Source organism: Ruditapes philippinarum, unplaced genomic scaffold, assembly GCF_026571515.1.
Source record: "Ruditapes philippinarum isolate M1 unplaced genomic scaffold, ASM2657151v2 ctg264_1_1_1_1, whole genome shotgun sequence".
Lineage (NCBI taxonomy): Eukaryota > Metazoa > Mollusca > Bivalvia > Venerida > Veneridae > Ruditapes > Ruditapes philippinarum.
The window spans coordinates 200,346-344,524 of record NW_026860475.1 but is presented as its reverse complement, the minus strand read 5'-3'; the positions used below and the strand labels follow the sequence as shown (position 1 = coordinate 344,524).

Below are 144,179 nucleotides of genomic sequence, written 5' to 3'. Positions count from 1 at the left end.
GGGATAATGATTAAGTGCAACATCCCTCACTCCCCCTAGCACCAGCTTGAGCAGTACTCAATTCTCAACAGTTGAACACTTAATACTTAATAGTGCTGGCATCAATGATCCCTAAGGACCAGAAAAATATAACAATACTGAAGTGAAGTACAAATCAACTTTTTACGGCTGCCACACGGCACTTGACACCTGCTGTTGTGAAGCATAAAAATCTGGAAACAAAGTGATCCCTCAGAAACATCTACATTGTACCTTTATTCAATAACATTCATTTAATCTACTATTAGAAATCTAATTTATCTAACTTGAATGAACCAGCTAGTTCAAAATGAACACTTTATAATTATTTGGTTTTCCAGATCCTTTTTCAAAGTTATGACTATAACTGTTAACTTAATACATAAATTAACAAAGAAAAATCTGACTTGATTGCTCTTGCTTTCATATCATTATTATGTTTTTCTAAAATTTCAGGCCTCCACATTAGTGGTGCCAAGCAGCTGGTCTGTCAAACCACTGAACATTCTGATTGATGCATGTCTCATCTGGGAGAATTTCGATTTAAGCAACAGACAATTTAAAATGTATTTGTCCATGTAATTGTATATATTCATTCATGATCTCATTGGTGAAATCACAGTTCTTATTAACTAATCCATTTTTACCTTAAGTCTTTGCAAGAATTTACTTGAAAAATTCATTCAAATGGCGGTAGTACTGCATAAAAATCACCATTTTTACTTATGACATTGTATGGGATTTCGGATAAACTTTAATTTCGGATACAAAAGCAGCAAGAAAAAGGAAAAATTATATATCTAGTTAACTTTGGACTATGTATCTTTATTCAACACTCATATATCCATTTTTTCTACAGTTAAAATTACTGTACTCTAAAAAGTAAAAAAAAACTGATGTCAAAAAAATATTAAGAAAAAACAAACAAGCAACTGGGATGTAATGAAATCTGTGTGAAAAATAAGCTCAACTACAAAAAAACTATGCTGTTTACCTTCTACTAGTCCTACCTAATATTTCATATTTTCCAAATACAAAAGTAAGATAATTCATCAGTTTTATTAAAGATGTTTATTTATAAAAATATATATATTTATAACTATACTACTGTATGTAATTAGGGTATTGAGTAAATGCAAAACAAATAATTATAGTCTAAGTATAGAAGTGGACTGAGCTGGCCCGCGCTTAGTTTGTAAAGGGCTGACATTATTTGAGGGACAAGGATAAGTACTTATTCTATATTTCTCATCTTAATATTTCATGTATTACAGTAATCTATATGAACATGCCACACCCATGATATTTTAAAATGACATGCATCTTCAAGATTCATAACAGTATGAAATACTGGGTAATCGTTCTGTCATTCATACATTCCGTTTTATTTTAGAAGGAAAACTCGAAAATGACATTCATCTTCTATTGGTTTTGTTATAAAGACCTGATGGTCTGAAGCCCGAGTGATGGGGTTCAGCTAAAGACAATGCTTTTGGAGTTATAAAGTATCCTTGTCAATTACCCTAAAAACAACACAATAGTTTAATTCTAAAATGTCTGCAACAGTGAACAGAATAATCTGAATGATTAGGGCGTTCAAAAGTTTACAAACATTATGAGTCATGTGACAGTGTAAATGACGTTTCGTGACAGTATCATGCTCACCAAGGTTTTGGTCATTTTCTTCCTCGCAGGTCGATTCCTCCTTAGTTTCATCATTATCCATGTTTATCACAATCAAGGATAAAACTAGATGCAATGATGTGTCAGGAATTTATCATTGATCCTTTTAAATTCCACAAATATTTTTGCATCACATGTTGAGCAATGGAATTCGAGTGTGTTACTCTGACATCGCCATTTTTACTGTCAACGTGACAAGCAAACTGATGCGTCATAGTTTCAGGGGCATACCCTTCTGTCAGTTTTGGAATATGATGCAATATGTCTATAATTCAGCACGTGCTGACTTATATTATTAGAAGTTAAAGTTTGTGCAACTTTGACATCTATTCAATATGATTACGACCTAAAGCACCTGTTAATTACGTGTTCACGCGCCATTGAATTTTGTCACAGACATGACCCAGTTATTCGAAATTACTCCGCTAAAAAGTCTGGGGCGTGAAATAACCATTTAAGTAGAATTAAAAAATTTAAAAACATATGAAAATATTTATTTTATAAATAAATAAAGGTATCTTGACCAAAAATCAGGTTATACGAGATAATGTGTTGCAAAATATTTTGATTGGTTCCTTATAGATATTTGGACTATGTTTTAATTCGCATGGTCATTAATGCAAATTGTTTGAGCGGGAAAGGGTAGAGACGCCATTTTGAAACGAGCGATGTAAACAGTAGGAATTCAAATCATCTTTATTGCCCAAAGATCTTGGTAAATACTCCAAATTGGAATTATAAGAGGAAAGAAAATGTTATATTTGTTTTTGCATCTAGGGTAAATGTGATCTGTAACCATATACTATTTGAATTTGGGAAAATAAATGAGGGACGCCGCTGTTGGCTTCGTGATATTTTTTGTTTCTGCTGAAGACAGAAGTTTGGATTTAGTTGTCGAAATTGAGACGGTATTTTATTAGTAGAGATGTTTTAACAATGTGCTTATATGGCTCTTGAACAATCTGACGTCTTGCATATTATTTTTGATTCTGTTGATACTCGTTTCGTACCAAGTTGTTTCGTAATTTTGAGGACGAAAATCATATCATAGATCAAAAGTCCAAAATGCATATGATATTTTATGACTTTATGCCAGGATTTTAACCAAGAAACAGTAATTGTCTTTGAATGTTTGCCTTTTAAATATTAATCACCATGTTGGCTACTGTACAGAAAAGTACAATAAAACAGTATGCCCATTTCTCATTCATTCGTGCCTTCTCATACATTTCGTGCTTACAGAAAATACGCTCGTGCGCATCGCGTGCGTATCCGATTACTATGCAACTGTTTTGACAACTTGCAGGCTAGCACTCATCAACAGAAAATGAGAAAAAAACAGGTATTAATCCATGAATATATTGCTAAATCGTATCCAAACATTGTTACTTCTGCTATTTAACACAAAAAAAACACTCACTTTTATTCATAATTTGCAAAAAATCCAACTTTTTCGTAAAATTTTCCTGTTTCATATTTGCCGGCGTCCATTTTTTTAATGTCACGTGACGAAATTTCCTTTGCTCCGTGTTAGATTTATCATTATATACTATTCTTAAAAAGTGACACGACAAAAAATAATGACCAATTAACATTCAATTAACATTTGCAATTTGTTTAATTATATCTTTGTGTTGTGCATCCTTTTGTTCTAGGGAGCAAATTAATTTATATCTACACACACAGAAACAAAATAAGCATATAAATTAAGGCTTCTAGAATCAAAATATTTAGGTCAAATGTTACTATATTGCATCTATAGGTCAGATACTCTATTAGGTTTTCCTGCAGTATCATTCCTAATCTGAACATGTTTTAGCATAAAATAATTGTCATAATTCCAGACTTCTCCTAGACATTGGCAGAAGAAATACAGAGCCTATTCAGCAGAATCATTATTAAATGCTTACAAGGCTGTTAAAGATCAAGGTGTAGCTGTTAAGAGAGCAGCTCTACAGTTTGGGATACCAGTACAAACTTTGAGAGACAGAGTTAAAGGTTACATTGACCCTGTTCATTTTAAGAAAACAAAGGAAACTTGTTTTAGAGATGATGAGGAACTGACCCTTGTTGAACATGTTGAGACCATGGCTGAGCTTGGGTATGGATATAGTAATACTCAGCTACAGCATGCTGCTGGTGAATTAGCATTTGACCTGGGGAAAAAGAGTACCAATAAACCACTTAGTAACAATTGGCTATATGGCTTTCTTAAAAGATGGCGTAACAGATTAAGTACATTGAAACCATCAAAACTTGACAGCAACCGTGCAAGGTCCACCACACCTGAATGTGTTAAGAAGTATTATGAAAACCTTGCTGCTATTTTTAATAAATATAACCTACACACAAAGCCACAAAACATTTATAACATTGATGAGACTGGGTTACAACCAGACCATAGACCACCTAATGTAATTGCTCCTACAAATAGTAAACCACAAGCTATAACTTCTCCAAGGTCTACAACTACTACATTGATTGGCTGTGCAAATGCAGCTGGTAATTCTCTGCCACCGTATTTTGTATTTAAAGGAAAAAGATATAACCCTGACTTGATGAAAGGAGCTACAGTAGGCACAGGTTACTCAATGTCAGACAGTGGATGGTCAAATGCTGTCATCTTCAGAACATATCTTGAAGACCATTTCCTTCCACATGTGAGAGGTCAATTAAGTGTTGATAACCCTGTACTAGTTCTGTATGATGGTCATGCCTCTCACATTAATGAACCACTGGTCAAATGGGCAAGAGAACAGAACATCATACTTTTTGTTCTCCCTGCACACACATCACGTATACTGCAGCCTCTAGATGTTGGCATGTTTGGCCCACTGAAATCATTTTATTACACAGAATGTGCAATCTATATGAATAAATACATGGGTAAAACTATCACTCGATATGAAATCTGCCAGCTGGCTTGTAAGGCTTACTTGAAATCCATGACTCCAATCAATATATTGTCAGGTTTCAAGAAAAACTGGAATATTTCCACTTTCTCCAGAAGAAGTACCTATGCAAAAGTTGCTTCCGTGTGAAAGTTTTAGAGAAAATAAGCCACTGCAAAAAGCAAAGGCACTGAAAGAAGGAAAACATGCTGTAGAGGAATTTTTCAAACAAAAGTATGAAAACCAAACAAATAATGATGAAAAAAATGAAAAATGTGAATGCATGAAAAAGGCTATAAAAACAAAACCTAAAGCAGGAGGGCAAGCAATAACAGAAGATGAATATTATAAAGAATTGGTTGAATATGAAAAAACAAAAACTACTAACACTAAAGAAGCAACAACATCAAAACAAAGCAAACAAAATAAATCCAATGATAAGTCCAATTATATGGACATTTCAATAACAATGCACAACCCAGTCCCTTCAACTAGTGGTGTCCGAAACACAAATCATTCTATGAGGCAGGTCCTTTCAGAAGATTCTGAAATTGAATCTGATGTAAACGACGAAGAATTATGTTGTGTTTGTAAAAAGATCTCACCACCAAAGCTAAAAGATTTGCCATTTCTTAAAATAGTTAACTGGGCTCAATGTGATAAATGTGATCACTGGGTGCACCTTGCACTGTGTACAAATGTCCATGTAGTGAGGAGACACAGTACATTCCTGTGTCCACATTGTGAAGCATAGAAAGTCCATAGATAATGAAATAAACTGTTTATGTTCCTTGTTAAAGTTAACATTTTATTAACATAGTTTTCTTACCTTGTTAAATGAAATTTGAAAACATTTTGATTGATAGTTTACTTACCTTGTTAGAAGAAATCAGAAAACAACATTAAAAATGTTCATAAACACTAGTATGGATATGATTTTTAAAAGGCTGTTGTTCTATAGCAAGACACACCACTGACACAAGTTTTATGAATATATGCCAGTAAATGGACACTTTTTTAATTGAACTTAGTATACTGACCTTGGGGTTAAATAATACACCGTAACACGGAGGACCAATCAAAAAGCACGAAATGTATGAGAAAGCGTTTGATAGATTCAGATGGTCAAGGTCGTCATAAAAAGGTAAGATACTAAAAATAGATAATTGTTTTTCATGTTTATTGAATTAAAATAACAAAAATGAGAGTTGAGTATACATGATTGACCAAAAATTACTTTCATGTAATAAACATTTACTGCGCATGCGCTGATTTACCGCTTAAGAGGCACGAATGTATGAGAAAAGGGCATATGCCGTTGACCCGTATTTTCGGGGGTTTAATGTTTTAAATTAAAGCCACCGTTTTTAAATTAATAGTAAATGGAAGACAAAAAACATCAACAGTGAGTAAAAACTATTACAAACAAAAAAGGAACCGTTTAAAATACGAAAATAAACTATTTCAGTAAGAAATACTAATCTTTCTACTTTCACTATCGGTAGTCTGTGTCGCTCGGAAGCTGTCTCATATTTTCGGGGATTTTGATTGGATGGCCTCGTTTCGGTAGTTACGATGCGCGCCCACAAATTCTATACTGCACTCAATATATTTCGGGACATTGGTTTAAGTAAGGTATAAGTTCCGGTGATGAATCTTAAGGCGAAGATACGTTTTTTGTTCTTTTTTGTTGCTGTGTAGTTGAAAATAACGTATAAAAAAGAGAAAAGAAGTAATTATAATTGAAATGGCATTGACAGATTTATATTTATGTGTTTAATATGTTTAGTACGAATTCTTATGGTAGTAATTTATAGAAATAAGTGTCGGCGAAAACTTGATGCTTTTTGGAGAGTCCAATCAATCGCACGAGCTGTCATTCACAACTGGACATAACGCCACGAAAATATGAGAACCCCCGAAAATATGAGAACAAGGCATAAAGAAAGTATGAATCACAGGGGGCCCACACAGTGTTTGGATGGTATATACTGCTTGATAGTGACCTTAAAATGAGATTTTAGTCATAACCTTATAATATGTATATAAATATAGACAAGGGGCATTACTCGGTAAATAGAGAATTTTCGATCACCTTCAAATTCATGCGAGATTTTCCAATAATTAAATAAAAAAAATCCAAAAACTATACTGCGTTGCATAGCTTATATAATCCACAATTGATAAACACTAACTTTATTTTGATTCCCTTAGCCCATTTTAAGAAATTTATTCAAAACCGTTCACTTCTGTCACAAAATTGCTTAGTCGTACGAGATGTCGCAACACCAAATTCCACGGGTAAAATATCAATTTTAAAAGGGTGAGGTACAAATAAACGCATGCAAACAATAACACAACATAGTTTCTATTACCTACCTGCGCAAATAGTCGTGAAGCGCTCTATATTCGTCTGTTTCGAACGAAATCTTCAAATCAGAGCAGAATCTGCTTCGACGTAGACATCTTGGGGAAACCCCGGTCACGTGACCAGCCGGTGTACCGAGACCTTTCATTGGTTCGGTAGGAACTTTGTTTATAACGACAACCAATGAAAGGTTTCCATACACCATGGCCAGAATTTCCAACATGTATTCGCCGAAGCAGATTTCTGCACTGATTTGAAGATTTCGTTCGAAACAGACGAATATAGAGCGCTTCACGACTATTTGCGCAGGTAGGTAATAGAAACTATGTTGTGTTATTGTTTGCATGCGTTTATTTGTACCTCACCCTTTTAAAATTGATATTTTACCCGTGGAATTTGGTGTTGCGACATCTCGTACGACTAAGCAATTTTGTGACAGAAGTGAACGGTTTTGAATAAATTTCTTAAAATGGGCTAAGGGAATCAAAATAAAGTTAGTGTTTATCAATTGTGGATTATATAAGCTATGCAACGCAGTATAGTTTTTGGATTTTTTTTATTTAATTAGTGGAAAATCTCGCATGAATTTGAAGGTGATCGAAAATTCTCTATTTACCGAGTAATGCCCCTTGTCTATATTTATATACATATTATAAGGTTATGACTAAAATCTCATTTTAAGGTCACTATCAAGCAGTATATACCATCCAAACACTGTGTGGGCCCCCTGTGGTATGAATGATATCGATCTTTGTCCTCTCCAGATGGCGAAAAAATAAAAAAGCGTTTTGGTTGCATTTGAATAAATCAATAGGAAAAGTTAGAAAATTGTGATAGTGATCCTTTTTTGTTTCAATAAGTTAAATTTTCAGCACCTTTAAAAATGAAAAAAGCACCGAAAATAATTGTTGTTGGTCTCTGATAATTGCGTCCATTACTGACGGGTTACACGACTTACCGGAATCGGCCGAATTACCGGAATCGACCGGAATCGGCGGTGAATTACCGGAATCGACCTGTAACTTTGTAATAATTAAACTTTTTAAGTTTTTTCTTGCAATTTTATGAAATATAAACAATATCAATGATTTATGAAAAGATTTTTATAAATAAAATCGCTTTTGATTAATTTAACAAGAGATCTAATATCGGCGAGCTACTGCCAAACTGCCCGTGACCGGAATCGGCCTGTTATTTCGTTGTTTATGCAACTTTTAATGTTCCTTTTGCATGTTTTTATAAAACCTAAATATTATCATTAATCTTCCTAGAGATTGTGAAAAAAATCGCTTTTAAATAATAATAATAAACAAATATTTATGATCAGCGAAAACGGGCAAACTGCCGGAATCGGCAAAGGATTACCGAAATCGGCCTGTAATTTGCTTATTTTTTATACTTTTAACAAAATGTTTGCACCCTTGATATTAAATAAACAATAGCAATGATATGTAATCAGATTATTGTCAATAAAATCACTTTTTATTAATTAAACAAGACATTTAATATCGGCGAGTTACTGCCATACTGTCGGAATCGACGAAGGATTACCGGAATCGACGTATAATTTAGTCTATTGTACTTTTTAACGTTTCTGTTGCATTGTTAATATTCGTCTTGTAAAATATAAATATTATGAATGATATTTAAAAGTTTCTTTCATTCTTTTATTTTGTAAATTTCAATTCGCCTTCGGTTAATAAAGCAAGAGATCGAAGATCGGCGAGTTACATATACTGTCATACAGCCGAAATAGCCGAATGATTACCGGAATCGGCCTGTATTATTGTAATTTATGGACTTTGCAAGAAAAAAATGCAAACAATATAATAGATATCTAAAAAGATTTCTGTAAATGAAGAATCCTTATTAAATAATAAACTAGAGATCTAAGGTCGGCGAATTACTGCCATATCGCATAATTATATGCAGTGTCAGGGCTATCGGACAATTACCGGAATCGGTCTGTTTTCCCCCACCAATATTTCAACGTTTAAAAAATAACCTTGACTTATTTTATTAAATACAAACAATTTAAAAGATTTTTAATAATGTTTATTGAAATCGGTATTAAATAAGAGGCAAAAGATTTATGAAAAATTGCTGTTATAAATAATAAAAAGATTAATATTGAAGATCGGCAAAAACGGGAAACCTGTCGGAATAGGCGATAGATTACCGGAATCGACCTGTAATTTGGTTATTTGTGATTTTTTTTAATATTTCTTTTGCATGTTTTTATAAGATATAAACATTTTCAACGATATTCATTTTTGTAAATAAATTCGCTTTTGATTAATAAAACAAGAGACCTAAGATCGGCGAATTACTGTCATACTGCCGATATAGGGGAAGGATGGGCGGGATCAGCCTGTATACTATAGTTATTTTTATGTTATTTTATTAAATGCAAATAATATCATTGATATACGAATATTTTTTTGAGAAATAAAGATCACTTTTTTACTATAAACTAGATGTCTAAGATAGACTAATTACTATCACAGTGCCTGAATTAACAGGTAAATACCGGAATTAGTCTGTTTTTTTTTGTTTTGTTATATTTCAGCGTTTTAAAAATATCTTGCCATACAAACAATTCAAATGATATTTGAAAATATTTATTGCAATTGCTTTTACATAATAAACAAGGTGATCTATGATTTCTTCCATACTACCGAAATCGACGAGCGATTACCGGAATCGGCTTCACTTCGTCTAGGATTACTGGAATCGGTTCTAATTTTGTTATGAATGTGAACTCAATATTATTATTATCATTTATTTTTGCATGTATTTACAAACATTATCATTGATCTTTTTTGGAATAATGCAATATTGTCTTTACATTATATTTTTCAGGACATTGCTAACAGAGGATTGTTTGAATTGACGGATAACAATAGGTCAGTCTTGTCTTTCTTTATGTTTGCAAAACTCAATTCTTGATTTCATAAAGTAGTCGATTTATAATTACATGCAATAATATTCACATGAAATCAATGTTTTACCAGGCAGTTACTTGACAGTTCATGGTCATTCTGGAGTATCAAATCAATTGTCGTCATTTGCGTTATTGGTGCACCATAAAAATATTACAAAGATTGCGAATAAGTCAATCGTTGAAACATAGATTATTTAGTCTTAAATAGTAAACAAATCATCTATACCCGTAAAGTATAAAACAGTGAGATATGGATGTTAACTATATAATCACAGATGATACTGTCACTTTATTGGAAGTAAACGAGCTGTATATTGGGAGCTGTGTATTGGGAAGTGTGATATACTACTAAACAGTGGGGTGCCAATATACGGTATGCTGATATATTTCATAGTGGGAGAGACTATCTGTTAGAGAATGCCTGTTGTTCAGCAAGCTGTAGATGAATTAAGTCATAGGATTTATTGAACTTCATAATTTTTAAAGACTTAAGATTTAGTCAATGTAAAAACAAAACAACAATATAAACACCCTGTATAGATCTAAAGATTCTTTTCAAAGTTTAGCATAATTTCTAACCGTTTGACCCATTTAATTATTAATAAAAAATGGAAGAAGATCCTTTAAGTAAAGGACTATGATATATACATGTAGTTATCTATGTCTCTGGCTTATGACACTGAATTAATAATGACATTTTCCGCGAACATCCCAAATAAACACACAATATTTTTTTAATGTGATGTATATATATTTTTTCATCTTTGATTAAATATAAACAATATCAATGATATGTAATCAGATTTTTGTAAATAAAATCTCATTGATAAATGATTAATTAAACAAGATATTTAATATCGGCGAGTTATTGTCATACTGTCGGAATCGGCGAAGGATTACCGAAATCGGCGTATAATTTGGTTATTAATGAAGATTAAAAAAAAGGGTTCTTGCATCTTTATACAATATCAATGAAATGTAAAAAAATGTAAATAAAATCGCTTTTGATTAATTTAACAAGAGATCTAATATCGGCGAGCTACTGCCAAACTACCCGAATAACAATCCTTCCGACAGTATGACAGTAAGTTCAGTAACTTGCTGATCTAGTTTAATTAATAAAGCGTGATTTTGTTTATAAAAATCTTTGTACATGTCATTCATATTGTTTGTATTTAATAATTCTTAAAAAGTTCATAAGTAAAATTACTGGCCGATTCCGGTAATAATTCCCCGATTCCAGCAGTATGACAGCTGGGACATACGATATATCGTATGTCCCAGATGATAGTAACTTGCTGATCATAATTAAATCTCTTGTTTAATGAATCAAATGTGTTTTTTTATCAAAAATCTTATTACATGTCATTAATTGTCTATATTTTATAAAAGTTTAAAAGTTCACTTTACGGGTATAGATGATTTGTTTACTATTTAAGACTAAATAATCTATGTTTCAACGATTGACTTATTCGCAATCTTTGTAATATTTTTATGGTGCACCAATAACGCAAATGACGACAATTGATTTGATACTCCAGAATGACCATGAACTGTCAAGTAACTGCCTGGTAAAACATTGATTTCATGTGAATATTTTATGAGGTTTGTATTGTTTAAATAAAGATTCAAATAAAAATTATTGCATGTAATTATAAATCGACTACTTTATGAAATCAAGAATTGAGTTTTGCAAACATAAAGAAAGACTAAACTGGCCCATTGTTATCCGTCATTTCAAACAATCCTCTGTTAGCAATGTCCTGAAAAATATAATGTAAAGACGATATTGCATTATTCCATAAAAGATCAATGATAATGTTTGTAAATACATGCAAAAATAAATGATAATAATAATATTGAGTTCACATTCATAACAAAATTAGAACCGATTCCAGTAATCCTAGACGAAGTGAAGCCGATTCCGGTAATCGCTCGTCGATTCGGTAGTATGGAAGAAATCATAGATCACCTTGTTTATTATGTAATAGCGATTACAATAAATATTATTAAATATCATTTGAATTGTTTGTATTTAATAAAATATGGCAAGATATTTTTAAAACGCTGAAATATAACAAAATAACAAGACTAATTCCGGTATTTACCTGTTAATTCAGGCACTGTGATAGTAATTAGTCTATCTTAGACATCTAGTTTATAATAAGAAGTGGCCTTTATTTCATAAAAAATCTTTGTATATCAATGATATTATTTGCATTTAATAAAATAACATAAAAATAACTATAGTATACAGGCTGATCCCGCCCATCCTTCCCCTATATCGGCAGTATGACAGTAATTCGCCGATTTTAGGTCTCTTGTTTTATTAAATAAAAGCGAATTTACTTACAAAAATGAATATCGTTGAAAATGTTTATATCTTATAAAAACATGCAAAAGAAATATTTAAAAAGTTCACAAATAACCAAATTACAGGTCGATTCCGGTAATCCATCGCCTATTCCGACAGGTTTCCCGTTTTTGCCGATCTTCAATATTAATCTTTTCATTATTATATAACAGCGATTTTTCATAAATCTTTTGCCTCTTATTTAATACCGATTTCAATAAACATTATAAAAATCGTTTATATTGTGTTTGTATTTAATAAAATAATTCAAGGTTATTTTTTAAACGTTGAAATATTGGTGGGGAAAAAAACAGACCGATTCCGGTAATTGTCCGATAGCCCTGACACTGCATATATGCGATATGGCAGTAATTCGCCGACCTTAGATCTCTAGTTTATTATTTAATAAGGATTCTTCATTTTCAGAAATCTTTTTAGATATCAATGATATTGTTTTCATTTTTTTCTTGCAAAGTCCATAAATTACAATAATACAGGCCGATTCCGGTAATCATTCGGCTATTTCGGCTGTATGACAGTATATGTAACTCGCCGATCTTCGATCTCTTGCTTTATTAACCAAAGGCGAATTGAAATTTACAAAATAAAAGAATGAAAGAAACTTTTAAATATCATTCATAATATTTATATTTTATAAGACGAATATTAACAATGCAACAGAAACGTTAAAAATGTACAATAGACTAAATTATACGTCGATTCCGGTAATCCTTCGTCGATTCCGACAGTATGGCAGTAACTCGCCGATATTAAATATCTTGTTTAATTAATAAAAAGTGATTTTATTGACAATAATCTGATTACATATCATTGCTATTGTTTATTTATAATCAAGGGTGCAAACATTTTGTTTAAAGTATAAAGATAAGCATATTACAGGCCGATTTCGGTAATCCTTTGCCGATTCCGGCAGATTGCCCGTTTTCGCAGATCATAAATATTTGTTTATTATTATTATTATTTAAAAGCGTTTTTTTTCACAATCTCTAGGAAGATTAATGATAATATTTAGGTTTTATAAAAACATGCAAAAGGAACATTAAAAGTTGCAAAAACAACGAAATAACAGGCCGATTCCGGTCACGGGCAGTTTGGCAGTAGCTCGCCGATATTAGATCTCTTGTTAAATTAATCAAAAGCGATTTTATTTATAAAAATCTTTTCATAAATCATTGATATTGTTTATATTTCATAAAATTGCAAGAAAAAACTTAAAAAGTTTAATTATTACAAAGTTACAGGTCGATTCCGGTAATTCACCGCCGATTCCGGTCGATTCCGGTAATTCGGCCGATTCCGGTAAGTCGTGTAACCGATTACTGACAGTAGATCAAAGTTTGTCCATCATTGAGGAAAGTTTGCGTGTTCTGTGAAATGCATTCTAAAATTCTATTCCCTGGATAGGCTTTAATTAATTGTGCTTTTATGATTTAAAAATGTGTTATACATAATGGGATCATGGTGTTATGCATGCTTGTATTAGACATTAAAAATACTACAAACTAACAGAAAGTTTGTTTTTTCTGTACAGGCCTGTACTACTAGCCAAAAATTCAAGCTGTATGTGTCATGTATGGCTAGCCAGGGCACACTGTATTGTCTAACCAAAAACAACATTTTTAAAAATTATATGAAAGTCGAAAATGCATGTGAAAACGAGGATTTTAACCAAGAAACAGCAATTGTCTGTATGTTTACTTTCTAAAGTGAATAATCGCCATATTGGCTACAGTTAAGAAAGTACAAATATCAATCTTTTTCATATTCAGATGGCGAGAATAAAAAGCTTTAAATTGCAGTTGAAGACCATGAACATTTTTTGTTTCAATTTATAAGTTTAATTTTAAACACCTTTAAAAATGTCAATTTATAAGTTTAATTTTAAACACCTTTAAAAATGAAAAAAGCATAGGGAAAAAATTATAAAGAAAAATGGTTGTATAATCCAAGTTCGTATGATATAAAATTAGTAATAGTAATTAGGTCCAGTCCTGAAAATGTGAAAACTGATAAAATAGTTCATTTTATAATACTTGTAATCATATACCCTTACCTTTTTAAACTACAATTCCTCTCTGTGTCCTACTCATGAAGAGATGAATTTTCAAAAAGAGTGACTTTTTTATACTTTTGGAGGGGATTCTTTGAGAAATAGAGGAAAATATTTATTTTTTGATATATTTTTTGGAGAGGGGAATGTTGGTTCTAAAAAGGCACTGGAATCAGCACTTTAGCTCCAAAAACATATGTTCTCTGTAGGGCTGTTTTACATGTCAACATTTATGCCTCCACTTCAAAGAAGAGGGGTATATTGCTAAAAATGCATTTGTCTGTCTGTTGGCCGGTTGGTACACCAAATGGTTTCAGAGTGATAACTAAAGAACGCTTTGACCTAGGAACTTCAAACTTGGTATGATGATTTGTCATGACCAGAAGATGACCCCTATTGATTTTGGGGTCAAAAGTCAAGGTCACATTGACCTTGTAAGTAAAAACGGTTTCCCATGGCATCAATAACTAAAGAACGCTTAGACTAGGAACTTCAAACTTGGTATGATGATATTGGTCATGACCAGTTGATGACCCCTATTGGTTTTTGGGTCAAGGAGTCAAAGGTCAAGGTCACATTGACCTTGTAAGTAAAAACGGTTTCCGATCATTAACAAAAGAACGCTTAGGCCTAGGAACTTCAAATTTGGTATGATGATTGGTTATGACAAACTTTGTCATAAAAGTGCTGCTCTCAACCTATGCGGTCCCTAGTGACTAGTTATGACTAGTAGATAACCCTTATTGATTTTTTGTTCACTAGGCTAAGTCAGTCATAATTACTTGATCACATAACTAATTGGCTGACGATAGGGGGCATACATGTTTTACAAACATATCTTGTTAAATTAAAATGTGACAAGAGCAGATAATTTGTTTTTTTTTTTTTTTCACATACCAATAAACATAAAAAAGTTTTAAAATTGCTATTTAAATTTTAATAATACTACAGTAAAGTTTTATTGTATCTTAAAACGGTAATATTTCCTATGATAAAGTTAAAATTAAGTAAAAGTGGCACTAATGATTTGAAGTGACGTGTAGAATAAAAAATATATCATGAATAATTATTTTATCTACAGCGATTTTTTCCCCTATATAAGTGGTACCGAATAACGGACCCATTCACAATCACAAACGGACCTTCACAATTTTCAGAATGGGTCTGACGGAGCCGTTCACAATTCTGATGAAATTTCACAATTCTGATTAATTAAGCCTTTAATAACATATTATTTCCTCTCTTCTCATAATGATGCTAAAATTTTGCCTGTTATGCTTTGTTTATCTTAAAATGCGTTTAGCCAACCATGATTTCCGGTGCATTCGCCTTTTAAATTTTCGTACTGTTTAAATACGAAACTTCTAGGGACGAATCAATACTAATACAAGCGTCTGGTAATTTCTGTAAACATCATTCAAAATGTCTCGTAACAGTAAATATTACGTTAAAAAAATTTTATGTTCTTACTGCTTAATAAGATATTAACAATCTTAATTAAAAAATTCACAATTTGTTAAGAAACAACGCTTTTTTCACAATTTTTATGGTACCGGACCCATTCACAACTCGGGGGGAAAAAATCGCTGTATCTAATGGTAAATAAAATACTCATTCACAATATTAATTTCCATTTTGCATCAAGTTTATGTTTTACACTTTCATTACAGTTTAGTTGTGAACCTAGTAACTGAAGATCCACCATGTTTTATGCACATTTTGTCTTGACAAAGAAAGGGCCACTTGCTAGAATCTGGCTTGCAGCTCACTGGGACAAAAAGCTGACCAAGGCTCATGTGTTTGAAACCAATATAGACAGCAGTGTTGAAGCAATTATGAAGCCAAAGGTAAAGAATCAGCTTTAAAGAAAATTTCTGTCAACACAGTAATTCCATGTAAACTTGTTGAGGGGAGGGGAACTCAACCTTGTTATATATGTTATATTGATGAAAATATAAGTTAGTAGTTTAGTATTGCTGCTTGAATATTAACTGAAACCACAAGGTTTTGAGATTGCTAAAAATGCCTGTCTTTTCATACAAATATGATCAACAAGAAATAATGAAATATGTGCTTGAATTCTAAATATGAATTTCCTATAATGTTTTATTTTGATATATGACTGTATAACAACTTCCTTATATTGTTTTCAATAGTTTTTCTTACCACCATTGTGGATCTAAAATACCAATTTATTATTAAGTGTCATTTATGTAGTTAATTAATGACATTAATGTTGTTAGGAAACCCAGCAAAATTTTGATTGCTTTCTGTACAGTTGATATTGAATCCTAAAATTGAAATTTATAAACTTTAAAAGTAACATATTTTAAATGAAAATAGTCCACCAAATTTGATAATGTACTTGTGATCAGAAAAGGATGTACTTCATTTTGACATCACCCAATTTATAGGGGGTTTTTAACTATTGATTACTATCTTTTTTCAAAGCAGCATTAAGTGAACAAAAGAAGTAAACAACACTTAAAATCCACATAAATTACCAAAAGGAGGAAAATATGCAAAAATAGCCATTGCTGCATTAGAATTCAGATGATAAATACTGTGAAATCAATCATTAAATTGTGCATTACATGTAAATTATTAATTGAATCTTTTTACTTTTCGTACATTTTGTCAAGTTTGATTTTGTTGGATCATTTTGGCTCTGTTGGAGGCATGCAGCTTTAATATTCTAGGGTAGTTCTAAGGAACTTCAATCAGCAGATTTGAGTCATAAGGCATGTCATATATTACATATAATCATATCAGTTCAACAAAATTGCTTGTATTTATTCTGTCTAGGTGAAGCTAGCTTTAAGAACTTCTGGTCATCTTTTACTTGGTGTAGTAAGAATTTACTCTCGTAAAGCTAAGTACCTGTTGGCTGATTGCAATGAAGCATTTGTGAAGATCAAGATGGCTTTTAGACCTGGTGTTGTTGACTTGCCAGAGGATAATAGAGAAGCAAATGTAGCTGCAATCACATTACAAGAAAACTTTCATGATTTTGATGCTCTTGAGGATTTGCAGTGAGTTTTTTCCTTATTAGCTTACAGTGTAGTTGACCATGTTTTTGTAAAATTTTCATTGTTAATTATTGTTATGCAAACTGTTGATATATATTTTTTAATAAAATTTCATTGAAACTTGAAAATTTGATTTGAAGCATTTGTATCAAAATGGTCAAAAAGCATAACACTTATATTAATTCCTTTCCATGATGGAGTTTCGTCTTTATTATTTCACTTTATATGATCAGTGCATGTTTTTAAGTTCATAATTGATCTAAATTAATAATTTTTCAAAAGGTTTTACTTGGTTTTTGTGTCGCCTCTACGGAGTAGTGGCGACATATAGGGATCACTTCTCCGTCGTCTGTCTGTCTGTCCGTCCGTCCGTCACAAAACTTGTCCGGACTACTCCTCTTAAACTACTGGTGCGATTTCATCCAAACTTTACAGGAATGATCAGTACCAAGTCTAGTTGTGCATATTGTCAGCATTTTCCGGTTCAATGATTTTTGTCAGAGTTATGGCCCTTTAATAATTTTTAATTTTAAAGTTTGTCCGGACTACTTCTCTTATACCACTAATGCAATTTCAATGAAACTTTACAGGATTGATCTGTAGCTCAAGTCCTTGTGCATATTGCACGGGTTTTCCGGTTGAATGATTTTTGGCCGAGTTATGGCCCTTTGATAAAAAGGTGTTTTTTTCTGTGTGTTGCCAGATACACAAAAGCTTGTCCGGACTACTCATAAACTACTGGTTCAATTTCATCCAAACTTTACAGGAATGATCGGTACCAAGTCTAGTTGTGCATATTGTCAGCATTTTCCGGTTCAGTGATTTTTGTCAGAGTTATGGCCCTTTAATAATTTTTATTTTTAAAGTTTGTCCGGACTACTTCTCTTATACCACTAATGCAATTTCAATGAAACTTTACAGGATTGATCTGTAGCTCAAGTCCTTGCGCATATTGCACGGGTTTTCTGGTTGAATGATTTTTGGCCGAGTTGTGGCCCTTTGATAAAAAGGTGTTTTTTTTCTGTGTGTTGCCAGATACGCAAAAGCTTGTCCGGACTACTCCTCATAAACTACTGGTGCAATTTTATCCAAACTTTACAGGAATGATCAGAACCCAGTCTAGTTGTGCACTGTCCGTCTGTCTGTCACAAAATTTGTCCCAACATGAAATTGGCCATCATGAGGCGACACATGTGATTACTGATCGCTCTTGTTTGTTTATTCATTTTCCCTTTTAATAAAAAAAAAGAGAAGAAAATAAAAATAATTATAACAATAAAAAAAAAGTTGTGTCACACAGTTTGTCATGGAATACGATGTTTAAAACACTGAGTCGGGAATTATGAATCGAAACGCTTTGATGCTTCAATGAAGCTCTGGACAAGTGTGAACAGATTCTGATTTATGTCCATACTTAGGCGATCATTGCCGAAAAGAAGATTATTAGGGGTTGATGCACAGGTTAAAATGGTTAATTTATAAGCTGTTGGTATCAGGGATAACAAGAATAAAGCAACTTTCACAACAGAAGCTATGATTCCAATAGAATTGATATCTGTAAGAATGAACTCATTTGACATATGAATTTTTTCTTTACAGTGATATTGACATGAGTGCCCAGTTTTCTACTGTCAACCAGAGTCGCCCTGAAGAGATTACAATGAAAGAAGATTTAACCACTATATCTTTCGTTGGTGATGACAGTTTTGGTATGTTTTCTGCAAGAATGCAGATGAAAGTTGTTTCTTTTGATGGCATTGGATTTATGTTAGTTTTTTTTTTCATTACCTTTTTTATTTTGAGACAGTTGTTAGTAAAATCTATACATTTCTTTGTGTACTGCACAGTACTGGTAGTAGGAAAATGAAATTTCCCCCTAAATTCATAGCACCCCTTCCGCTATCTGTGAAAACAAGCCCTGTCAAGTATAAAAAAAGTTTCAGATCTCATGTTTGTAGCATTATTTATAAAATCATGTTGTATATTTAACTTCATGCTGACTTTGCTTAGTATATGCTCTAAATCATAATAGGATTCCCAAAGTCTATGGTATACTAATTGTTATTATATAGGTGGACCATTTATGGATTTAAATGAATGCCATTTCTCTGGTATAAATGCTTTTAGCTTCAAAGGAGGTGAGAAATGTTAAATGCCACCCCAAATATGCTGTTACTTTTTATGCCACATTTTAAGCTTGACTATTTGAAGAATAGGGAAAGTTGCAGTTTTGCCCATGTGTGGGCTTCACTTCAAATTAAGTTTTTGTATGCAAATTGGCATCTGGAAAGCTACTGAAGAGAATTGTTTACTTCATACACTTATATGAGAGCATTATAAGAGGTTACTTTCCAAGGCCTTTAATTCTAACATGGATTTTGACAATAATGGCCCTTTTTGAACGTAGAAAATTTTACATGTCCATACTTTTTGTTTTGATATCAAGCAGTGAGAATAGTCAAGCTCTTGTTTTTTCTTGTGCTTTATTTGATGTTTAAAACCCAGTTTTGTTAGTTGATGACCTGCTGTTTAGAGGTGCACAGTTATTTCCTAAGGCATATAGTAATTGATTCCTTTGTCAATCCATCTTTACTACAGTCGAGACTGCCTTAGCGACCCCCTGGTTTCAACGACTCCCTGTCTTATCCGACCTTGTTTCAGTCCTCCCAACGTATTTTCCTATATAAATGGTCTGAATTAAACGACTCCCTGTCATATGTGACAAGCAACCCTAATTATCTGGTCCCAATGCATTGCTTTGTCTGATTTAAACGACTTTCACACCTTTTAATTGTCCGTTAATCGGATAAATAATACCTGTTTTAACACCCAGAGAGACAAAATAATTAAGTCCAATTATAATCCAGTAGTCAGTACTCTTCAAACAAACTCTACACACCTCTGATTACATGTATATATGCAGGTGTCAAGTGACGTAGCGTCTGGAGTGTCCGTAGCGTCTGATGCAATCGATGTGTGTTAACAAATTGAGGTCACAGGTGTAATGAACATAATGAACTGAGTAAACTGGATTAAGACTTGTGTTTAAAAAAATTATGGAGTGAAGATTTTTTAGGCAGAATTTTTTTTTTATTTTACCTTTCTATTGCTGCATGGATAATACGGAAAAATGTTGATACCAGACTAATATGGATATGTTTTTAAAAGTATGATATTTATTTTAAGGATTTGAATGCATCAAATTCAAGTTTATTTTGTACCATAATGATTCAATATTAAACTAATACAAAAAATAAAATTAAATTTTATATGATATACATACTATTATATTTGCTTTACAGGGATTCTTATTTTATTTACATCAAATATTTAAAGTACCTATGTGTATTTGCAATTGGTTAGATATTATTCCTTCACACAGTTATACAGTATATATGTTAAGTCACAATGATATATAGACAGATAGATGGTATTTAAATTTTAATTTTCTATGAGACTGTATTAAGAGACTCCCTGTCATATGTGACCTTTTTCTCAAGATCCCTTGGAAAGTCACATATGACAGTCTCAAATGTAGTTTAATCTAAACTGGTGAGTTGAATATATCTAAAGTCAAGGCTCTCGTTAGCATTTTGAGGCTGGATTTCGCATGGTTTTTAAAAAAATTTCATTCAAGGGGAATTTTAATAGAAGAAAATTAATTCATTAAAAACAAGTGAAAACAAGATTCAGTTAACAAAATTATCAACAATAAGCTGCTATCATGAAATATTTTGGTTATTTCCAATCAAATTGAATACATCTTTGATATTTTGTATAAAAATTCAACTTAAAAACGTGATCCTGATCTATGGCCGTTAATTATTACTTTTCGAGGAGGATTTTTTTTGGGTTTTAGGGGGAAGAAACACACTATTTTAATGGCGGAATGGAGCCGATATTCCGCCCAAAATTTTACCAACCAAGAGCCCTGAAAGTTGAAGTACAATACCATTGGCAATAAAGTTACACTGTATCCATAAGGTTCATGATCTTGGCAAGGCTTCCTTTTTTTTTTTCAAGTTATATTCCTTTGTAACAATGAAAGTTGGTATGGTTAAGCTCTTTGGCAAGTTCTATCTGTAACAGTGACTTTATGCTACAAAAAAATACATGACTCACAATAATTATTAGTGATGGAGAATCGGACCAAAACCATAATCGATAATCGAATTGAATCAAACTTAATTAATCAATTAAAATCGGTAAATATTCGAAAACTATTTGTAAATATGCTGGTTCATCTACCAGTTGGCTATAATTAGAAATACTACTCTAGTACACATCTTTTCAAATATCTATTCTTTTATTTAAGAAATAATATATCCCAAACTGTGATTTTATCGCTCAATAACATCACTGTTTGGAGTTCGGATGCGAGGAATTATATCACGAGGGGGTAGCCCAAGTGATATAATGATGCGCATCCAACGACAAACAGTGATGTTATCCAGCGATAAAATCACCAAATTGGATATATAATTTCGATTCTAACACGACATCAACAAATAAATGCTGCCGTATTTGATATTAAGCAAAATTGAGCCTGATTTGTTTCCGTACTAATTGTCAGCGCGTCGCATTTTATAGTGGTTACGTCACATGTATAATGATAACGTATACAGGGCTCATCCGGAAGGGCGATTCAGGCGATAACTTCGCCGTGTATATTCCAATTTCGCTCTCCCGATTGATCAAAGAGAAGTCAACATCGCCGATAAAATCTTAATTCCCAAATAGTAATTACTTAGCGATGTAAAGAGCAGAGATTGTATCCGCCCATATGACGACCGCTAATTATCATTATCCAATCAGAGCGTCGCTTTATACTACCCTTCTACCTGTAAGCAAAGCGATAGACCGCCTACTCTAAACAGTAAATAATGAGAGCATCGGCCCGAAACGGTATAATTGTGTGATAGTTTTGTGAGTTTAATACGGGAGTTGGCGATAATTATAGATTGTTTTTTCCCGATTATCTAAACACGTGCAATCTTCCCTAATTGATATACACGATGCACTTCGATGGTGGGTTTTTAACCTGAGTACAGGGCGATGTGCAATGGATTTTTCACGGCTATCACAAAACTGTTAGTCAATTAAAAATAATCAATTTCATTAATGATCAGCGACAGGATTAAAAACTTAATCATAGTTTTGAATGATTTCAGTCTGTTAACATCAATTTTTACTGTAAAATTGTTATGTCGCTCACGTCATGGCTACAAGGCGAAATGCCGTTCTTGAAACCGAGCAACTTGAGAAAGTTATGATTACTGATTCTGAATGATAGTTACACCTACGCGAAAATTTAAGAAAGCCAATTCGCAAAAATCTTGCGATTGGTATGTTGTAGACAGTGGGGGTGTTTGGCATTGTTTTCTTTGTAGAAATGCCAAATTTGACGGGGGCACGACATCATGGCTAAACTACATATCGGTCGTATATCATGTAACGTATATAACAACAAAATTTGTCAGGAAAGAAATGTTCTTTTTGTTTCAATATATATATTTGTTTTAATGTCGTAAATATGACGCTCAGATTAAGATTTATCAATATTGTAAATTTTAAAAAGCATTATTTATAAAGATATTACCGAATTTAACATTTCATGAAAATAAAGGGAGGTAATTAGAAATTAATTTTCTACAATTTCTCAGTCAAAGTTTTCAATAAGAAATGAATGTATGTAATTTTAGTGATCAAATATAATGTGCACAAATGTTTGCAGTACATATTTTACATATTATTTGATGTTTGACAATTGTTTTATAAGCATAATTATATGCATATAAATGTGACATTACAACATTTAGGAATTTGAAAGAAATTTCTGTCACCAGAACAGAATAGAACAGATATTATTAATCAATATCCAATGTGACCTCATCTTCTGTTAAAGAGTGAGGAAAGTAAAGAATATAAAATTGATTTTATCATCATATCTGTTCCTTACACATTATTATCAACATATCTACATCAACTACTACATGAAAATATATAAACACATATTTAGAGAAAGCTTATAAATAGCTGATCAATAGATATCAAAAATAATTTTTTTATTCATATTTGCAGCTCAAAAACATTTAGATGCCATTGCCAGATCTACTATTAATTAATCTACTATTAAATAATATATCTACTACTATTAATTAATCTACTATAACTATTAATTAATAAACTGGAGAAATATTATATGTGATGTTAATTGTGTTTATATCATAATTAAAGGATGTATAGCCATGCATGTTAATGCATACACATTGGGTTGTTTCCATTCTCCCTAATTTTCGCGAGGAAGTCACTTCTCCCTAAAATTTCCCCCCAGGATGAGCCCTGGTATATAGCATAATAACACACACTTTCGGGTCTTCTATGTTCAATAGGGAAAAATGCGGGTCTATTAGAATTGCTTATAATATATGATCAAAATTATATTACAAACCACAGACTAGATTAACATATCAATTGTTTGTAAAACCTTAAAAAAACAAGTGAGACAAAGCATAAACTCCTTAACAATAGCAATTTAACTCTTTTTTAAATTCACAATGAACTTTAACTAGCACTAAGTTTGAAGAAGCACAAGTTTACCAGTATTAAAGAATCCATGTTCATTTTAAGAAAAATTATTGAATTCACTTAAATTCACTGTTCATACTTTCCATTTGAAAACCACTACTTAATTTTTAGCTCGACTTTTCTATGAAAAGGGGAGCTATCCTACTCGCCCCGGCGTCGGCGTCGGCGTTGGCGTCACACCTTGGTTAAGTTTTTCGTACCACCCCACTTTATTTCAGAAGTATTACAAGTATGGCTTTGAAACTTACCATACTTGTTCACCATCATAACCTCCATCTACAGACAAGAGTACATAACTCTGTCAAGGTTTTTGACAGAATTATGGCCCTTTTTTGACTTAGAAAGTGTATTGAGCTTGGTTAAGTTTTTTGTACCACCTCACTTTATTTCAAAACCATTGGAGGTATTGCTTTGAAACTGACCATACTTGTTTACCATCACGACCTTCATCAACAGACAAGAGGACATAACTCTGTCAAGGTTTTTGACAGAATTATGCCCCTTTTTGACTTAGAAAATACATTTACCAAGGTGTTCTGAGTGACGTAAAAATACCTTATTCTCTCAAAGTGGGTTTAATACTATTAAATTTATTTAAGGCTCAACTCAGTTTTTTTTTCTTTCTTACCAGCCCTCTTTTGACTTAAACATTTCAAACTTTGCTGCAGTGTTCAAGGGTATCACACAATTCAGTAAAATAATTCTTCACTAAATATCTTAATGCTCATGGCCATTGTTCACTTTAAAAATACAGAGATTCTTGTATTGCCTTTTACTGCAAAAACTTTTTTTATTGGCAAGCAATAAAAAAGTCGAGCGCGCTGTCTTACGGACAGCTCTTGTTTTATCATATTTTGGACTGTGGATTAGTTTTCAAAAATATTCATTTTCAATTAACCTTACAGGGATACATTAAAAGTTAAACATTATCATTTATAAAGCATTTTATCATGTTGACAATTGCCTACGATAAAAACTGGTACAAGAACTACATCAGTACATGTCCGGTAACAGGTTATATCCGAAAAAATGGAAGAAATAAATCAACTTTGTTTGCATAAGACTTCATGCATAATCGGCAAATGACTGTCGTCATGTCAACGTTATGCTTGACTGGCGGGCCGTCATGGTGTTTTTTTTTAACCAAAAAAAACCACCAAACTGACAAACGTGTTTTCCCTGGGAAGTTGAAAATTTTCTCAACCGACATTACGATGAGAGTAACATCCCTTTGTGATTTTGTATTTAAAACCCAAAGAAATTTAAGAAGCAACATCGATTTTACAGTAAAGAAGTTGATTGTCGCTAACATTAGCGGCCAGCGACGATTATTCGATTCTACTCGATCATCGTGACATCACTACTCACAATAAATACTACATCTGTATCTTTAATAATTTATATATTTAAATTTTAAAAAAAGATATGATTATATTAATAGCATCACAAATCTTCCAGGCTGGGTGTGTGGAAATCTTATGCCAGGCTACCTAACTCGGGACTTTATGCCTGTGAACAATTAGATTTTTTCATTAGAACTTGTTGGTGGACAAGTGAAATTCTGAGCCTGTAAAAAATACTGTTTTTCTATCCTGTTGCAATGTGAGACATTTATTTTAGTGGGTTATGTTATGAAATCTTAGTTAACTATGAGTAAATACACTTTTGTATCAATAATTTCACGCAGTGTGACTTTTGTAGGAAGGCCATCTGAAAGCAAGCTTCTTGATACATATAGGTCATATGGAGGCAACTGCTTGTTAAAGTAAACTTTAAATTTTTACAATTGCACATATTGGATTGCACATTTGTTATTAGATTTGGCTTTTCTTAGCAATGTGATAACCAAAAGAATCAGTAAGTGTCCCAGCAGAAAAACATTCACCTTAATCCATCGGGGGGAAAAAAGAATGATCATAAGCTTAAATCTATGTTCAGATTTAATAAGCACCAAAATTATGATAGTTCCAACATGATTCATTGCCATATAAAATTTGCAGAATGTTCCTAAAACTTAAGAAATGATGTCTTGTCTTTATGTAGGGAAATCAGTCCACACCTCACAGTGATGGGACACTGTAACTCATATTAACTTGTTAAAACATATGGCCAATGGTTTGTATTTTTATATTGGCTTGTGAAGTTAAACTGCAGATAAGTACAAGTAAAAATTTCTGCCCAGGTTGTCTGTAGGCAATTTTTTTTATTGCCACACCCATCTTCCCTCAGGAGTGAATTTAAATTTTATTAAAATAGACAGAACACTCTTGTAGGACAATAATCAGGTATAAATTCAAATTTGCTTTCAATGATATTTTCCCAATCTTCATGTGGATAAACTAATCTTGTTAACTAATTCTTGTTTTGATAACTTCTGTTTTATCCAAATGTTGAAAAAAAGCTTGAGCTTCTCTATTTTATTTTTATTAGTAGGTGGTTGTTGTGTAAAAATGTTAATGCTGACCAAATTGAAATTTTTTTAAGGTGATGTTGGTTTTGACGAAAGGGAGCTTCTCAGGGATGCCCATTTTGATGAGTCATACTTGAAGAGTCCAAGACAAGATATCAGTATGCAGCCTATTGAGAAATCCCATTCAATGATTGCAGAAACCTCAACTGCCCCAGCCATGGATGTAGATTTACCACCATTGGATGATGGTTTTGGGGGTGGTGGATTTATGGGTAAGTTTTGACATGTTTCATTGAAAGAGACTTGAATTGCATTGTATTGTATTAAAGTTTTTTATGAGTTCAGTTCAACTTTTGCATGAATTGGTTTCATATTCTGTATTATTTTAGATATATTAAAATATGTTAGTATGTTTTAATGCTATTTTTTGTCAGGGTTGGAAAGATTTTTTTTTTGTAAATTGATGATCACTTGATATCTGAATTTTTATTTCTGTTCTTCGAATTAAGAAATAGCAGCTTATTTGTAGTGTGTGCAAAAATCTGTAGGATACCATACATTTCTTTAATTATTTTAAAATTATTTCAACATATGATTTACAAATTATGCCAAGAATAAGTTGGTATAGGATACTTTTTGAACATTGACTGTTTAAATGCACCAAAGTATTGCCTAACCTGTGCCAAATGTGACCATATACATGTATCATTTCTGAGGATGGTGTTGCACTTCTGTCAGTTTTAAAGTAAAGACGATAATTTGAAATAGATATGTAGAAGTTAAGTCCGTAGAAATGATGTTTTTAATGCATAACTGTAAGAAGTATTCATAGCTGCATTAAATAGAGAAGTGACATATTAAAGTATCCATAGCTGCATTGAATAGAGAAGTGACATATTTGTTAAGGAATATTTTGCTGATCTTCTTTCAAGTTCTTACTGTTAAGATCACTTAATTTATTTCATGCAGTTAGTTTTGTTTGGAAAGTTTTGAAATGTTTTTTTGCTTGTTTTCATCATATGAAAAAAAGAACAAAACATGTTTTGGTAATAAACATGTTCCAGCGTATAGGAAGCATTTTCTCTGCAGAAATGTAAGAAATTGGTCTCTTTTACAGGCTGATTTAACTTTTATGTTGATGAAGACATGCATTTAGTTTCCATTCTGTTGACTGTTTAATAATTTATTGTTACTTGTTCAGATATAGGAAATGATGATGATGACGACGACAATGATGCTGACAGTTTTGGAGGTGGTGTTGATCAGGAATTCTTAGGTAGAAACAAGCTCAATACAAACTGTAAAAGAAATGATGTAGCACTGTATTGAAACTGAAAACTTTATCTTGTGATAGCTAGGCTGGCAAAATCTGATTTTGACTCACTTTTCTGTTTTATGCATTATTTTACTTGACCATGGATATGGTATTTATAAAGAAAATTCTGGAAAAAAACTCAGCTGTAATTACAGGCTTTAAGACAACTAGATCATTACAGACCATTGATTTTGCCGCCCACTGTATGGAATATATCCAACTATTAAACATGTTATTAGATTGAATTTGATTTTAAGTTAAAGTTTGATTATTGATCTTTCTGTTGGTTGTTCTACAGTTAGTGTGTTCATATTTGTGTTTTAATTTTAGCTCACCTGTCACAAAGTGACAGCTTGAGCTTTTGTGATCGCTTTTCGTCCAGCGTCCGGCCGTCCGTAAACTTTTACTTTAAATGACATCTCCTCATAAACCACTAAGCCAATTTCATCCAAACTTCACAGGAATGTTCCTTTGGTGTGTCACCTTTAAAAATTGTTCAAAGAATTTAATTCCATGCAGAACTCTGGTTGCCATGGCAACCGAAAGAAAAAACTTAAAAAATCTTCTTTTAAAAAACCCTAAGAGCTAGAGCTTAGATATTTGGCATGAAACATCTTCTAATAAGTGTCTACCAAGTTTGTTCAAATAAAAGCCCTGGGGTCAAAATTGGCCCGGCCCCAGGGGGTCTTTGATTTTCCCTATATGCATATAGTATAAACTTAAAACATCTTCTTTTAAAGAACCCAAAGAGCTAGAGCTAAGATATTTAGCATGAAACATCTTCTAATGAGTGTCTACCAAGTTTGTTCAAATAAAAGCCCTGGGGTCAAAATTGGCCTCGCCCCAGGGGGTCATTGATTTTCCCTATATGCATAAAGTAAAAACTTAAAAAATCTTCTTTTAAAGAACCCAAAGAGCTAGAGCTAAGATATTTAGCATGAAACATCTTCTAATGAGTGTCTACCAAGTTTGTTCAAATAAAGCCCAAGGGTCAAAATTGGCCCGCCCCAGGGGGTCATCAGGGTTCTTGGGGACGCTTATTTCGGCGTCCCGGTACGCATGTTTATTACAGCTGGACGCAAATATTTCAGAGCAAAGATTCCTCGTACGCTTAATTTTGCCTCGGGACGCATAAACTTTACCGATTGTTTACAGTTACAAATACACAAATGCGTCAGCGCGTGTCAGTCTATAGGTAGGCGGTCCTATGCACATCGACCCGTGAAGCGATTAGCCAATCAGCGATAACGCTTCCGATCATTATCACGCAATAGTGATACACGCGCTGTACAGTACATGCAATTACCAGATATAACACGTGAGGTGATAATTTTATATCTTTGATCAACAGTTGATTGGAAATTAGCAAATTTTACCGACAAAAGGATAAAATTATCGACCATTTACGCCGCAAATTTAAAGACTGTTTTCTCAAATTACAAATGAGTGTAATTTTGAATGATTGTCGAATATTTTCGGCATTTTCTACTGTAAGCACAATTTTGCTTTAGTTTCATTCTTGCAAAAACTTTCTATAAGAGTATTAAGAATTTAAGATATTGTGCCGAAATGCCAGGACAACAAACCAAAATACACATACGCTTTTCTTTGACCGAAAATTGATCCGGAACATCGGCGATTTCACGTTCGCCAGAAACCCCCTAAAATTTCGCAAAAATTCCTGGTTTCCAAGCCAAACATGCGAATGAATTGTTCCTTTATTATTTAATCAACATTAAATCTTTAAATATCGATCTTCAATTTGCCCCCTTTTGAAGATTTTTGCTAAAATAATTGTCCATCGGATGAATCTCTTACACACTGTGTGAAGCTGTACACGATTTTCCTATTCATTCCGCTAAACGCTGCCTATATACATTTACGTTTTTTTTTACAAATATAAACTTGTTGTCTTTAGAGTGGACTTATTTAACCAGAATAAAATTTGATTTGGTACAAAATTGAAAAAAACAAAACGATTTCCATGTGTTGATGCATTATAATGAAATAATTTCATAATAAATACTAACAACAAAACAATAATTATACTATGTAGTTCAGAGTTTCTTTTGAATAACTATAATGAAGATTCAAAATATCAGCAATGCTATTGTGAGCATTGAATGACTAATCTGTAAACATATTAATTGCGACACGCTTTTGGACTCCAACTTTTTCAGGGTTGGGAGTCCATGGACTCCATGTTTTAAAGTCCTAGTGAGAACCCTGGTCATTGATTTTCCCTATAGGCATATAGTAAAAACTTAAAAAATCTACTTTTAAAGAACTGAAAGAGCTAGAGCTAAGATATTTAGCATGAAACATGTTCTAATGGGTGTCTACCAAGTTTGTTCAAATAAAAGCCCTTGGGTCAAAATTGGCCCCGCCCCGGGGGTCATTGATTTTCCTTATATGTGTATAGCAAAAACTTAAAAATCTTCTTTGAAAAAACCCAAATAGCTAGAGTTTAGATATTAAGCATGAAACATCTTCTAGTAAGTGTCTACAAAGTTTGTTAAAATAAAAGCCCTGGGGTCAAAACTGGCCCGCCTAGGGGTGTCATTGATTTTAACTATAAGTGTATAGTAAAAACTTAAAAAATCTTCTTTTAAAAAACCCAATGAGCTAGAGCTTAGATGTTTAGCATGAAACATCCTCTTATTGGTGTCTACCAAGTTTGTTCAAATAAAAGCCCTTGGATTAAAATTGGCCCTGCCGGGGGGGGGGGGGGGGGGAGTGTAGATCGTTGTTTTTCATTCTATGTGTGTAGTAAAACTTAACATCGTGAAACATCTTCTAATGGGTGTCTTCCAAGTTTGTTGAAATAAAAGTCCTGGGGTTTAAACTGGCCCGCTCCGGGGGCCTATATACAGGTGAGCGACCTCAGGGCCATCATGGCCCAGGGCCATCATGGCCCTCTTGTTAATGTTTCTTAGAAACCATTCTACAGTTAGTGTTTTCATAATGGTGTTGTAGAAAAACGTTCTGAAACAAGTTTAATCTAAGTTACTTACTATTTGTTTTGTAGGTGAAGATTTGATAGCAGGAGGGAATCTGTTTGAAGACACACCAGCAGTCCCAGAGCTTCCAGTGACTACCCCATTACCACAGCAAAAAGATTTACCTGGTAAATAAACCTTTCTATAGTTTCTGTAACATTTATATAGTTACTTTTCATATCCCTGCAAAAGTTTGAAAGGAGCATACTGGATTACTGGACTAAAACATGTCTTTTGTTGGGTATTGTAGGCTGTTTCTTCTTCATTTTACTGCTTATTGCGCTCAGAACAACTTGTGCATTTTCCTTGTACAAAAATGAAAAAAAAAATGACTCAAAATTATATCATGATGTATCTTTGACATGTATTATGGGTTAAACTAAAATGTAAATAAACTATGTCTAAATTAAAACATTACTGACAAAATGGTGTGAGAGGGTATCCTTGTGTTACGTGTGGCAGTCATAGTTTACAGAATTTTTACAGGGTTGAATTACTTAATATTTTTTGTTCACATAACTAATATTCATTGGAATTCTTTTTATCAAATATAAGACACAAAAGCAATGATTAAATGTATTATATATGTTTTTACAGAACAATGTTTAGATATACATATTATATTTTTTATAGAGCAACAACAACCAGTTGCTCCACTAGATTCTATGATGACAGCCACACCAGTTCCTGGCACATCAGGCGAACAAACTACGCTTATTACTAACGAGAATGAAGCCTTTGCTTTAGAACCACTAGACACTACCCATATGCCAGGTAAGAAAGATACTTCTAAGTTTACAGTGCCAACTGTGTAACAGTTTTATTACTGTACTTCCATAAAGTTCCAAATTTGGAAAGCAGACTGCAAAATCTTAGATATAGCTTTAGAATGATAAAAGAATTCTAAGGTCAGGAGTTTGAATTTTCAGTCAGATTGCATGTCTTCTTGCCCTGTGATATTTGACGCACTACATGGGGACATGATGGCATGTAGTGTGGGGATTATTTTACATTGCCCTCATTACACTTCAGGAATTCTTAGGAATTCTAGAATGATTTTCATAGAAGTGGAGTGGTATGTTACGGTTTAGAGGTGTTCTCTTATTGAATAGGAAATAAGTAGGAGAGTCTTGAGACTGTTAGTTTAGCAAGTAAAGTGGCAGAATGGCATTCTAATTGTCCAGTCCGGGTATTAAAAAGATAAAGACCACTTGTTTGATAACCATTCAATGGTCGTTCTTTGCAGCAGACAACCTTTATTGACATATATAGTGTCACATAAATGTAATATAATTCTGAAAATAGGTTAAAGGTTCTGTATACAGAACAATCTTGACTTGCACCTAAACTGCAAGTCATTATTTGCTTAGACTGCTGAAACATACACTATAAATAATTGGTATATTGCGTGTATATATAACAGGTGTTGAAAGGAAAAAGAGGAAACGTAAGCTGATTGTTGATGAACAACAGGGTATCCCAAGTGAGACCATGAAGATGCAGCTCTCCGATACATCTGATATTGTAACCACCTTGGATCTTGCACCACCAACAAAAAAACTTATGCAATGGAAGGAGACAGGTGGATTCGAGAAATTATTTGCTCTTCCTGGATGTGCAATTAGGTCAAGAAATATCCTCAAGGTTTGTGAAAGATGGCTGCTTATGTGTTGTAAAATGTGCTGGTTTTATTTTTGGTCATGTCGTCCATGTTTGAACACTGAGTGATGGATCTTGTTATTGTGATTTCAAAATGTATTGAGTGTTTGAATTCAGGAATGCAGATCTATAAAAAGGTTCAAGATACTTCACAATGTTGCCAACAAAAGATTGTTTTGTAATTTTTAAAAGGTTTCAGAATTGACATTAATTCATTAATAGATGCATGTTTTTTTATATTGATAGTTTTAAATATAAAATGTTTTTCTTGAAAACTACACAATATTTTTTTTTGTCAAAGAATTATGCTATGTGATAGCTACGGAAAATGTTCTCCTAACATTAAATTAGCTATCGAAAAAGTAAACTGAAATTAAAGATAATTTTAGTTATAAAAACCTTAAAGAAGACATAAACTGGGAGTCATAGTATTATGGTTAAGTACACTTTTAGAGGCAAAGTATTAAAAGAAAACGGGTAAGATACTTAAGGAGGGGGGTCAAGCGTACAGGGTTAAGTTTTAATATACAGTGATGTTTTTGCATGGCCATGGTATAACTAAAGTGAAGGTTGTGAATATTTTCAGACTGAGGTGGCGGTAATGTTATTACTGTAGTGATCGTGTTGATGTTGTTGTGATTTTTGAATGATCTTTTATTTTACAAAGTAAAGACTCATTCAGTTTGAATGGCTACATTAGTGCTTATTTTTGTTAAAAGAAGAAAAAAATGTGGAATGACAAAAATGTTTTCCCCCACCTCTATTTGAAATATTTGAACAAACCGCTGGAGTATGTTTTTGTCTCTATCTCGCAATTTTTCTTTTATGGTTAAAAGTGGAGTAATCATGTTAAAGTCTTGAGTAGTTTTGTGAAATGCTGATAAATTCAGACCTGGAATAAAAGATAGAGTTGTTTAAGGGTTTATCTTTAGTTACTTACAGGCCTTTTATACACATTTTCGGAATGCCAAAAAACCCTTAGAATTTAGAAAAGATTTTATAAGAAGTCAAAATTGGGAATTTTAAGAGTATCAGATAAAAAAAAAGTTAGTTTCCATATTTTTCGTCATATTTGTAAAATAAGTGTTTACCTTTATTTGCTGTTATAATACTGTGTCTGCTTAAACAAAAGGCTCGATATAATAGTGAGAAAATGTAGTATTTAGATTTTTCAAATTGCTCACTCCTTGTGTTTTTGTTCCTGATTTTGCTTCAGGCATGGTATTGTTAAAGCACATAGCTTCCTTACAATTTTTTTCTGAAGTATTATTTTTATTTTCGGCTGCCATTTGTTGTTGTATACTTTTACACTTTTGATTTGAAGTCCAAATCTTAATTGGTTTCAAAGGGAAGAGTATTTATCCAAAAATTTCACATGATTGAAGTTCATTTTCATTTCATGATTACAACATTAGCAGTTTTTAACTATGGCTCTAATATTAACATTTTTTTTTTAGACAATTCACAATAAAGTGTTATGTGTGTGTATGGACATGAATGAATGAGATAAAACATTGTTCAAAGCATTTCTAGTAATTTTTAGACTGTTAAAACAAACTGTAATGATTTTATACATCTTTTCTCTGCAGATGTTTAAACGAAACATGAAGACACGGCCAAGCGAAGATTTCGACGAGAATGAGGAAAGATTGGACTTAGAAGCCCCAGAAATATCTCGCGAAGAAGATAGATCTCTTGCAGGTATGAAAAACCAAAATACACAAGTTACCAGTTTTAGGCCATTTATTAGTGTAAAAAGCTATAAATCATGAAATATTTCATAAAAGTTAAAAAAAAAGTAAAATGATGTTGTTTTCATTACCTTATGGTCATTTCTTGAAAGCTTTGTTACATAGGAATTTCTGTGTTATTTAATATACATGAGTATTTTTAAGTAAACAATAAAATGTTAAATTTAAGTAGGTTTGGCAATGATTTCATTTGTACCCTACTCAGTGTGAGTGTAAGAAAATAGACAAGTGTCTTTTATTCCTTGTATTATGTGGTCATTTTAATCACAATATTAAAGTGACACTATGCTCATATTTTCATAGTCAAGTTGGGCTGAATTGACTTTTTATTTCATAAGATGGTGTTTGACAAAAAGTTTATTTTGGAAAATGTTTAGGATAAAATTTAAAATCTGCCTAAAATATAAAAAGACTGCCCCACTCTTTTTATAAAATAAACATTTCAGGTAATTTCTGATTGATATTTACAGAAATTACGTTTTGATCTTGGGGTTATTTATTGTTCATATGAAGTAAATTATTAAATTAAAAGGAATTATGGCAATATAAAAACTTATTTTGACTTTGACCTGTTCACTTACTGTATACACTTGAATGGGCATAATGTCACTTTAACAATAATTTTACAATTCACAGACACCAAATATATAGATTTATACACTTTAAACAAAGCTCTCCTTTCAAGTAAATTCTTTTTGTAAAGTTTGAAGTTGTCTTTTAAGATTTTTAATTAGCCAGAGATGAAATTAAAGCGTCTGATATTTTGGCACATAAAGTCGACACATGAAATACTACAAGCAATTGCAGGCTCAGGCTAACAAAAGCACTAGATGAATTAAAAAATAAAACAGTAGTTAATCTTTTTTATGAGTATGTCAAAAAGAGATCCAGAAAGAGTTCACATTGTGTTACTTCACAAATAAAAATTTTCTCATGCAATTAATAATTTGATTTTTTCAATTTTCAGAAAAATCTAAAATTGGTATGTCAACAATACGGCCAGAAATTAGCACCATCATGGAAGAATCCTCAATTCTTGAAACATCTAAACGGTCGCGTCGCAGTGATGATCCTATTCCAGAAGCCCCCACACCAAAAACTCCTCGTCACAGCTCTTCAGCTCATGAGCAGCATCCAAATGTATCAGACATATTTGGACAGTCAGTCCTCGAACCACACATTGATTTACCAGAGGTCCCAAGTTTGATTCATCCACATTATGAGGATGATGGTCCACCATCTATAGCGCCGTTCTCTGTGGGGCCAGCCTCAGTTGGACCTCCTTCAGTTGGGCCTATTGTAAGTTGTTTTCTCTCATATATAATGATTTTATTTATTTTATAATTTCCCCATGGATATTAACTAATGAAAATATTTCATACATTAATAAAAACTGTTCCTGATGAAGGTCTAAGTAGACGGAAACTGTTAGGTACTTTAGTAATTTAGTTTACAAACCAACTGCATGTTTGATATGTGTTCTCTGCTGTATTACTAAGTGAATAGTTATTGTAATATTATGTCATAATTCAAAATTTATCAGTTCTTGGGGTTTGAATATTTTATGGATGTTAAGTTATTGTAAAAAGAGGCTATTCAGCTAGTCTATTAAATATCAGTACTGTTAAGGGACACCTGATGTCAAAAAGTTTGCCAAATCTCAGGTTTAAGCAGGTACTGTAGTCAAAGCTCGAAACATTGAATCAATCTTTTATGTATTGAGCAGTTTTATTGGTGACTAAAATGCCCTTGTATCAAAGTTTTAAGCTAAATATTGATGGGGAAAAAATGAATATACAATTCAGTAATTGTTACTAGTGATATTAATTTTTCCTGTATTTTTCCAGTCATTTGGTGGGGATATTGAAGGTGGTGATCAAATGCCCGAGGATGAAGAGCAGGAAGAGCAGAGATGGACAAAACGTACTGAACAGATGCAGCACACATTAGATCAGGGATTCAGATATACTGATGAACTTAGTTTTAAAGACATGGCACGTAAATTAAACCGTAAACAAGTTACCTCTAAGTTCTACACGCTCTTAGTGTTGAAAAAGCATAAAGTGGTAGAAGTTAGTCAAACGGAACCTTTTGGGGATATTTTAATTGGGAAAGGACCAAAGTTCGGAATAGCTTGTTGAGAATGAGGATTCATAGATAAACCATGTGTTTGTGTTTGTTGGTTTTAAAACTGAGGTTTGAAGGAGTAAAAGTAAACTGTTCAATTAGCCTGGAACAAATCTAAAGTATAAAAGAGAGGCAGACTCAAAAGACTTGTTCAGTGCATTACTTTTACAAAATTAAACGTTCACAACATTATTTAGAGATAAAAGAAAAATATAAGGATACAAAACTTTTCATTGATAGTAATCCAAATGTGACCATAAAATGACATTTGACAGTTCTTGTTCAATATTTGAATTGGTGAGAGCATTTTTGTATGTATAAATTCTAGAATTTCATTGTGTGTAGAAAGTTGGACAATTCCAGTACAAATGGTTAAGAGTTTAATGAAATAAGATTTTACTTGTTCTGCACCTTCGAGATCTCTTAAAAAACCTGAAAAAGGCAGCAGCAGTGTGTGTATATGTGTATGTTTTACTTTCTATATATTTATGCAGATGTAGTGAAACCATTTTTGTTGTAATTAAATGTCTAAGTAATGAAAAAATATGATTTATTGAGTGAAGAATAATTTACATAAAACTTTATTAGATTTTGTTGTCAAATTCTCTACAGTTTTCTATTCACATATTGATTAGTTTGTAACAGAAGTATTTTTCCATAGTCTACAGTCAAATAGATACTGGGAATATAATTGAGAAACTGAAATAAGGTTGATTGTTGGAGTTTCATACTTTTTATGTACATTTATTTGAGACTCTGTGATAGACATTTGATATATAAATATTGATTTTGTTGTCTTCGTACAAGAAAACTTGTCACCTTAGTGCAGTAACGGGTTAACTCCTATGAATTTTTATTAGGGGTTAACCCATTACTGCACTAAGGTGAACAAAGGTGACAAACTGTCAGTGTTGAAATGATATAATTCAGTTACTTTCACAAATAGCAGTATATACAAAAAATGTTTTTTTTTATCAGAATTTTGCCTTTTATACCAAGATTTTAATAGTTATTTTTCTTTTAGAGAACACCTTGATGTGACTGTGATTATTTTTTTTTGTATAATAAAATACGTGTATAAGAAAGGAATTTTAAATGTAAATATTTCACATTTTATTTTAAGACATGTGGATAAGAAATGAATGTACATGTAGGTCTTAAATTACACGACTTTTAAACAAAACAACCTTGACCTGTACAAATGTATATGTTTTGACACCAAATGCTTGTGATTTAGCATTTTGTCCCCCAAAATATAAACATTTTTGAATCAAGAAATCAGGCGATATTTATGTATATTTTTACAGTAAAAGCTGAAATTGTATAGGAAGCATTTGTGGTATGCTAATGGTCATCTGATGTTTGATTCTTGTTTTCAACTTGGACTTTTCTTAAGCTTCATTTGTACAAACATTTGAGTAAATACATTTGAGTAAATTAAGTGTTACTTTTTGATAATTGTATGTTCAAATTAGTTTCAGTATTTAACAATATATTATTTATGAATTTGAAACATAAAACAGAATTTGACTAATTTCTCCTTCCACTGTCTACTGCACTCTGGGAAAGTTAAGAGAAGTTTCATATTCAGAGATTGACACAATGTTGTTAAATTCAACCTCTAAATAATGCTTTACTCAATTTTATGCTTAAGAAATTACTTCTTTTACACTGATCTACTATACAATTAATATGTTTTGTCATTGTATTATACTAGAATTGTTGTGAAAATGTACAACAAACTGAACCTGATCCATATAATTGCGGGAAAATTGCGGGATAAACATGTTTTTATTCTGAGAGAATTTTACCCATTTTAAGTTGTATAAATGTCGGTCAATCAGAGCTTTATGTCTGAAATAAGAGTGTACAAGCCAACCAATTTGTATTAACAAAATATTGTTGTTCATGTTATTTAATATTTGTCTGGATTTTTTTTGTCTCTCCTGAATACATGTGTTGACAAATATGAATTTACATTATTGATAATTACCATCAGATAGTCAGATGAACTAGAAACTATTATTCTAGTATTTGAACAATTAAATCTATTAATGTAATGAAGTACACAATACATGTATATGTACAATATTGAATTAACAAGATTTTATTTATTTCTGTTTTAATATATGCTTATTTATATTAAAATAGAAATTTAAATGTTAATGAAAATATTTGTATTAGTATTCAACATTAAAGTGATTTGGCAGCATGTTCCTGAATACAGTAAAATTGGTCTCTATGCAAGATGAAGCCCTACTTGCAGCATTAGCTAAATAATCAGTTACAAAGGAAATATTGTCTTATTTATACATGTTTTGATGTCTTGATAACATGGGATACAATAATGTTTTGAGATTGTTTGAACTACCTTTCTCAAAAGCTGAATTGGCATGTTGTGTTTTATCAATATTAATTTTCAAGCATAATGTGGCAGATTTTTAAATTTGTTTTTCCTCTTGCAAAATAAACCATGTAGGACCTTGTTCAAATTAAATATACTTTGTTATTTTATTTTTGGATGATTTTTGTGTTGTTTCCTTTTACAGAGTAAAGTGTTACAATACAGATTAGTATTTAAGAAGTTATTATATTAAGTAAGGGCTGAGATGAACATACAGATTATTATCACATAATTTTTGTTTCAAAATCTGAGTGCTACATATGCCTTACTGAACAAAATTGGTTCGTGCCATATAATGTTAACCCCTTCACCAGCTTGGACTGAAAGTGATTAGCCTTTGCCACCAGTAGAGTCAACAAGCTTGCACACCCATTTTACTCTAGTATTTTGTTTTAAGTCTCTTAAAATTCAAATGGTCAATATGTACTGTTCTATATTCAAATTTGGGTCGATTCAGCAATTTAATATAGAATTAATGGTAACCATAGTGTAGAATTGGAATATTTTTTTTCTAAGTTCCTTATATTGGGAGCTTAACCTCTGTGTTCAATTTTTCATCTCTTTTGTCATGTATCATTGTGTATTATAGATCATTTATCATTATTCTATTAAATAAAATCAAGTTTCTTTATGAAAAAATAAATAATAAAGTCATGTAAATTTGTCATCAAGCTTTTGTTGTTTTTTATGCATGATTATACTTTGTACATTTAAAATGAATTAGCTTACCTTAGGAAAATAAGTTTGACTAGATGACTTAAAATGGCATGAAGAGTTTCTGCCATTATTAATTTTGTAGCCAAATAGTTACTGTTTACATTATTCTTTACCATAGTCACAAAAATAATGACTGTAAGACAAATGTACTGCAACAAAATTTTGAACTGTTGGGAACAACAAAGTATTAACTATGGACTGGCAGATTAAAAAAAAGGCAGATGTGTATTTGTACTAACAGGGAAAAGGACTTGCACAAACATTTCAAGTTCTTGTAGACTAGTTTCAAAACTTCATTGTCTTTGACAATTTGATGCTTAGTTTATTCTACTTTTCAAGATCATACTCTGGGTATAGGGGAAGGGGATTACAACTCTGAACTGACTAGATCATACTTCAGCTGGTCCTAGTTTAAAATTGTATTCAAGAAGCTAAATGTTTATAAATTTCCTATATATAGACAAAAAGAAGTTAAAGAATAGACAACTTTAAAATACTTTCGATTTTTCGCATCACAGAGAAATGAAACTTAACTTCACTTTTTATCGGTTGAAGCTGAAAGGACTTGTCTCCTCATGTAATGTAACCTATGTCTTGTTTATCAGACTTACGCTATGATTACTATAGCGTCGGATGCCATAAATTCGACCCTGTCCTAGATATAACACCCTTACTGTGTATGTCAGATGATCTCAACCAAGAAAGAAATTAATCATGGCCACCCACGAAAAGTATTTCTTTGGGTGTAAGAGTACTCTCCTGCGCATCGGTCGAATGTTCCAGTATCGCTCACGTCTGAAGTAACGTGAGTGTATTCAGTGAGCTGCGAAGGGAGCGTAGTGTAAGAGTTGATGCGTGACAACCGGACTTGCAATAACAAGAAATAGCCAGCCATGAATGGGCAACTACAGAAGAAATGCAGAAGAATGGAATAGCATTTCAACTTGTTTTTCAAAGATACTTTTTAGTTGATCTTTTGCAGAAATAACTTCAATTTGGAAACTTCTTCAACATACGGATGTTTAACCCACATATGTACTACTTGAAACCCGTTTATTTGTTGAACTTGATGCGATGAATCCCTCACTTTTTTGGCGCCAAAATAAAACCATCGCACCAGCAGCTTAGAGTTGGCGGGAGGTAAAGCATGTAGCTCTCTCATATTCTGACATGTTCCAAAGGTTGGGTTGTGCGAGGTTACAACTAGCTTAATAACTATGACAGGCGTAGTTACTTAAATCTTGCATTGAAATGAAAATGATTTTAAAGTGAGCATTTTTCTGTCAGTTTTACATTCCTTCATAAAGGAACATAAAGTACACGTTCTTGTTTGGAAAATGTAAACAAGTATTAAAGGTATTATGGTTTTTATACCGTTGAAGGAGTCAATGTTGAATTTGGTATAAGATATATTCATTACTGTACTGACAAGTGTTACGTGAACAGAGCTGTTAGATGTACACTTAATTAAATATTGGACACTTATCAACTGAGCTATATGACGTTTTTCTTAGCATGCAGATACACACTAGACCTGCTCAATATCACGAGAATCCTAATATATGTTTCTATTATGAAAAACACTTATATATCTTCTCTTTTTTAGATGCTGCTAATTTGCTAAATCACAAGGTTTAAGAATTAATTAACATGTACGTCTATTTCAATGCAGAATTTATTTATAGCTTGTGGTACGGGAAAATTTAGATCTATAAAATGTGACATTTTTATTGCGATAGATGTTGACAATTTATTATTCCATTTCAATGCAATATATAGGTTTAAGAAAACTTCGTTCCCATAAACTCTGCCCATTCATACTGTACCAAAGTGGGTGCTTTATTTTACCTAGTCAAAGGTTGTGGTGAAAAAATAATTTGCATAATTATATTATGGCTATCTCCTGTGGAACAAACTACACTCTTCAATCAAAAATATTTTAAACTGCCTGCAAAAAAGTCTGACACTATTGAAGAATCTCTTTGATGCTCAAAGCGAAATATGTTATATGTACAATATACATTACTGTTGCATTTAGAAAGTCTCCTGTATCTATATATGTTTTACCGTGTTATTGCAAATTAAAAGCTTCATCTATAGATAATCAAAGATTTATTATTTAAGTTTCTCACGTTTTCTATTTTGTCAGCACTAATCGATCATGACATATCCCTATGTAATGTACATCAAAGTACCAATGCAATTATAATTTAAGGCCCTATATAAAAATTTCGTGTTATCGTTAATGGGATTGATATGATGTTCCTAGACTAAATTTCTGTGTAGGCTTTGTAACGGCTCTACAGAAAAATGTTTTAATAATTAATTATTTTGACAGACCCAATGATGTTAAGTTGCATCATCAGGTGCATGCCATGTTAGCATGATACAAATGGGCGGTGACGTCTCTGTAGGTTACAGCCCACTATCCATACTGGTTTCCCGCTTATTGTACACACACACTGGCATAATTACTTTGGAAACGGGGACCATTTTAAAAAGCGGAAATTCACCGGCTAAAATCTGACTCGCGAACAAGAAATCTAAATATCCAACGATAAAAAAATTCTCATGGCTTCCTCACAAAGATCCCGAGTGCCACCAGATATGGCCGTTGGATTTATAGGTGCTGGCCGCATGGCACAAGCCATGGCGCGAGGATTTATAACTTCAGGTGAGTTGAAATGTATTGTCTTTAATCAAGGGAGGTAACTTGATCAGTAATTGATTTGTTTATAAATATATTGCACGTGAATAACAACTTTTATCAGCTGCAATAGATTCTAATTACTAATTTATTTATTCAGAAATTTGATAAAATTTGTTTCTTTGCCAATGTTTTTCTCTCCATCAATTACAAAGTAGCTTAATAATTTACAGAACGAAATTTAAACAAGTAATTAATGTTATCAATTTAATTAACTATTTATTAATTGTCAATTATAAATTGATAACAGGCGTAGAATCTACAAAATATTTCTGTCTCATCATTCTTTTTCTTATTCATGCAAACGTATAAGCAGAACATAGTTTATTGGATTTTAGATTTAAACATAGTTTATCATCTGTACTGTACATGCATTAAATTAATAGATAATTAAAGATCATGTCAGAGAAATAATAGAACTAATATGAATATATAAATTAACTCTGTACATTTCCATGATAAGCAGGACTGCAAATACTACAGATTTTCTTGACAGTATTATCCAGTGTTATCTGTTTTTGTTTCTGTTGTCAGAATATAATTATAATGCTGAAAATTTTCCATTCAAAGGTATTAAATGGAAACTTTGGAAAAACTTTCAGGCTATTGATGATTAAAACTTCTTATTGCAAAATCTTCCAATTATGGTTGTTACTTTAATTTCTCCAATCAAAACAGTTAAATCTAATAATTAAAACAAGACAGTGGTTTAATCTATTACTAATCATAACACATTAATTAAAGCACCATTTTCAACATTTGATTTCTTTTGGAAGAAAAATACTTATGTGCATGCTTTATGCCTGTATAATTAATATGTTATTCAATATTTTATCATTAATCAAGGCACATTCCAACACATGATTTAAAATTTCCCTTTTTTCAGTAGTGATAATATTGGTCTATATTCACATAGATTGGCATTATGGTGCTAATTTTCACAATTTAAATGACCCACTCACAAAACACTGGAAAAAAAACAGCTGAACAATAAATCTGCAGATTCCAGTTAAAAACATTCTTGTGAATAATTTCAATAAAGGCCCTTGAAAAAATAATTAAGCAGTATGTGTTCTGCAGTTAAAACTAAAAATGGCTTTAAAGCCACCCTGTTATCAGGTAACATATTTGTGACGTTACATAACATACATATTATCTTATCAATATTGGTTACTTTACAGTAGGTGGCAAGTGCAATGTTGGTGTAATCTTGTTTTTTACAAACATATAGCAAGGTATTAATTACATATCTCGGCAAAACAAAATTGCTTGTGATAGTGATACTATGTTTTATTTAATCATTTAAAGCCTCCTGAATTCCTTATATGGACTTGTCCAGCTTCCATTTTTTTGAACTATCATTATAAATTTTGGGGATATTAAGAAGGGTAGAAGAAAACTGTTTTTTACTAACTGTAGAATAATTTCCTACTTGTATACTTATATGAGCTGTAAAACCATCAGACATTAATATATTTTCTGAGGATGGCTTAAATGTCTGATTAACCTGAAATATTAATGCCCTGAATATTTGGTCAAAAATGCTTTACGTGGGTGACTTTAATATCTTGTCAATGGTCATTAACTATGATTTTAATGGTGTAAAAGAGATTGGTCCAATTATTTTTTTTTACCTTGACTATTTGAAGAATAGTGAGAGATATTGTACTGAAATCTGTCTCACACTGGTTAATTTTTGCATGCTATTTCAGGTATCTCTAATTTTGCTGAAGGGAATGGGTTGAAACTTCATAACTTTCCAAGGTCCATAATTATAACACAGATTTTGACAGAATTATGGCTCTTTTTAACTTAGAAAATTCTACATTGTTCAGGCTCTTGTTTTACTATCAAGCACTGAGAATAGTCAAGCACACTGTCCTACTGACAGCTCTTGTTTATGTAATACAGTAAAGATAAAATCATAAAAATCAGGTCATTGACTTTTATGTTACACAGTATAAAAGGTCAATTGTTACCTAAGATTTGATGTTTTTAATGAACAAACTTCTTATCAGTTGTTTAGGTATAAATCTGCTGACTAAGACTTAAATGACTTGTCAAATTTCCATCTATGGAAGTGTTCATTATCAATTTTGGGAATATTAAAGTGGATTGGTCTGCAATGGACACATTTTTTCAAAAACAACAGAAATGCATCATTTGGGCATTCTTATAAAATATATTGCTTGGAAAATATGCTGGTAAAATTCAAAGTGATTTAGTATGAACATTAATATGGTGAAAAATAATATTTTGTTCTGGAACATTTTATTATCTGTTATATTAGTATATGATGTAATATCTGATCATGTATCTCACACTTGCCAACAACATCCATACATATGTGATTCTCATGTGGTTTATTTAATACTAAATACTTTAAACTATTATTTCTTATTAACAATTATTTATTGTATGAAAATTTAAACTTGGCTTAATACTTATTATACTGAGCCTGGTCCGAGACAGATAACCAATGTTGCAGGCTGGCATGCCTCTGCTCTATATAAGTGGTGATGGCTAATCACTTTAGCTTCCAGCAAAAGTGATTCACCTTTGCCTATAAATTGCTACCAATATAGAGCAAGGTCAGACTCCACACTGAGCTCTATATTGTTGGTAGCTATGAAAAAAAATATCTTAAAACTGAATGAACAGTTACATATTCAAAGCAGGACATATATATATAATATAAATTCAGCAAAATAAGGGTTAGAATTTGCCATAGAAAAAAATGAATAAAAACAAAGAAAAAAGAAGAAAGGAAAAAACAAGAAAGGTGATTTTACAGTATTCTTTTTGTAGAAACAAAAAAAGGAATTGGCATTAGCTTTTGGGAGAGTTTTAATAGAGAAATACAATACATTACTTTCATGAAGTGAATCCTGTTGGTTATTCAATGCTTTCTATTTTAAACCTATTTTAACCCATTGCTTCATGAGCATTTTGTGAAAAATGGCTGTTTTCATTGAAAAGTCTCCCGTTACAAGTTCAAATTGCTATAATACTATAAAAACTGGTTCAACACTAATCAAACTTGGCACAAATGTTGACTGGACCATTGCCCTTGCAACAACATGCTCAGGCTTAAATTTTCTGTTACCATGGCAACGAGGGGACATCTCAAAATTGCCAAAAATCACTATTTTGCGTTGATTTTTTCCATCAAAATTGATTTCAAAGTGCTGCAACTTCTCAATGGATTGAGATAGAGTCAAATGCTTTTCAGCGTTGCTTACACGTTACCTTATGATCAATCTGGGGTCATTTACAGCCTCTCACAAGCCCAAAATTTTCTTGGCGATGAGGGGGACTCCGCCCCCCTTCAAACCCCCCAAACAGAAGGGGGCACATCCCCCTTCTGGCAACCCCCTGATGTATCTTTTGGTTGGGGGCCGCGCCGAAAAAGAGGTCACTTTTTTTAACAACATTTCTCAAACAAAAACAAGTGTTTGGGGCCTAAATAAGGCATTTTTTCATCATTTGAGACAACAAAAAGGGGGGGGGGGTGAAAAAGGCCGTTAAAAGGCGTGTATATGAAGTAATGGGTTAACAGAAAATGATGAAAATACTTGAAATTACCCTAAATCGCGTTTTTTCATGTTTAAACATGGCCTGTCATATAAATTTGATGAAAAATTGTTGTTTTGTAGATTTTTTTATTTTTTTCATTAACCCATTGCTTCATGAGCATTTTGTGAAAAATGGCTGTTTTCATTGAAAAGTCTCCCGTTACAAGTTCAAATTGCTATAATACTATAAAAACTGCTTCAACACTAATCAAACTTGGCACAAATGTTGACTGGACCATTGCCCTTGCAACAACATGCTCAGGCTTAAATTTTCTGTTACCATGGCAACGAGGGGACATCTCAAAATTGCCAAAAATCACTATTTTGCGTTGATTTTTTCCATCAAAATTGATTTCAAAGTGCTGCAACTTCTCAATGGATTGAGATAGAGTCAAATGCTTTTCAGCGTTGCTTACACGTTACCTTATGATCAATCTGGGGTCATTTACAGCCTCTCACAAGCCCAAAATTTTCTTGGCGATGAGGGGGACTCCGCCCCCCTCAAACCCCCCAAACAGAAGGGGGCACATCCCCCTTCTGGCAACCCCCTGATGTATCTTTTGGTTGGGGGGCCGCGCCGAAAAAGAGGTCACTTTTTTTAAACAACATTTCTCAAACAAAACCAAGTGTTTGGGGCCTAAATAAGGCATTTTTTCATCATTTGAGACAACAAAAAGGGGGGGGGGTGAAAAAGGCGTTAAAATGCGTGTATATGAAGTAATGGGTTAACAGAAAATGATGAAAATACTTGAAATTACCCTAAATCGCGTTTTTTCATGTTTAAACATGGCCTGTCATATAAATTTGATGAAAAATTGTTGTTTTGTAGATTTTTTTATTTTTTTCATTAACCCATTGCTTCATGAGCATTTTGTGAAAAATGGCTGTTTTCATTGAAAAGTCTCCCGTTACAAGTTCAAATTGCTATAATACTATAAAAACTGGTTCAACACTAATCAAACTTGGCACAAATGTTGACTGGACCATTGCCCTTGCAACAACATGCTCAGGCTTAAATTTTCTGTTACCATGGCAACGAGGGGACATCTCAAAATTGCCAAAAATCACTATTTTGCGTTGATTTTTTCCATCAAAATTGATTTCAAAGTGCTGCAACTTCTCAATGGATTGAGATAGAGTCAAATGCTTTTCAGCGTTGCTTACACGTTACCTTATGATCAATCTGGGGTCATTTACAGCCTCTCACAAGTCCAAAATTTTCTTGGCGATGAGGGGGACTCCGCCCCCCTTCAAACCCCCCAAACAGAAGGGGGCACATCCCCCTTCTGGCAACCCCCTGATGTATCTTTTGGTTGGGGGGCCGCGCCGAAAAAGAGGTCACTTTTTTTAACAACATTTCTCAAACAAAAACCAAGTGTTTGGGGCCTAAATAAGGCATTTTTTCATCATTTGAGACAACAAAAAGGGGGGGGGGGGTGAAAAAGGCGTTAAAAGGCGTGTATATGAAGTAATGGGTTAACAGAAAATGATGAAAATACTTGAAATTACCCTAAATCGCGTTTTTTCATGTTTAAACATGGCCTGTCATATAAATTTGATGAAAAATTGTTGTTTTGTAGATTTTTTTATTTTTTTCATTAACCCATTGCTTCATGAGCATTTTGTGAAAAATGGCTGTTTTCATTGAAAAGTCTCCCGTTACAAGTTCAAATTGCTATAATACTATAAAAACTGCTTCAACACTAATCAAACTTGGCACAAATGTTGACTGGACCATTGCCCTTGCAACAACATGCTCAGGCTTAAATTTTCTGTTACCATGGCAACGAGGGGACATCTCAAAATTGCCAAAAATCACTATTTTGCGTTGATTTTTTCCATCAAAATTGATTTCAAAGTGCTGCAACTTCTCAATGGATTGAGATAGAGTCAAATGCTTTTCAGCGTTGCTTACACGTTACCTTATGATCAATCTGGGGTCATTTACAGCCTCTCACAAGCCCAAAATTTTCTTGGCGATGAGGGGGACTCCGCCCCCCTTCAAACCCCCCAAACAGAAGGGGGCACATCCCCCTTCTGGCAACCCCCTGATGTATCTTTTGGTTGGGGGGCCGCGCCGAAAAAGAGGTCACTTTTTTTAACAACATTTCTCAAACAAAACCAAGTGTTTGGGGCCTAAATAAGGCATTTTTTCATCATTTGAGACAACAAAAAGGGGGGGGGGGGGGTGAAAAAGGCGTTAAAATGCGTGTATATGAAGTAATGGGTTAAAGACTCGGTTGATACCTTAAGTGAATTTCAAATTTCTATTTATTCCTGACTCACCATTCTCTTGGGTTTGATGATGTAAAATTGCATCATATATGTTTACAAGTGTTGTTCTCTTACAAAACCACTAATTTGTCTTAATTGTTTTACACTAAGGGTTTTCTTTGATATTCCCACCAAAAGACATATAATATTTATGATGTTAATTATTTTATTTTGTTTTTAATATGTAATAAATGCAAAATATAAAATGCGAATTGCTAGTTGAAAGGAAAGAATTTTTTTACTTATTTTTTGTCAGAAAAAAGAAATTTCTTACATGTACTTTCAGTAGGAGCTGGTATTAACTTATAACAAACAAAAAATTTTGTTATTTTATTCTATTGCAGGTATAATAAAAGCAGGGAATATTACTGCCAGTGACCCTGACCCTAGGATGCTAAATTATGTACAAAAGGTAAATTAATGTTAAAATTAATAAAACCATACTTAAAAACAGTCTGGAAGAATTTTAAGCGGAGATACTATTCATAGTGAAATTTTTTTAAAAGTTGCATCATACTGAAATCTGTGTAAATAAATCAAGATAATTGTGCGAAACTGTTGTAACTCCTTGTTTATGTCATATGAGTTAGAACCATTTCGTATGAACTTATAAATAAAAAAAAGGTATGTTCTGTTTTTTCATGATATGTGTCTAGCACTTGATTCAAAATAAAATTTATGTAAGCTTTATACAAAGTTTTGATATTGAAATTCGTAAACATAACATTTTCAGAATTTCACATAGAGCTATTTAGACAAGGTGAAGAGAAATATTGCTGTTTGAATTCACCATTCTGTTGTGACTGAAGTTCTGCAGTTCTTCCAGCCACAGGAAGTAGTTGAAACATTGATATTTGGATTCTTGCTAACTTCCCTTGGCAATATAGTAAAATCCTTGCTAACTTCCCCTGGCTATATAGTAAAAATCCTTGCTAACTCCCCCTGGCTATATAGTAAAATCCTTGCTAACTTCCCCTGGCTATATAGTAAACTCCATGCTAACTTTCCCTGGCAATATAGTAAAATCCTTGCTAACTTCCCCTGGCTATATAGTAAAATCCTTGCTAACTTCCCCTGGCTATATAGTAAAATCCTTGCTAACTTCCCCTGGCTATATAGTAAACTCCTTGCTAACTTTCCCTGGCAATATAGTAAAATCCTTGCTAACTTCCCCTGGCAATATAGTAAAATCCTTGCGAACTTCCCCTGGCAATATAGTAAAATCCTTGCTAACTTCCCCTGGCAATATAGTAAAATCCTTGCTAACTTCCCCTGGCTATATAGTAAAATCCTTGCTAACTTCCCCTGGCAATATAGTAAAATCCTTGCTAACTTCCCCTGGCAATATAGTAAACTCCATGCTAACTTCCCAGGGCTTTTTTTCCTTCTATAGCAGGGGCCCTTATAGGGCTGCTTCCCCAAAGAAAAATTCTTTAAAATCATGCAGTTTTCCCCAAAAATTGAATTAACATCAAGTTTTTTCTTCCCCTTTTCCAAATACTAGTATCCTTACTAATCCTTGCTTACTTCCCCTGGCAATTTAGTAAATTCCTTGCTAACTTCCTCCGGCAATATAGTAAAATCCTTCTTAACTTCCTGGCACTGCAAATTGTAAAATATTTTGGGCTATGTTGGTATCATTGATCTGGCAGCATTGCCCTGGAGGCTGTGACCAAGGTTTCAATAGACTTTCTCTGGAATTGAGAATATTTGGGGTTTCCCAGCTAACCTGGGGGTACAAAACAAACTGTTAAGTTACAATTCTGAACCTAAGCATCAGGTTGACTGATCGATTGTGAATGGTAGTGCAACTGCATTATAAAGCTATATCGGTAAAGCTATAATGGTAAAAAATTGTTTGTAGCGGGGATTTAGCTTGGGAAACACACATTTGCTGAGTTCTGGGTAACAAGTTTTGACTGGTTTTAATATTGTTGGAAAAGGACACAAAGAATACATACTTATTTTTTATGTTTACAGAATTTAGGTATCAATGTGACAAATTCAAACAGAGAAGTTGTAGAGAAAAGTCAGATGATTGTGTTAGCTGTAAAACCGAATGTTGTAAGTCCGGTACTGCAGGAAGTGTCACAGACGGTATCAAAGGAGAAACTGGTGGTCTCAATAGCCGGTGGTATAACTATCTCATTTATTGAACAGGTATATCTTTATATAATTATAATATACATGTTTTAATTGTCAATTAATAATCATCCTATGTTAGTTAAATTTGAAGGGGGATATTAAAGTGGCATTGCCTATCTGACTCTGTCCAAAAGTAAATAGGGGGCTTTCTAACTGTAACACAGACAAAATGAAACAATAGAGATCTTTCCATAACAGAAGAATAAGGGGACAATGACCCACTATTAAACAAAAGAAAATAACAAAATTATTTTTTATACAGATTTGTCATAAAAAAAAATGATTGAGCAATTTTTGGCAGAGTTATGTCCCTTAGACTAAGAAAAATTCCAATTATTTGCATTCTCCATTCATCACCGTAGGGAACGTGTTACAGTATCGCGGTTTTCGGTTACAGTATAGAATTTTCAAGATGGAGGATTATTTATGAGAAGAGAGGTAGGTGATTTTTATTCAGGTCCATACTATACTAGTAGTTTAGTTTCTAAAAGATGTTTTTGTGCTTTGCTTGTAAGGAACAGAATCCGGTATCTAGTCATATATTTCTTCAGACCCTGCACCGCAGATTTATCTCTATATTATCTCATAAATGTGCAGATTTGACAGTTTAAAAATTTGAATCGAGAGACCAACGCATTTTTCTCCCATTCCGACATTATTTAAGCATGCCTAGATAAAGTAAATCTACAAAACGTTAGTCCTTTATGTTTAGAAACGTTTATAAAAGTAAATGACCAGTTGAACCTATTTTCCTGTTGGTAAAATGCGTTTGAAAAAATAAACAATGTTACAGTATAGAGCGAGGTTAATTTTGAAGTGTTACAGCATAGACCTAGTGACTTTCATCCAATTTTGTTACAGTTTATACCCAGATTTTTGTTACAGTTTAGATACTTGCCAAATTTCAAACAAAGTTCGTGTATCCATTATTTTTATGAAATAACTCATACCTTTCTATTTAATACATTCTTGAAAAGCTGTATTACTTTTTTTCTTCAGCAGAAAAGTTATAGTTTGCTATTTATCTTACTTTAAGTTTCAGATTGAGACTTTTTGCAGAAAAAGTAATGTCCTAAGTAAGGACTGTTTTCACGACAACAACAGTAACTTTTATCGAATTGTATTGAGAGAAGAAAGATTATTGCTTGATATCATTACACATTATTATAATGCCCATTAGTAATAAAATAGAGAAAACATAATCCTTAACAGAAGTCCAACACGGAAAACATGAAAATGTTGCAGGCTCAGTTTGATTAAACCTGTTCATGGACGGTAGTGGTAACTGCAAGCTACCGTCCACGCCTCCTAGCACCGGCTTCAGCAGAATTCACATTAAAAATGAACTGGTGCACTTCAGATTTTTTAACATCTGTGGATGTGTTCATATGGCGGTTATCATCGAACCTTTAATGTCACACGTTATTGCCATTCTGTGAAAAGCGGCATATTACCCCCAGGTTAAAACTTGCGTGTGCCCTAAACGAGAATACAATGAGTGAAACTAAACAAAATGAAATTTTGAGAGGGGATCGGAGGTCATGAAGCCTGCATACCATAGATAAGCTGTCAAAAGACACAATTAACAGGCAGGCAATACCCTAAGAATGATTAAACAGTATTTAAGAGAGCAATACTACAACCTTTAATTATGCCCCCATTTCGAAGAAAAGGGGGTATATTGCTTTGCACTTGTCGGTCCGTCGGTCCGTCGGTCCGTCGGTCCGTCGGTCCGTAGACCAAATGGTTTCCGAGTGATAACTAAAGAACCCTTAGGCCTAGGAACTTCAAACTTGGTATGGTGATTGGTCATGACCAGTAGATGACCCCTATTGATTTTGGGGTCAAGGGGTCAAAGGTCAAGGTCACATTGACCTTGTAAGCAAAAACGGTTTCCGATCAATAACTAAAGAACCTTAAGGCCTAGGAACTTCAAACTTGGTATGGTGATTGGTCATGATCAGTAGATGACCCCTATTGATTTTGGGGTCAAGGGGTCAAAGGTCAAGGTCACATTGACCTTGTAAGCAAAAACGGTTTCCGATCAATAACTAAAGAACCTCAAGGCCTAGGAACTTCAAACTTGGTATGGTGATTGGTCATGATCAGTAGATGACCCCTATTGATTTTGGGGTCAAGGGGTCAAAGGTCAAGGTCACATTGACCTTGTAAGCAAAAACGGTTTCCGATCAATAACTAAAGAACCTCAAGGCCTAGGAACATCAAACTTGGTATGGTGATTGGTCATGATCAGTAGATGACCCCTTTTGATTTTGGGGTCAAGGGGTCAAAGGTCACAGTCACATTGACCTTGTAAGCAAAAACGGTTTCCGATCAATAACTAAAGAACCTTAAGGCCTAGGAACTTCAAACTTGGTATGGTGATTGGTCATGATCAGTAGATGACCCCTATTGATTTTGGGGTCAAGGGGTCAAAGGTCAAGGTCACATTGACCTTGTAAGCAAAAACGGTTTCCGATCAATAACTAAAGAACCTTAAGGCCTAGGAACTTCAAACTTGGTATGGTGATTGGTCATGATCAGTAGATGACCCCTATTGATTTTGGGGTCAAGGGGTCAAAGGTCAAGGTCACATTGACCTTGTAAGCAAAAACGGTTTCCGATCAATAACTAAAGAACCTTAAGGCCTAGGAACTTCAAACTTGGTATGGTGATTGGTCATGATCAGTAGATTACCCCTATTGATTTTGGGGTCAAGGGGTCAAAGGTCAAGGTCACATTGACCTTGTAAGCAAAAACGGTTTCCGATCAATAACTAAAGAACCTTAAGGCCTAGGAACTTCAAACTTGGTATGGTGATTGGTCATGATCAGTAGATGACCCCTATTGATTTTGGGGTCAAGGGGTCAAAGGTCAAGGTCACATTGACCTTGTAAGCAAAAAACGGTTTCCGATCAATAACTAAAGAACCTTAAGGCCTAGGAACTTCAAACTTGGTATGGTGATTGGTCATGATCAGTAGATGACCCCTATTGATTTTGGGGTCAAGGGGTCAAAGGTCAAGGTCACATTGACCTTGTAAGCAAAAACGGTTTCCGATCAATAACTAAAGAACCTTAAGGCCTAGGAACTTCAAACTTGGTATGGTGATTGGTCATGATCAGTAGATGACCCCTATTGATTTTGGGGTCAAGGGGTCAAAGGTCAAGGTCACATTGACCTTGTAAGCAAAAACGGTTTCCGATCAATAACTAAAGAACCTTAAGGCCTAGGAACTTCAAACTTGGTATGGTGATTGGTCATGATCAGTAGATGACCCCTATTGATTTTGGGGTCAAGGGGTCAAAGGTCAAGGTCACATTGACCTTGTAAGCAAAAACGGTTTCCGATCAATAACTAAAGAACCTTAAGGCCTAGGAACTTCAAACTTGGTATGGTGATTGGTCATGATCAGTAGATGACCCCTATTGATTTTGGGGTCAAGGGGTCAAAGGTCAAGGTCACATTGACCTTGTAAGCAAAAACGGTTTCCGATCAATAACTATAGAACCTTAAGGCCTAGGAACTTCAAACTTGGTATGGTGATTGGTCCTGATCAGTAGATGACCCCTATTGATTTTGGGGTCAAGGGGTCAAAGGTCAAGGTCACATTGACCTTGTGAGCAAAAACGGTTTCCGATCAATAACTAAAGAACCTTAAGGCCTAGGAACTTCAAACTTGGTATGGTGATTGGTTGTGATCAGTAGATGACCCCTATTGATTTTGGGGTCAAGGGGTCAAAGGTCAAGGTCACATTGACCTTGTGAGCAAAAACGGTTTCCGATCAATAACTAAAGAACCTTAAGGCCTAGGAACTTCAAACTTGGTATGGTGATTGGTCGTGATCAGTAGATGACCCCTATTGATTTTTGGGGTCAAGGGGTCAAAGGTCAAGGTCACATTGACCTTGTGAGCAAAAACGGTTTCCGATCAATAACTAAAGAACCTTAAGGCCTAGGAACTTCAAACTTGGTATGGTGATTGGTCGTGATCAGTAGATGACCCCTATTGATTTTGGGGTCAAGGGGTCAAAGGTCAAGGTCACATTGACCTTGTGAGCAAAAACGGATTCCGATCAATAACTTAAGAACCTTAAGGCCTAGGAACTTCAAACTTGGTATGGTGATTGGTCGTGATCAGTAGATGACCCCTATTGATTTTGGGGTCAAGGGGTCAAAGGTCAAGGTCACATTGACCTTGTAAGCAAAAAACGGTTTCCGATCAATAACTTAAGAACTTTTAGGCCTAGGAACTTCAAACTTGGTATGGTGATTGGTCATGACCAGCAGATGACCCCTAATGATTTTGGGTTCAAGGGGTCAAAGGTCAAGGTCACATTGACTTCTAAGGTAAAAACGGTTTCCGATCAATAACTAAAGAACCCTTAGGCCTAGGAACTTCAAACTTGGTATGGTGATTGGTCATGACCAGCAGATGACCTTTTGATTTTGGGGTCAAGGGGTCAAAGGTCAAGGTCACATTGACCTTGTAGGTAAAAACGGTTTCCAATCAATTAACTAAAAACGCTTAGGCCTAGGAACTTCAAACTTTGTATGATGATTGGTTGTGACATGCAGATGACCCCTATTGAGTTTTGGGTCAAGGGGTCAAAGGTCAACGTCACATTGACCTTGTAAGTAAAAACGGTTTCTGATCAATAACTTAAGAACACTTAGGCCTAGGAACTTCAAACTTGGCATGGTGATTTGTCATGACCAGCAGATTACCCCTATTGATTTTGGGGTCAAAGGTCAAGGTCACATTGACCTTGTATGTTAAAACGGTTTCCAATCAATAACTAAAGAACCCTTAGGCCTAGGAACTTCAAACTTGGTATGGTGATTGGTCATGACCAGCAGCTGACCTATTGATTTTGGGGTCAAGTGGTCAAAGATCAAGGTCACATTGACCTTGTAGGTAAAAACGGTTTTCTGATCAATTAACTAAAAACGCTTAGGCCTAGGAACTTCAAACTTTGTATGATGATTGGTCGTGACCAGCAGATGACCCCTATTGAGTTTTGGGTCAAGGGGTCAAAGGTTAAGGTCATGACCAGTAGATACTTGATAACCCTTATTAATTGTTTGATCATTGGGTCAGAAGTCATGCATAATAACTTTATCACATGACTAATTGGCTGCTGATAGGGGGCATACATGTTTTACAAACATATCTTGTTTTATTTTAAGTTGGAATTTCCATCTACCATAATGTATTTTGTAAGTACTTAAAAGGGTTTATGAATATTTTCAATTTTGTTCTGTTGGAATTTCTTTAGGGATTCTGTTTAACTCTATTTTGTTAAGTTTGGCTTTCTTGGATTTTAAGTTTCAACGACACTGAAGTCATGTGAAAACATTTCTGCTTTAGTGTAAAGAAAGACCCCAGATACCCTTTGTGAAACATTAAAGACACGAGCGGGCACCTGACTAGAACCACCGACCTTCAGTAAATTAGCTTGATAGATTCCTCACATACAAAGAATCGAAAGTCATGATTGGATTTCAACTACAGCAGTAAATGAAAGATGATTTGAAGTCGACGGCCGACTCTGCCACTATTATGTACCTCCATCAGGCTCACTAGAGAAAATATTGTAATTGTCTGACCTTGATTTATACTCTTTAATTTTCTTTTTCAGAAAATTGAAAACTGCTATACAGGATGTCTGAAATAAAGAAAACGACTTTTAATTTAATAATGACAAAATAATCGTAACTTCAACAAAGAAGCATTCGAAATGACGCCGTGATCATGATTTGATTTGAATGCTTTTGGTTCGAGATGAGAAGGGTCTTTAAACATTGCCTTTTTTCAAAATCTATGTTTTGGGTTTTCGTATCCCCGATTGCAACCGAAACCATTTGAACATCTTAATTGGTAGAAAGTTATGTAAATTTCATCACATTTAGTCAAGTAGTTACTGAGCGGATTAGATTGCACACACATAATTATGTACGACAGACGGACGAATAGCCATCGGACCAATAAGCTCACAGAGATTTAAAAGTCTATGTAACATTCATACAAGTATATATAGAAAATATCGAAGTCTAAACTGTAACCGAAATCTGGGTATAAACTGTAACAAAATCGGATACAAATCGCTAGGTCTATGCTGTAACCCGGCACAAATTACCTCGCTCTATACTGTAACATTGTTTATTTTTTCAAACGCATTTAACGAACAGGAAAATAGGTTCAACTGGTCATTTACTTTTATAAACGTTTCCTAACATAAAGGACTAACGTTTTGCAGATTACTTTTTCTAGGCATGCATAAATAATGTCGAAATTGCAGAAAAATGTGTTGGTCTCTCGATTCAAATTTTCAAACTGTCAAATCTGCATATTTATGAGACAATATAGCGATAAATCTGCGGTGCAGGGTCTAAAGAAATATATGACCAGATACCGGATTCTTTTCCTTACAAGCAAAGCACAAAAACATCTTTTAGAAACTAAACTACTTGCAGTATGGACCGGAATACAAATCACCTACCTGTCCTCCCAACAAATAATCCTCCATCTTTAAAATTCTATACTGTAACCGAAAAACGCGATACTGTAACACGTTCCCTACGGTGTTCATTTTCATCACAGAGGTTGCACATCCTGAAATGAAATTTGTTATACAGATTTATCATAAGAATATCCAGGTCAAGTTATGTTTTGGGTACAATTAAGCATTTTTTGACAGAAATGTGAAAAATTCCAATTATTTGCAGTGTCCATTCATTTTCTTTGCTATAATTCTTGGAGATTTTAAAGTGCATGTTATAGGACCTAAAAATGCTTAGCTATCAGAACTTATTAGAAGTTATAATGTTACAAATATAAATTCTGTCAAGAGGCATATCCAGGGCTCATGTTTAGATCTTGTATATCTATCGTTAGACTTGTTAAACATATACCATGCCTGCTGTGCACATCCAACATATTACATGTACTATGTTACTCTGCATTTACAGAAGTCATCTGATTGAATTAAATAAAGAATACCCCCCCCAAAAAAAATCAAGTTGGTTTAATATGGTTATTGATGATAATTTATAATCTAGAAGTACAGTAAAACCTGTCTAATGGTCTATATGTCAAAAATAAGGTTTGCGCTGCCTATAGTTCAAAAATTTTTAAGCTAATACCTGGTGTCCAAAGATTACTGATGTCATCATACTTTTGTGATTCTCATACAGCTGTGATTTCAGAATCTTCCAGTGGGTTCTAAAGTTATACGGGTAATGCCTAACACCCCGGCCCTAGTGCTGGCCGCGGCCTCGGTCCTCTCGCCAGGGAAGGAGGTCGAACCTGAAGACACGGAAATTGTTATGGAGCTATTGCGATGTTTTGGAATTGTTGAACCTGGATCAGAGAAGTTACTAGATGCTGTGACGGGTTTGAGCGGCAGTGGACCTGCTTATGTAATTATGTTACTGTGAACTTATCTAGGAAATGTTATATTTATTCATTTACAAGGAAGATTGTCCTCATGACCTAAAAGTACTTCAGTCAAATTAAAATTGAATTTAGAAAAAATAAATGAATTTTATTTGCTCTCACAAAATTTATTTTCTTCTCTAAGATCTGTAGAACTTGAGATCAACTGGGTGTGGCCTTATCTTCAAAATTGCCTTATAGATTTGGTACTTACCCAGGACATATATGAATGGATCTTAACTTCATTATTAAAAAAACAATTGTTGAAGTTTTTGTAATGAACCATAAGGTGCTAAATAAGAATGTTGAATTGTTGTTGAATTATTTCATGTTCTTTTTAAATCAGCAAACTAGTACATGTATAGTTTAAAATAGAAAATGTTTAAGATTTATTATCTTTACTAATTTGCTTTCTTGGTCGTTAGAAAATACGAATTCTCATATTTGAAACAAAATAATGTTTTAAAATTGACAAAGGTGCATTGTTTATACTTTAGTTTTGATATGGTTACTGAATTTGCTTTGTCACAGAAAACCCAAGAATTATAGATTTTTATAGTACCATATGTGTTCTTATGTATTACAGGCATTCACAGCTATAGAAGCTCTCTCTGATGGAGGAGTGAAAATGGGTCTACCCAGAGATCTCGCAATCAAATTAGCAGCTCAAACATTATTGGTAACTCATAATTATATTGATAAGTTATATAACATTGCACTGTACTATACAGGAACATATTTGGGTAATTACATGGCTGAAAACCGTGGTGGCTTGTCTTGTATGATTTCAATATAGCAGTGTTTGAGTCCAATATAACCTGTATTGTACAGAGCAGTGTTCCATATAAACCTATCTATTCTACATTATACGGAGGAAACACATAATGTGACTAAAAATATATTGTAAACCTTGCAGTATTTTTTCAATGCTCTTTATAGATAATCATTTAATTTTGATTGTAGTTTTACAGTATCAAGTCACTCATAAAATGGACCGTTCCGCGACGGATATTTTTAACCAATGAAAGTGATCCGTTTACTTCAGTGCGGTATTGCTTGTTGCTACCCGCCATCTTGTGCTCACAAGCTTTCACTTGGCAACTGCTACATCAAAAGTAAATACCGCGGTTTTATTCAAAATGGTGCGTAGATGTGCCTGGGGAACATGCAATGCAGATTGCAGGTATCCTGATAAGATGATTGGGGTCAGATTCATAACATTTCCTAACCTAAAACTCAATTTGAGAAGTGTTTACGGTGGATAAAGGCATGCGCCCGACCGCATGAACAGTTAAATGTCAGCAGGATTAACAAAAATAAGGTCGTGTGTTCAACGGTAAGTGAATCTGTAAGAAATGCTGATTTAAACATGAAATGATTTACCAAGCCAGGCTGGCTTTTGATTTGTTTGATGTGTGCCACTTTGTGGATACATGTTGTTGTCAGTTTATTTTGACAGTTCAAAGCAACTTATGAACTAGCCTAATGAACTATACTGTAGTATGTGCCTGAATAATGTTGAGCCTAAAACTGGCCAGCCTTAAAAATAATTATAAACTGCTCCAAACTTTTTTTATATTTTCATAATACATTTTCTCTTTGACTTTTGTCAGAACATTCATTATCAATTCAGTAAAAAAAGCATATGTTGATGCATCATGCATTAAATGGCTAACTTCATGGGTGGTAGGCTATAAGTTACAAAAAAATAGTGACCATGAAAAATAATATAATTTGTTAGAGGACTGATCTTTTAACCAAATAAGTAAAATAATATTTTGTTATTTTGTTAAGCATACAAAAAATACTGAAAAGCCATTTTATAAATTATGACATTATGACCCTTTCAGCTGGATAAATGGTTACTGTATACAGATCTTTTGTTTCATTTATATGTCATATAGAGCTCTACCTCCAGTATTGTTACTTTTATTTATTCTTTTTTAACACAAGTAATCACTTATTCACATAATTACAGCACTTCATGGGAGAAAATGGGCCAACTGATAAATATCCAGATCCCCTGCCAGCTGATGGATCATTGGCATCTCCTACCAGACCACCACCCAAGCGCAGGCGGTTGGACTTGGAAGCACCTATATCATTTGACATTTTGGTTGAACAAGAAAAAAAACAAAGAGTAAGGTTAAAATTTCAAATTTTTGAAGTTTATTCATTAATGATAAGCCTTTGAACAATGGCACTTTTTATTTAAATCATCTGAATTTGTTTACATATCTGTAAAATCAAAAGTGAAATAAAATTCAACAAATTTATTACATCAGTATATTTAATAGATAAATAAAAAACTTGTTAAACTGACTGTACACAACTGTAACTTCAGTAGAATTTTGTCACATTGACATGAAAATTTTGAAAGAGAGTCCATGCATCTTTGTCTTAGCCTACACAGAAGCCTTTTTTACTCAATTGTATGCTAATTAACACAGTACTAAATATTACATGTGTGTTTGTAACAAATAAGGGTATGTTATAATAAACAAATTGATAATTGTTTCTAATAGGAATGAACTTCACTCCATGCTCAAATATAAATTTTGTAAATTATGAAACAGTCATAATTACTGATACTAATGCATCTTCTTTAATTATTTCAGAAATGTACAAACAACTACAGATGATGGAAATCAAAGAAATTATGAACTAAGTGTGGACAATGTGAAGTTGGCTGCCAAACAGACAAAGGTATTGGTCATGACACATTAATCAAATGTCAATATGTAACACATGTATATCATATTTATATGGCCAAGTATAATTTAGTGTAAACTTATATAACCCAAACTTCTATGTAAAGGTTATATTGCAAACAGTTATTTATGCATGGCCATATAAGCTGCAATATGTCATTCACACATTAAATATAGTTTGAAACTATACATTTCCATGACTGCAATGTAAGAAAGGATGAGCATACTGTTCAAAAAAACTGGCTAATACATTTAGCATATTTGTCATAAATTCAACATCTGGTTCAACACGCTGAACAAACAAGTCGGACTCATTTGGACAATATACAATGAAATCACAGAATGAACTACCTGTAATCATGAGCTGCCCTTGAACCTGGGCATAGTATGCATGATTTGATTTCAGTACAACCTGGCCATTCTGATCAGTGTGTAAAAAGAAATTATTTAATTGGCAGCAAGCATCAGCAACAGTCAAGTCTCTGGCACTATAGGGACATTTTATTTCTATAATCCTACTTTTCCATTATCACAGAGTTTTTCCATCTGGGGTTGCACCCAAAAATGGAAACTCATTATTTACAACAAAACCACATTCATGAATGTGTCTTCCAGGAAACTGAGCTAGATATTTAGACTTGGCTTTGCTCTCATTTCTTTTCCCATAAGATATAGATGGGGCCATGAATATCTTTACTGGTAGAAAATAAACGTGACAGTAATTTTTCATTAGGGGGAGATTTCCTTAACATGATATCACCAAAGTTTGATGCTGTTAGCCTATTTTGTCTAGCTTGATGCCATGTTTCAGACATTGCCTGGTTTCTTGTACATTGCTCTAATGTCTGTGGGTCTGTTACTGTATAATGACTTATTAAGTGCTGAAACTTTTCAGGCAGTCTAATTTGTGATGAGTTTGTGACACAGAGGTTACCACAGCCATTTGTTGTTACAGGAATCATTGACTTCAAATTTCTTGTCTGAAATCAAAATGCATATATATTATTTCAGAGAATCAAGATGTTCATCTACATGAGGAAAACTTGCAGCTAAAAATTCAATTATTGGAGAAAGACAAAGAAATTAATAGACTGAAATCAAAATTACAACATCTGGAAAGAGATATGAAAAAGAAACAACCATTTTCTGCAGAAGGAATTAGAAATAGGGAAAAGGATATGAAAACTTGTTTAAATATTACACTGGAATAACTTATGTCAACTTTTTTATTTTTGTTTTCTTTTTTGTTTCCAAATTCACAAGAAACTGTTAAATATGGTAGGACTGACACTAAGCTACTATCAAATGAAGATGCACTTCTTCTTGTACTATGCAGATTAAGGCATGATTTTGGACTGAAAGATTTGGCAATGAGATTTAGTTTATCTTTGCAGTCAACAGGCATTGTATTTAACAAACTCTTAGATATTTTATATTTTAAATTTGGTCAGATTTCACTGTGGCCCCCAAGGGATGATATTATATCTAGAATGCCAGCAGAATTTAGAAAAGATTTTCCTACAACCTTAATTATGATAGATGGAACAGAATTCAAAACTCAAGTACCAAATGCATTAGCTCTTCAAAGTCAAATGTACAGTGATTACAAATCATCTACTACTCTTAAAGCTTTAATTGGGTGTGACCCAAGTGGATCTGTAATTTTTATTTCTGAGCTTTTTACTGGTTCAATATCAGACAAAATGATCTGTGAAGAAAGTGGATTTTATGCCATATTGAAAGATTTGTTAAACCATGGTTACATTAATCCAGGTGATGGTATAAATGGCTGATAAAGGATTTACAATACAAGAGGAACTTAATAAACTTGGCCTTGTGTTAAACATTCCCCCATTTTCTTCTTGTTCATCACAAATGTCTTCATCTGATACTTATTTAACTCAAAAAATTGCCAAACACAGAGTTCATGTTGAAAGAGTAATAGCTTAAAGTGAAGACATATAAATTGTTGTCTCATAAAATTCCTACATCATTATTTAAACAAGCTAATAAGATCTGGTCTGTTTGTGCAATACTTACATTACATCAGAGAATATTTGTAAAAGACAAATGACTGTCTGAGTTGCAATAACTTTGTTTAACAAATGTTAACATACTACTGCCAAATTAGTAGTTATATTATTACTTGATTGATTTTGGCTGAATTTGTATTAAAGATATACTATGCTCAAATTTGATATTAGAAAAATATTGATAATTAGTACACAGTAAATATAAAATAAACATGTATTGACTTCACACAAAATAGATATGTTATGTTTAAAATGCTACATACTATAGGTGGTCACAATATGAATATATATGTATAGTGTCATTACAAAAATCTGGCAGTTTTTTTAAGAAAAGACCAACTTTACTTGACCTGTTAAAGGAATGCAGCTTCCTATACATAGTTTATTTAATATTTTATCCAAATTCAACATATTCAGTAAGAATATCATAGATTTCAATAAATTTCTGTGATTAAAACATTTTACCCAAGAATGAGCATAGAGTATCTTCAATTAAATCTTATCTATATCACATAGATGTTAAAATATTGTATGTAAAAATATATTACCTGATATGACAGAAATGAACCAAGCTGAACTTGACCAAGATCTGTTGTAACTAATGGCCTCTTTGATGAGAGAAGGTATTCAAGAGGTGTGCTTTGGCCCCTTTTAACTGCTCTATATCATTGCTGGTAACCTCTGGAAGCCTGTAAATTTATGTGAAAGATTTCATAAAATTAAAACATTCTTTACAAATTTTATACATGTAAAATGTACAAGTATCTGACATTGTTGTTAAATGTATATAAGTAAAACGCCTATATGGATTTTTGTTATAGTTATATAATATAAATAAAGAATGAAATTTTAAAAACATATGTGTAGTTACTTTTTGTACTTTGTTTAAAATCTTACTTGTACTGAGTGTCAACTTGGCATAAAACTGGTTTTCTCTTCCTCGTCTCACAAGCTTTGGCCACCACAACATGGTTAAGTGGGACAGGCTCAATCTTCTCTCCTCTTGGAACATGCCATTGCTGGGGCACACTTGTACAAACTCAAACTGGTCAGGTACATTACTGATGTTGTGTAGTTTCAGCCCTTGAAGGGTTTTCACTAGACCAATAATGTGGGAACAGTGGCCTGTTAATCTGAAATATACAAGACTGCACATTATTATTGTATCAAACAGTGATTCAACAATGATGGTGATAAATCATGATGATGATGATGATGATGATCATTTTTGTTATCATTAGATCTGTTTTGATTAAGTTGACAGAAAAAATACACCATGACTCTTCTGTCTACGATATCTTTTTTCTTTACTGAGAGAGAATTAATTTTTAAAAAAAATCCGACATAGTTATATAATAAATAGATCTACATAATGGTGTATAGTATATACATTTTTTTTATATTTTTTATTTATTTAATTTATTTTATTATTTTATTTTTTTTGGAAAGTAGGAGGGGTGCAATTCATTTTTTTTTATTCTAAAATAGAGAAATACAGAATCCCCAAAGAAAGCCTACTTAAGTTGTTGACAATTTTACGTACTTGATTACTTACCCAACCTTACAAGAGCAGTACGACTCTGTTATAGTATCTTTAAGAATCTCAATGTGTAGAGTGTGCGGCTTTTCGTTTTTCCTCATTGATCTCCAACACCGAGCAACAACCTTTACCTTGGGTTTATCGTCAATATGAACCTTAATTTGATGGACATAGCCTTGAAGATAGTAATTTAAACCTCTTTTTATAATCCTTTCCATAAGACTTCTGTGATAAGGTAGAAAACTAATAGATATATTATCGGGCACATCTTCTAGCGAGTCGGTTGTTGTTGATACGGCCGCCATTTTGGATGCTGGCTTGTGAGGCATAGCAACAATCACTAGGGATTGCGCAATAGGCGGAAATAATCGGAACGGTCCATGACTCATACAATCTACATGACTGTGCTAACCTTGTTCCTGTGGTTGAAAAAGTACATTTATAAAGCCTTATTATATACAAGTTATAAGTTTTCTGGTGAAATTACTGTCTTTTATGACTGAGGAAATACGAAAATCCATGTATGTATTGAATACACTGTATTCATCTACTAGCCTCAGTTATATGTCAATATAAAGACTGATGACTTGTATATGACTGGAGTATATTGCATTTATACATTTACATGTTTCCGGAACTTGCCGAAGGAAACCACATATACATTTATTTTTAGATCCGTCAGATATGTAACAACATCAATGTAAATGCAGTAAAATTGCATATAAAATGAGACTTACAACAACATGAATATTAATTTATAATTAAATGTAAAATGTTTCAATAGTGTTAGTCTGAATCATAATTGGTAATGCAACCGTTTCAACGGAGGGGTAGATTGCCCCAACAATGATGTTGCATGTATTCAAACATGCGTCATAACAACAAAATCATTCTATTTCCTTCAAATATTTTTTCAAATTTATATTACGTAAATTATAATTATAAGTTTTATATCCTTGAGACGTAGGATTTATCTGAAAACTGATCAAAGGCAAAGTTTATTATCCAGTGAGCAAAGATTTTTGATTTAATATACATGTATATTACAGGGTGCGGCAAAAATGGTGTTAGAAACAGGAAAACATCCAGGCCAGTTGAAAGACGAAGTTTGTTCCCCGGGAGGCACTACTATAGCAGCCATGCATAAACTCGAGCGTGGTGGATTTAGAGCGTCACTTATTGATGCCGTGGAGGCTGCGACACTGAGAGCAAAAGAACTTGGTCAGCAAAAATAATGACATATCCAAATTATGTGGTAACCACTTATAATGACAGGTGAAAGCACATAGAATGATGAAAACAAATATCTTTTGAATTAAACGATGAAAAATTTTAAAATGAGTGGAGAAAGATTTATAAATTGAATTGTGCGTGATATGGAAATAGAAATCAGAATTTGATATTTCAGTTAGAAAGTTAACATTTATTAGTATATTTCTGGATTCTACAGAATTGGTTGTGATATGTTTGATAGAGATGGTAGTAAGTGTGGTGATTAATTCATGGGAGACGTCAGAGTGAAGTAATATATGTCTGTTAGAAATGGGAAGAATTCCAGCTTGTTTACAGGGTATCAAATGAATATTATGATGGTGTATTATCAAGGACATAGAACATACATGTGTTAAAGTCTGTAATGACTTGTAATCTTTGACTTTAAAGTGACATTATGCATATCCAAGTTTTAATGTTTTACGCGTAGTCGAAAAAAACATTGCATTTTGCCATAATTGTTTTAAGTTTTATGATTTATCAACTAGTAGTTAATCACCATCATAAAGTCAATTTTTGTTGCTATTTGTAGCTGACAAAGCTCAAATTGACAGCAATATCACTTTAAATAACCTCTGATCTTGGTCAGAATCTCTTGTAATATAGAAATTTGTTATATGATTGTTAAAATATATTAATATCTTGTATGATAATGTTTTGTTGTTCAGTTTAAGAACCATCCCTGTGGGGCATCCTTTACCAAGTGGTTAAGGTCACTGACTTCAAACCGTTTGCCCCTCACCACTGTGGGTTTGAATCTAGCCAGGGTCATGTGATGAGCCTATCCAGCTAGCTTACAGAACGTCCGTAGTTCTACACAGGTACCTGTTTGTGTCTGAAATTAGGCTAGGAAGGGCACCCGATGTCTTCCTCCATCAGTAAAGCTGGAAAGTCTTCCTCTTCTCTGTTGGTGTGCTGTAAAACCCAACCAAAAATATACATGTATATGCATGTACCATCAAGACTTTTATTATTTCATCAACCAACAACTGACCCCACTTTTATCCTCATGACAACAACAGAATTCTTCTAAAAAGGCCATCATAGAGCAAGTGTTTGCAATTTACACCAACACTTTAAGGGCAGCTTTTTAAGATGTATTGGTGGTGGAAAAAGAGGTGCCCTCTTGATGCATTACTTCAAATACAAGTGTAAATAAAAGATTCCAAAGTCCCTAATACTGGATATGAACCCATAACAAGTAACAGTACATGTGTTCCAATCTAGTGTTCTAGGAACCATGCAGTACTAAGAAATGAGATTCGAGATTCTTGGCCATGCCCCGAAAATGGGATCCTTGAGCAAGAAACTTTACACTCATTGTCCAGTACTGGTCGATTACAGGAACAGATCCAACAGTATGTCTATAAGCTTATAGTTCCTACACAATCAAACTAAAATAAATTCTATATAGAACAATCCATCAATTACTTCTCTGATGCATGAACCACTTAGCTGTGTCACCACTCAAATATATTTTTAATGGTGTACTACCCCCTCCAGCGATAGTGATAAATTCAGTATTTTCAAAATTAACTTTTTGTGCAGTTTGATTCCTTCCTTAGAATTCTTAATTTGTATATCATGAACTGGTGAAAATTTGAAATAAAAGTTATTGATGCTCCAAATGAAGAGATGAATTGTGATAATTGCACTCATGATTAAGTTTTTTGATACAATGTGGAGGTATCAGTGTCTAGCAATACATTGTCTGGTTTTACTGTTTAAACAGTACTGTAGTTTTAGAGACTTGATACTTTACAAAATATATATTTGAAGCCAGTAGAATGAAGTATAAATACTCGTTTTGAGATTTGAAAATTTGTTCTTGTCACTAAGGTGGTATATGTATAACGATATAAACAGGACTATAATGGTATAGTGGATATTAACATAGAAATACGAGAAATACGAGAACCTAACAAGCTGCATTCATTTTGTCTAAATGTAAGTATCCTGATACTGTATTGTGATCATCTAACATATCGTGACAATAGTGTGATACATTTTCAGCAGCAATACCCAACTGATTATAATCGGCCAAATAACACTTCGTATTAGGATCTGACGATCAGCAATAGGTAGTCACCTCCTGATTTTTTGAACAGCCAATCATCCGAGAGCTTTCACATTGGAAAGCAATGCGGTTTTAATTATAACCACTGAAAAACCAATACGGAGTAGGTAATTTTCACGATTTTGAAAACAAACATGACGTTGACCAGCAGGTTAACTGGAAATACAATCTTGCCAATTAAAAACAGAGTCTACTCTTTCCAGTTTGATTGCTTCAAATTACTTCAATTTTTTTTAAACTTCCACGGACAACAAAATTTTGATATTTCATCTAATGCCTATCTGTAAAAACAGGTTTGACTGCGTGGCTAAAAAAAGCTTTTTCGGAAAATCTGAATCATAATGAAGTTGAAACAGATAAAGTGGTTATCAGATCTACATGTAAGAATTAAGTAGATCTGAACTTGTCAGATTGCAGCAATACCCAACTCAAATAAAAAGGACACGGTTATGTATCTAGTAAAATGTCAGGTATATAGACGCAAGAGTGATGATTTAATCCATTTTTTTTATTGAGAATGGTTTATATAAAAATATATTTAATACATATATTACAATTGTCAGAATGTACAAAAAATGACATGAGTAAATTTCCACAGTATAGAACTTTCAAAATTGATACAGATAACATTGCTTGCTGTATTCATAACATTATATGACATTGTATCATAAAAAGGCTGTTGAAAAACGTTTTCATCTTATAGAATTAAATGTGAAAAGCTTTTGTTTGAAAGAAGTAAATGTGAATCCTGTCTGACAAAAGTAAATGTAAAACTCTTGTCTATAATAGAACTTAATGTGAAAACCTTTCATCTTACAGAATGTGCAACCTTTTGTCTGACAGAAGTAAAATTAATGTAAAACGGTAAACCTTATGTCTGATAGAAAGTAAATGTAAAACCTTATGTCTGACAGAAGTAAATGTAAAACCTTATGTCTGACAGAAGTAAATGGAAAACCTTATGTCTGACAGAAGTAAATGGAAAACCTTATGTCTGATAGAAAGTAAATGTAAAACCTTATGTCTGACAGAAGTAAATGGAAAACCTTATGTCTGACAGAAGTAAATGGAAAACCTTATGTCTGACAGAAGTAAATGTAATACATTATGTCTGACAGAAGTAAATGGAAAACCTTATGTCTGACAGAAGTAAATGGAAAACCTTATGTCTGACAGAAGTAAATGTAAAACCTTATGTCTGACAGAAGTAAATGGAAAACCTTATGTCTGATAGAAAGTAAATGTAAAACCTTATGTCTGACAGAAGTAAATGTGAAAACCTTTTTGTGTTACATAAGTAACTGTGAAAACCTTTTGTCTGACAGAAATAATTGGTAAAACTTTATGTCTGACAGAAGTTAATATGAAAACTTTTTGTTTTATGGTAGTAAATATGAAAACCTTTTGTTTTACAGAAGTAAATGTGAAAACCTTTTGTTTTACATAAGTAAATGTGAAAACCTTTAGTCTAACAGACGTAAATATGAAAACCTTTTGTTTTACATAAGTAAATGTAAAAACCTTTAGTCTAACAGACGTAAATATGAAAACCTTTTGTTTTACATAAGTAAATGTAAAAACCTTTAGTCTAACAGACGTAAATATGAAAACCTTTTGTTTTACATAAGTAAATGTAAAAACCTTTAGTCTAACAGACGTAAATATGAAAACCTTTTGTTTTACATAAGTAAATGTAAAAACCTTTAGTCTTACAGATGTAAATATGAAAACCTTTTGTTTTACAAAAGTAAATGTAAAAACCTTATGTCTAATGGCAGTAAATGTGAAAATCTTGTGTCTGATGAAAAGATATTCAAAAGGTTAGTTCAAATATTATGTTTGTATTAGGTATGTTGTTAAAATGAGGTGGAAAATTTTGAAACATTAAAAAAAGAAGTTCAAGCTCAATATTGCAAAAATTCAAGAACTTTAAATGGACTGGATAATTATATACATAAAAAAGTTGGTATAAAAATGATGAAGTATTTTATGACAATATATATACAAATGAATGATGATAAAGAATTGCTTATAGATTTATGAGAAGGAAAATTTGGTGACCAATTTTCATTTTTACATTGAAAATTAAATATTCAGTTGGAAAACTTATGATCATGTTAATATAAATTGTTTAGAAATTGACAAGTACCAGAAAAGTAATTAAAAATGGTGGTTTTAACCCCAGTATTGTGATTAATGATGGCATTATAAAATGACTGTATATACATCTATACATATTCTGGAATGCTAATTTTACAATGGAACATACTAAAATATATACAAAATAGAGTACTGTAACCTGCGTTTATAAAACAAAAACACTTATAATGTCACAATAACATCTTTTTTACGGAATAAAAGAAAATTCTGTTTGTGAAAACATCAGTAGCAAGTTTTAAACATTAAAGCACTTAATAAATGTCAATGCCTGAAAATAATTAGATTTTGAAATTTCCTGTCATTATGTACAATGTGAGATTTTCTATTGAAAATATGAAGAATACATTAGAATTTGCTGGATACAGTTTCAGAAAAGTGTTCACAATTTCACATGGCATATTGAGAGTTTATCTGTACTCTTTCACAATGTCATCGTTTGAAGCTTTGACAAACATGAGCGCTCCAAACAAACTAAACCAGCCAGATATACAACACAAGCCATATGACCAGGATAGGTAGTTCTGGTCCGGCCGCGGCATCCAACCTCTGTCCTCCTTTCTCACGCCAAACACTATCAAAGTGATGAGGATAAGCAGAACTGTAAAATAAGAAAATTTGAAATACCGGTAATTAGCGAAATATTACTTACAATTTATTGTTAATTAGATTTAATTGATCAAATACCTAATCCAAAAGGATGTGAAACTGTATTTCTGCTGCAAAAATAATAATAATTGTTTCAATTTAAAAAGGAATACTTCCAAATGCCACCTGCATGGTAATAGCCAATAGGACATGCACTAAATTATTACTAAACAGTTAAAATCCTATTAAAAATAGCAGTATATTATTTTGTTTTTGAACATTTTATTCTGTTTACATACAATATTAATGTAGACATTTTATGTTACATATGAGATCTTTCGAGAAACTAGCATAAGATGATAGAAACAATATAATTTCATAGTTCCTCAGGTAATAAATTGTACAAATTAAAAGGTATAACTTTATACCCTTTAAAATGGTTCCACAACAGTAATGTTAAACTTCATGTGATTTTTCCAAATATTAAAGGTACAATTTTAATTAGTGCAAAGGAAGAACAAAAATTTCTACAAAATATTCAATACAAGTCTTAATTATCATAACTGTTAGTAACACTAAACAGATGTGCTGGTTCATATGCAAAATATCAAACAAACCATTTCAAAAAATCATTACCATGTATTTTAACAGTCAGTTTTTAGGTTCCTTTGTAAGCATTGCATGTTTTAATCAAATTATAACTAGAAATGTGTCCATAGGACACGGGTGCCCCCACCGCGCCACTGTTCTGTCAATCTTAAGACTCTAGGTCAAATATTTTTTGAAAACTAAAAATCTTTTACTAAGTAAAGGGCAAGAACTTTACAAATACTGAATAAATCCACAAGCAAACCCCAAGGTGCATAAGTACACATGCTGACCAACATTCTTGTAAACTTTGAAGCCTACAATACTTTTTGAGCTATGCATGAACAAATTGAAAATTGCAAATTTATACTATTGTAAGTCAAGGGCAACAACTCTTACAAAACTGAAAAAAATCCACATGCAAAGTCCCAGGTTCATAGCTTAACAGTGATGTGTATCATTATTCCTGTAATTAAGTGATGTTGATTATTATTCCTGTAAAGTTGGTTGATTCTAACTCAAGCACTCAAGGAACAAATAACATATAATGAAACGGTTTTTACTATGTCAAGGGAAATAACTCTACAAATACTGGATAAATCCACAAGGGAAACCCCGGGTGCAAAACTTAATATGCTGAGTAACCTTCCCATAAGGTTTAATGACTCTAGGTCAAATACTTTTTGAGTTACATGCGACACAAGTTGAAAATTGCAAAATTTTACAAAGTCAAGGGAAATAACTCTAAAAATACTAAAATTATCCAGACGAAATACCCAGGTGCACAACTTCACATGCTGATCAACATTTCTGTAAAGTTTCATGACTCTAGGTCAAATTCTTTTTGAGTTACATGCGACACAAGTTGAAAATTGCAAAATTTTACTAAATCAAGGGCAATAACTCTAAAAATACTAAAAATATCCAGACGAAAATACCCAGGTGCACAACTACACATACTGATCAACATTCCTGTAAAGTTCCATGACTCTCGGTCAAATACTTTTGAGTTACATGCGACACAAAAGTGAACGGACGGAAGGACGGACAGACGGACAAGGGTAAATCTAAACGCCTGCCACTAAAGTGGGGGCACAAAAATATACCTCTTAAATGAATTATCAATTTGAATACAGAACACTCAAGTAAGATGTTGCAATAATAGTAGTTAAGTGGTTAAGGTGTCTGCCTCTAAACCCAGGGATCATGGGTTCCAGGCCTACCCGGGTCACAACCATGTTAAATTCTTCATATGACAAAAGTACTCACGGCGGGTTGGTATCAGGAAGCGGAATTGAAATTAATTAATATAATTTGCAAGAACTTGTTTCACAATCAACCTAAATCAATGTACATAAATATGTTTAAACTAGTTTCTCAGTTGAGTGTTGCTAATATGTTATCGAAAACCAGCATTCATAAACAGAATAGCTCTAAACATAACTCATTAGTGACAAATTTTTTTTTTATTATAAGATAACAAATTTTAAAACCATGTTTGTAGCTTACCACATAAGCCTAACACTGCTGCAGTTCCGATGTATATCATTTGTTTAAGGTAGCTTGGTAAACATCTCCAGTATGCTAGTGTTGCTATAAGACATGTGATCACTTGAAACAGCAAGCTGATGCTTACCATTACTTGGCATGAAATGAACCAGGCTAAAAATAGAAACAAAAAAGTAATGAACAAAATGTTTAGCATCACTTATGATATTACATATATTAAGTGTCAGGGGAATATCTTCATGCAGTTTTGAAGATTTATGTTGCAAGTAGCAGTAAAATCGCAACCAAAATTTTTTATTTTCACAAAGGGCCATAATTCAGTCAAAATGCATGTAAAATCTGCCTTGAACAGTGATCTCAATAAAAGTGACAAAGACATATATAAAGTTTAAGTGTATACCTTCAGTAGTTATGAACAATGATGTTACATCATGAATTTTCTTAAGTTTACTAAGGGACACCATACATTCAAAATCCATGTCAGAGTTATGGAACTTGGAAAGTGACATCCAGTTATGGTCTCAAAGGCATGAATAAAGATTAGGTTGAATAACTCGATTTAGAAGATTGATGTTGGGTGCAAATCAATCAAAAAGGGCCATAAATTCCCATAAAAATCTGTCAAAGTCCAAGCTAGAGTTATGTACACATGTATAGGCCTTTGGCTGTGACAACCTTTTATGATTTCTGATAAGACTGTGAAGTTACAAGAAAATAGATATATGATGTTATAACTTATAAGTTGAAAGTAAAACTTGTAAGTCGCACTGCTGACACAAATGCACCAATATATTTCAATAAATAAAAAACAGCAATAATGCGAAAGTGTACATCTCTAAAAAAATATATATTTGTTTCATAAGAAAATAGATATAATTATTTTAAATATCTATAATTACTATATATATCTTTTTAACCCTGAAATGCTTAAGAATAAAGTTAAAGCATTTATAAACTGTATTTAAAATTTATGTTTTTTCCAGCAAATCCAGTCAGTAGTCCAGTATTTCAATCTAGAAAAAAATGCTAGTTCCAAAAAAGGTGAAAACGTTGAATATACTGTAAGTTACTAAATAGATTATAAATATTGGTCGAGCACAGGTACTGTGACTCTAAGTAAATAATACATGTATATCTACATGAGTCAACTTCCGGTATTTGATTTTTCACTTAAAAATTTGAATTATACATTATCATGTATACAGGTACGTACAGGTGAGTTTGTAAAATAACAATTTTCGATACAACTTACGAGGTGAGATCCATTCCCAAAGTGGTCTAGCATCTGTTGAAAATATATACCAACATCCGAGGAACCGCTTCCCGTTATAATCTTTGTAGAATGTATAATCGTTAAAACAAAACTCCCAGAGCCCTAATTTCACAAATTTATTGTCGGCCTTTTCAAAGCTCTCTATCCAGTAAGGACTAGCAAATGCGATCACCATACAGAAGATGGCGAAACACAAACAAAACATAGCAATAGTCCCTTTCTCCATTTTGAAAAATGTCCGTCACACCTGTAATTAGGTCATCATAGGTAAACACATCCTCATTATCTTGGACTATCTAAGAGATTTCTTACGGAAAAGACAAATTACATCCGAATGAAGGAAAATTGTCAACAATTCGGACTAGTCTATTTTATAGAGTAAGGTTTTTCATATAGTTAAATGTCCGGACATGCAAAATATCTAAGGATCGAATACATTTTACATAATATATATTTTCAATCAACGAGATGAAGCGCAAACTAAAAGTGCAAACCAGGGCACCGAAGGTATTGCCCCACTGTACGAAAAGAAAAAAATATAAACTGATCAAAGATAGTACGGGCACGGCAAACGTTTCAAATCGCCACCTTTAAAACTGAGCCAACTTGGTGCAAGCAGAAGTGAATATATATTCTTGGATGCTTAATTATATTGATATATTTTTTATTTAAAGCAAGCTAGACCAAAACTGTTAGCACGGACTTGCACATACTCCATTAATTTTAACAAAAAGGCATTAATAAAATGATTTATAGCTAGTGCTATCTAATACCATGAATTTAACTAATATTAAGCGTCTGACATAAAACTGAATACGAAAATTCGTAAATGTTTCTTATTAACCTTGTTGTGTAATATGATATTAAAATCGAAGGGTAGATAATCAATCCTCTATAAAGCACAAAAACACCATTTGTACGGTTATACACGGTCATTTGTATCCGGAAACTTTTGGATTAATTTAAGGTCCCACGTAGTCTGGTTCCCAGCTTCTATTGTAAACAAATAGACAAAGGGCAGGTAATCCAGACTAGGTCCCACGGTGCAAAGGCAGTCGAATCAAATCCAAACTAAAAGCCCACTCGCATTGCAATTTGAAATTATCCCCGTCTTTTTTGCGTCAAAGCATTAAACTCGGATCATTTCCCACGCTTTTCCTACGCTTTTCCCAGGGATTGACGGGATGGGGTAAGAAATGTGGGAAAAAACATACAGGAGACGTATACTAATATTTGTGTCGCGTGCTTAACCAACTGTTTACAGGTACAACACCCCTTCACTTCAAAATTGGACTCATCCACTTTAATTGACAGGTATTTTATGAAAATACTTGTTATTTTGTATGAATTCAGACATTTAAGTGTATAAAAATGGGAGATTTAATGTGGGCAGGATTAGGGTTTGTACTGTGTATATGTTCTTGCCTTTTGATCGTCATTGCCTTTTCGACCCCGTACTGGATCGTACCTGAGGAAGGGGCTGTTGTTTCAACTCAGTTGGAGAAGCTCGGTTTGTGGGAAATCTGCTTCTCGGGCTACTACGATCATCGGGATAGTTTCGGCCGAACCTACAATGGATGTTGGTGGATATTTGCCAGGGAATACGATGCGATCAGGAAATATCTCATTACAGGTGAGTTGTTGTTTTTACTTTCAAGGGGGACAACCGCGAATATACATGTATCTTAAGTGCAATAAATAATTTATACCCGTCAACAAAAAATGACTCATTGTGACATTTGTCACTGTAAAATTTATTACAATTAATACATTTTTAAACATTGAAGTTTGGCTAGTCGAAATATCAACGCGATCAGAGCTACGCTTTGGGATTTTGACCATGTCAAAAATTATCTAAAAATCCCGTAGGTTAAAATATTTTGACTAAAGTTTGGCATGCTTAAATTTATTGCTTTTACTGTTTTACATGCACCTTTAAAAGATATGAAGATATGAAGATATGACATACAGAAGAAGATAACTACCGTTATGTGCCAATCTTCATCGTTGTTTTGACAATCTTGAATGTTCTTGTTCAACAATCTTGACCGTTCTTATATAACAGCATTCACTGTCTTTATGTATTAACTTTCACTGTTTTTATGTGATAATCTACACCGTTCTTATTCGACAACCTTAGTCTTTCTTATACGTGACAACTTTTACCTTTCTTACTTGACAACTTTTACCTTTCTTACATGACAACTTTCTTACGTGACAACTTTTACCTTTCTTACGTTACAACTTTTACCGTTTTTATGTGACAACTGTTACGTTCTAATGTGACAACCATTCTTTATATGGGATAACTTTAACCGTTCTTTTGTTACAACCTTCGCCATTTTTATGTGACAAATTTTACCGTCCTTATGTGACAACTTTAAACATTCTCATAATTATGACACTTTTTAACATTCTTACGTGGCAACCTAAAATTTCCGTTCTTACGTGGCATCTTTTTCCGTTCTTCTGTGACAACTTTAACCATTCTTATGTGACAACTTTAACCATTCTTATGTGACAACTTTTAACGTTCTAACTTGGCATATTTTACCGTTTTTATCTGACAACATTTATCGTTCTCATATGACAACTTTTACAATTCTTATATGGTTATCTTTTTATGTAAATCTTTTACCGTTCTTGTGGCAACCTTTTCGTTCTTACAAGGCATCTTTTATCGTTCTTATGTGACAGCTTTCGCCGTTTTTGTCTGACAACTTTTACCGTTTTTATTTGACAACATTCACCTTTATTATATGACAATATTCACCGTGCTTATGAGAAAACCTTTCCCTAGAAATCTTATGTGACAAACCATTGCCCTTCTTATTTGATAGCATATACAAAAATTGATTGTTTACGCACGAAGCGTCTATCTCTTGTTTACAAATGATTCACGCTTTTCTCTTGTTTTACAGGTTGGTTCGCAACAACTCAAGCTTTAATGACCGTCAGTATGATCCTTTCTCTTAGTTGTGTACTCTTTGGGTTACTCATGCTCATGAAATGTTTGCCAACAAAGGCTCAGGTCTACTCCGCCATATTTACAACTATAACAAACTATCTTATTTGTAAGTATTCAAAATATTATTATTAAAAATACAAAAACAAACTATAGCCAATATTGCATTCCATTTACTTTTATTTTGTGAAATACATGATGTTTTGTTTGACTGTATATTGGCTTAAGTCACAGTGTATGAATATAGGGTTGTTGGTTCTACTCAGGTGTCTGCTCGTACCTGAACTATTTAACGGATGGGGCATACCAGGCCTTCCTCCATCAGTAAAAGAGCCTACCCGTTCATCAAATAAAACACATGCAATCATAGACATTATACGATTTTTAATGAGGGGTAAATTTTGCCAAGTTTAAATGTGTAATGTTAGAAGTACATTACCATCACCCTGCAATTATAGAAGCCTTTCTCTTACATTAATTTGAACTTAATACTTAACTAAACGAATAAAACTGGTTAACGTTACGACTATATCTGTAAAGAATGAGATTTTATAAATATGTTTTTAAAAAGCGTTTCTTTGAAGGAGCAGCGAAACATTTGAAACATTCCCAACTTTTCGGCTCTTTCCTTCAATCTTCGGATGACAGTGATTACGAATAATCGCCAAGGTGTTCCGGATGCATTTGAATAGAAATTTAGCCTCCTTAACATTTCGTCGGTTTCAAATAAGTCTCTGCTTGAAGTTTGACTGAAATGGCAGGAAATTTAGTTGCATTGTATTAAATGTCGATTGTTGTCTTTTATTTACAGTTATTATGGTAGCAGTAGGACTGATATATTTTGGTACGCACGCGGACACAGACAAGTCGTGGCTTAAGTTTCCAAATCTACGGACTTTATCCTGGTCTTTCTATCTAGCAGCAATAGGGGGTATTTTTGCTTTATTGGCAGCGATGGCGTATACCTTATACTGGATGAAAGTCAGGGTTGCGGGACGGGCTAGCACGGCGTACAGAGCACACGAGCTACGAACGTACAGACAGGACCGTTACTTTAGATGAGGAATTTTATGAAAGATATTGTTGGTTTACAAACTTAAGAACAGACCTCTACTACATTCCTGCAGAGAATGTGTTTTGGCGATCAAAAATGGCATATTACATTCTGTTCACTCGTGCACATACGCACAAAGATCATTGAACACTATACACATACAGTTTAAAGGCCCATTATGTCCACAAAAAGCTTTTATTTTTATTTCTCTAAAGCTTTTTATATTTGGGGTCCTGTTATAATAGAGAAGGGTCTCATGAATCTAACCTTTGAATTCGGGTTATGATTTCTTTCAAAAAGGCCGTTCAATTGTTTTTGTTTTGTTTTGTTTTGTAACCAGTTTGTTTAGATTTAGTTATGGCTTTTCTTTTTCTGAAACGCATAATATATAATATGTGTAAATTATAATAAATTGCTTGGTTTCGTTATTTTGTATTCACTGATAAGTAAACCTCGCAAAAAATACATAAATACAAACGTTGCTGTCAACTCGTTATTTGATATGATCATTCATTCAAAATGGAACCCATGATAATTAAAATTTTGATCCGATCAAATTTTGCATTAATCTCAAAATTTGGATCAATTCTCAGGATATAAGGATGATTTGTAAGATGTGAGTCAAAATCTGGATCTTATAATAAATCAAATATCTGAATATATGTTTATTTTCTAAGAGTTGAATATTTTCCCCCATTATTTATACTCCGTGTTAGGTTTTATAAAGATAACGTATTTTTTCAAACTTGATAATGACACAATTTCAAACATATTTTTACTTACATTTAGTATATATTTTCCATTCTGAGGGGTGGTAGCCTAAAATACAATGTTGTTTTCAACTTTTAAATTAATATGATAACTTTAAATTTCAAATTTTAGATAACGGAATCAGATTCAGATCCAACATTTCATTGACATGAACAAGCAATTTGTAGTTTATATAATATTCTGAAAATCCATGTGTTCATTGTTATACATGTATAACCATTATATATTCTTAAAATTTGATTGCACCTGTAATTTTGCTGTCTGCATAAAGTGAACAGCAGCCGTCTGCGTTTGTCGACTAAATACAAATTTAAAGTTGCATGCCTCCAAATGTTCCAAAATATTGCAACTTTGCAAGAGAATCAAACTTGTGAATAATGTACTAAGATTTTAAAATTCTAAGATTCAAGTTATAATTCACAAGTTATGTACGCTTAATGACTGATTTTGCAGTATTTAATTCTTCTGTGTGACTAAAACAATATATGCTATTTTTGCATATTTTGACCTCTTTTAATTTAATTTTTAATTTATGTGGATTGTAAATGCACTTACTTTTTTAGTTCACGTTACAATATGTGACGTAAATACATTTTTTAAATTTTCATGAAGATTAGCGTGAATATGGAGGCATGCTGCTTTAACGTCAAATTATGATAATCTCTATGTACATGTACATCTATATGTTTAGGACAGAAAAGAAGAAAGAAAGAAGAAAATTGTCATTACTGCGTTGCCATTATCTGTTGATTTTTTTATCTTTAAAATTGATTAAAAGCGTCTCTTAGAAATTGGCTGCTGAATTAAGTGCTACTGGATTCTAACCCTTATTAACGGACAGGACCATGTACTGGATGTTTTTTCCTTTTCCATGTTTAATAGATTTTATTTGTGACCGAAAACGTTTCATACTTTTCTTTTGTTACATATTTGTTAGCCACACTGAAAAATGTTCGATGTTTTGTGCGATATAGTTGTTCGGAATCCATTGTACATGTAGTTAGAAAAATCATTTTAATGAAAATATTGTATATTTATAAAAAAAACAACTGAATATTTATAAAATAAATCGTTGATATATAATTATCAAGACTGAGGAAAAGTAATGTGTATTAAAATTACACGATTTTATCGTTTTAACAAAATAATGAATTACTAACACCCAATATGTTTTTAATGCTCAAGTCCGCCAATCCGTCCGCCTGAGAAACAAGATTGATTAAAAAAATGGAAGATACACTAATGTGAATATGTATTATGAATATAATATTTGTACAGGTATTTACATGTATAGATCATTAATTGCTTGAAAAAATATTAATTGTATGTGTCTTAAGTCAATTGATCAGTGTATATTTTTCCTATCCATAGTTCTTGTTGAAAATTTCTTCTTATTATATTTTCTACAATGTGTTTATCTTTTAGGATATTTAAAGTTAAATATACAAGTAACATATTATATGATTTTTGTGAAAGATTATTTAGAAGTTTGTCCATGAATCAGTCAGTTATGTCAAACCTTTTAGGACCGCGTGTGATTGAAGGCCACTAACAGAAACCTTACAACTTAACATTGCTCTTTTCTATATATTTGTTTTTATCTATATATCTCGCTATGAACTATTTACAGTGCAAATTAACATTACTATGGTGATTTTCAAGTGTCCTAGGGTGATCATATACAGGTTTGATCGTATGCTGTTGTCCAGAGATCTATGCTTTTTTACATGAGTAACCAATAGTTTCTGTTTCAAATAATTTTTAAGACAACAACAGGATGAAGGAAGTCAGCATTTGTTGATACACCATTTTTTTCAAATTATCTATAGAAGTACACTAAATAGCATATACATTTGTTTCTACACTTATTAGCATCTAAATTTATTGATGTTCTAAAAAGTATTTAGAATTGTTTCTACACTTATTACTACTACTTACTATTACTTACTACTACTATATTACATCTGGATTTATTTGTACACTAAACATCATCTCAATTTACTTGTACACTAAATAGCATCTACATTTTATGTAAATACTATCAATTAAATTGTCTATATTTTATATACATGATTTTTAAAAAATTGAATTGTCGCTCAAAGCGATAAATGTATATTTTACAATATTTTTACGATTATCAGTGTCATATCTTGTTGTTTATAATATAATATTTATCATGTTTATATGTCATATACATGTATATTGTTGTTAAATGTTTGTAAAGCTTTCAGTGAATAATTATTATTATTGTTTTGTCACTGATTATTTTTAACTCGGTAAAATACGGTGTTTTTTATAACAAACTTTTTAAAAGAGATAAATGTCTTTTGGTAAATATAAATGTTTGTTTGTTTATTTATGAGACCATTTTAAGTTACACAATCCGTTGAAATTGAGTTCCCCGGTTTGCAATTGAAGAACAATCTTTTTGAAATGACACTAGGAACTTCATTAAGCAATTAAGGGCTGGATATTTTTCTATTTTTTCCCACCATTGGTCTACTGATTAATCAACGGGTGAATATTCTGGGTGAATTATCATATTGTTGTATCAGTTATTATTATAACTGTACATGGTCCAGAGGCTTAAACGCATAGCCCGCATCCTGCAGTCCTTCTGTATGCAAGACCAACACAGGAAATTGAAAGCCAGAAAGGAATCGGCAATCCGGACACCTCGAAACTTTACGTAAAGGGCTGAGAAGATGCCAAATCAGTCAATTGTATAATTTATTGGTTCTGCTGAAAATCAGCCCGCAATGTATCTTGGATCACCAATAATTATTTTTTGCTCAGAATTTGGACAGTTTTATACAAAAAATGCAAAACAAGGGCCTTAATTCATTGTTCCCGGGGTCAAGATAAAGAAGACCTACTTTTCATACAAAATAACTAGAGTAAATTTTTGGGATAAAACTGTTGCAAGATTAATTCAAAACATTCGCTAACCAAATTGGTAGACAATTATTTCATTACCGAATGCAATTTACGTCACTGTTTACATCGGGAAGAAATTTTGAGATTGAAATGCGCATTTATACAAGATTGTGAAACGGTTACGTGTTCGGTCGGGCACTTTGGGTAAGTAGTAAACTTAATGTTCATTTCTGTATATTTTAATCTTGTAAAAACTTTGATCTTTTAAGATTTCAGTGTATAAATAAGATATTTCCGTAAAGAATTCAACGCCAAAAATACATAGATTTAGAAAATGGCGGTACCAATTGTTAGAGACAAAGAATTAGTCTACAAAATAGTTCGCCAAATAAATATTGAACTTAAGATAATTTATAAAATCATTTTATTTTATATCTTATTAGTCGGTTTCTATTTGAGATTGGTCAAGTTTTTTTGAGGAAAAATATGTTTTTCGTGAGTCTTTTAGTGTCTGTGGCGTTTTAAATAACCTTTTAAATGATGAATAAGCTCTTAATATTTATAAAAATATATAATCAAAGTTGTACAGATGGGCTGACTAATAACATCCACTTTATGGTTAACTGGTTACATTACGTACCATTATTGAAATGATAAAAGTGGATCACATTTTCCATTTATTCCAGGTATTTAAATATTGCTAAAAGCAATTGAAATGTATCATTTTCATATTCTAATTAATTATTGTTTAAAAATGTTGATTTAGTATGATCATTTATATGATGATAAATAATATTCTGTTCTAGAGCAATTAATTTTTTGCTACATAAATACATTTAACATTAGATCATGTATCTTATACATGCCAGCAGCATCCATATATAATTATAATTCGTTCAGGGCGTTCTTATGTTATACTATCAACGTATTTTTTTAATGTATTACGGACCTTCTATTATAGATCATTTCACTTATAAAGTTAATAGTCCATAATGCCTTTAAGAAGTAAAGTTAACGTGGAAAAGTATTGAGATGTTGGCACATGCACTGTCATTTAAATGAATAAGTCATAATTTCTTGAAGACTGTTAATACATTATTTTTTAGAAAAGCTCAATTCAGTTTTCAATCTAATGGCACGGTAATGAAAATTGCAGAAAACAGTTATAGCATATGGACAGGCGATCGCCGAAAATTCTATTTTCAAATGCGTAAGCTGACATGGATGATCATAGGTCTATAAAATATTGCTATGGTAACGAAAAACTAAATGGCACAATTTTGAAAAATATAATCCGCCCAAAATGTCTTTCCGGTATACCGACGAGATAAAGGTGGAGGCTATAAGACATCCCTTTCCTGGAGTAAGGCGGAGTTTACTATTATAAGCGTTTTTTTTAGCGCGAATGTTAAAGAGCGTCTGAGTGAACGCTGCTATCTATATAGTGAATGGAAAGGGACGTAAATATGCGAAATGTACTTTTATTTCTCCATCAGTTTTTATTTTAATAAAGAAAACTAATTATATCGCAATATTAGATCTACGTTGAATTGAAGTTATGTTTTCAAAGCAACTTATAGCATCACGAAACAATATGTGCGTGTCTCTATATAATAACGCTAATAATTGTGAAATTGTATACTTTTAGTTGCTTTGTATATTTATTCACTTACAAAACACATTATGATATGACTATTATTAAGTGAATTTACATAAATTGTCGTCATTTGAGGTGAAGGCAAACCAATTTTCTTAAAGGGTTCAATCAATTACACCAATAAATAGTTTGTCTGGGGTAAAATAAAGACGACAACCCGTGTATGGAGGTCACCTGCCACAGTACCTGAATAAAGTGCAATCTAAACTTGTGATGTACATGCTTCCGAACGTATCATCAATAATAAGTAATTGTAGGTAATCAATTACACCCCTAACGCATGTTACCTGTAATTATTAAACATGAAAAACAGTTCGCCCATAATCTGATAGAGTATATATCAATGACGACAACCAATAAATGGAGGTTCACCTTTTTATACCCTTATAAGATCATATATAGTGTATAGCCTACCGGGTTGGACTGTAAAACTGAATGATGTATCCCTAGAAAAGTGCATTGTTAAGGCAATTCTGACAGCCAGTATCTGGATGTAGACAAGTTTAATGTCTGAATGTAAAATCATGTACTTTACTTGTATATTAACTCCATTTATTCTTGTTACGTGTATATAGCCATTATATGAACCTTTTTTTTTTTTTTACAAATAATGCAAGTTTAGGAATAGTGAACTTTTGATTAATAAAAGAGGTTATGAAAATAGTGACTATTATGTTAAACACCAATATACGGATGTAAGGTCTGAGTGTTTATAATTTTAAAATCTACATGTATATACATTTACTTTACAATTTTCTGGTATAATATGTACTTAATAAGCTAAGATTACGTTAAGAACATGTAAATTTTGGTAAAATGTCAACCCGCTTTTGGAGGTCAACTGCTTCGATGCCTGTCTGAAGTGCAATACATAATTTAAGCTACAGTCTCACTTACATCCCGGCAAAGCCCCGGTAGACGTCCAGGTGATCTGGGAACGGCCGGAATACATCCATAACTCTGCCAGCAACGTCCGGGATGATTCTGGAACATCTGGCATTCGACCCCGGAAATAAAAAAAATAACCCGGGGAGTAAAGCTTTGCCGGCTTCATCCTTAGCTCTGCCGGGAATGACCGGGGTTACACCGGGGAAGCACCGTAGCTCTGTCGGCAAAAACCGGGTATGATCCGGGGTATGATATAGCCGGTAGAGCTACGGCAGAGCCCTTGTGAATGCTAGCAGAGCCCCGGAGAATGCCAGTAGAGCCTCGGAGAATGCAGTCAGAGCCATGGAGGATGACGATGAGCTAAGGTTGATCCTGGTAGAGCCCTGATAAAGCCCGGTTCATTCCAAAAGAACCACGACAATTTGCGATGATTGCACTTGTTTGTATACCCTTCCCATTTCATTTCTATCCAGTCTTGCGTAAGGATTTTTCAGAAAATCATCATGCATTACTGTTCTTTATATTAAAATAAAAATTATGTATTGATCAATGTAATCATGTAATCATGTTCGCAGCGTTTTCAATCCACTGGGATTCTACGGGGCTCTGCCTGGATCGTCCTGGGCTCTGCCTGGATCGACCGGTGCTCTGCCTGGGTCAACCTAGGCTCTTCCAGCGTCATCCGGGAGCGACACATTATGATATGACTATCATTAAGTGAATTTACATAAATTGTCGACATTTGAGGAGAAGGCAAACAAATTTTTAAAAGGATTCAACCAATTACACCAATAAAATAGTTTGTCTTGGGTAAAATGAAGACGACAACCCGTGTATGGAGGTCACCTGCCCCAGTACCTGTATAAAGTGCTATCTAAATTTGAGATGTACATGCTTTCGAACGTATCACCAATAATAAGTAATTGTAGGTTATCATTAACACTTCCTTTAAAACGCATGTTACCTGTAAAATATTAAACATGAAAAATAGTTCGCCCAATTTTGATCTGATAGAGTATATATCAATGACGACAACCAATAAATGGAGGTTCATCTCTTTCGGAGTAATTTTCTTTAGAGTATAGGCTACCGGGTTAGACTGTAAACTGATTGATGTATCACTAGAAAAGTGCATTGTTAAATGCAATTCTGACTGCCAGTATCTGGAAATAGAGAAGTCTAAGACTCTTATGATAATGTATATTCACTCCATTTATTCTATTACGTGTTTAGCCATTATATGTAATAATGCAAACAAGGGCAAGTTTATGAATAGCGAACTTTCTTTATAATGAAATAAATATACCGTGCAATATAATGAAATCCGTTTGATAGAAGCAATTATTGGTTTATCCGTAGAAAAAAACTTCAAATAATTGTATTGCCAAAGGCATTGGTGACAAACCGCATCTAGATGTCTGGTTTTCCTATAATGTATACATATGTACGACTTAAAACGGAGGAAGATGAAAACTGGAAAAAAAACGTTTAAAATTAATATCAATGTAACACATGAACTATGTGCATGGGCTTGAAACAGCAATGACGATATGTATAAACATGCAAATTTTCAAATTTCTGATGAATATGGGTCTGAAAAACAATAACGAAAACCGTTATATGTATGCCAGTGTGTGTATATGTATGTTTTTTGTTTTTTTTTTTGTAAAACAAAGACTACAACCATGTTTGGTGGTCAGCTGCTTTAGTGCTTGAATAAAGTGCACTTCACTTTTGTACTGCCTAAATCGGCTTAGGTGGGGGAACCCTCATTGCTATATCGAAATCCATCCTAAGCCAGGAACAACCTGATCTGAAATCAAAATATAATTCAGTTTGGGCCAAAATGTCCCTTAAAGGTTTTTAAAAGGACATCTATATCTCTTCCTTCTATAAACTAACGAGAAGGATGAGATACCCCTCAATGAACTTTGGTCTTCCATAAAAAAGATCCCCCAAAAATGTATTGTCTGGGTGCTTGGGGACTTCAATATGCCAAGCATCGAACTGGTCAACAGAATCCCTGACAGAAGGTTGTAAGTTCCCAAACATATACACTTCTTTCCTTGAAAAATCTCATTAACTTAAACCTGCAGCAAATGGTCAACATCCCTACCAGAGGTAACAACGTCCTTGACCTGTTCCTCACAAACATGCTTCCCACGTACATAGTACAAAAAACCCTACCTCGCCCTAGGCTCCTCAGATCATGACATAGTCTTTCATGAAATCAAAATTAACAGAGGGCGTCCACTTCATCAAAGAGGGAAATCCAATGTTATAATAAGGCAAACTGGAATTGTTTAAAAAAAGACGTAAGTAAATATGCCAAGGTCTACAGTGAAAACACACACACTGATCCCCCAACAAAGCCTGGATTTCCTTTCAAGGACGAACTAAACCACCTTTGTTCTATTCACATACCAACTAAAGTCACTAAAAACACGTCAAGACCTACCATGGTTAAACAAGTCCATTATTCGAAAAATAGGAAACGTGATAGAACTTTTTCAAACATTAAAAGGTCAAAGTCCCCATCAAATTGATTTGGTCAAAAAGCTCAAAGTACTTAAAAGTGAAATCCAAAGAGAAACTAGGAAAGCATACTGGCAATACTAGACTGCTGTCACTTTTTTAGCCAAGACTCCATAAATGTGAAAAATAAAAAATTCTACCAATATGTTAAAGTAACATAACAACTGAAAGCCTGGTGGTGTGGCACCCTCAAATGCAGAAGGTCAAACATTTACTGATCCAGTTCGGCAAAAGCAGATATCCTTAAACTCCCAGTTTGAGTCTGTTTCTCTTCCCTCAGCCCCGCCTTAGCTTATCCCAGGCTTGCAAACAGAAGCTTATTCCAAACTCCACCCATCTATGCCAGAAGTATCTATATCGGAAGATGGTGTGAAGAAACTTTTAAAAGCTAACCCAAATAAAGCTTCTGGTCCTGACCAAAATATCCCCTAGGGTATTAAAAGAGCTCGCAATCAAGAGGTTACTCCCATACTGACCACATCTTCCAGATCTTCACTTAAAACAGGTAATTGTCCCCGAAGACTGGAAGCATGCAATACATTGCCCAGTTTACAAAAAAGGCACGCAAAATGCAAAGCCCAGTAACTTATAGACCAATCTCCTGCACATGCATAGCGTCCAAATTGATGGAGCAGCATCTTAGTGGTCAATATTATGTATTTTTATGATAAACACACATCCTTAGCCCCTATCAAACATGGCTTCATGTTGGGGTCAAAAACGGAAGGTTGTTGACGTCAGCTAGTAAGCTTCTCCCAGAAATTCATGACAATCTTGAAAGTGGCCACAAACTCTGATGTCATAGTCATGGATTTCAGTAAGGCAATTTGATAAGGGTGGACCATGCACAAACTTGTGAGTAAATCTAGAAGATTTGGTAAATATAGTTTATAAGGTTACAATTCGGGTCCATACCTTCGTTAAGTCACGCTCCCAGCTAAGTTTGTAGTTGAAGGTCAAAATAGGAATTCTACGCGTTGCTCTCAGGTGTCCCCCAAGGACTCGGGTATTAGGTCGCGCTGTCTTTTCCTTTCTACATAAATGACTCCAGTATAGCGTCAAAGGTAGGTTAGACTCTTTGCAGATGATACTGTTGGTCTACCGTAAACGCATTCAGATCTAACAGATGCCAAACCGCTGCCAAGATGACGCTCCTGCATTAGAAAATGGGCAAAAAGACTGGGTCATGGAATTCAACCTGACAATTTTGTTGAAGTTCTCAAGGATTAAAAGAAAAGAACCCTGTAATATTTCCTTTTACCCTCCATAAGCATCGCAACTAAACTCAACTCAAGAAGCGAAATACTTAGAGTCACTATTGTCAGAGCGCTTTCATGGACCGCAACATATAACAACATCACATCTAAAGCAAATAACTCCCTCAGATTCATTTAGAAGAATGTTAAAACTCCAAATAAAAAGATAAAAAGAAACTGCATATACGACTATGTTAAGCCTCAGTTGAATATTGCTCGCATAGTCTTGGCAATCCCTTGGCAGAAAATAACTTAATTTATAAGATAGAGCAAGTACAAAGATCGCTGCTAGATCCATTTTTTTATGAATTATGACTATACAAGTAAGTGTCTCAAAAATGATAATGATCTTAATTGGGCAAACCCTTGAAAAGCGTCGAAACATCAGTGCTGTAAGCGCTACTTGTATGAGAAATCAAAACCAATATTGTTTTTTGTTGACCACGCAACACTTTACTTCAAACAAGAAATCTGACTACCTGATACCTACTCGAGGAACAATATCATCAAAATTCTTTCTTTCCTAGTGAGCAATTCGTCTTTGGAAATACGCCTTCCCCTTACTGTTCAGTATAGCCCCAGTTTAAAACATCTTTTTACTGGAGAGGCTTGACCATTTCTATAAATTCTAAAAACTGCACACTATGTTTTATAAAGTAATAGTTCTTGTAGAATTTTATTTCTTTTTAACTTTTTTAATTTGCATATACAACAATTCTTTTATTAACAGTTCCCTGACCAACGCGCCTAGCTAGTCATAATCAGAATTGATTGTTAAGCAGTATGACTGTAGATGTAGATTATGTCTTAAATGCCTCTTTCAGCACCAATACTCAATTAACGAAGAACGTGGCAGAATTCCTTTCAAAAAGATGGTGTCAAAGAACTTCACGACAACGCAACATATGGAAGGCAACAGATTTAGCTCCTGATGGATTTTTTTACCGGCCTGTTCATCTCATATAAAACGGTTTCTTTAAAATCATTTAGTTTCCTCATAAAGCATGCTCGTTGTATGGAAAAAGTTTTAAAACAAACATCACGGTCGCATATCCATATCGGTACCACCTCTTGCGAAATCTGCTCAAACGGTACCCTCTGCTGAACATGCACAGGTCATTCTCTGCTAAAACAAACCAGCGATGGATAACAATCCAGTAAAATTTCATTGTAATAAGGAAAGGAGGTATGACATGTAGAAGAGATGTATACCACCGAACACTAGAATGTTTTATTTATGTGCTGATTTGTCATGTGCCCGATTTTCATATACTACACTTCACATAAGCTACAAGCAAAAATCGAATTTCTTGTCTGCGGTCCATCACCTCGACATATATTGTTCGGACTGAAATGACATGGTGGCTTGATTATATATGCATCATACATATTTATATGTTCATATTCATATCATCGTCGGACAAAATGGCAGTATAATTTGTCAAAAATAAATGAACAAAATCATAAAAACACCCTTTCTTTTCGGTTTTGCAGCGGCTAAAGGCTACCTCTCTTCATTTGAGTTTTTATTAAGCGGTACCCTCTGCATTTTTTAACACATAGGTACGGCTCAAAGCACGACATGGAACAAAAACCAACTTATTTGATGCTTTCCAGTGTTTTTACTTACTATATATATATCAGATGATTATATTCTGATAAACCACTAGTGAAATTTGAAACAAGATGGCAATGATGGCCCTGAAGTCGCTCATAGGTACATAGGTCCCTAGGGCGGTGCCAGTTTAAACCTGCTGGGCTTTTATTTTGAAACAAACTTTTTGGTAGACACTCACTAGAAAGATGTTCATGCCAAATAGTCTAAGCTCTAGCTCTTTGAAATTAAAAAAAAAGATATTTAAAGTTTTTTCTTTCGGTTGTCATGGTTTGCCTTTTCGGTGCCATGGCAACCGAGTACTGTATGGAATTAAATTCCTTTGAAGCAATTTTAAGGTGACGCACCAAGGAACATTCCTGTGAAGTTTGGATGAAATTGGCTCAGTGGTTAATGAGAAGATGTCATTTAAATTAAAAGTTTATGGACGGAAAATGGACGCGATGCACAAAAGCACAGCTAAAAATTATAATTTCACTGATAGCGCGGACTACTTTTCCCTCAATTACAAAGAAACACAGTTATTTCCCAAACAATAGACATGCATGGTGAACACAAGAACAACAAATATAATACATAGAGGGCTATGATGGCCTGAGTCGGCTCACCAGAAACAACTTGCTTTTCAGTGTTGGCATGTCAATATATTCTCATATTTAACTTGAGCATAGAATATGTTTAAACAATAATTTGAAGAAATTCCATGAACCTGGGGCATTTAAGCTTTAGCTTAAACAGGGCTCATCAAATTAATATGAGCAAACTTGATAAAAAGACCTACCTAAAGAATGCTACAAGTTTGGTGATCACTCTATCAGATTATTTCAGTAAGAAATGATGTTTGAAGGTTTTTTCTATTTTTAGCTTTTAATGGCCCTAAAAGGGGCTAATCAAATTAATGTGAGCAAAACTTGATAAAAGACTAACCCAAGAATGATACAGACAAAAGTTTGGTGATCATCCATCGCTTAGTTCTCTAGAAATAGACATTTAAAGGTTTTTCTATTTTTAGCTTTTAGCGGGCCCTAAAAAGGGGTCAATCAAATTCATATGAGCAACTTGAATAACAAGACTACCCAGAATGCTACAAAGTTTGGTGATCATCCATACCATTAGTTCTGTAGAAGAATATGTTTAAAGGTTTTTCTATTTTTTAGCCCTACTGACCCTAAAAGGGGCCAATCAAATTAATATTGAAAAAACTTGAAATAAAAGACTACCGCAAGAATGCTACAGACAAAGTTTGGTGATCATCCAATCAATTAGTTCTGTAGAAGAAGTATGTTTAAGGTTTTTCTTATTTTAAGCTCTGCTGACCCTCTAAAAGGGGCCAGATTGGAATGACATGAGGCAAATTCAAGTGTGATTGTCACAAGGATGCTACAGACCAAATTTGGAAGTAATATCTGCCCAGTAGTTTCTAGAGAAGAAGACGATTGTTTTGACGCATGACGACGGACGCCGGCAGCATCCCCCTTTGATACTAAATAGCTCACCCTGTGCTTCGGCTCTGGGTGAGCTAAAAAGGGTGTCTGCTAACACTTAAACAGAATATTGCACGAAGAATATTATTGTTCAGAGCCTAGTATCTGATGATTTATTTGATTACAGAAAATAATCAAAAAGATCAAAGATGATGATGTTTTTAGACAAAATTCTCTCAAAGCTAGGGCAGTGTTGCCAAAAGCTAAAAATCAAAGCACAGAAGGCGCTGAAATTTGTTTGGTCCCAGAATGTCAGAAAAGGTGAAGGTTGTGAGATTATAAAACTATTTCTTTTTGTATAGTGCCACCAATGCTTTCCAGCGTTTTAAATTGTAGTAGATTGGGGCTATTAGGCTAATTGCACACACTGAATATTCGATCCAATGTTTATTTGACTAAAACAATTTGAAAAAAAAAAATGAGTTGCCCGACATTGGGATTTGAACTCCAGACCTCTCGCTTCCTAAGCAAGAGCCGCATAACCCCTCGGGCCACGGTGAACTTTATTTGTTCATGGCCTGAAGAAAACCATATTATTCTATTTAGGGTTTGTAAACGACGCAATCTGTTGTTTAACACTTGTGTAATAATGCATGGCGCTTACTATAAGCATGTATATTTATAAATGAATAAAACAATACATTATAAAAATCTTTCGACCATTCGGGAATCATTTTGCTTGAAAATAATACCCGCCCTGTCATGTGGACCGCATATTTACGCAGTGATCTCCTAATTTTTCGGCTAAAGTGCTAAATATAGAAGGGACCCAGTAACTGCTTCAAAAAAGCGGACTACTTTCGGCACTTAACAGCATTAGAGTCTGAAATTTCGCTACCATTATTGTTTGGTCTGACGACCCAAACAAATAAAAATTGGTTTGGGGAACAAGCCAAAGGAAGCAGAAATCTTGAATGATTCTACATTAAACAAAATGTATGACTAAGAACCTTAGTATGAGCAACGCAAGAGCCTTAATTTGCACTCATATTTCGGTATGAGGACCAGGAAAGAATGTCGGGATCTTTGCTGGGAAGATGTTCAACTGTGTTTGGATGATGGCCAATGCACAGAGTATATAATCTTTGATAAGAAACGTTACAAACTAAAACAAGGAGCAGGGGCTAAGTTACGCGACTCTAGTTACCTGTACAGATATAAATTATTGTTTCTTCTTTTAAAGTTATCTCATAAATCATTAAGCCAATTACATTGTAATTGTAAAATACTGAAAAAATATTAAAGACATCATCATGTAACACATCACCATTTTGCAACAGCTGCTATTTCTAAATTCTTTAATTGCCTTTAAACTTCTTAAAATTATGGCGGAAAGTTTTGCTATAATTTAATAAAATCTATTATCCTAAAACATTATTAAAATAATCTTTATCTCAGATTTATATTTTATGTTAAATGAAATATCAGAGTTTTAAACAAAACAAAACAGCTATCCAGACTGGGACTTGAACCAGCTCTTCTGCTAAAAGAAACAGATATTCTAATCATGAACTATTGGATGACTAGTTGATGTTTGTGTCTTACACTGTAATATTATAAAGTTTAAAAGAGGATATTTTTTGTCAGTGTTGTGATAGAAAATTTATTTCAACAAGTGATCATCAGATTTTTCAACCATTTTCACAAGTGCTTATTTTTCATTTTTGCATGTAAAGAACGAAATTTCTTACAATTTTTTGCTGATGGAAAGTGAATCATTTTGATAATTTTCAAAGTGAAATTAATAATTGATAATTTTCACTGGTAGGGCCGGACTATATTTTGAATGCGGATAGAAAATACATATTTTCTAACTAAATGGCATTATCACAGGAATAAATTCAGTATAACAGTGAATGTTCTGAATCATCAAAAGAACTCATGACGTTACGGCAGCAAACAAGTAAAGATGACTTAAAATCACTAAAATAAGCATTAATATAGATTAGGAAATTTGTATGTTTTACATGTAAGATTGAAATACCAGTTGCCTTCATCAAAAGTTCTGGAAGACACATAACATTCACTAATTTTTGGGTAATGGGCTTGGGCAAAATCTGTCCAGCATAGATGCAGTTTTATTGTTTGAAATTTTAGTTAATGTTACCTCCATTTATTATCTTTTGGCATATAAAAAATGTTAAGAAAGTCATAAGATTTTCATATTTATATGACAAACTTACAGTTTTACATATTTTTTAGAGAAAACTAAACTTAACTAGTGTTTTCGATCACTTCAAAAACCTTTAATAATCCATAGAAAATTTCTGTCCAAATATTAACATAACTTCCATGGTCAGTCTAGTGAATGTTTCACTACAATACAATGGTTCCATTTGAAGACAGAGTGCGCTGTAAAACCCTGAGAAGTCAAGGAGTGGCTGCTTCAGAAATTGCCAAAATTCTGGGAATAGGAAGGTTGGTTCCTTAAATTTATGATTTTTTTCACTTGCTGAATACTTTAAAATTCTGTTGCAAGAACAATATCAGCTTAGGATGTTTCTTTTGTGGTTAACTTCAATTTCCTTCTTCCAGAACCACTGTTCACAAGATCCTGGATCGATTTGAGGCTACTTTAAGTCACCATGATCGACCTAGATTGGGCCGCCCAAAGGTCTCTACACTAAGAGACGCTCCCCTTGCTTATCAGGCAATCTTTACAAGACAGGAGACCCATTGTTCCATTGCTCAAGAGGTCATGGACATTGACTTAGTTTATGCTTCACATTCCACAGTTTGTCGCAGACTTTAGCAAGTTTGCTTAGAGTGTCATCAAGCCATTAAGAAGCCAGCTGCCACTACTGACCAATGATCATAGACAGAAGCATTTGGCTTTTGCTAGAGCACATTCTGGCTGGGCAAGGGTGGACTGGTCCACTGTTTTGTTCACCGATGAGAGCAAGGTCAACATGTTCCAGACAACGTCCAGGTGAAGCTCTTTTGGACGAATGTGTTGTGTCAACGGTGAAATTTCAAGGTGGTGGAATCATGGTATGGGGTTCCATGAGCTTCCAGGGACCTGGTATTCTGAAGGTCGTGCATGGAAACTTGAATTCCAAAGGTTACATTGACATTTTGAGCAATTGTGCAATACCATCGCCTCATCTGCTAGTGTATGGAGATGAGTGCTAGTACCAAGATGATGGTGATCCGTGCCACCGGGCAAAGGTAGTGAAAGAATGGCACTCCCAGAAGAGCATTAGGTGCTTGGAGAACTGGCCACCACATTCTCCAGACCTCAACCCTATCGAAAACGTGTGGCATGACATCAAAATGAAGTTCGGGAACAAGCATCATGGTAATCTGAGAGAACTGTCAATGATTGTGATTCCTGGTATGAGTTGACAGTTAATAGATGTAGAACATTAGTTAAGAGTATACCTAGAATAATTCAAGCCGTTTTGGCAGCTTGAGGCGGACACACTAAGCACTTACTGTGTGATCTTTTCTGTACTGCTGTTTGTTGGTTTTTGTGCTATTAGGTAAATAAGACAAAATTTGGCATTTTAGACTTTTAAAGTTGTGCATTGTTTTTTGTGTTCATATGTGACATGAATGAATTAATATGTATCATTATACATTCAGAATGAATTAAATTGGGCATTTTGCCAAGAAAACTTGTTTTTATTGACTTGTCTCCAGACTTTTGATGGGCACTGTATATTTCACTCCTGAACACCAGCAGCAATTATATTTATACCAGGGATTTTTTTTCTTCAATTTCCTAAAGGGGGAAATATAGCATGATAAATCACAAAAGGGGAAAATAAAAGTCCAACCACTGAGAATGGAATTGACCCATACATTTTATAAAATTTTCAATTTTAATTCAATTTAACATGCATGGTACTAGCAGAGGCTATCTAAAGGGACAGCTTTCTGTCTTCTAGCTAATATATTATGGGCTAGGGGAAACAGCCTTTATTCCACTGTAAAATACAGGAAATGTCGAACGACACATATGCCCCCCTTCCTAGCCCTTGATAATGAGCTGAAACCATTCTGACATTTAAGGGAACAGTGACATTGACCTTTGACCTAGCAGTGTTTTTTTTCACTTTTGGGGGAAGGGGGTCGGTGCCCATTGGAGGGGGAAAAATGCAATAGGAGGGGGATTTTTATACGGATCTAAAATATTGATGTGTCACATGATTAACTTGTTGGAATACCAGGAGTAGCTCCCCTTACCTATATGAAAAACCTTGCTTAACAGTAAGTCTTACAGGCATAAAATAAAGCATTTTTCGGCAGTTAGATGCAAAAAAATGATATTCATTGCAGGCAAACTTGGGCTGCCATATTATAGGGGGAAATTTCAGCTTTGAGGGGGGGAAAAAACATACTTTTTTGAAGGGGGAATGGGGAGAATTTCGCCGAATATTTTGGTGAAAAAAAAACACTGCCTAGTGACCCCAAAATCAATAGGGGTCATCTATTATATATGACCAATCACTATTTTGTGATGTATAGTTTTCAAAATAATCAGCGGAAACCATTCTGACATTAAGGCCCCTGTGACCTTGACCTTTGACCTAGTGACCCCAAAATCAATAGGGGTCATCTACTAATCATGACTAACCTCCTGTCCATGCCAAATATGAAGACTGTGGGTCAAAGAAATCTTAAGTTTTTGGGCGGACAAGTTTTTTTTAAGTCAAGACCGCTGTGACCTTGACTTTCGACCTGAATAGCTCAAAATCAATAGGGATCATCTACTACTTTAGGTCAAATATTTTTTGGGCTACATGTGCCACAAGTTAAAAATCTTTTACAAAGTCAAGGGAAAGAACTTTACAAATATTGAATAAATAAGTTCACTATATAATCTATATAACACACATACATACAAACACACAGGTGAATCGCTATATGCCACCGCATCGCAGATGCTGTGTTGGCATAAAAATACCAAGGTGCACTACTACACATGCTTATCAACATTTCTGTAAAGTTTCTTGACTCTAGGTCAAATACTTTTTGAACTACATGCGACACAAAATGAGAACGGACGGACGGGCATGGGTAAATCTAAATGCCCTGCCCTAAGGCCACAATAAATCTGACAAAACAAAATAAATACACAAGCAAAACCCCAGATGCATAGCTTCACATGCTGAGCAACATTCCAGTAAAGTTTCATGACACAAGATCGAATGCATTTTGAGTTACGTGCGACACAAGTTGAAAATCGTAAATTTTTACGAAGTCAAGGGCAATGACTCTCAAAATACTAAACATATCCACATGAAAATACCCAGGTGCACAACTACACATGCTGATCAACATTCCTGTAAAGTTTCATGACTCTAGGTCAAATACTTTTTGAGCTACATGTGACACAAATTGAAAATTGCAAATATTTACTAGGGCAAGGGCAATAACTCTTAACAAAACAGACTAAATCCACAAGCAAAACCTTAGGTGCACAACTACACATGCTGAGCAACATTCCTGTAAGGTTTAATGACTCTAGGTCAAATACTTTTTGAGATATGTGCGACACAAGTTGAGAATTGCAAATTTTTACTAAGTCAAGGGCAGTAACTCTAAAAATACTAAATATATCCACACAAAAATACCCAGGTGCACAACTACACATGCTGATCAACATTCCTGTAAAGTTTCATGACTCAAGGTCAAATGCTTTTTGAGTTACGTGCGACACAAGTTGAAAATTATGAATTTTTACTAAGTCAAGGGCAATAACTCTAAAATTACTACCTATATCCATAGGAAAATACCCAGCTGCACAACTACTCATGCTGATCAACATTTCTATAAAGTTTCATGACTCTATGTCAAATACTTTTTGAGCTACATGCACCATCAAAGAGAACGGATGGATGGACAAGGGTAAATATTAATCCCCCCAAAGTGGCGGCACAATTATATAAAACTTGGACCAGGTGGTAAGTTCACAAATGTTTAAAACATTTTATAATATAAGGTTTCATGACTTTTAAAAATTATATTTATTAGATCAAATGATGAATTATGCACAGAATCAAAACAATTTGTCTCAACAAATAAGTTTAAAACTAACAAAGGTTTGCTTAGATAAAATCTACAAAGAAATATGATACCCAGAAATATTAACTAACAACATTAAGACATTATTATGTTCATATAACACATTATTACTTTGAAATTACATTAATTCTATGGGGCCAAATATTTAAGCTCTAGCTCTTTCGGTTTTCTCAAATTCTAATATAGGGGCCTCCATGGCCGAGTGGTTAAGGTTGTTGACTTGAGATCACAGGTCCCTCACCGCTGTAGGTTGGATCCTCACTCGGGTCGAAATCTTTCATGTGAGGAAGCCATCCAGCTGGCTTACGGAAGGTCGGTGGTTCTACCCAGGTGCCCGCTCGTGCCAGAAATAATGCCCGAAGGGGCACCTGGGGTCTTCCTCCACCAATAAAGCTGGAAAAAAAATCTACGAAAAAATCTTGGCGGGACGCTCTTAAGATGGCTCGACTTGAGTGTACTGTCGCTCATATGGGCTTTCCGGCGGCGACCTTAAATAAACATATTAAAAAATAATTAATAATTTTATATATTACCTTGGTAGTAGACATAATCATCCGGCCTTTCTCTCTTCCAGGCATAAACATTCTGTTGTAGATTTTCCTGATCTTCAGTTGAAAACCTGTTTATACATGTTTTAACCCTTAGCTTGCTGGAACCAGGGGTATAGAATCTGACAAGTCTGCATATGTGTGCCGTCTGACCAAGCTATTGGCTGACTTACAAAACATTTTTATCCCAGCATAATTTGGAGCAAGACAAGTCCATTTAAGAAATTTAGCAGATTAAGGGTTAAAGTAAATAAAAGTGCATATCTATCAAGTTTTATGTTCTTTTTATGTACAAGACTCTTTGAATAATATTCTAATAAATGAAACAGTTTTTATATAATATATATATAAAATATTTTTAGTAATGAAATGTGAATATTGTAATACAGTTCAATAAGGTATAGCATTGAAAATTTGAAATACATACTGTGACAGTGTCAAAGCACTATACATATGATTTTGAAGGCATTTCTTGATATTCAAAAAAAAAAGTGGTTACCAAAATCAGGCACACAAGGAAAATGGGCTTTAGAAAAAGACTTTACATGTTGATTCATTTCGCTGGTATCTCTTACGTCATCATCAACAAGACTGAAGAGAATGGGTTTTTTTTATCACTCTTTTATCCACATTATGTGTAATACAATCAATCTGAAAAATAGAGTATGCATAACTTTGACTTTTTGAACAAGAGGGCCATGATGGCCCTGAGGTCGCTCACCTGTATATAGGCCCCTGGAGCGGGGCCAGTTTAAACCCCAGGGCTTTTATTTGAACAAACTTGAAAGACACCCATTAGAAGATGTTTCATGATGTTAAGTTTTTACGTCACACATATAATGAAAAACAATGATCTCCCCCTTGCTTTTCCCCCTCCCGGCAGGGCTAATTTTAACTCAAGGGCTTTTATTTGAACAAACTTGGTAGACACCCATAAGAAGATGTTTCATTCTAAACATCTAAGCTCTAGCTCATTGGGTTTTTTAAAAGAAGATTTTTTAAGTTTTTACTATACACATATAGTTAAAAACAATGACACCCCTGGGGCGGGGCCAATTTTGACCCCAGGGCTTTTATTTGAACAAACTTGGTAGACACTCACTAGAAGATGTTTCATGCTTAATATCTAAACTCCAGCTATTTGGTTTTTTTCAAAGAAGATTTTTTAAGTTTTTGCTATACACATATAAGGAAAATCAATGACCCCCTGGGGCGGGGCCAATTTTGACCCAAGGGCTTTTATTTGAACAAACTTGGTAGACACACATTGGAAGATGTTTCATGCCAAATATCTAAGCTCTATCTCTTTGGGTTCTTTAAAAGATGATTTTTAAAGTTTTTTCTTCGGTTGCCATGGCAACCAGAGTTCTGCATGGAATTAAATTCTTTGAACAATTTTTAAAGGTGACCACCAAAGGAACATTCCTGTGAAGTTTGGATGAAATTTGCTTAGTGGTTTATGAGGAGATGTCATTTAAAGTAAAAGTTTACGGACGGACGGACGGACGGACGACGGACGAAAAGCGATCACAAAAGCTCACCCTGTCACTTTGTGACAGGTGAGCTAAAAATAAGTGGGCTGAAGAAAATTTTCAACTCAACCTATAACTATGGAAAAAATATCAACTAATTATTTAAATTAGTTGCAATCCCAACCAGGATCTTCACTTGCTTTGTATAATAACTCATTCCTAACTAGTTATTGTCCCAAAAACATTTTTCTAATTTAGTAATAGTGACCCTTGACCCCAGGGGGTCCAAATGCAACCCCAACAGAGGATTCCGCATAATGATGCTTAATACTAAGTTTGATTACAGCATCATAGTCTTAACTAATGTTATTGTCCGGAAACCATGAAATGGACCGACAGACAAACCAACACAAAGCTGACTGTAAATGTGGCTTGTTTGGGCCCTAGAGTAGACAGAAGACGTTTGTTCGTTGAGATTTTATTTTGCGTTCAAGATCTCCGACGTCTCCGTCGAACTGCAAATACAAACATTACACACTAGCAAACAACATACATGTAAAAATGGCATACTTATTTAGTTGATTTCAACTCTTAGATAAAATATCCAGATCAGAAAAGATTAACACTTATCGCGAAAACTTATTACATACTACAATTTGACTGTATATTTTCCTACGTATAGTAAATACGAAATAAATGACAACACACATTAAAGTATCAAAGTAAAAACTTGAAGATATGCTAATTAATATACCTCTTTTGGGCTCTATAACGCTCCTATGGATTTTCGAAATATGATGGCAAGAAAACAGTGCCAAAAAACGAAGCACGTTTCCAAAGGGAGGCAACTCACACCAACAACTAATAATATGGAACCATATCGTTGTCATCTAGAAATAATTCGAAAATATCGTTGTCATCACTAGCTACACTAACACTGACCATTTTTCCCTAGAGCTGTCATCGATATCGACAATATTGATGTATCGTTGATATTTTTTTGTCGATCAATAATCGATACACATTTTAAACAAGAGGGCCATGATGGCCCAAAGTCGCTCACCTGTATATAGGCCCCTGGAGCAGGGCCAGTTTTAACCCCAGGGCTTTTATTTGAACAAACTTGGTTGTATATGTATGCATGTATATATATATATATATATATATATATATATATATATATATATATAATGAATATATATATATATATATATATATATATATATATATATATATTTATATATAAATATTAAATATATATGTGTATATATATAATATGTATATATCTAAAAAAAAAAAAGTCAAGCTAATGAATGACCCCCGGGGCGGGGCCAATTTTGACCCCAGGGCTTTTATTTGAACAAACTTGGTAGACACCCATTGAGAACATGTTTCATGCTAAATATCTTAGCTCTAGCTCTTTGAGTTCTTTAAAAGAAGATTTTTTAAGTTTTTACTATATGCACATAGGGAAAATCAATGACCCCCGGGGGCGGGGCCAATTTTGACCCTAGGGCTTTTATTTGAACAAACTTTGTAGACACTCATTAGAAGATGTTTCATGCTAAATATCTTAGCTCTAGCTCTTTGGGTCCTTTAAAAGAAGATTTTTTAAGTTTTAACTATATGCTTATAGGGAAAATCAAAGACACCCTGGGGCGGGGCCAATTTTGACCCTAGGGCTTTTATTTGAACAAACTTGGTAGACACTCACTAGAAGATGTTTCATGCTTTATATCTAAACACTAGCTATCTGGGTTTTTTCAAAGAAGATTTTTAAGTTTTTGCTATACACAGTCATATAAGGAAAATCAATGACCCCCGGGGCGGGGCCAATTTTGACCCCAGGGCTTTGATTTGAACAAACTTTGTAGACACTCACTAGAAGATGTTTCATGCTTAATAGCTAAACTCCAGCTATTTGGGTTTTTTTAAAGAAGATTTTTTTAAGTTTTTGCTATACACATATAAGGAAAATCAATGACCCCCGGGGCGGAGCCAATTTTGACCCCAGGGCTTTTATTTGAACAAACTTGGTAGACACCTATTAGAACATGTTTCATGCTAAATATCTTAGCTCTAGCTCTTTGAGTTCTTTAAAAGAAGATTTTTTAAGTTTTTACTATATGCATATAGGGAAAATCAATGACCCCCTGGGGCGGGGCCAATTTTGACCCTAGGGCTTTGATTTGAACAAACTTGGTAGGCACTCATTAGAAGATGTTTCATGCCAAATATCTAAGCTCTAGCTCTTACGGTTTTTTAGAAGAAGATTTTTTAAGTTTTTCTTATTGGTTGCCATGGCAACCAGTTTTTAATGGAATTTAAATTTTTGAACAACTTTGAAAGGGGTCCACCTAAGGATCATTTCTGTAAAGTTTGGTTGCAATTGGCCATGTAGTTTAGGAGGAGATGTTGTTTGAAAAGTTTGACGCCATTTTTTGAAGGACGCACGACGCACGACGGACGCAGAGTGATGACAAAAGCTCACCTTTGAGCACTTCGTGCTCAGGTGAGCTAAAAATCGATACTTTTGACTTACAAATTAAATGTCTAGAAATTATACAATTCACCCAAAATATATGCAGAAACAATTATTTATATCTAATTTTATGCTTTTGTTATATAGTGGAATTATTTCATAGCAATGGTGACAAAAAATATTGTCTGGAAAAAATCATGCAGTGGACAAGACACTGTACAGAACATGTTTTTGACTGAAATCATTGAAACAGGTATGAAAGTGAATGACAGACAAGTGAGTATAGGATATTATCGATATATCGGTGTATCGTTGATTTTTGTTACTTGATATCGATATATCGTTGATATGCTTTGCACTGAATCAATGACAGCTCTATTTTTCCCTGACCAATAACAGCGTCAAGTTTGCACAATCTTAAAGCATTAAATGTATTCTTTATACATGTATTTCGACCTCCTCCTCCCCAAACAGCCAACCTATATTCTCCAATTCTTTATTTTAAATTATTCAAGATAAAAAAAAATGGAATATTAGTGAGAAATTGTCATAAGCTACTTGTCTTGTTTACTTTCAACAAGTATGAGTACATTTATCCAAAATGTAAAGTATTTGATAATACAAAGATGTTTCATTCTCTTAAACAAGAGGGCCATGATGGCCCTGAGGTCGCTCACCTGTATATAGCCCCCCACCCCCCGGGCCAATTTTTACCCAAGGGCTTTTATTTGTTTATTTGAACAGACTTGGTAGACACCCATAAGAAGATGTTTCATGCTAAACATCTAAGTTCTAGCTCATTGGGTTTTTTAAAAGAAGATTTTTTAAGTTTTTACTATACACATATAGTTAAAAACAATGACACCCCTCAGTGATTTTTTCCCCTGTATTTTACAGCCGAATAAAGGCTGTTTCCCCTAGCTCAAAATAGGTATATTTTCCCCTAAAAAAGCTAATATTTTCCCCTGTAATGCCCTGTGCACTTCTTCACCAGAACCATTACTTAACAGCATCTGACTTATTATATCAGCTAGAAGACAGAAAGCTGTCCCTATAGCCTCTGCTATGTACCATGCATGTTAAATTGAATTGAAATTAAAATTTTTTATAAAATGTGTGGGTAAATTCCATTCTCAGTTGTTGGAATTTGATTTTCCCCTTTTCTGATTTATCGCGCTATATTTTCCCCTTCAGAAAGCCACAGGTTGTTTTGAAAATTGGAAAAAAAATCACTGCCCCTGGGGCAGGGCCAGTTTTGACCCCCGGGCTTTTATTTGAACAAACTTTGTAGATATATACTAAAGGATGTTTCATGCTTAATATCTAAACTCTAGCTATTTGGGTTTTTTCAAAGAAGATATTTAAGTTTTTGCTATACACAATAAAGGAAAATCAATGACCCCCGGGGCAGGGCCAATTTTGACCCTGGGGCTTTTATTTGAACAAACTTTGTAGACACCCATTAGAACATGTTTCATGCTTAATATCTAAACTCTAGCTATATGGGTTTTTTCAAAGAAGATTTTTAAATTTTTGCCATATACACATATAAGGAAAATCAATGACCCCCGGGGCGGGGCCAATTTTGACCCCAGGGCTTTTATTTGAACAAATTTGGTAGACACCCATTAGAACATGTTTCATGCTAAATATCTTAGCTCTAGCCCTTTGGGTTCTTTAAAAGAAGATTTTTTAAGTTTTTTACTATATGCATATAGGGAAAATCAATGACCCCCTGGGGCGGGGCCAATTTTGACCCCAGGGCTTTTATTTGAACAAACTTGGTAGACACTCACTAGAAGATGTTTAATGCCAAATATCTTAGCTCTAGCTCTTTGAGTTCTTTAAAAGAAATTTTTTCAAGTTTTTACTATATGCATATAGGGAAAATCAATGACCCCCTGGGGCGGGGCCAATTTTGACCCCAGGGCTTTTAATTGAACAAACTTGGTAGACACTCACTAGAAGATGTTTCATGCCAAATATCTAAGCTCTAGCTCTTAGGGTTGTTTAAAAGAAGATATTTAAAGATTTTTCTTTGGTTGCCATGGCAACCAGAGTTCTGCATGGAATTAAATTCTTTGAACAATTTTTAAAGGTGACCACCATAGGAACATTCCTGTGAAGTTTGGATGAAATTGGCTCGGTGGTTTATGAGGAGATGTCATTTAAAGCAAAAGTTAACGGACGGACGATGGACGAAAAGCGATCACAAAAGCTCACCCTGTCACTTTGTGACAGGTGAGCTAAAAATACAAAGCAGTGTAATCATTGGAGGATTGACTAAAACAGGCCTACATTTTAATAAAATATATGATAATAATCAATGGAAAACTGGTGTTGGGACAAGAAACAATAAGACAGGTAATGAAGTGGCTACATAAAAAGCAGAATGCAGTAAGAGCTAATAATACTACTAATAAAACTAGCTATGGCAGTTAGTATCTCAAAGTTATGGTTTAATGCATGTGTGCAAAATCACAACATGGCACTTAATCGAAGTCCACAAAGTGTTTCTCAAGTTTCTCAATATCTTAACTGGGTTCTTTTAATACTTTTCTTTCACCTTGACCATGAAGGCATTGCACTTGGCATTTGACTTCAAAAGCAAGTCCATTTTCATCTTTTTTCAGCCTCCTGAGCAGATTATCAGCCTCTTTCACAAGAACAAACCATAAATAGCTCAGGAGGCAATGGATGCTTAAATTCCTTTTAGCTTCTTTCTTAATAAGTTAGTTACTGTTAAAGACAAAAATATCCAAAATCTTCAGGCAGAAGCATAATCATTTTTAGCAGTAAAAGAATATGAAAATAAAACAGAATCTCATAATCAAAAATAACAAAGATACCCAAAATAATGGAAGAAACTGCCTTAGCTTTTACTGATTTTGCTTCTTGCTGTTTGACAAAAAAAAATTTCTACAAAATTCCCTGACTTTTCCCTGACTTTTGCATATTTTTCAAATTTCCCTGACCAATTTCAAAATTCCCTGACTTTTCCCTGACCTTGAAAAAAAAATCATTTTTCCCTGACTTTTCCCTGACCGTGGGAACCCTGAATTAAGAGTGGCATTACATATAAACTGGAAATCAAACTATTGACTTGATAATTATTCTTGCAGGACAATCAAGTTTTTGCTTGTTAGCTCACCTGTCCAGCTGTCTGTCCATAAACTTTTACTTTAAATGACATCTCCTCTTAAACCGCTAAGCCAATTTCATCTAAACTTCATAGGAATGTTCCTTTGGTAGTCAACTTTAAAAATTGTTCAAAGAATTTAATTATAAGCAGAACTCTGGTTGTCATGGCAACAAGGAAACAAGAGCCACCAGCAGGCGGGGGCAACGCTCGACTTTTTACTTTCTCTAAAAGCAAACAAAGAAATGTTTGAACAAAATCTTTAAATATACTAATTTATATATATATATAAACAGAAACACGCAATTCTATAAATAGAAACATGCACATACCTGGTGTTGACACGTGGTTGTGACATGTGGTATCACATGGTGGTGTCACATTGTGTCACGTGGTGGCGACACGTGGTGGTGACGTGAAGTCGATGGTGGCGACACCTGATGTCACATGGTGGTGTCACGTGGTGTGGTCATGTGGTGTCACAATGGTGGTGTCATGTTGTGGTGACATGTGGAGTCACGTGGTGGTGTCATGTTGTGGTGACATGTGGAGTCACGTGGTGGATTCTTGGCTGGAGTCACGTGGTGGAGTCATGTGGTGGTGACATGTGGTGGAGTCATGTGGTGGTGACACGTGGTGAAGTCATGTGCTGGTGGTGTCAAGTGCTGGTTGTGTCACATGGTGGTTACATGTGGTGGTGACAAGGTCTTGTCCTTACTTGTCCTTAAGTATGTTTTGTTATAATATGAAGTTGATCCCTTCAATAATAGCAAATTTACAGCCAGTTACAGCAAAAACAATGAAAAGGTCAAGGTCATTTATGAGTGAAGGTCAAGGTCTGTCAAGTTATTTTTAAGGGATATCCTTGAAGATTATTAAGTTCAAGTTTGAAGACAATCCATTCAAAAATAACAAAGTTACAGTCAATAACAGCATGAACAAGCAAAATTTGGACTTTTAACCTTAAAGGTCAAAGTCATTTATGGATGAAGGTCAAGGTTAGTTTGGTCTACTGAAAGGTCTCGTCCCAAGGGTTGTTGTGGCCAAGTATGAAGACAATACACCAAGAAATAAGACTATAGCAATACCTCTACTTTTTTTTATGTAAAAACTGCTCTTTAAAAATTGAATTTAGATATGTTTTGTTTTTTTTAATTATTTTGCTATGGCAATTAATTCACCATAATTTTTAAGTATTTAAACCTGTTAGTCATGATGATATATTTTCAAATGTAATGGCAATATTTTTACTCCTGATAAGTTTTGTCAATTAAAGTAACTCACCTGTATTACACTTCCTATGTTGTCATCTGTCACAAGCATCACAATTGACTGCCTCCTGCGTTTCCTCACAACACTTCCACAGTCTATACAATTATCAGTCATTTTCAATAACCAACAAATAACTTAAGGGCCGATTTGATACTAGTTTTGGGGCCAATTTGACTAGTTTTGGAGCCGATTTGACTAGTTTTGGGGCTGATTTGACTTTTAAAAAGTGTTGTGTGGCCGATTTGACTAATTTTGAGGCCGATTTGACTGATTTTGAGCCGATTTGACTTGGGCCGATTTAACTAGTTTGCATGAGATAAGATACAATGTAGTATAGTACTCCCCGCGGGTACCGCGTCCTTGCCCATTCCGATGTAATCAGAAAATTTGTTTTTTTTACACATTGAATGCCACCAAATACTGTTTCCACCATTAAAGTGAAAGTGGAAGTGCTGCTTTTTGTGAATTTTTGGATAGAATTTTTTCCATTTCAAATAAATTCTGTCATTGATAGGAAAAAATCCAAAGCTGCCGGTGTGTGTTAAAAATACTTCTTTATTTTACCCCATATTTAAAACAGTTAAACTTATAATTTCATGTTCCGACAAGTGAAGGTTGTCTGCTGAAACTGTAGTGACATCATACTCTGTTACAAAAAATTATACTGAATTAAACAAGAGCGATCAGTAATCATATGTGTCGCCTCATGATGGCCAATTTCATGTTGGGACAAATTTTGTGACAGACGGACAGACAGACGGACAGTGCACAACTAGACTTGGTACTGATCATTCCTGTAAAGTTTGGATAAAATTGCACCAGTAGTTTATGAGGAGTAGTCCGGACAAGCTTTTGTGTATCAGGCAACACACAGAAAAAAAACACCTTTTTATCAAAGGGCCATAACTCGGCCAAAAATCATTCAACCGGAAAACCCGTGCAATATGCGCAAGGACTTGAGCTACAGATCAATCCTGTAAAGTTTCATTGAAATTGCATTAGTGGTATAAGAGAAGTAGTCCGGACAAACTTTAAAAATAAAAATTATTAAAGGGCCATAACTCAAACAAAAATCATTGAACCGGAAAATGCTGACAATATGCACAACAAGACTTGGTACTGATCATTCCTGTAAAGTTTGGATGAAATTGACCAGTAGTTTATGAGGAGTAGTCCGGACAAGCTTTTGTGTATCAGGCAACACACAGAAAAAAAACACCTTTTTATCAAAGGGCCATAACTCGGCCAAAAATCATTCAACCGGAAAACCCGTGCAATATGCGCAAGGACTTGAGCTACAGATCAATCCTGTAAAGTTTCATTGAAATTGCATTAGTGGTATAAGAGAAGTAGTCCGGACAAACTTTAAAATTAAAAATTATTAAAGGGCCATAACTCTGACAAAAATCATTGAACCGGAAAATGCTGACAATGTGCACAACTAGACTTGGTACTGATCATTCCTGTAAAGTTTGGATGAAATTGCACCAGTAGTTTATGAGGAGTAGTCCGGACAAGTTTTGTGACGGACGGACGGACGGACGGACAGACAGACGACGGAGAAGTGATCCCTATATGTCGCCACTACTCCGTAGAGGCGACACAAAAAGGGCCATCAATTAACATACAACAGTACCATAGTGCTCTCCGTTTAAGCTCCCATTCAAAACATGGCTGACTGACCATAGATGTTTCTAATTTAAATTTTGGAGTTATTTCTATCAATGACATGTGTATTTTAATGTCAAGATGCGACAACAAAACACAATTCAATAAAATAGTAAATACAAGTTCTTTTTATTTGCACAATTTGCTGGAAATAATAAGAACAGTGGTACCATAGGGGACCATCCTATGTATAATATAATACAATAATATAATAGTATACCTGATCTGCAGATATCTCTTATTTTTCATTTAAAATACATTAGATCACAGGAACCTGAAATTATGTCCAAAACAAAAAAATAACGATTTAAAAAAAATCCCATACTGGGCAGGAACCAGTTTCCGGACAGAATTCGAGTTTTTTTAATTGTTTATTTTTTAATAATAAACATGCATTTATAAAACTAACATTACCAAAAACCTGAGCTCTAACTACGTCCGATAACACAATTAATACTGCCTGGTGACGTAAGCAATGTACAAACTGAAGGGTTAAATTAGGTCATCAAAAGTGTAAATTGTTCACTCTTGCAGAACCAGTTTCCGGACATATATTAAGCTGCTATTCATATCTGTTTTTAACTGATAATTATTCTAATATAACAAAAAATTTCTTCTCACATATTAGCTTTCTTATATAATTAAGCTGATTTACTGAAAAATGTTTATGATAGGAAAAATAACGATCACGTGATGGGTCTCGGAATGACTGAAAAGTGAAACGGATATTTTTGTGTGTACGGCAGCAACGAAGTGCGAAAGTGGAGTAAACCTAGTTAAACACCGTTTTCCAATACGTTACAGATTTAGTTTTGGGGAATTACAACCAATGAACTTCGAATGAAGTAGATTGTGCATTAATTGCTACCCCAAATTATATCCCGAAATAAACAAAATATTGCGCATGCGCAGAACAAATTACATGCCCCAAAGGGATATAAGGCTGTTTTTAAAACACAGGTAAGATATCCTCACGAAATTTTAATGATGTAATTGTATCAACTTGGAAGGAAATTTATTTTCTCAAACAATCAAACCAAGCATCTTCATGACATATAATACCGATTGTCATCGATAAAGCCAAAATTAAGCCGTTATAATACTTGTCCGGAAACTGGTATTGTCCGGAAACTGGTTCCTGCCCAGTATATATACTATAAAAATTATAGTATATATATGGGATTTTTTTTAAATCGTTATTTTTAGTGTTGTCATGATTGTCTCTGAAAATCGATAACTAATCGGACCACCCCAAAATCGGCAACTATCGATAGTCCTTTTTAAAAATCGATTGTTCTAATGTTCTACCACCGCATGAATTGCTTAGGGCGTAACTTTTTTACACGCGGTCAAATAGAAATTTCCTGACTGAATCTCTTCAATTCCAGACAATCCTAGTCTTTTTGTATTCAAAACCTATTTATCATGGTTAATACTACTTTAGAAAATTATAGTGTGTAATAACATTATAAACTTATATGTAATTATCTACTGTACAATACTACTCATTTACACTGTGACCTGTTGACTAGTACTAATATTGACTGCCATAAAGTTGTATTATACAATAATTGACTGTCACAAAGTAGTATTAGGTATTTGTGTTGTTTATTTTGAATTCAAAGAGCAAATCATACTTTAATCTTGGAGACAAGTTTATTTATTCTCAAAATGTGGTCACTACTGTATAAAAACTACATACAAGGATTGGTACCTTAAACGAAAATAGGTCCATAATAAGTGCGAAACTTGATTATACTATCGGCAGACTATCGATTGTGGTGGTCCGATTATCGATAGTGATTTTTGAGTCCTAGTAACCAAAGACTAGTTATTTTTTTGTTTTGGATATAATTTCAAGTTCCTGTAATTAGATGGTCTTGATAACATGCAAGTAATCAGAACAAAATTAATGTTGTTTTTTTTTTAAGTTGGCCGAGTTGACCCGTGCCGAGCTGGTATACATACAGGTATAGGGCCGAGTTGTCTCAACCCTGTAGATCTAGTCAAGAGTGGGCTCTGTAGGCTACGTCAACCCATTTATATCAAATAAGAAAAAAACGATCTTTTTAAAAGAATAAAATGGGGAGAAACTGTCTGCAAAATATCGCACAAATACAGACAGTTCTCTACAGTGCCAGTGGGGACACAGGCACTAGACACAATTATTATACCCATACTGTACTGTATACGCTCATTATACTACATATAAAGAATATTCTTTGTATATAGTATTATGAGCGTATATGGGTAAAATAATTGTGTCTAGTGCCTGTGAGTGGGGAGGTCATGAGAGGTCCTACTTTCCGCGTATTTGTTCCGTTCGCTTTTCAGTATAATTTCTAACAAAATTGACAATAATAGAATGAAACATACAGGGTATCTTAAGCTTATTTACGGGTCTTTACTTACACGAAAAGAGAGTTGGTTTGTTTCTCGTGTTGAAAGATGATGTCTCCCAATTTTTGAAGGGAGTTTGAACCAGAAAAATGGTATTTTTTCTTGACAATTTCCCGCGCCTCAGTTTTGGAAGCCTCCATCTTGTTTTTCTGTGATGTCATAAGCATGTGACTTCGAAACTCCGCCTCCTCCAGGAAAGGGATGCCATAAAGTGATTACCCAAGATAAAGTACACGTACCAAGGGAGATAAATGCGAAATAAAAATAGAATAGTCACCGTAGAGTTATTGCCACAAACAATAATTATACTGAACAGCCGTTTTTTTCGGGCATCTCTTGACAGTTCAGTTTGGGTAAAACTGATAGATTCTTAAGAGGTAAACATGTAGTATTGTTAATGTAAACCGAAATGTTATATAACGATGTTTTGTTTCTCCAATTTCCAGATTTCAATGCAGATATTTAAAAGTTCAAAGCAACATGTGGCTGTGATAATGATGTTGGAAATTTGTTTTAGTTTAACTAATGGTAAATATTCTAATATAGTTAATTATTCACTACTCTTTGAAACACCCGAATTTTTTTGGTATCTCTTTAAGCAACTCTTTTAAAAACAAAAACGAAAGGCCTCCTATCTTTTTTTTTTGTGCGGGGTAAAAATACCCTTTATCTTTTTACATGAACAAAAAAAGATATATAAAGGGAAACTTCCTCGGAACATAATTTAAAACCTGACAGAAACATTATAATTTTTCCCAAGTTTAAATTAAAACCACCCACAAATGATCCTTCCCACATATAACCTACCCAATCATAACATGTAGATCTACGTAATGGAACAAAGCTGATCAGAAAGTCATTTTTTGCATACACTTATATTATCGGAGTGTTATATTATCCAACATTTATATAAATGTAGTTGAAAAACTTCTGCACTGCAAAGGAAAGATATCATAAATAAATTTTGACTTTTTCTCTAGCCTTGTCTTAAGAGACCGTTACATTAAGCGACCATTTTAATTTTTGGTATTTTTCCCTCTTGCGCGGTCGCTAAATTAACACACGTTTGACTATATATAACCTACTCAGTCACATCATATAACCTACCCAGTCAAATTATATACCCACCAATTCATGTCATATAACTAACTTAGGCAAAATATTTCATCTACCTTATTTATATCATACAATAACATTTTATAACCCACACAATCACGTTATGAAACTTGCCAAATTATTTGATTATTTTTCACATTTATAACCTACCCATTCACACTATCTAACCTAACCAGACACATAATATAACATACCCAGTCACAATTTAACTAACCCAGTATACTATTAATATATCTATCCAGTCACATATAACCTAACCATTATGCTATTTATCCTACCCACTCACATTTTATAATCAACCTAGTCACATTGTATGACATACTAAGTTGCATGATTTGACCTTCCGAGTTACTTAATTTAACCTACCCAGTCACATTATTTAACCAATACAGACATATTACTTAACCGGTAACATTATATAACCTATCAAACCACATCATTAAACCTTCCAAATCACATATAACCTACCGAGTTACTATTAATAACATGCCAAGCCACTTTATATAGCTTCCCAAGTCACGTAATTTAATAAATACAGACACATAATATAACCAACCCAGTTAAGTTATACGACCTACCAGTTCACATTATATAACATACCAACTCACATTTTTTTGTCCTTCCCAGTGATTTAATATAACCCACCCAGGCACATAATATAACCTACACAGACACATTATATAACCTACACGATAACATGATAAAACCTACCCAATCACATAATTTAAGCTAGACAGTCACATTTCATAACACGGTTACATGAAATAACTTTCCCAGTCACATTATATAACCTACTCAGGTCACATTTTGTAACGTACCAAATTACATTGTTTAACTAACACATACACATTATATAGCCTGGCCAGTAACATTATATAGCCTACCCAGTCACATTATAAAACCTACCCAGTTACATTATATTACCACAGAGTCACATTATATAACCTACCAAGTCACATAATATAGCCTACCAAGTCACATTATATAACCTACCCAGTCACATTATATAACCTACCCAGTAACATTATACAACCTACCCAGTCACATTATATAATCTCCCCAATCACATTATATAACCTTCCAGTTACATTATATAGCCTACCGAGTCACATTTTATAACATACCCAGTCAGATTATATAACCTACCCAGTTACATTATATAACCTACATATTTACATTATATAACCTACATATTTACATTATATAACCTACCCAGTTACATTATATAACCTACATATTTACATTATATAACCTGCCCAGTCACATTATATAACCTACAAAGTTACATTATATAACCTACATATTCACATTATATAACCTGCCCAGTTACATTATATAACCTACATATTTACATTATATAACCTACCCAGTCACATTATATAACCTACCCAGTTACATTATATAACCTACCCAATCAGATTATTTAACAGTCACGTTATATAACCTAGCCAGTCATTATGTAACCTACCTAGTCACATTTTAAAGCCTACACAGTCACGTTATATAGCCTACATAGTCACATTATACAACCTCCCAAGTCACATCATACAATGTACCCAGTCACATTATGTAACCTACACAGTCACGTTATATAGCCTACCTAGTCACATAATATACCATATTCAGTCATATAATATATCGTACCCAGTCACATTATTTAACCTAACTAGTCACATTAAAACCTACAAAGTCACATGATATAATTTACTCAGTCACATTATATAGCTTATAAAGTCACATTTTATAACCTACCCTGTCGTATTTTGTTACCTACCCAGTCACTTTAATTAGTCTACTCAGCCACAATATATAACCTACCCAGTCACATTATATAGCTTACCCAGTCACATTATATAACCTATCCTGTCGTATTTTGTAACCTACCCAGTCACTTTAATTAGTCTACTCAGTCACATTATATAACCTACCCAGCCACATTATATACTCTACTCACTCATATAATATAACCTACCAGTAACATTATATGACCTACCAAGTTACATTATTATACCTTCACAGACACAATTTTTAATCAACTCAACAGAGACATAATAATATTGTTAACATACCCAGTCACATTATGTAACCTACCAATTCATATTAATCATTTATATAACCTAGCCAGTCACATTTTTAACATACACAGTAACATTTTCTAACCTACCAAGTCACATTATATAACCAACCCGGTCAGATCATATAACCTACTCAGTCACATTATTTTAACACATTATTTTCAATTAAAAAAGAAAAGAAATAAACAGCGATATTTTATTATACTTGTACATTAAATTCACGAGTCATGTATACTTTCTGGTTTTCTTTCAGAAATTTCATGCGGACATGTGGATGAGAATATTACGGCTGTTGATCTTTTAGACAACATTAAAACAGAAACAACAAAAGTGTATAACGACACGAATGAATCAACTTTAAAGAACAACATAACGGAGTCGAAAACATGTATTAATTGCAGGTATTGTGTACAAGAATGTTCTTTGATTGATAACACATTGTATACATTGTATATGAATATAATTCATGGACTATAATTCAGAAAATCAGAAATTAAAACACCACATTGTCTGAAATATATCATAATATCTTTTTCATTAGCTTTAAAATATGTAACTAATGGAATTTAGTATTTTTTTGCATATAATTGATATCAAAACAGATCAAAATTTAAAAGAAAACAGGAATCATTTTAAAAAAGTCTTTCAATTCTTTTAGACATTTTATATTAAAAGAAAACATAACACATTAAAAGCATTTTTGAAAAATCATACCTATAGAGGAAAGAGACACAAATTTGATGAAAGAGCTATAATTTAATTGACAATAACAAATTAACATACACTGACAAGTGTTTTCACACCTGCATAGATAAAAGGAGATGACCATAACCTGGTAATTGAACATGTTACCTGTTGAGATTATGTTTAGATCTACATTAAAGTACACAGAAAGTTGACACTTTAAATTGCTGTCCGGTTTTCAGAGGATTTTTTTGTGCATGTCTAGCGTTAGAAACCAAGAAAAATCGGGGTTTTGGAATTAAAGGGGTTCCCGGTATTCAGGGGGTTTTTTTTTCCCAAAAAATTAGGGAGAAAATCGGGACTTTTAAAATGGCCCGGTTTTCAGGGACCCGGTTTTTTCAGGGGCCCGGTTTTCAGAGTTTTTACTTTTATAGTTTTATAAAATAATTAATATTTTAAAGCTACATACCTCAAAATGTGACATACTATTTCAATCTTAAGAAAATCAAACTTGAGAAGATTTTGGTAATAGTAATATATTTCAAGCTTTAAGTTGTGTGTTATTATTGACTGGTTTTTCTGTATATATCACAATATTTCTACTGCATGACTAACGCAGTAAGGATTATTTTTGCCTATTTTGACCTCTTTTAGGTGTTGTAAGTGCCGTTTGAAATGTGTAAATTACTGTCCTTGTTTTCTTCACATAATTTTACTTTTAAATACATTTTCAGAATTTTCATGAAAAATAGCATTAAATAATCTGGAGGCATGCTACTGAAAAAAGTAAACATATATTCAAGCAAACCAAATCTCACGTTCTTTCACTGGAGCATAGTTTCCGAAAAAGTTCAAACCTACAGTGGCGTTTTCTGTACTTTTATCAAAACAGATATAATGAAGATAAGTGGTTTCCAAATATTTCATCTTTAGATGTGCACATACTATCTTATTTATTTACAAATATCTTCATACATCTTTTTACAGTTTATCGGCCCGTGACATAAAAAATGTTGAAGAAAACTGCTCTATATCTCGGGGCTGGAACCTCAAAGGTTCCGACTGGGGTTGTTGTGGCAACTATCCTGGCTGCTGCACGTTCGCTTCTTTCATCTGCTACATACACGACGCTCTGTGCAAATGTTGCGATGTTGGTGGCACATTCTGCGGGCCTACTTGCAAACCGGAAGTGTCTTGTGCAAGTTTTACTGCTGACAAAACTAAAGATAACAATTGTGCTGATAAAATTCTAAATTTTACTAACACCACACACGAAAATCAGGAACATTTTAATGTTGATTATGTTGATGCAATGAATCAGACAGACAGTAGAAATAATACGCAAAGGAACTTTTTTCTCCGCGGAAGAGCTGTAAGTGGATCTGAGGACAATGTTTCTCAAGATGGCGGCGACTGTGAAGAAGGAAGTGGAGAAATCGACTCGTGAAAGACCGTGGATACGTCAGTAGTTAAAAGCTAAATTACAGCAGTTTTGGCACTGATTAGAAAAATAATCATTAGCATTGAGTGCATTTAGAAAATCACCAAGGATTATTTCGTCTGTTACCAAGGTGCCATTTACTTTAGTCATTTTTTTTTAACGAAAAATGTATTTCTCTTGAAAACATAATGCAGCACCCAGTTAGAATATCAATCGAAATATCGTACCTTTATTCAGGGTCTTTCAAACTTGCTCTATTAAAGAGACATTACTGCAATAGTAGTGCATACATTTTATAAGAGTTACGTCCCTTTGTCCATATAACACTTTATTTTCAATTATGATATAATGCAAAATATAATTAAAGCGGCACTCAGTGGTATCTTTTATGTAAATTTTCATTGAAAAGTCAACATGAGCTCAATGACAGATTACTGGAAAAGTTGCAATATAGACAGATTTAATATGTTTAGAAAATAACATCGTTTTCTGTTTTTCTTATCCATTTATTTTTTTGGCCAAGATTTACTCTAATTCGACTTCCAGAAGAGTTCCTGGTCCAGTATCAACAACTTCCGGTCAAACATTTCAAATATATTATAATAAATGTAACTTACCAACAATGTATAGTTTCCAGTTTTTACAGGCCTATAATGTTATGTTTTGTTGTGATTCTTACAAATTGATTAAATATAGCTACGTTATAAAAGAAGGGATTGCAGATGTACTGTGTAAATGTAGACGTACTGTGTAAATTTGATTCACTGGTTTTTTTAATTGCTTAATCTTACGGATTTACCGTTAGTTTTGTTTGTTTTGTTTAGTATTACGTCGCACAAATCTCATTTAGGTCATAATTATGGCGAAACAGGAAAGGTGATTTTGGCTAACGTCGGGTGTTGCAACATCAGTGTTCAAAACCACCCCATCTGCTGGAGCTAAGAGATGTATAGACTCCAGTAATTCAAACATATTAAATCGCCTGTAACGATCAAGGGATAAAGGATGGCTGCAATTCTACAGCCCCTCAGTCACAAGGGGAGATACGATATAGATATCGGTTAACAAGAATTAGGAGGATTTTTGCTCCAGTTTAAATAACATTTCAGCCGACGGACAACACAGGTCATTTACCACCGGGCAGTTACCATTTGAACCAGTATCTAACCTGTTCTTTTTTGTGGAAGTAATTGGAAAATATTTCAAATTCAATTATTTAAATTACCTGTGATAAAAGAATAAGATCTACTACAGTCTTGTCTTAGACAACTAAATCTCCGCAGTAAAACATGCTAGACCAAAGACCCAACCGCATGGATCTATGGTCCGTTCCGAAGATTTGACACTGCTGTTTTGCTAATCGTGTATGTTTTTTTTTATGTATAGAACAAAAGCTTTTTGTCTTCGTATAACCACGCCTTTAGTTTGAAATTATTTTTATTGTTGTTTTTTTTACATCATTTTGTGTGTTTTATGGGTTTTTTTTTTATTTACGCCTACAAGCTTAGCCTGAAAATATTCACTTATTGCTCTTAGATTATTTCTTTATCACGTGACCGTAATTTTCATTATGTAAGATTACATCAAAAGTTGTAAATAAGTTTGGCATAAAGACTGTGTTTCCGCTGATTTTAATGAAGTTCCTGCAATGAAAGGCGGTTTCCCCGCAACAATTTAGGATAGCCGAATAATACATCGGACACCATCCGGGTATTTCCTGTGGTAAGCCATGTTGGAACTCTGTAGTGTTGATATCATCTTCAATAATAAATGTTGACCAAGGACTTATGCGCACCTGTGTGCCGGAAGAAGTCTTAAAGCAAAATAAAGATAATATAAAGAAGAAAGGACAGTTCTTTCTTAAAATAAATATACAACTAACTGTTTGAAATGATCATTGCATATTAACAAAGGGCTACACTAATTCAAGACCCATTAAACCCCAGATAAATATTTTATTTTATTTAACAAAAAGCATTTTTTATTTTCATGTACTTTTATACTTTCCAAAAATGTTACTCATTGGCCAACTACCTGAACCGTCTCTTTCTTTTGTTGCGTTTTGGTAGTACGGTTATCGTGATTTAGTATTTTGTATGGAAGTCACTACATTCTGAAACTTTTATGACAAACAATTTCATATTAAATAAGAGCTTCTTTCCCCAGGTAACAAACATCTTATATGCTCTAAATCAATTATATTTAAGGTCGTTTTTATAACATGCGTGTGTATTAAATCATATTCATAATATTCATAATCATATATTTAATCATATTTAATAACACACAATTGAAAATAGTAAAATTTGCAAAAAAGTGACCATCGAAACTTTGAAAAGAAAGGTTTTTTAGTGTTTAATGTTGCTGCGATTAGTTGCTACATATAAATATATGATACAATAGTTGCAAACTAGCATTTTTAAGAACAAACATTCAGTTTAAATATACATGTAATTTATTTCTACTTTGGATACTCAATGCAGCGGAGACGATAAAATAATAAAACAATATTAACTTCTCAGTTATAATAAATTTAAAACATAATTTACTTATATATGTTATAACTGGGTTTATAACTATCTTTTCAATTTTAACAAAATATTAAAACCCATGGCATATTAAATTGATTCAAATGATTGTTTATCAAATCCCCGATCTTGCTATATACATATTGCTGAAGATTTTAAACACGAGCGACCAAATCGGGGTGACTATGGAATTTTAACTCAAACAGGGTCGAGATCCTTACTTTATTCAAGTAGCGGGTATTGAGATAATATTATGGGTACAACCCGTGCAAATGATACTTTCAAAATTCAGCTGTGTTCGCCTTATTTTATGTCCCTCCGTTTCATCAGAATAGACGTTTACATTTATTGCAAACTCTACATGATTGTATTTTCCCCCAGACATATCTTACCTGTTCGTTCGTTCCTTTTATTAATTAATTAATTCATTCATTCATTTGTATTAAATGATATGATGCCTTTTAACTTTAAGATAACTTTTAAACAAATACAGATTGTAGTTACCAGTATAATAAACAGATTTTTAACTCTAAAAATAAGTTATAAAATTTGAAGGCAACGAATATTATTTAAACCTAGTATTGGCCCAGCATTTACAGCATGTTGCATGTGTTTATGGAAGGACTTTAAAAAAGTGTCGGTTCATTTGTGCAAACCGAAATTTTACAAATTTGCATAACTACACTATATTATTTAGAACTTTATAAATTAATAAGTTATCAATAAAAAAATAATAAATAAATAAAATAGAATCCCGACAGGGACTTTGTATTCTTTCATGTGAGGAAGCTATCCAGCTAGCTGACGGAACGTCGGTGGTTCTACTCAGGTGTCCTATATATGCATAAAGATTAGAAAATTAGTGAATGTAGTGTGCCAAATCTTGCTAAAATAGCACAATTTTTTTCGATCGGTTAATGCGTGGAGAAACAAGTATTTTGCAATATTCAAATTAATTTTGTGTCTAAGTAAATGTTTTACTTTCTTATTTTATTAATGTATATATTTTTAATAACTTACAATAAATTTTAACCACATAATTATGAAGTTGAAGTGTCATGTTGTTTTATGTTATCATTCGCAGACAAATTGTGCTATCGTAAAACACTAGTGCTGTCAGTACTTTGATCTTTTCTTTTTCATTAGTTCTATTTTAAAAGATATGCTCTCTATAATAATAATAATAATAATAATATTTTTAATAATAATAATAAAAATAATGATAATGATAATGATAATGATTATGATAATGATAATAATAATAATAATAATAATAATAATAATAATAATAATAATAATAATAATAATAAGAAGAAGAAGAAGAAGAAGAAGAAGAAGAAGAAGAAGAAGAAGAAGAAGAAGAAGAAGAAGAACAACAACAACAACAACAACTATGTCGTATAAAACAGGTTCTGAAATTTCAACAAAGAATTATTATTATTATTTTACTTTATTTTTTTTTCATTTTTATTTCATTCATAGGGGGTGGGGAAGGGAGTCTCAGTCACATAACGAAAAGACTTTTTCATGTCGGTGTACTTTCAATTTATCTTAAGTCACCGGGGTATCATCCTTCCTAAATTACCAGCTTACCAAAGCTTATGGGATAGTTTATATCAGAAAATTGACAAATTTTAAGATGACATTCCCTGATAATCTTGACCCTAACAAGTTTTTCTTGATTTCCGATTATAACTCAATGATACACGAATTCTAAAAGAATGCAATGTATTAACCACTTCAAAAGGTCACATTTGTTCGGTGTGATAGTTTAAACATAGAAATTTAAGAACAAATTAAAATGTTTTAATGCCTACACATGTACATGTAGAAGATCTTGAAATCAGCACAATACAACAATACAAGTATAATTTATTGTATGAATGTTGCTACAAATGCGGCAATATTATAAGACGCTTCTGTTCATATGCAATGTTTTTTCTTTAAATTTTAGTATAAATGCATTAAGATTGAAACAAAAGCTTAAGAGTGCATTTGATATAAGCATGGCTTAATATTGTTGTCTATTTTGATAAATTAAGAGCTGTTTACTTCAATGCAAAATTGACAAAAGTTTCATTCGTTCGAACAGTCGTTTTGTCATTTATTAGCACTTTCTGTGCTTATGCAGCATGTTTGTCTAAATTGCTCTAAAATTATTGAATATTCATTCCATGTCCAAGTGACGAGGGGGGAATGTGCTAGCTGTCTTCTTTTCACTCATGAAACACTGTCGAACACGGATGTAAGAGGCATTGCAATGGGGCATCGCTTTGTGGAAGTCAATATCAAAATTGAGATTCAGTTTATCAGGGTATTTCTATTCTATGTGAAAGACAGTCGATGCATATATTTGGCTATTTCGGCAATTCTCGCAGATATCAGGTATCTGCGGGAATTGCCGAAATAGCCAAATATATAAAAAGAAGAAAATATATTTCTTTCTGTCAAAATTTGTTTGAAAATAGTGAACTTTATCACCATAATATTCTATGACTACAGGTTAACTTTTATAGAAATATATTATTGTTTTTGCCTACCTTTGATATTATTTTAAACTGTCGCAATACAGATGCGCTGTACAGGGACGGAAGTCCGGTGCATGGCCACCGTCGGTTTGATATCATCACACCAGCGCGGTAATAAGGGCTGTCATTTTGAACCGTATCTACCATATCTTTAAAACCACTCTAAACTGTTTAAACACGCATTAAAACAGAGAGTACATACATCATGAATGATACAATTGGGCAGGAAAATAGTTTCCCGAATAAAGTGACTGTCACAGTATTCAGAGATAATTAATCAAAAATAATCATAGGAATGGATAAATATTAGTCCCTGTATAGAGAGTATATCAGTATTTTCTGTCCGTTTTAACAACAATGTCTGATAAAAAGGCTATTCCACGCTTGTTTACGATTACCGAACATTTATTCCCTGATACCAGCGACTATAGACGTGTGCCGCTAAATATTAAAATGAAATTATCTAATATCAAGCTATAATTCTATAAATCTTTAATACTTATAATTCTACTTGGTTTATGTTCAGTCTTCTTTTTTTCCATTAAAGCAAAATATTTTATTAAATGTTGGTCATGTATACATAGATTGGTTGTCGAAATTTGAACCAAAAACCTGCTGACTTTTGAGAACTTGATTTGTCCGGCTTTGTAATTTGGATAGTCTATTCGATTTTTTTCGTGATTTAACTTCAAAAATACAAACAAATGCTACCAACAATATACAGCCTGCTCAGACTGCACATATTAATTTTACAGGCTGGCCTGGCTCTTTACTTGTGGCAAGGCTAATTACTTCCGGTTTTAATGTGAAGGAAGCAGGTTCTATTATTCGAATATGGCTACATTTTACAGAGTGAGGTAAAAAGCCAAAAATGGACCATAAACACGAAAAGGTATATGGTATACCATTTGCAACCTGAAGCATTTACGTTTTGTGAAACGATCAAATTTATAACAAGAACGTTTGCATGTTTAAGTTATGATACATTACTCTGCTGATAGCAATCTTTTGCAAGATAAAATCTTTCATGACTTTCGCATTAAGAAGTCTGAACCTATATCAAATAACCCATATAAAAGTTAACTGTTTTACATTTTGCGTATCAAAAATGATGAATGCCCAAAGAACGTTCCTTAGATTCCTCCGAAGGGATTATTTTACGTGGCGCATGCTGGCAATCAACAGACCGAATCACTCAGACACAAACATTTTGCGTTCCTCACGCGCTACTTTGTTAATGATCCGTATCCCGTGATAAATCTATATTCGGATGACATAAATTAATACAGCCATACTTAATAAAGTGAGATATCTGATGGCATGAAAAGCAGAACACCTGTTGCAGAATTGGTTACTCAATCTATAAAAATACGTATAATTCATTTCACTTAAATTCGTACTAAGATATCAATTCCAGCAATGGAATAAATTTACTCAATACGTTTTGATTACAACAGATCTGTTAATGAAATCTTTAAAGGCAATTTCGGACAATTTCAGATCCGGTCTATACTTCAAATTGAATATACTTCAAAGTAGAAATAATTGGACACTTTGGTCCAAAGTTATACAGAACCAGGCAATAACTCTCTGAAGTAAGACTCTGAGTTCATATCATTATTGCTACAATAAGTAAGTTTAAATTAAAATGTATTTTTATAGCGCAAATCCATGTGAAAAACAACAGAGGATCAATTTACGACTTATATCTTATCAAATATGTACACTTTCCAATTTCAATTAAAACAACAAAAATAACAACAACAACAGCAGCAGCAGCAACAACAACAACAACAACAACAACAACAAAAGAACAACACATACATGGGGAATGTAAAAATATGTAAATTGGAAAGTATTTTGTGTAGTTCAATTAGTTTGTTATTATTGACTGAAGCTTTTATTAAAGGCTCCTTAAGCCCCTGAAATATTATCATTCTTTTCAGTTTAAGATTTTTACTTTTTGGTGTTCTTTTACAATTTAGGAAACGCTACTTAACGGTACCGTTTAGCAAACCATTCATTACTTAAGTTATCTTTCATACCTTATAAAAACAATATAAAACACAGGTTTGCCATTTTCGTTTTTATTTCTGGGGCTTTTAAAATTCAGGAGCAAATAATTATGTTTTAAGTGAAAAATTCAATTCATTTTAATATATATTGCTAAAATTTTAGTTGTTTTTGTAATTATTATTTAGTTATTTTAATATGTATTGAAATATGTTCTGTTCTGTTATTCATAATGTGCGAACGTATTTTGAAATATTTACCGTTTGAACATATCTTACACGTGGTCAATTTTGTACAATTTTCACGGAAGGGGGTTGTGTTTGAAGTCAGAGCTTTAATTGCACGTGTTCGCCACTGGACACGACTGGGGGTCTCTGAGTCTTTACTGTAATGACATAGTTAGCAAGGGGAACCTGCTCGCACCTGTTGTGTTATGGCACCTCTGGTGATTGATTGGTTGATCGGGTATGAAGCGTGAACAATTCTCGTTGAAATCGAGATTTAACGAGATAATTATTCAAATTTGATGTTCAGGATCAAAAATGTACATTGGATGAATTCAATATTTCCAGCAAAATTTATTTCGTAGATTTCTGGTAAAGATTTCAGTTTTAATAATTTTAGAAACTGCACGAATGTACACGTTTGCAAACTCGATCTGTCAAAAGATAAGATTCTAAGATACAGAATTGAATGACTTTACCCTTAGTACCCTTGCTACTCTCGATTTCCCGAAAATTGATATTTTTAAATATTAATGGCGTTTTAAGAACATTGTTACGTTTTATGATAAGCCATGCAGAGATGACATTTGTAGCAAACCGCTCTGTTTAATTTACAGATCATTCCGATTACATGTTTTTATTGAGTTATCTTCCCTAAATATCTGTTTTTATCTGGAGTGATCTCCCTTTTATCTAAAGTGATCATTTAGTTCATTACATTCCCCTCCTATATACATCAATATGCTGCGCAAGAGTGATTAAATATATTTTAATGCTTATACCTACCGTGGTGTGGCGCTATACCGCGGAATAAATTTCATTTTCAGTGCATTTTATGTGCGATTGTTTCTAGATTTCAAGTTAGGGATTCATAAATACTACAGATTTGTAATTTTTATATACGAGAAAAAAAGACAAGCTTATAAACACACCCTTTTCTACATTATTGAATGAAAAATATCTGATCACAAAAATAGTTTAATATAGTTAAGATGATATATGTAATGAAATTCTATTTTTTGTTACAAAGTGTCTCAGCGCTCGGATTGAAGGCCTGTCAATGTATGTACTGTTTCTTATTTGTTAAAAATTCAATATTCAATATGACAGTTTAATTATATTCTGCTGTATGAACGTTTTTATAAAATAAAAATATATTATTTCTTGTTGTGTTCTTAATATAGGTGGGGGAGTCTGAAACTTTGTGGTATGTGGAAAAGACTTTACAATACATGTATGTTTAAATACATCATGCTTTCGGGGGATAAATTCCCTAAAACGCACAACATATATTTTCTCTCTTGTTTTCCTCTTTTATTTTTGTTCAAGAATACGATAATCTGATTAAAGTATGAAAATGTTGTTTTTTATCTTTCGAGACATAACAGATAAAGATGAGGTTTCCACTCTTCTTTTGCGGACATAAAGTACAATTAAATACAAACAAAACGATGCGACTTTATCTCTCATGCCACTTTGCTCCTCAATACGATTGTCTAACGTAAACCACTTGTTAGTATAGCAGATAATAATTACTCTACCAGAGAGCAAAGGTCCGAAATCCGAGAGAAATACTTTAGTCTTTATCTATACACAGATTAGGAGAGGGCTCTTAAACAAGATAAGGGCGAATTGTACCAGGGACGAATCGCTGTCCCCTTGTCACCCCTATTCGCGAGTTGGCGCCGGTAATATGAGAATTCAAGCCACAAAGTGGTGTCTTGCTGTGATTTCTTGTTGTGTAAATAATAAAAGATGACATTTTTATCTCTTTCAATGTTTTAATTATTATCTTTTGTACATAAATTCATGCATGTAAAAAATAATGTAATTTCACAATTCATTTACATGTTTGATTCAAGTTACACATCTTGGTTTCACTTTCTCATGAATTTATGCATTGTATAAAATACAAGTTTGGGACTAACTTGTCTTTATTTTTATTATTTTAAATTCTTTATCAACCTGAAATGGTCATTTTCAGTTTTCAAAAGCAACAAATTATGCTTCATTTTTATATATAACAGAAATATTTGAAGTATCAGATATAAAATTATTAAGATAATTTTATTTCAGACCTATTTTAAATTATATACAACGCAAACTTAAATTTAAGATATACTTTGGTTCAATATTCCATAGATCATTATAATTACACACATACAAGTTTAAAAGCAAATATAATTTAATCTTCATTATTTTGATTGTACATATTTCAAATTGAAATGGTCTCTTTCTAGAGACTTTTGTTGTACATAGCGCAATGTTTTGTTTAAAGAAACCCCACCGAGGTCCAAAAGCCTGATATATAAAATTTGTATTTCCGACATAGATCAGTTAGGTGCACTTAAAATAGAAATATATGCAAAAGATAATTAAGAAATGCACTCAGAAACAAACTGAAAATTATTTTTTGTGCTAAACGGGGGAGTGAGAGCGTAATATCGCTTTTTACTTTTTTTTACAATTAGAATAATATTTCTGGACAATGCAGTGAGGAAACGATTTGAAATTTTGCACACAAGTTATTGGTCTACACCTACGTTATTGGTCCCGTCCAGGTTCAAAACCTCAGTGGTGTCCCTTTAGTTAGTGATTTTGCGATCTAAAAAAATATTCTAGTTGCATTAAAACATAAACGGTATCAAAGTTAAATATATACAGGTAAATAAATGTTTCTTATTTTGTATACAATCAGGTCAACATAACATTATCACATCATATATTAATTAATTTTACAGAACTAGATCGTCAATTACACACCAAAACTCACGTTTTTTAGATTAATCTGTTAACTGTTTTACTATGATTATATGTTAAGTAATTTGAATTTTCAAATTGTAAGAAAATTTTATGGGGATTTTTTTTGTAATTGTTCTACTTTTTTACGCAGAATGTAAGAGAAAGAAAATACATATTCAATAGTAATATTGACAAACGCTATTAATATAGCAAATAAATTTTATCATTCTCTATTGTTTTACCCTTAAATTACTCTGCTGATGAAAAGTTTTCGCAAAATGAAATGTTTTCACAAATAGTGTGATGTATATATTTTTATTTTTGGTGCTAATTTTTATAATCATATAAAGAAATTAAAAGTGGAAAATGCTAAAAATACACGAGTTGTCTTATTTGCACATAAGACTTGAAAAATTAGTGCTATTTAATTTTATAGCGACAACAGGTTAAATTGATTAATACCCATTGCTTGCCTCTGACGATCACTAAGGGTGACACGTGCTTCGTTTTGAAAATCAAGATCAAAATTATCAATTTTTATCTGGAAAATATCAGGCGATTACATAAGTATTGGGGGACTTGTTTGCCTTTAATGTATGGCATATTTATTTGTAAATATTCTTGCGTTGGAAATGTCAAACTATACCACGGATAAAGCTAAAACTGTCGCAACGTGAACGAGAGCTGTACGCTGGCGCGCCGCCGTTGCTAGGGAAAACCTGAGATTAAAGTCGTTCTTATATAATATTCCTTATAAGGGAATTAGCTCGATTACGTGTATGTGATAACATGATATAATTTTTAATTCGCTTTTCAATAATTTTGGTGACCAAGATATATTACAAAAATGTGCGCGGATATCTAACAAGAAAATAATGGCTTTTATCTGAAATCGTTCTGTTTGTTTTGAATTTACGGGCTCAATAAATACCGCAACGAAATTTTCTTGCATCCAAGATCAAAATATAAAACATAATTATATTTTATGATATAGTTATAAATTGCACACAGTCAGTCGTTACTCTGCCCAAGTTTTGTTATTACATACTTATTATACAAAATCCTTCATAAAGACGAATACAGAATAAAGAAATACAGTTCTATCAAATGATACTATGTCTGTTTATCCAATAAAATAAATCTTCTTTCTCTAATATAGTGATGATCCAATAAGGTTCTACTGCTGTTTATCAATATCGCTTGTTGAATTTTCTATATGTTATAAAAAAAGTAATGGCTTACTGATTGACAAATATACATACAATACGCATTGTTTTTTGGTTTTTGTTTTAAATTTCTTTCTTTCTTTAGAAACTGGTTTTACTGGCTTATTTCTTTCTTTTCTTTTCTTTTCTTTTCTTTCTTTCTTTTCTTTCTTTCTTTCTTTCTTTCTTTCTTTCTTTCTTTCTTTCTTTCTTTCTTTCTTTCTTTCTTTTACTGTATTTTTCTAGCTATAGTTTTCACAATTTGACAAACTACTCGGATGTTCTAGTGCTTTATTTCACAAATTAGTATGAGTTATCATTTTTCTGGTGTATAAATTCACAATATATACACAGTATCTCAATAAATACACGTTCTATCTAGTTCTTGTTTGATAATCCAACAATATTTCGGATAACTGAGGATTACTTTCTGATAATTTCAGATATATTTCAACATTCTCCCTATATAAACAGCCATCAAGTAGAAGTCTTTCAAATCGTTGAAAATGTTAAAGAAACAAGTACATCAATTCTTATTTCAAAATATGTATGTTTGTTGTTTTTTCACACATATATATGTGAAATTTATTAAAACTGGATTGATTGAATACAGGAATAGAAAACCCTCGTAGAATATGTTCTAGATATTGTTATAAATTTAAGGATTACATGGATGTTTTTTTTTAAACGGAAAAAGTTACTAAACGAATTAAAAAAAATGTTTAAAAAAGGCAGTTCAAAAATATGATAATGGCGTTAAGTGAATGCAAAATTAATATGTAATAACTAATAAAAAGAAAAAGACAAAGTGTTCATTGTTAGAATTCTTTTATTCTCTTTGCTTCGATTGTCAGTGAGACATTCATTCATTCATTCATTCATTCATTCATTCATTCATTCATTCATTCATTCATTCATTCATTCATTCATTCATTCATTCATTCATTCATTCATTCATTCATTCATTCATTCATTCATTCATTCATTCATTCATTCATTCATTCATTCATTCATTCATTCATTCATTCATTCATTCATTCATTCATTTAGTCATTCATTCATTCTTCCACCTATTCGTTCGTTCGTTCATTCATTAATCCATTCATTCATTCTTCCACCTATTCGTTCGTTCGTTCGTTCATTCATTAATCCATTCATATACTCTTCAATTTCTTTATTTCTTTATTTATATATGACTTTATTCATTTTATGTTGTAAAAATGCAAACAATTCTTTGAGAATAAGAATACCGATAACATATTTATATTATATATATTTATAATGATAATAAAACTTCTCAGTCATGGCAGTATTATAACAACGTATGAATTTACTAATAAAATATAATAACTTAATGAGTTTATTGTTCTAATATACAGCCCTAAATTGTTAAAATATTTCTAAAATAATTTCAGGAATGATAGTGAATGTCAAATATTTTATGAGCGGTGTGTTTAACTTCCATTCAAATTATGAAACATGTCTTTTTTATGTTTTATTTAAATTTTCTCGGTAATCTTACAAGATAATTTTTTTAGGGGTTTAAATTTCACCCGACAATAGGTATTACATTCTTTGGAAGGGTGTGTTGCACAAAGGTATGCTTGGATTAATGATGTTAAAGAATAATATTAATCACGAGTGAATGAATGAATGAAATGACTTAAGGAGAAAATAAATGAATAAATAAATAAATAAATAAATAAATAAATAAATACATGTAAATAAATAAATAAATAAATAAATAAATAAATAAATAAATAAATAAATAAATAAATAAATAAATAAATAATTGAATGAAAAAATAAATAAATAAATAAATGAAAATAAATAAATAAATAAATAAATGATTGAATGAAAATAATTAATAATATAAATAAATAAATAAATAAATAAATAAATAATATAAATAAATAAATAAATAAATAAATAAATAAATAAATAAATAAATAAATAAATAAATAAATAAAGTGTTTACTTTATTGATTGATTGACTGGTTAGTTGATTGATTGATTGATTGATTGATTTTATTGTAGTCAATTAACTAAATGTTAGCTTATCCTAAGTATTGTACCTACATTCAAAAAGGCATATTGAAGTGATCACTAATTTTATATAACTAAAGAAATCGTCAATCGTATTGTTTAAAGCTTTTAGGAAAATAGTTGCAAGAATTTTTATTATATCTAAATCAGAGTGTTTTTATTGGTTGTCTGATTCAATTTCCGGTATTATATAAAATATATCCGACTCCTATGTTTGGCAATATTACCGAAACTATTTCAGTTACGAAGTTTAAATATTCAAGCAAAGTTTAGAAGTCAGCGTCCCTATTTTTCATTTTGATATAAATTAATGAAGAACTCAATATCAGGCGATAAGAGCCGACATATTCCGATAAGCAAGAACGCAACTTCTCGGACCTGTCACGTCCAATTACCGGAACATCTCGACATTCATGTTTGCTGCCATCTTTAGACTGGATCATTTTGACAAGTGCACGATAAGAACATTTGCCATTGATCACAGATCAACTAAAATAAAGTTTGGTTTTCAATGTCAAGCCAAAAGCGACTGTTACAATTCACTCATATTGTTTGGCCCAGCACAGTATGATTGCCAGGCAATATTGTTGCCGTAATAGTTTCCTCAGATATTGTAATAAAAATTTTTGCTTTTCACATTTTCATAGGAAAAGAAAAAGTTTAAGTTGATATAAGAGCATAAAATAATTTATACAATACTTGCCGTCGTGATTTTGACGTTAAGATGACAACATAAAAAAAGAAACGTCTTTCATGCATTGTTGCGTAAATCAAAAAAAGTTTAACCTCTATCTTGCTTATAGACTTATTCTACTCATGCGGTCATTGACCAAAATCAGGCGGCATAACTCTGCTCATGGTCTGCACTGTTCGTTACGCAGTCTAGTACTTTATTTAAAAAAAAAGTATTTCCTGAAAATGATAAATGGTTAGGTCCAGATTGAAGGATGGACAAATCCGTTTCTTATGATTATTGTGGTGAGGGTAAAATCAGTTAAGTAAATTAAAATGAACCGAAAAAAAACACATCTGTATAAAAGACAAGCAGTAATAAAGAGCCACTGTTATATTTCATATGTGACAACTTTTTAAAGCTTTAATCAGCTGATCGGGATAAAAACTAATTTCTTAAGCCCTTTTTTTTAAAGGTTTTGCTTATGTTTGTACAAAGGTTTGTACATAAGTCGACAAATTACACGCATAGTCTCGAAATGAAAGCAAAGATTCCTCGGTTAGAATAAATCAACAAAGTAATAGTGTTTGAAAATTTAAAAAGTTTTGTGCCGTTCAGAAATCAGCTTCATTGACAATTTTATAGGGCAATTTGAACGAAATATTGCTTTATAGCGCTTTATAGCACATTTTAAATTAACAATACCCCTGTCCTATTATATGATAGTTTACTACTAATTTAAGCAAATATATGACGTATTTACATTGAATACAGTTCTCTATTGCATTATTCCTCCGACAAAATCTTAGCAACAAATTGGCGTATATCTCGCAGGAACGATTTCTATAAAGACCTACAAAGTGTCAAGTCGAAGTTGACAAATGAGAAGTTACGCACCGAAGTCAAACTTTAGTATGAGAAAATTGCGAAAATTTAAGAGCCCATCCATAAATGTAACTTTATTTACTTATTCAAGGTTCTTTTCCAAGCCAAGCGTTCCTTCCACCCAGACAACGTGTTTTATTTACTGAAGATCAACATGGTTATCGGAGTTTATTTTCTACTCTTTGTAAACGTTTCAATTGAATTGACCCCCAAATAGCAAAATGGACTATTTTATATCTCGGAGTAATTTATAACTTTACAGCACCCCTCGTGCAGTCCGCGCGACGGTCGTCAAGTGGGGAAGCACTATGCATCACAATGGTTTTAATAAAAAAGTTTGACCACAGTCGAAAAATTTGCAGACGACAATTTAGAGTTGCTTGTAGTTTTTATTTGCTCATTATAATCCAGGAGCGAACACTGCGTCGAAGTGGCATCAACTCACTTACTCCAGATACATATTGCTGCAGCAATTTAAAATGTCTAACCCTAGTCACCCTTTTTTAGAAAATCCTTCTGCGTCTCGTGTACATCTGTATTGCGTTAAAGGAACTTCACCGAGGTCCCAAAACCTTATATCATAAAATTTGAATTTCTTACATAGATCAGCTGAAGCACTAAAACTGAAAGATATGCAAAAGATAGTAAGAAATTATTTTCAGAAAAAGAATTGAAAATCGTATTATTGTGCTATTCTTTGTCCGATTTGAGTGAAAGGTATTGCAAAGCTATTCAGTTTTTGGTCTTTTTCCACTATAAGAATAATTATTCTGGAAAAACGGAGCGAGTGAATAATTTGGCCGCAAGTTATTGGTCTAGACTTACACCAGAAGAATATTGATCTCGTAAAATTATTTCCAGTCCCGTCATGTCCAAAAAAAAGCTCAATGGAGTCACTTTAAACAACAGAATACGCACTTAGTTTTGAAGAAATTAAAGGTTTTAAAAAGTGCGGTCTAGAACAATATAACACATCATAGTAAAATTACTCTCGGGGCATTCAATCTGTGTAAGATACAAGTATACCATTATATATGAGGTCAATCATCGGCTGACCATAAAAATGTTCAAGTGGCCACGATACAATGTCCTTAACTTAGTGCCAGTCATGAAAATGTCAACTTTACAAACATATAAACAATACCATTGCTGATTTATTGACCTTCTCTATGAGAATAGATTGAACAAAATTAAAGTTCGTGTCCAATATTTAATAAACATCGGCCAAACATGTTGCTTTGACCTGTATATACCTCGCGGACAGGTCGGACTGTAAATTATAACATTAAAGGAATTGTCTGGACAAGTCTGCACAATGTATATCATCACACAGGGAAATAATCATAAGAATCTCTAAATGTTCGTTTCTAAATGTTCGTTTACTTTGGCATGCAGTATTCTCAAACATGGCACGATTTTTTTCACCTTCCAGCAGTTTTCGATTATCCATATACAGAATTTTCTAACTCTTTGTTAACATTTAGCATCACAAATTCTCTTTCTAAAGCTCATTTTCAATATTGCCAATTATTTTCAATAATTTGGGCATTTGGAACAAAAACATGTTGTTTAAATATGCTTTGTTTACATTATTGAGATTGCTATTGTCTCATATGACGAGATTCTGTTTTACCATTACCATTGCAAAAGCTTTATATTCTGAAAGATATACTATGCTCATCTTTGAGTAAAATATCTGTATTGCAGAAATTTATTGAAATCTATAAAATTCTTACTGAATATGTTTTATCTAAATAAAAAAAACATATAAACTATGTATGGGAATCTGTGTTCCTTATTACGGGTCAAGTAAAGTTGGTCCCCTCTTAAAAAAAATCTGCCAGCTTTTTAATGACATATTTTCATAGTGTATCCACTTATATTGTGTAGGAATTATAGAATAACATAACTTCTTTATGTGTTGTCAAAACATGTTTATTTTATATTTACAAAAACACTGTGTAGCAATTATCAATACTTTCATATAACAAGATTGAGCATAGTATAAATATGGCAATGAATTAACATCAAATGTTACATATTAACAAACTTTTCAGAACAAAATGGCAAATTCTGACTTCAATTTATTTCCCATCTCAACATTAACAAGTCTGGAGGGAACCAATGCTGATCCATACCGTTTGCAAGAACAAATGCTGACAATGCTCTTGCTTCTTTAATAAGTTTTTAAAATATACCCACGTGAGTAAATGTATTTATAATATTGGCGATATATGTGTATGTGTATTCAATGTCATATTAAAAAAAACATACACATTTCAGTGCTTAAAAGTACACTAAGTCTCAGAAATACATATATATGTATGTTTCTTTCTACAGAAAGGGTAAACTTGTGTTTCGTAATGTTGTTATTATGGATTTTGAACATTTTACATGCATATCACCTGAAGTTATAGTATTGAATGTGAATATGTTTCTAATAAAGGTATACAAAATACTGAATCACCAAAACCGTACTTTTTACAAATTTCCAAAACGCAAAGGAAGCAAAAGATGGCTCAGCGATGTGGCCGAGTTATTACTTATTGAAAACTGTAATAGGACATCAAAAATAAAAAAGCTTTTATAACCATTTTTAAGGCTTATATGGGCCTTTAAAACAAACGCATACATGTACATGTTACTTCTTTTTACCCAGCATCCTTTAATTTTTGTTTGGGAAGTAATATAAAACATCGCAATTTTTCGAAATAGGAAGTTTAACTCCAAGTGTGTTAAGAAGGGTATTTTTTCCTACTTTGATTCAGTTTGAACTGGTGTACAATCACATGAAACGGGGTTAAATTCTTGTCTAATCTTCATTGTTTTCCCAACTTCAGTTATCTATATTTTATCTAATCTAAGTGATCAAAGTTTCGGTACTGAATTAGTTAAATAGTTTAAACAAACATGGTATAAAGATACCGCCACTCTTCTCATGAATTCACAGTAACAACTTTGTTTCGTTTTTAAAATAATCAAAAATAAATGAATGGACTTAAATGTCCGTATAGTACATTGAATATTATCAAATTTGAATTAGTCTCTCTTTCTTAATCTGTCTTACCAATATCAATCAAATAAGGCATACATTTTTTTTTATAATATTGTTGTTGTTTGTTTGTTTTTCTTTTGAAGGGTTTCCCATCACGGTATCATCATCACATGATTTCTGTATGTAGATCACGCAGGTTTGATAGAATCATTGCACCAACTGTGACAGACCTCATCACATTGTAGAACCTTCAACCACAACAACACAAACCAATGACAAGAATTCGGTATCAAAATTATGACAAAAATCACATGAAAGTTTAACAGAAAGTCGCTCAATAGACACAATGAGGTCTGCATCAATTGGTCTTGAATATTGTTTTTTTTTTTTGTTTTTTTTTTGGGGGGGGGGGGAGTAGTGAATATACAAGAATATCAATACACAGTTAATAGAACTGGTGCACAAGCTATTTTTGTAACGTTCATTTTGAAGCTAAAACAAAATCTGAATGTTTCCACAATTTCAAACAGAATAGTATCAGCATTTTGTTTAAGTATACAGTAATAAATTATATGCTGAAATGTTTATATTTGATATATCCACATGTCTTCTGAGTATATATGTAGTGTCAGATATGTACTTATTCAACAATAAAAAGCCTATATAATTATTTTGTTGTACTTCTCACTATTTTGTCTGAAAACTCTGTTCTTGTTGATATTCAGAATATGGCAAATGAAGTTATATCTGTAAATAGAAAAATATGGCATATGCATAAAAAGGTAAATATGGTTTCTTTAGACCTATTTCATCACTTGGAGGACGAAAGAAAGCAGTCAAATAGATAAAAATGACAGAAAAGTACAAACATATGAGTTAAAAAAGCGTTAAAAAAGAAGTTCGATTAAGGCTTTATTTTGAGCCTGATAAAAGCAATGTGTATGAATTTGGCATTGTTGATTAACAAGAATAATCAGCAATAAACACCAATTTCTATTTTCATTGTCAATCCTGAAATAAATCTAATAAAAACAACTTTAAACAATATACAGATAGTACAGTATCATTTTCTTATGAAACCGGAAGTAGACACTGTTAATATTTTTTGAGATTTTTGTGTTTATCTATACTTTAATTAATTAAAAAGATATTTCTTGTAAATGAAATTTATTCGACAGTAATGATCTGAAACAAGGTATTCGAATTTTAAGTAGAAAACAATCACAAATTAATTTCTGAATTTTGTTATTGACACTATTTTTTATGATAACGAAGTATTCTCTTTTATTTCACCCTGTAGATATATTATACATGTATACACATCGTTGTTATGATTAGATAGACATGTTAACCTTTGGTTACTTTAATTGATTATCCCGTAATGTAAAGGCTATAATTTTACTCTTGCTGGAAAATCGTTAATTTTAATATAAGATGCATTATAAGGACATCATTTTTGGTGAATAAAGAATGTCCAGTCGTGAAAAAATGGATGTAGACAACTGCTAGATAATTCGGTTCTTTTGTTTCGCAATTAAAGTATATATTTATATTTGATACAGAGCAGACCACGTTAATTATCTTATACTATGTGGGAATTATTCTAATCCAATAAAAGTGTATAGCAAACAAGCATTAATAAATCACTATTCCCTTATCTAAAAATGGGCAGTTTCATGGGCCGTGCTTTAATTGCTTGATTACCGGTGACAGACAGGCTCACGTGATTCCATGCCGGTTCGCGCAGAAAATAGTAAATCTTTTCGCGTATTTTGGACGAAGAAATAAAACCTATGGGTGCCATAGTCTCAAGTTTCAGTATAATATAACGTGAAATGTAATTTCTGAAACCTTCAATCTGGCATTACATTCGAAAAAAAATCTCGTTATCACGACCATAATTTATAATTTTCCGCGTAAGTGAAACTCCGCCTACTTTGTGACGTCATACGTAATGGCAGCTCAGGTAAACATAAGTTTTCATTATCACAGCTACAAGTTAAAATTCTGATACGAAGGTTTCGCATTGGGGATATCAAATCAATGTTTTTAGTTTTCAAGTGACCCTTAAAGCTAGAGTTTGATAACGGTTTGTTATTGCCATTTAACGATTGAAGCTTGAGAGTAGCAATCTATTCTATGACAAGGTATGTTATCTATATATATCAATTCAGATCTTTTATATCTGGGCATCCTTAATTGTTAAAGAGCTATATTTTTAATTCTTCTACAACATTTTACTATTCTGTTTTTATCATGCTATTATCATGCTGAATTCTGTTTTAAGATACTGCAGGCGAAAATCCGCAGATACCGCCTGATATGCCATGATATTTCGCGATACCGCCGATAATACCCTTGCTTGCTTTCAAGATTATTGTAAACGGGATGAAATAAAATTTCATTAACATATACGTGTGTGATTTGAACTCTTTGGAAATAATATTCGGCGTCTGGAATTAAATTATCTTCGAGTTAAAACGGAACTAATGATGTTTAATAGAGAAATGTTCGATTAATGCTCATTGCGGCGCGCTTGATTACTATTTAATGAAGTTCATTAAGGAAATGACGCCACACGTGTGGCTGACAGTGTAGCTTGACCACTGGTCATTTGTTGTTTCTACATTAAATTCATCAATCAAATATAAGTTAAGATAAGCAATATGACAAGTTCAACTGGTATGGAATTCTTGAAAGAGGATAAGCACCAATGACCGAGGTAGACCTTGCTTTAAAATGTATCTTTTGGTCAATTCATTTGCAGCAGAGGTTGTTGAAATTTTAGGAACTGCTTAAAAATAGTCAGCGAAGCAATATTAAGGACTACTTATTTATGTAATTCAGACCAGGGTAAGTTGAATAGAATGTATAAACAAATTGTTATAAATAACTTTAATTCCGCCGACATATTTGAAAATCTCGGAGATTCTGTGAGATTTTATCGCTTGTTTCAACGTTTTATAATCATTTATATCATTTTATCATCATCGTTTACTAATTTGAGTCAGAAAGACGAGTAATCTATTTCTTTGGTTTCAAAAATATTCCTAAATATATCATAAAACTTATTTTCATTATTTTTTATTAAATCGAATTTTATAACAGCTTTTCATTAAGAAATGTTTTTAAAAATGAACTTTTATACTGTCAATGATTAATATATTATTAATGAAGCTGATAATATTTATGTACTATAATACATACGCCTATTTTTGTGGAATTTATTAGTTGTACATGAATATTGATAGTATAAATTCCTGAATGCGAAAAGTAGTATTATCAAAGAACATACCGAAATAAACTAATGCGTTATTCTTTTAAAAAACTCCAACAAATAATTCATATCAATGATAATTATAGGGGTAAAATATATATTAAAAATACGGGACATTTCCAATGAAATGATAAAATAAGAACTAAAGTGCTTTGAATTCGGCACCTTCGGATATTTTATACCCGCAGAAATTTACAATCGCCGCATGATTTTACAAGCCTTGGTTAATGATGTCCGGCAAGGTATTCCGAAGTTTGACATTTATAATTCTAGGATGTCAGTCTACTTTACGACCAGTTTGTTGACATTAGGTCTCACTTAAATTTTCAAATATTAATAAACGCTTACTTGACAACGAATAAAGACGTATAAAGGCCGAATTTTATGGCCGTCACATTATAGCTTAATAAACAATAGGTAGAAACTTATAGAAATTTTGGGCATTATATAGTTCGCGACGCTAATTAATATTTATAGGGCATCTTGAGCGAATGTTTCTTACCCCTAGCATATAGTAAATCAAACATGCATCAGATCAAAACGGACCTGTATTTTTTTCTTCAAAATGAAGAAATGGCGTGGTTTGTTTTATGAATCATAAATTTAAGGGATCATGACAAATTACGCGTTTGTTGAATTGTTTGGTTTCTAATTGCCGTAGGGTTTAAAATGTTTAATTAATTGACATTTAAATATTTTGCTTCGCTGGTCTGCATTGGGTACATTTTATACATATTTATAAGTTAGGAAATAAACAAAAACATTCCATGTTTAATGGACAATCAAAACACTTTTTGGCTTCCGAATACTTTTCAATCAATTTATATTTATAAAAGTTTAGTACATGTACATGATTGTACTTAATGGTTTTTATTTAGAAAAATCTGACGTGCTTATTTATTAAAATAGTGAATATTTTCAAATGCGGAAATTTTGCTAATAATTTTACTGAATAAATTATCCGTAAGGATCAAGATTTGTCCCATTTCACTGTTATTTATAGTAAATATAACTTTCCTCAAATTAAACAATCATATTTTAGAATCTTCGGTTTATCAGAAACATTTATGGACAGTTTTAATGTTTTCGATGAATCATATTTATAGAGATACATGTTTATATGAACGATTTCCAAAGTCACTTCAAGATATTTGACATTTTGAGTTTCCAAATTATGTTTCCGGGGGTTAGCCAATTTAAACGTTTCATTAATTTCGACTTGGTGGTGTCTTTTCAGTTTTGCTAAATGAAACACTTTTTTGGAGTTTATTTTTCAAACGGAAAATGTAAAATAAAATTACTCTTTTAATTATGTTACTACTGTAAGAATACCATTATTAAGTGTCTCAAACAAAATAAAATGAATAATTGTGTACATGAAAAACATAAATGGTACATAAATAAACATTCATCAGCGACAAATTTTTTTTCGTCTAAGTTCTTTCTTAGTTCTGACATCCTGTGGCTTCACGGGGAGTTCAGACTACCAGACGAATTTTTTGTTTACACAATTAAACCAAAGAACATGTAATTAACTCAATTTATTTAAATTGTTTGCATAGCAACCGAACTAAGGCTGTTACTCAACAGGTCCCAATTCTCTTAATGCGCCAATAAACTTCTTATCTACCGAAAACCTTCCCGAAATCAAAATAGGGGCGATTGGCTTCATTTATGGCCCCTAATTCGATGTCTTATTGCGATGTAGGGGATCAAATGTAGATGATTTAATCCCCTAAATCTCCCTAGTTACGAGTCTGTTTATTTATTTACTTATTATATAAGAAAATCCTATTTATATCAGGAATTTACATACTCATCTTTATACACAAAATCAGAAACAATTTTGTATCTAGATAAATAATAATGATAATACAATAATTTTCAAATAATAATCATAAACACAAAACAAAACAGAAGAAAAAAATGAAAACAATGATGTTTACACTTAAAAAATATGTCAGCATCTAAAAATGAATGTTAAAAGTGACCAGTTCAGCAGTGCCACAAACATAACCAGTTTCCATGGTTATATTTGAAGACCCTCGAATTTAGTGGTGGTTAGTCAAAATATATTGACGTGCCAAAGCTTGATTCTGAGATATTTTCGTTCTGGGGCAATATCTCGCTTTAAAGGCGAGATATTGTCGCCGCGCAGTACAATTAGTTGGACTATGTGGTGGTATTCAACCTTTTCGGCGGCGTTTCAAAAATGATTTATTTCTATGTTTATTCTTATATACATTTACATTACATTCATGCGTATATATCGAGACCGCAAACTGTTGTAAATCTCTCTATATTTTATAAAAGTTACTGCAGTTTTGCGATCAACCCTCCATATTGCAATTCTTTCTCTATCCACGAACGTATAAGAATTACAAGAGACATTTATAAAACATTATACATTGAAGCTGAATCTTCTTGTTTAAACATTTATTCTTCTTTTTACAAATTTCGTTTATTACTTTATTTATTTCCAAGTACTAAGGTTCAATTATTTTTAACCGCATAATGAACCTGATTAAAATCAGGTTCTGTGACACGTAGTAATTATAATTCCTATAAAGAATGGCTGTGTACATATTTTATGAAATTGTTTGTATATATACTGTGTGTACATAGAGGAGACACGAATAAAGAAACAAATAAATAAAAAAATATGCACAAATCATACATCTACCCACAAGGACACTAGTTGTACAAAAAAGAACCATTAATGTTACCAAAAAAACAAAACAAAAAAAACACCCCCTTTAAATAAAAACAAAACAAAAAAGATATTCATAGCTTTATTCTGGACCTGAGATAATTGCGGATGTAATTTCTGATATTTTTCTAGAATGATTTATGTTTTGTTTAACAATAAATTATTTCTTTGATTTATTATATATATAATATAGAAGTATTGTTTGATGTGCACTTAGTTGTTCAATAGATTTGAATTTTGAACTTTTATTGCTTGTTTTATAATGCTTGCATCGTATATTGTAATAATATTTACATTTTGTTTTTGTTTATATCAAATATTGTTTATGTCGTAAAATAGGATTTAAAATAACATTAAAAATAACATTTAAAATAACATTTTAAATAACTTATCATCAATAAATTATTCAAAAATAACCTGTTATTATTATTTTTTTTACGAACAGTATACAGCCGTTTCAAAAACATTTATTTTTAGCAATCTTTTGTAATTCATCTAACGTTATATGTTGATATGGTATTCTATGTAATGGCCCTATGATTTTAGTATATACATTGTATGGAATCTATATATACGTCATCAACCATCTACTTTGTGCATTCTTTTTTCGTATTTGAAAGAAACATTTGACCATTTCACTTCCTGACAAAGTTTCACGATTTTTGGCGGAATAATCGCAGACGCAAAATTTAGCAGACGACCTCTGCCGTGTAATCGTTAAAGAATTATCGCAGGTGTAAATTTAAAAGTCTATATTTTCGTGCATGGCGAAAGATATGATGACGTCATTATGATTAAATATTAATACAACAAACTTGTCAAATACTGATAGCTTGTTGAGATCACCTGCTCCTCGTGAAAGTTTTTTGATAATGTCGTCTGCAATTAGTACGTACAGATAAATAATATTATCTTGTCATCTGCCATCATACGTACAGATAGCTTTTATAAGACTGTTTCTTAAATATATTCCAAGAAAGCATGCATCGCTATCTCAATGACACAGTCCATCTGCAGATGTCATCTTAGGACCTCAGTGATATGAATTAGTTCTGTAAAATAGTGTTTCAGATTTTTCTGCGCATGAATTCCTCTAAAAACTAAAAATACTCGTGTACTTCAAAAATTTTGTAGTGTTTTTTTTTTGAATCGGTATAATGGCTGGAGTTTTTGGCGTGGTTTCTTAGCGCCTTGATATTCAAAGATCACGTTTTTTAATTGACATAGCGAACATAAATTAAAGTTATGCAACAATTAAAATTTGAATAAGTGTCCATGTTTTTGAAGCAGAATTTACGTAAAATATGTATAAAATGTGCATTGCAATATCGCTAAAATTATAATTTTATGAAGAAGATTCTTAAAGTCTAAGCGTGCAGTTTAAAAGAGCAAAACTTTTGTTGTTGTTTTATACACATAAAATTATTCACATTAAAGTGATTCTTTGCAATATTAAGAAATACACAAAGGTACAATTAATTTTCATCTTTTTATTTTATATGAAAAACGCAAACAAACTATGAATCCTTTAAAAGATAACTCGTTTATTGACCATGAATTAAAAAAAGTTTGTGATACGCCCATTTTTTTAAATTATAAGTATCTCTAAACAGGAACAGGATAGTGTTTTGCTAAGCACATTATTAAATGCATCAGTTTGCTGATTTTTCCCCCCGCAAATAGCTTCTTGTTAATAATGCTAAAATAAATATGATATTTTGCTGAACCGTTTCCTAGGGAACATTAATCATTTATTTGATATGGTTATATACATATGCAGTATATCATATAATGCCCGAAACATGAGCTTAGAAATAATGCAAGGTGCATGATAAAATTTCATCCAAAATTTCAACCAAAATAAAACGAGAGAATAAAAATGTATTTTTATTATATGAAAACGATATAGTATTATTTCAGAATATATTTTAAGCTTATATAACTCAGACATATGATAATAAAATGTGTCAAAAGTGCTTTTTTGCATGTCTTGTTATTTTCAAAGAAATGCTCATGACTCCTGCAGGCAACATGGTTTGGAACTTATTTATGATGTTACTTGTTTTGCAGTTGTTTGTAAAATTGAAGAGATCGTGTTAAAATATTGGATAATACACATTAAAACATAACAGATGTTTTGGAGAAATTCAAATGAAAATTACAATAAAAGAAACGTTTAAAGAATAGTTAACATAGTTAAAAAAAACAAAAAAAACCCATCATACTGTAAGGTATAATGTGCATACGATGACATTTTAATTAAAATTAACTGTTTGTATTCGCAGATTTTTTTTTGCTTACTTGCGTTCAGTTATTTTCATTATTATCTATAACCATATTATATCACGCGGATAGTCCCGCCTTTTTGACACAAACCTTGTTCACGTTCGATTACACGAGATATCCCGAGATATCTCGCGATAATGCCCCAATATTCGATAATAAAAGGGTAATGATAATAAACATTTTGTCATATGATAATAATGATGACTATTAGGAGACAAGTGTAATTTATGTATGATTATTTATGATAAAATTATTTTTGTAAATGATTATGATGATTGCTGAATGCACTTTTTTTCTGTCCGAAAAACTTCTGGATTAAATTATTTTTAAATTATAACGATATTTTTTTTTACGTTTTTTAATGAATACTTTTTTTCTTCAAAAATTAGTTTCTTTTTATTTGCAGATTCATCAATAACTGAAGAAAGAGTGAGTGTTCTGCGAAAGGAATATTTTATTAACGGCATCGTTAGTTTCGTATCTGAACGGACTCACGGACTCTGAATTAACGACCTTGTTTGTGAAGGTTAGATAAACTTCTAAATGGAGCTTAATGGCCTTATCGGATATTAGTTGGCAGAACAACACATCGGTACAATCATCATTAAAAACGAACGAAGAATTTCATTCATTAAAATCCGAAACTAAAAAAGCTGATTTCACTAAAAGCCCGAGTCGGGCAATGCAGCCTGGCTTGAATTTTCAAGATAATCGATCTTTGTTGCAAGGTGAAGACGTTGAAAGCTTTTTTAAAGACTTAGAAGAAGGTCCTGAAACCGGCATTATAAAACAGAATATTGAATCAGAAGGACACGATAGTGACACCAACTCAAAACTTGATACAAATTCGGACAGTAGTGCTTCGACAAGCAGTGAAAATACAGAAATGTTTCAAAACTCAATGCACGCAATGCCAATGGCTGGATCTGCCCCAACATATGACACTACAGGGGCCGCAGTCGGCTCTATATCATCAATGCATTCGGGTGTAAACCCGGTTTATGTTCCAACCACACGAGCCGTGTTGCCACCAATGCATTATATGACAAATGGTGCAGCCCAGGGGGTTTCCAGTACAAACTCTATGTGGCCCATGAACACTGACACAACATATAGTGCAGCAAATCCACATTCCTCTGTTAGCCCGAGATTCGCATTTGCTCCATCGCCAAGTTCTCCCATTTCAACCCCTACCGCACGAGCTGACAGCAGCTTTGCAACTCCATTGGCACGCTCTAGCGGTATAAGCCCATATCCAACTTACATGGGAACACCGGAAATTACGTCATGGAATTTTCAAATGGCGTTACAACAGGGTCTACGTCAAACTGGTCCTGGTAAGTTAACTCCTTTACAAATACTAGTACACGTATATAAATTATGTATATATTGTGACTTATACTATAACTATAATGGCTTTATACCAGAGGAAAAATTGAAATTCTATATTTATTTTCATTGCGTTATTTTAAAGCAAAGTCTTTTTGAAAAATTCAATTTGGAGATTCTTTTTATATTCTTCATTTCTTTGAAATAGCTATAGTTTAGACTATTCGGTTTCTATAATGTGTTGTAAGTCACAATGCCCTGTTGACTTAATTTTAAACAATTATAAAACAAATGGACTGTTTCAAAGAGCAGTGGTGTTGGTGTTGGTAGTTTACCCTCCGGACCACGACAGACAGCGGGTTAGTCACATTGAAAATTAACAAGAGCAAGCACACAGCAGTATTATAGCAGCGCGTATTTGTATCCTGCAATTAATGGCATCTCGTTGTAACAAACAGCAAACGTTTTGTTTTACATCTAAACTATGACAGTTATGTTCTTGCCTGACGGTCGGCAGCGTATGGCATTAAATTCCGTGAATAGTAAGATCTATGTAATGTCAGTTTCAAATGAAAATAATGATGCACTATGGGGGAATTATTTGATAATTTATACGTTCCGATTCTTATCAATTTTTGATGAAAACCATGCAGCTTTTTTTGAGACTTTCATTACCGTTTAAAATAAATTCTATATATCAGCATTGAACAAGCTGTTTGTGGTAAGTATATATAAATTGAAAAAAAAATTATGTCATTAAAATGCGATAACATTCCTCTACCTCTGAAAGCTTTTCATTTATTTTTCTTCGCTACTTTTTAGGACAAGTTCTGTGTGAATTATGTGGTTAAAATAGAGCTTTATATTAATATGTATTTTGTTTTTAAGAATAATTAATGCTGTCGAATGTTCTTCTTTCTTATTTATTTCATTTTATATCGCACGTGCCTCTAGTTGTCTAGGTGGCACGCGCCTTTACGTCATAAATCAAGCGTCTGAGAAAAGATAATGATCAAAATGGCTGCCGATAATGGACAGCAAGCGAATGCAATGTAATAAATTGTTAATTAACAAGGAAAATAACGACATATGAACACGGACTGTAGTGTGTATTTCATCAAATGAAAGCCTGTTTTGGCTTATCACAGTCTTCTGATGTTCTCTCTGACTTGAAAGTCCATTCATTATGTTTTTGCCGTAAGATTTTTTCCCTATCTCATACTTTGTCTTTTTTTGATAAAGTAAAGATAATTGGAACAATGAGGAAAGGCATGTTTCCTTACAAAAAAAAAAAAACTCCACAAAAACAAGCAATACAGTTTCAAAATTTTCATTTACCCCCTACACCTGTTTAGAAGCCCTAGCAATATATGTGTAATGGATTCTCTTTTCAACACACTGTATAAATATTATATATAAAACTTATTCTCTCGGAGAATCCTCATGCAATTAACTAACAGACTGATTAAACTGTAATTCAATTCAAAACGAAAATTTCCAACTTTCTTAACACAATTTATTTCGTTTTGTTTTGGAATGTAAATCATTCATTGGTTTCCAAATCGATTTTTAACACATCTTAATAACCTGTCATTTTTCTTACGTTTACTTCTGTCAGTTTTAAAATTGTAATATTTAGATATATCAGCAATCGGCACAGTATAATATTACTCTTATCATATAATGTTTTCAGTAAGTATTTACTCAATAACAGTTTGGTGTCAAATCGCTATTTACAATTCGCTTCTATATCTCATCCATTATCAACGTGCATTATCAATTTCACTAGTGTAATCTTTGTAATGTTACTATCTTTTTTTTGCTGGTGAAGGGCCCTAATTCAAAATCTATAATGTAGTCGTGCGTCTGTGCTAAATTATTAACCATAGGCTTTTTAGAATACCCATCTTAAGCTCATTTTACTGGTAATTATCTGATAAAGAAAATCCTCTTTATTACAAATATATCTTTATAGCTGATAAAACCCCTGTTTGTAATATATTACTACATATTAAATATTTCTCGTAATGTAAACATAAATGGGTGACTTTACTGGGTATCGATTTTTACACCTTTAAATGCGACCCTTGCCCAA

The 144,179-nt window shown here is 33.0% G+C and overlaps 7 protein-coding genes, 1 long non-coding RNA gene and 1 pseudogene across 29 annotated transcripts in view; 7 read left to right on the top strand and 2 right to left on the bottom strand.

Annotated features, from left to right (window-relative positions):
* The first annotated feature begins 2,403 nt into the window (after positions 1-2,403).
* LOC132760223 (double-strand-break repair protein rad21 homolog) lies at positions 2,404-39,277 on the top strand. 2 transcript variants are annotated; one of them, XM_060752158.1, is made up of 12 exons: positions 2,404-2,416; positions 15,999-16,175; positions 17,134-17,360; positions 18,957-19,066; positions 26,430-26,627; positions 27,557-27,631; positions 30,699-30,797; positions 31,303-31,443; positions 32,093-32,313; positions 33,918-34,029; positions 35,047-35,378; positions 35,927-39,277. In XM_060752158.1, exons 2-12 carry the CDS (start codon positions 16,032-16,034, stop codon positions 36,218-36,220), a joined length of 1,953 nt encoding a protein of 650 aa, XP_060608141.1. In that variant the 5' UTR covers positions 2,404-2,416; positions 15,999-16,031; the 3' UTR covers positions 36,221-39,277. The 2 variants fall into 2 exon arrangements, with proteins under 2 accessions (XP_060608141.1, XP_060608142.1); XM_060752159.1 differs by lacking the exon at positions 27,557-27,631.
* LOC132760225 (tigger transposable element-derived protein 1-like) lies at positions 2,526-4,742 on the top strand. The gene is made up of 2 exons (XM_060752160.1): positions 2,526-2,609; positions 3,546-4,742. Exons 1-2 carry the CDS (start codon positions 2,526-2,528, stop codon positions 4,740-4,742), a joined length of 1,281 nt encoding a protein of 426 aa, XP_060608143.1.
* Positions 39,278-41,793: 2,516 nt separating the features above from the next.
* LOC132760219 (pyrroline-5-carboxylate reductase 1, mitochondrial-like) lies at positions 41,794-65,669 on the top strand. Its single transcript, XM_060752139.1, has 6 exons — positions 41,794-42,001; positions 48,228-48,295; positions 49,864-50,043; positions 57,238-57,450; positions 58,053-58,145; positions 64,800-65,669. The coding sequence occupies exons 1-6, from the start codon at positions 41,899-41,901 to the stop codon at positions 64,983-64,985; spliced, it is 843 nt and encodes a 280-aa protein (XP_060608122.1). The 5' UTR covers positions 41,794-41,898; the 3' UTR covers positions 64,986-65,669.
* LOC132760222 (uncharacterized) lies at positions 60,866-63,235 on the bottom strand. The gene is made up of 3 exons (XR_009629829.1): positions 63,108-63,235; positions 62,759-62,899; positions 60,866-61,157 (listed from the first exon to the last, which is right to left on the bottom strand). It is a non-coding gene; the product is annotated as an uncharacterized LOC132760222 (long non-coding RNA).
* LOC132760218 (uncharacterized) lies at positions 61,365-62,373 on the top strand (annotated as a pseudogene).
* A 1,917-nt stretch (positions 65,670-67,586) lies between the features above and the next one.
* Positions 67,587-73,502, bottom strand: LOC132760220 (uncharacterized). 17 transcript variants are annotated; one of them, XM_060752151.1, is made up of 6 exons: positions 73,194-73,502; positions 71,942-72,094; positions 68,531-69,857; positions 68,350-68,379; positions 68,262-68,319; positions 67,587-68,174 (listed from the first exon to the last, which is right to left on the bottom strand). In XM_060752151.1, the coding sequence occupies exons 1-3, from the start codon at positions 73,438-73,440 to the stop codon at positions 69,667-69,669; spliced, it is 591 nt and encodes a 196-aa protein (XP_060608134.1). In that variant the 5' UTR covers positions 73,441-73,502; the 3' UTR covers positions 67,587-68,174; positions 68,262-68,319; positions 68,350-68,379; positions 68,531-69,666. The 17 variants fall into 17 exon arrangements, with proteins under 17 accessions (XP_060608134.1, XP_060608131.1, XP_060608136.1 ...); XM_060752148.1 differs by having other exon boundaries at positions 67,587-68,319; positions 68,591-68,620; positions 68,861-69,857; XM_060752153.1 differs by having other exon boundaries at positions 67,587-68,028; positions 68,087-68,379.
* A 969-nt stretch (positions 73,503-74,471) lies between these two features.
* Positions 74,472-78,046, top strand: LOC132760216 (uncharacterized). The gene is made up of 3 exons (XM_060752138.1): positions 74,472-74,847; positions 76,136-76,288; positions 76,991-78,046. Exons 1-3 carry the CDS (start codon positions 74,586-74,588, stop codon positions 77,239-77,241), a joined length of 666 nt encoding a protein of 221 aa, XP_060608121.1. The 5' UTR covers positions 74,472-74,585; the 3' UTR covers positions 77,242-78,046.
* Positions 78,047-80,940: 2,894 nt separating this feature from the next.
* LOC132760227 (uncharacterized) lies at positions 80,941-115,355 on the top strand. Its single transcript, XM_060752162.1, has 4 exons — positions 80,941-81,085; positions 109,774-109,855; positions 112,772-112,919; positions 114,190-115,355. Exons 2-4 carry the CDS (start codon positions 109,780-109,782, stop codon positions 114,647-114,649), a joined length of 684 nt encoding a protein of 227 aa, XP_060608145.1. The 5' UTR covers positions 80,941-81,085; positions 109,774-109,779; the 3' UTR covers positions 114,650-115,355.
* A 19,117-nt stretch (positions 115,356-134,472) lies between these two features.
* The window catches only part of LOC132760215 (transcription factor GATA-4-like), an 18,484-nt gene continuing 8,777 nt past the window's right edge, over positions 134,473-144,179 (top strand). Inside the window, exons 1-2 of one of the 5 annotated variants that reach the window (XM_060752134.1) lie at positions 134,473-134,629; positions 141,162-142,092. In XM_060752134.1, coding sequence (XP_060608117.1) covers positions 141,309-142,092 — 784 coding nt within the window. In that variant the 5' untranslated portion in view covers positions 134,473-134,629; positions 141,162-141,308. Of the gene's footprint in view, positions 134,630-134,782; positions 135,336-140,928; positions 140,985-141,161; positions 142,093-144,179 lie in introns of those variants that run through there. The other 4 variants (XM_060752137.1, XM_060752136.1, XM_060752133.1 and 1 more) reach the window with 4 other exon arrangements.

What these genes read in the sequence shown, in the direction of transcription:
- LOC132760225 (XM_060752160.1), top strand. Translation starts at nt 2,526, where the DNA reads ATGAGGGACGCCGCTGTTGGCTTCGTGATATTTTTTGTTTCTGCTGAA. An exon ending in TAGTTGTCGAAATTGAGACG is followed by an intron (nt 2,610 to 3,545) that starts GTATTTTATTAG and finishes TCATAATTCCAG; the next exon opens with ACTTCTCCTAGACATTGGCA.
- LOC132760223 (XM_060752158.1), top strand. Translation starts at nt 16,032, where the DNA reads ATGTTTTATGCACATTTTGTCTTGACAAAGAAAGGGCCACTTGCTAGA. An exon ending in AAGCAATTATGAAGCCAAAG is followed by an intron (nt 16,176 to 17,133) that starts GTAAAGAATCAG and finishes TATTCTGTCTAG; the next exon opens with GTGAAGCTAGCTTTAAGAAC. An exon ending in TGGGGGTGGTGGATTTATGG is followed by an intron (nt 26,628 to 27,556) that starts GTAAGTTTTGAC and finishes TTACTTGTTCAG; the next exon opens with ATATAGGAAATGATGATGAT.
- LOC132760219 (XM_060752139.1), top strand. Translation starts at nt 41,899, where the DNA reads ATGGCTTCCTCACAAAGATCCCGAGTGCCACCAGATATGGCCGTTGGA. An exon ending in TGCTAAATTATGTACAAAAG is followed by an intron (nt 48,296 to 49,863) that starts GTAAATTAATGT and finishes TTATGTTTACAG; the next exon opens with AATTTAGGTATCAATGTGAC. An exon ending in GCGGCAGTGGACCTGCTTAT is followed by an intron (nt 57,451 to 58,052) that starts GTAATTATGTTA and finishes TATGTATTACAG; the next exon opens with GCATTCACAGCTATAGAAGC.
- LOC132760220 (XM_060752140.1), bottom strand. Translation starts at nt 73,440, where the DNA reads ATGGAGAAAGGGACTATTGCTATGTTTTGTTTGTGTTTCGCCATCTTC. An exon ending in TTGGGAATGGATCTCACCTC is followed by an intron (nt 72,095 to 73,193) that starts GTAAGTTGTATC and finishes TTCTATTTTTAG; the next exon opens with CCTGGTTCATTTCATGCCAA. An exon ending in AGCAGTGTTAGGCTTATGTG is followed by an intron (nt 69,858 to 71,941) that starts GTAAGCTACAAA and finishes CTTATTTTACAG; the next exon opens with TTCTGCTTATCCTCATCACT.
- LOC132760216 (XM_060752138.1), top strand. Translation starts at nt 74,586, where the DNA reads ATGGGAGATTTAATGTGGGCAGGATTAGGGTTTGTACTGTGTATATGT. An exon ending in CAGGAAATATCTCATTACAG is followed by an intron (nt 74,848 to 76,135) that starts GTGAGTTGTTGT and finishes CTTGTTTTACAG; the next exon opens with GTTGGTTCGCAACAACTCAA. An exon ending in TATAACAAACTATCTTATTT is followed by an intron (nt 76,289 to 76,990) that starts GTAAGTATTCAA and finishes TTTTATTTACAG; the next exon opens with TTATTATGGTAGCAGTAGGA.
- LOC132760227 (XM_060752162.1), top strand. Translation starts at nt 109,780, where the DNA reads ATGCAGATATTTAAAAGTTCAAAGCAACATGTGGCTGTGATAATGATG. An exon ending in TTGTTTTAGTTTAACTAATG is followed by an intron (nt 109,856 to 112,771) that starts GTAAATATTCTA and finishes GTTTTCTTTCAG; the next exon opens with AAATTTCATGCGGACATGTG. An exon ending in AAAACATGTATTAATTGCAG is followed by an intron (nt 112,920 to 114,189) that starts GTATTGTGTACA and finishes ATCTTTTTACAG; the next exon opens with TTTATCGGCCCGTGACATAA.